A 144,179-nucleotide genomic window follows, 5' to 3' on the forward strand; every position below is an offset into this window, starting at 1 on the left:
ACGTCCCCATCTGTTGACTCAGGGATGGAGACGTGGCTGCACGATCCATTACAGCCGTACGGATAAGATGCCTGTCATCTCGACTGCTAGTGAGACGAACCCGTTGGGATGCAGCATGGCGTTCCGTATTACCCTCCTGAACCCACCAATTCCATATTCTGCTAACAGTCATTGGATCGACCGACGCGAGCAACAGTGTCGCGATACTATAAACCGCAATCGCGATAGGCTACAATCCGACCTTTATCAAAGTCGGAAACGTGATGGTACGCATTTCTCCTCCTTACACGAGGCATCACAACAATGGTTCACCAGGCAACGCCGGTCAACTGCTGTTTGTGTATGAGAAATCGGTTGGAAACTTTCCTCATGTCAGCACGTTGTAGGTGTCACCACCTGCGCCAACCTTGCGTGAATGCTCTGAAAACTAATCATTTGCGTATCACAGCATCATCTTCCTGTGGGTTAAATTTCGCGTCTGTAGCACGTCATCTTCGTGGTGCAGCAATTTTACTGGCTAGTAGTGTACAAAGTAGCAAAAAGTAGGGAATTCTGCTACCTTGGAAACAAAATAACCCAAGGCAGACAAAGCCAATAGGGCATAAAAATCAGTAGAACAGATAAAGAGAGTATTCCTAGCCAGAAGTCTAGTGGCATCAAACATAGTCCTTTATTTGACAAAGAACTGTCCGAGGATGTACATCTGAAGAACAGCGTTGTACAGTAGTGAATCATGGACTGTGGAAAAATCAGAGAATCTGAGCATTTGAGATGTGTTTCTACAGAACGATGTTGAAAATTAGGTGGACTGATAAGGTAACGAATGAGGAAGAAAGGAACATATGGAAAACACCGACAAAAAGAAGCGGATGGATGATAGCGCGTGTGCTGAGACATCAGGGACTGACTTCCGTGGTACTAGAGGGAGCTGCAGAGAGTAAAAACAGAGACTGGAATACATCCAGCAAATAATTGAAGATGTAGATTGCAAGTGCTACTCTGAGATGAAGAGGTTTGCATCGGAAAGGAATTTGTGGTGGCCCACATTAAAAGTATCAGATTGATGACTCAAAAAAATGAATGTATAATAAACATACTGCTTGTTAATATTTACTATTAAAAACAGTCTTGATCACGATTTATTTATCAAGGTGACCGGTTTCGACCACTACTGTGGTCATCTTCAGACCATTGTGTAGGTAACTCTTTCTGTTGGAGAATAAGACATTGATCACTGCTGTTCCCGTAATGCATTCAAAAGTAATACTGCTTGTTACTGACCAAGGTGAAATATCATTTCTACATGCTCATGTACAGAGGTGCTATCTCAGATATTTTAACATAGGTGCCACACTAGTGATATGGCACATGTACACAGTCGCTGGAGAGCGGATGATGGCATCGTTACTGACGACTGCGACTCACTGGGCCTCTCACCCTGCTGGTCTCTCACACTGCAAGGTGTTTAAAAGTCATTACATCAAAGCTGTAAGTGTGATGCTCACCCCATGGGTAACTACTTTAGTGTAACATGAAATCTTTACTGACTCTGACGCCAGATGTCACTGGCAGGTCTTTACCAGTCCAGGGACAATGTCACTTCACGAAACTAGAAGGGTCTACTGTAACCAGGTGTGAACCATACTACCTAACTCAAACACCTAGAGTGATTTTTAACAAGAAAAGCTTAAGAATGAGTAGGCAGAGAAAGGTATTTCAAAAGTGAATTGGGAAATTTAATTTTGCTGTAGCTACTCCCTTTTACGCAGGGCACATGACTGGATTACTGGCAACTCTGCGTTCCTATACCCTGCCGCTTCTCAGGGTCATAACCGACACAAAAGGACATTTAGAGTCGCCTGGAAGTGTCAGTGAATATTATGGTCCCTATCAAAATCTGTTCTTTATACTGTAATCTGTAACCCACACACAGATGACAAAAAGATGTTGAAACATTCTGTATAGTGCTGGGAATATCACCAGTCATGAATGTGTATTTTGGACCAATCTTTCTCATTATTTGGAGCATTATTTAATTAAAAGTGCACTCAGCACGATACCACATAATGGTCTGATAATGTGATGTGAATAGCGGTGTCACATTCTGGTACAACATAAACATGTGCTGCATGTGCAGAAGTGAATTCTGTCTGGGCTCAGAGCTAAATATGCAATCAACTATAGAACTGATTTAGCAATAGTATATGTAAAGTGAGAATAAAAAAAAAGGCTCAGCACTATGTAAGCCCACATGGTTTAAAGTAATCAAATAGCAGAAATGCTTCTTGCTAATGGTGTGTTTATAAATCCTACTTATTTTTGAAAGCTTTGGATGAGAAATATATTCAGACTATTTTCTCAGAACGAAGTTTATCTCTTCCAGCTTACTTTAGTGTTCAGATATATCGCTTCATCTCTCTTTGCTGGCAGCATTACTAGACTAGTTACATTTAGGTTTGTACAAATGAATACCAGCAGAATTAATTTAACAAGTTTTTCATAATGTGGGGCCACAGTCATAATATATTTCTGCTAAGTCAGTACCGCCATCAGGCTGTTTTTTATTGGCGGTGTGTATTTTAAATACGACAGTATGCCATCTTAGGGACTGTATAACGTTAAATCACTTGATAATGGCACTTTAAAGCCAAAATCGTGATCGAGTAAATGTAACACTGCAAATAAAAAAGTCTAATGGCGGTACTGACTTTAAAGTAATTTAACAATACTTATTAAAAAAAACACTTTTATGTGATACTGTTGTGAGTTTTATTTTGACATCTCTATCGACTCCAGGTAGTTCGACAGCCTAGCAAGGTCTAGGGCAGTGTCCCCGTTGTCATCCTCGAGCCCCTTGTCTGCGCCAGACTCGACCAGCATAGCCGCCACCTCTTCGTGGCCATTTGCTGCTGCACAGTGCAGTGGCGTCCACCCTCGCTGGCCCCTCACATTCGGGTTAGGGGACGAAGCCAACAGTAGCTGCACCACTGCCACGTGGCCTTTCTGTGCAGCCAAGTGCAGAGGTAGGTCCCCCTTATCATCTCTGAGCTCTCTATCTGCGCCTGCCTCCAGCAGCGCTGTCACCACACCTGCGTGGCCATCTGCTGCCGCCCAGTGCAATGGTGTCCATCCATTTCCTCCCCTTACATTGGGGTGAGGGGAGGACAACATCAGGAGCTGCACCACAGCAGTGTGGCCCTTTCGTGCAGCCCAGTGTAGAGGCACAGTTTTCCACTTGTCCATTGCTTCCACCCGTGCCCCACTGTCCAGTAGGCACCTCACCACCTCCAGGTACCCCCTTCCGGCTGCCCAGTGCAAGGCAGTTCTCTTATCCTCATCCTTGGCCTTCACATCTGCACCTGCCGCCAGCAGCACACACACCACTTCTGCGTGGCCATTTGCTGCAGCACAGTGTAGTGGCGTCCACTCGTGCTGTCCTCTCACGTTGGGATTAGAAGGTGACAGCAGTAGCTGCACAACAGCTGTGTGGCCCTTCTGTGCAGCCAAGTGCAAAGGTATGTCTCCCACATCATTTCTGAGCTCTCTGTCTGCTCTTGCCTTCAACAGAATAGTCACCACATCTGTGTGGCCACCTGCTGCCGCCCAGTGTAACGGTGTCCATTCATTTGCCCCTCTCCTATTCGGGCGGCGGGAGGACGCCAGCAGTAGCTGCACCACAGCCGTGTGGCCCTCCCGTGCAGCCCAGTGCAGAGGTACAGTATTGTACTTATCCACTTCTCGCACCTTTGCTCCTCTGTCCAGGAGACATTTCACAACCTCCACGTTCCCCCTGCCTGCTGCCCAATGCAGGGCAGTCCTCTCGTCCTCGTCTTTGGCACTTACATCTGCACCCGCTGCCAACAACACAGTCACCACCTCCGTGTGGCCACTTGCCGCAGCACAGTGTAGTAGCGTCCGTCCGCGCCGCCCCTTCGCGTCGGGTTGAGGAGAGGACGCCAGCAGCAGCTGCAACACGGCCGTGTGGCCCCTCTGTGCAGCCAGGTGCAGAGGCGTGTCCCCCTCATCGTCCCTGAGCTCCTCGTCCGCCCCCGTCTCCAGCAGCACAGTCGCCACACCTGTGTAGCCACACCCAGCTGCCCAGTGCAGTGGCGTCCACCCACGTTGGCCCTTCACATTGGGGTGAGAACAAGATGTCACCAGCAGCCGTACAACAGACACGTGGCCCTTCCGGGCAGCCCAGTGGAGAGGAACAGTCTGCCACCTGTCCATGGCATCCACCTGTGCTCCACTGTCCAGCAGACACCTCACAGCATCGAGGTATCCTCTTCCTGCTGCCCAGTGTAGGGCAGTCCTCTCGTCCTCATCTTTTGCATTCACATCTGCACCTGCTGCCAGCAGCGTCTGAAGTTCAACCACCGCCCCCTTCTGAGCTGCACGGATCAGGCGATTGTCGTTCTCGTAGCGAGACCACCTCCTGCGCAAAACAATGAAATTCTGTCATTCTACTGAAAACATGCACATCTCACAAACATAAAAATTCGAAAAGTAAAACTGAGGACTGTCACAAATACACAATTTCGTAAAAATAAAACATAAATCTACATTTCCCTTTTTTCTGCGTAACTGAACTGTGGAGAAGTCTTTACATTAAAGCCAATATAAATAGTTGTGCAACATGGCTGCACTCTTCATTCACTAACCACTCTAAACATTTTCACTCCTTTCTTCAAGAAATTCAATTTTTATTTTGTTTCCTGGCAGAATACTGTTGTTAACCAGTGAGTCACCCTGTATGCGTGCACCAATACTTCCACAGACTTGCCAAACCGACAGACAAAAACAATTATACCTCTACGAATTTAAAGATTATTTCCTTATACGACAGCAACGAAGTTGAGTCCAGTTTTTGAAAAACCTTGTGACAGAGTCTTCTCATTAGTATCAGAGGTCAAATGAAAGACCAGGTGATTGTTCCTGGTAACATAATATTACCTCCACCTACCAATATCTGTAGTGTGGCATGTGTTTCGAGGAGGCATTGCCCTAGATGACAGCTTATCCAAACAATGACATCGACCTGTTGCATCAAGAGAGGTGTTTCATCGGACCAGGCTCCACGTTTTCATCGACCCACGGTTTGCTCTCTATGATCCTGTGCGCACTGCAATGTCACTGGGCAAGAATGAAAAAACACAGGGATCAAATGCTGCAAGGTCCCATCTTTAGCAACGAGTGCTGAATGGCAAACTTGCCCCTGCACCAGTACTAACTATACTCCACCATCAGATCTGCCACAATCGCCGCCTATCCTGCTTCACTAGAGTGGGGAAGCCCCCAAACTTCACAGTCACGTCCAGCACCTTGCTGCCTGCTCGAGGTTTCACTGTCCTTGAACCACTGTTCATATATGCTCATGAAAGTAGCATGTGAAACAGCTCAAAAACCTTGCCATTTCCGAGATGGTTGTTCCCAGATGCCTCGTCACAACAGTCTGCCCTTTTTTAAAATAACTCATGGCAGTACATATCGAGAATAAAATTAATACTTATCGGAAAACGTTGTGCATCACCCCACTTCCCAGAACTCCTGAAGATAGACGCTGACTGTGGATATTGTATCACAGACACAGTCCCTTTGAGTGTTCAGAGATGTCTAAACTCGCCCGAAGATGTAAACAACTATGCATGAGTAACACATATTAAACGGATGGCGTCCGACAGCCGATCAGTTCCAGTCATTCCACCAGGAAGGAGTTACATGGCTCGTGATGTCTGTTGTTCAACCATGCCTAGACCGTCAATACCGCGTTTCGACCGTGTTCGCATTGTTACTTTGTCCCAGGAAGGGCTCTCAATAAGGGAAGTGTCTAGGTGTCTCGGAGCGAACCAAAGCGATGTTGTTCGGACACGGCGGAGGTACAGAGAGACAGGAACCGTCAATAACATGCCTCGCTCGGGCCCCCAAGGGCTACTACTGCAGTGGATGACCGCTACCTACGGATTATGGCTCGGAGGAACCCTGACAGTAACGCCACCATGTTGAATAATGCTTTTTGTGCAGCCACAGGACGTCATGTTATGACTCAAATTGTGTACAGTAGGCTGCGTGATGCGCAACTTCACTGCCGACGTCCATGGCGAGGCCCATATTTGCGACCACGACACCATGCAGCTCGGTGCAGATGGGCCGAACAACATCCTGAATGGACCGCTCAGGCTTGGCATCACGTTCGCTTCACCAATGAGTGTCGCATATTCCTTCAGGAGCGAGTTTGGAGGCAACCCAGTCAGGTTGAACGCCTTAAACACACGGCCAAGCGAGTGTAGCAAGGTGGCGGTTCCCTGATGTTTTGGAGCGGCATTGTGTTGGGCCGACGTACGCTGCTGGTGGTGACGGAAGGCGTCGTAAGTGCAACCATATCGGCAGAATATTAGCGAGGTATTCGTCTGCGTGGACAATTCGCGCCCCCATCGTGCACATCTTGTGAATGACTCCCTTCAGGATAACGACATCGCTCGACTAGAGTGGCCAGCATGTTCTCCAGACGTGAACACTATCGAACATGCCTGTAAGACATTGAAAAGGGCTGTTTATGGACCACTTGACCCAACAACCACTCTGAGGTTTCTACATCGAATCGCCATTGAGGATGGGATAATCAGGACCAACAGTGCCTTGATAAACTTGTAGATAGTACGCCATGACGAATACAGGCATGCATCAATGCAAGAGGGCGTGCTACTGGGTATTAGAGGTACCGGTGTGTACAGGAATCAGGACCACCACCTGTCAATGTCTCGCTGTATGGTGGTACAACATGCCATGTGTGGTTTTCAAGAGAAATAAAAAGGGCGGAAATGATGTTTATGTTGATTTCTATTCCAAACTTGTGTAGAGATTCCGGATCTCTCCGAACCGATGTGATGCAAAACTTTTTTTGATGTGTGTACAATTCGTCTCTGTTCAGCTTGTATACATTCTTTAGAACGTCATGTGCCCATGACGTCACCAGGTGGCATTCAGTCTCGCGGTGTAGTGGTCACGACGATTTGGCTCACCGGTGTACACGTATTTCTTTGGCACTTTTATCAAACTAGGGTCAACTACTTGTACTCAGTCCACATCAAATCCACTTGTACCGATTAATGGCTCTTTGTTCACCGTAACTTACATTTCTGTTGTAGCGTTTAGCATTGCAACATACATTTGTTTAGTATTGTGTATCTTATTTCATATTAGTGAGTTTCCTTGTAAGTGCTATGTTGCTCCCACCACGTGATTCAACATTTTGCTTTTTAGAAATTATGTTCTTAATTACGGACAATATTCAATGCAGCACCAAAGAAACTGGTATACGCATGTGTATTCAAATACTGAGATATGCAAACAGGCAGAATACGGCGTTGCAATCGGCAATGTCTATGTAAGGCAACAAGTGTCTGGCGCATTTGTTAGTTCAGTTACTGCTGCTACAATGGCAGCTTATCAAGATTTAAGTGAGCTTGAACGTCGTGTTATAGTCGGCGCACGAGCGATGGGACACAGCATCTCCGAGGTAGCTGTGAAGTGGAGATTTTCCCGTACGACTTTTTCACAAGTGCACCGTGAATATCAGGAATCAGGTTAAACATCAAATGGCTCAAGGGGGAAAAAGATCCTGCAAGAGTGGGGCCAACAACGACTGAAGAGAATCGTTCAACGTGACAGAAGTGCAACCCTTCCGCTAATTGCTCCAGATTTCAATGCTGCGCCATCAACAAGTGTCAGCGTGCGAACCATCATCGATATAGGCTTTCGGAGCTGAAGACCCACCTGATGGCTACACACACACACACACACACACACACACACACACACACACACACACAAAGCTTTACGCTTCGCCTGGCCCCAGGAACACTCTTCCGAGTATAAACACTTCCGCTGGCCACCAAACTCCCCGGACATGAACATTATTGAGCATATCTGGGATGGCTTGCAACGTGCTGTTCAGAAGAGATGTCCACTCCCTCGAATTCTTACAGGTTTACGGACAGCCCTGCAGGATTCATGGTGTCAGTTCCCTCCAGCACTACTTTAGACATCAGTCGAGTCCGTGCCATATCGTGTTGCGGAACTTCTGCGTGGTCGTGGGGGCCCTAAACGGTATTAGACAGGTGTATCAGCTTCTTTGGCTCTTCAGTCGAAGAAGATTGAAGCACCTTAGACTCCCAGTGACAACAGATTTGGGGTCTGACACTGTACTTTAAATAATCTCACCAAACCTGATACAAAAGCACTCTTAAATTTTCTGCACGTTTCCTTACATATCATTTCGAACCATTTACATATCTCAGTCGATGTTCAAAGACAAAGTACCTCAGTTGAGATAAATAGTTTCACCTAAAAGATTACGTTTCGAATAACAATAATACAAACTTCAATAAGAATGCGTTAATAACTTTCAATATATTTTACGTTGGTAAAATCCAATTTAAAATTCGTACTCTCCTTGTCAAACAGGAGCATTCTGACAACCAAGTTCTGCACGGTTTTCATTTTTGCGGTAGGCTTTATTCTGGTGTGATTTTAGCTCTTCTACCCTCATGTGAACCATGTTCAAAAAACATATTATAAACGTGATTTACGTCTCAACACTACCAGCAATTTGTAACGGACTCCAATTTTTCTTTTTGTGCACTCAATCTTCAATAAACTTGACCTCAGTAATTTGAAACTACATAAGTCATAGTTTGACCAGCCAAACTTTGTAATTAAGATGTATCACATGGCTGACACCATAGCAATGACGTCAGCACATGCTGTCTCAGCTCAAGGTAGGCAAAACCTAACAGAGTATTGGAGAGTATCAGTAGAATGTTAGAAGCCGCAAGTTGGTCTTATACACCGGTATGTGTGTACAGGGTGGTCCATTGAACGTCACCGCGACAAATATCTCACCAAATAAGCGTTACACGAAAAAACTACAAAGAACGAAACTCGTCTAGCTTGAAGGGGGAAACCAGATGGCGCTATGGTTGTCCCGCTAGATGCCGCTGCCATAGGTCAGATGATATCAACTGTGTTTTTTTTAGATAGGAACCCCCATTTTTCATTACATATTCGTTTAGTACGTAAATAAATATGTATGTTTTAGTTGGACTACTTTTTTCGCTTTGTGATAGATGGCGCCGTAATAGTCACAAACATATGGCTCACAATTTTAGACCAACAGTTGGTAACAGGTAGGTTTTTTAAATTAAAATGCAGAACGCAGGTACGTTTGAACATTTTATTTCGATTGTTCCAATGTGATACATGTACCTTTGCGAAATTATCATTTCTGAGAACGCATGCTGTTACAGCGTGATTACCTGCAAATACCATATAAATGCAATAAATGCTCAAAATTATGTCCGTCAACCTCAATGCATTTGGCAACACGTGTAACGACATTCCTCTAAACAGCGAGTAGTTCGCCTTCCGTAATGTTCGCACATGCATTGACAATGAGCTGACGCATGTTGTCAGGCGTTGTCGGTGGATCACGATAGCAAATATCCTTCAACTTTCCCCACAGAAAGAAAGACTGGGACGTCAGATCCGGTGAACGTGCGGGCCAGTATGGTGCTTCGACGACCAATCCACCTGCCACGAAATATGCTATTCAATACCGCTTCAACCGCACGCGAGCTATGTGCGGGACATCCATTTTGTTGGAAGTACATCGCCATTCTGTCATGCAGTGAAACATCTTGTAGTAACATCGGTAGAACATTACGTAGGAAATCAGCATACAATGCCCCATTTAGATTGCCATCGATAAAATGGGGGCCAATTATCCTTCCTCCCATAATGCCGCACCATACATTAACAGATGTGAAAATTACCGAACAATCAGTTTAATAAGCCACAGCTGCAAAATACTAACACGAATTCTTTACAGACAAATGGAAAAACTAGTAGAAGCCGACCTTGGGGAAGATCAGTTTCGATTCCGTAGAAACACTGGAACACGTGAGGCAATATTGCTACGTTTCTAGCATTTGTAGACTTAGAGAAAGCGTTTGACAATGTTGACTGGAATACTCTTTCAAATTCTAAAGGTGGCAGGGGTAAAATACAGGGAGCGAAAGGCTATTTACAATTTGTACAGAAACCAGATGGCAGTTATAAGAGTCGAGGGACATGAAAGGGAAGCAGTGGTTGGGAAGGGAGTAAGACAGGGTTGTAGCCTCTCCCCGATGTTATTCAATCTGTATATTGAGGAAGCAGTAAAGGAAACAAAAGAAAAATTCGGAGTAGGTATTAAAATCCATGGAGAAGAAATAAAATCTTTGAGGTTCGTCGATGACATTGTAATTCTGTCAGAGACAGCAAAGGACTTGGAAGAGCAGTTGAATGGAATGGACAGTGTTTTGAAAGGAGGATATAAGATGAACATCAACAAAAGCAAAACCAGGATAATGGAATGTGGTCGAATTAAGTCGGGTGATGCTGAGGGAATTAGATTAGGAAATGAGACACTTAAAGTAGTAAAGGAGTTTTGCTATTTGGGGAGCAAAATAACTGATGATGGTCGAAGTAGAGAGGATATAAAATGTAGACTGGCAATGGCAAGGAAAGCGTTTCTGAAGAAGAGAAATTTGTTAACATGGAGTATAGATTTGTGTGTCCAGAGGTCATTCCTGAAAGTATTTGTATGGAGTGTAGCCATGTATGGAAGTGAAACATGGACGATAAATAGTTTGGACAGGAAGAGAATAGAAGCTTTCGAAATGTGGTGCTACAGAAGAATGCTGAAGATTAGATGGGTAGATCAAATAACTAATGAGGAAGTATTGAATAGGATTGGGGAGAAGAGAAGTTTGTGGCAAAACTTGACCAGAAGAAGGGATCGGTTGGTAGGACATGTTCTGAGGCATCAAGGGATCACCAATTTAGTATTGGAGGGCAGCGTGGAGGGTAAAAATCGTAGAGGGAGACCAAGAGATGAATACACTAAGCAGATTCAGAAGGATGTAGGTTGCAGTAGGTACTGGGAGATGAAGAGGCTTGCACAGGATAGAGTAGCATGGAGAGCTGCATCAAACCAGTCTCAGGACTGAAGACCACAACAACAACAACAACATTAACCCGCCGAGGTCGCTGATGTTCCACTTGTCGCAGCCATCGTGGATTTTCCGTTGCCCAATAGTGAATATTATGCCGGTTTACGTTACCACTGTTGGTGAATCACGCTTCGTCGCCAAATGGAAACTGTGCTAAAAACCTGTCATCGTCCCGTAATTTCTCTTGTGCCCAGTGGCAGAACTGTACACGACGTTCAAAGTCGTCGGCATGCAGCTCCTGCTGCATAGAACTATGGTACGGGTGCAATCGATGTTGATGTAGCATTCTCAACACCGACGTTTTTGAGACTCCCGATCCTCGCGCAATTTGTCTGCTACTGATGTGCGGATTAGCCGCGACAGCAGCTAAAACACTTACTTGGGCATCATCATTTGTTGCAGGTCGTGGTTGACGTTTCACATGTGGCTGAACACTTCCTGTATCCTTAAATAACGTAACTATCCGGCCAACGGTCCGGACACTTTTGATCACAATAGCCATACATCAACACGATATCGACCTTTTCCGCAATTGGTAAACGGTCCATTTTAACACGGGTAATGTATCACGAAGCAAATACCGTCCGCACTGGCGGAGTGTTACGTGATTCCACGTACTTACACGTTTGTGGCTATTACAGCGCCATCTATCACAAAGCGAAAAAAGTGGTCCAACATTGATATTTCTTTACATACTACAAGAATATGTAATAAAGTCTAGCAGTTCTAGGCGGGCAGTCCGGAACCGCGCGACTGCTACGGTCGCAGGTTGGAATCCTGCCTCGGGCATGGATGTGTGTGATGTCCTTAGGTTAGTTAGGTTTAAGTAGTTCTAAGTTCTAGGCGACTGATGACCTCAGAAGTCGCATAGTGCTCAGAGCCATTTGAGCCAAAAGTATCCGGCCACCCCAAAAAACAAACTTTCATATTAGGTGCATTGTGCTGCCACCTACTGCAAGGTACTCCATATCAGCGACCTCAGTAGCCGTTAGACTTCGTGAGAGAGCAGAATGGGGCGCTCCGTGGAACTCACAGACTCCGAACGTCGTCAGGGTTCTGGGTGCCACTTGTGTCATACGTCCGCACACGAGATTTCCACACTCCTAAACATCCCTAGGTCCACTGTTTCCGATGTGACACTGAAGAGGAAACGTGAAGGGACACGTACAGCTCAAAAGCGTACAGGCCGACATCGTCTGTTGACTGACAGAGACCGCCGACAGTTGATGGAGGTCGTAATGTATAATAGGCAGACATCTATCCAGACCATCACACAGGATTTCCAGACTGCATCAGGATCCACTGCAAGTACTATGACAATTAGGCGGAATCTGAGAAAACTATGAGTTCATGCTCGAGCGGCTGCTCATAAACCACACATCACACCGATAAATGCCAAACGACGTCTCGCTTGGTGTAAGGAGCGTAAACATTAGACGATTGAACAGTGGAAAAACGTTTTGTGGAGTGACGAATCACGGTACACAATGTGGCGATCCGATGGCAGGGTGTGGGTATGGCGAATCCCCCGGTTAACGTCATCCGCCAGCGTGTGTAGAGCCAACAGTAAAATTCGGAGGCGGTGGTATTATGGTGTGGTCGTGTTTTTCATGGAGTGGGCTTGCCCCCCTTCTTGTATTGCGTGGCACTATCACAGCACAGGCCTATATTGATGTTTTAAACACCTTGCTTCCCACTGTTGAAGAGCAATTGGGTGATGACAATTGCATCTTTCAACACGATCAAGCACCTGTTCATAATGCACGGCCTGTGACTGAGTGGTTACACGACAATAACGTCCCTGTAATGGACTGGTCTGTAGAGTGTCCTGACTTGAATCGTATAGAAAACCTCTGGGATGTTTTGGAACGCCGACTTCGTGCCAGGTCTCACCGAACTCTCCTCAGTGCAGCACTCCGTGAACAATGGGGCTGCCATTCCCCAAGAAACCTTCCAGCACCAGATTTAAAGTATACCTGCGAGAGTGGAAGCTATCATGAAGGCGACGGCATACTGAATTCCAGCGTTACCGATGGAGGGCGCCAGGAACTTGTAAGTTATTTTCAACTGGGTGTCCGGATACGTTTGATCACATGGTGTATGTACCAACAGGAAGAGTTTATTGTGTACCTTTGTCGGTATTGTCTTCGCTGTACCTCATAGCACGTACGTCTCCACTGTTTTATCCATTCGTACAGAACATTGTCTTTAGCGCGTTCAGTTCATGTTGCACGTGGTTGACGCCACTAATCCAGTGAGCTAACGCTGTCAGGCTGCTTAGCGCGGCGTTCTTTTGTGCTGGACGGCGGTGCGAATCCGAATGTAGGTATCTGTTGGTTTGCATCGGATTCGTATAGGCTTTACGTCCCAGTCTGCCACGAGGTGTTCCGTAATCCCCCCACATCCAAGAAAAGGAGTTACTCCATTGTTTTCCGTTTCTAGCGCGATCTTTATGTTCTCATGTAACCTGTTGATTCATATACATAATTTTCTCTGTCCTGAATGTGGATAATAAGCGGATATCCTGTGCACTTTAATTCAAACCCCAGTAGAACCTCCTACTGAAATTGAAGCCTGGACCTGTATCTTGGAACAAAACGACATCAACTGAGATCTATACTTCCTCTGGAACTGTTGATTTGGATATTTACTAACAGGATATTCTCAGACTGGGCGAATATTTTCGAACTCACTCTCCAAGGCCAGTTGTGGTGGAGTGCTTCTATCCTCCCCATACCCTCCTTAAATTGCGAAGCCCACTATGTTTTGTTGTCGGTTGCGTTACTGCCTTCTGTGTTTATTGTTGACACGTGTCACTGATAGGTGTTGGAGTCTCCTAGACCGTGTCTCGTGAACCACGTGCCTGTTCGTCACTGTTTCTGCAACTGTCAGATGGTTTGGCAAATCGTTTATGTACACCAAGAACAACAGAGGGCCTAACACAGAACCCTGGGGCACTCCATAGCTAGTTTTTTTTTAACTGGAAGATACTCTTTGCCTTCATGACATATTTGTACTTTCTGTTGTCTATCAGAGAGATAAGACGAACCATTTGAAGCCAAGTCCACGCACCCCATAACATTCTAGTTTCATAAGCAATAAGTCGTGGCTGATTAAATCAAATGCTTTAGATAAATCTAAGAATATTCCACAGCTTAATTCGTTCTTGTCCACGGCTTTTAGAACCATTTTCATGAATTGGAAGACTGCCGTTTCTGTGGATCTGTTCTTTCTAAACCCATTTTGAGCATTAGTCAGTATTTTATTTTTATTCAGGAAGCCAGCCAGCCTTTCATAAATTACTCTTTCAATTACTTTAGAGAAACCCGACAATAATGACACTGGCCTATAAATATTTATGTCAGCTGTACTCTCCTTTTTGTGAAGTGGCTTTATTATGGAGAGTTTTAGTTTTGATGGGAACACCCCTGTCCTGAAAGAAGTATTAATAATGTCGGTTAGGTGAGTATCTATACTCGTAGAACTATGTTTGTCTGGAATTCTGTCAATACCACAAGACATTTTATTTTTTAGTTTATTAATAGCATTTGTAACTTCACATTCTGTTAATGGGTGCAGAGACATTGTCTTTTCACAAGTTGGTATTTTTGTATTTCTGTTGTTTGAATTGCATAGGCTTTTAATTAGGTTTGGTGCTACGTTCACATAATGTTCATTGAATATATTGGCTACCTGTTGAGCATCTTCTACACTTTACCCTCATTTTTAATTTTTAAATTATAGGTCTTGGTTTTACATTTTCCTATCCTATTGTTTATAACTTTCGAAATCGATTTTGATTTATTGCTTCCATTATTAATGTATGAATCATTGCTTAGCCTTTTTGTTGCCTGTAAAACTTTCCTATAGACCCTTCTATATTTCCTATAGTATGGTTTTTTTGTTGTATTTATTTTAGCATGTTTGTTTAGGTTTCTAAGGGTAGTTGCTGATTCTTTAATCCCTTGTGTTACCCATGTATTTGTCTTCTCACTGACTTTAATTCTTTTTAACACGGATTTGCTACATCGCAGCAATATTTATAGTGAGAAAACTGTCATATATAGGTTAAACGAAACAAATACTGAAGCCGACCAACAACTAGCATATGTTGATATTAAATTGAGAAATCTACAGGAACTTGGATTGCAACACATTTTCACAGCAACTTAATGTTAACAGTCACCCATTAATTTACCAGCTTAACTTAAAAGGTATTAGTTAAAATGAGAGCAATCTCAGCTGCATTTTTTGTATAGAACCTGACAGGGATTTTAGCGACTCGAGCTGACTGTCAACGGCACTGACATTAATATGTCCACTAATCATCTTTCCAGTGGCGTGAGAATTAAACTGAAGCAGGACTTCTGGATCATCCTTCGTAAAGGAACATTTGAAAATGGAGTTAAACATTCTTGTCTTTTCTTTGTTGCACTATTTCAGCTCCCATGTCACGAATGAACTTCCGAGCACTATCTCTGGTGCACTATAGTCTTCAAATATGTTTTTTTGATGTGTTTTGTGATGTACATGCCAATAACATTTGGTACGGTAGTCAGTGAAGGGACCTTGCGTTTTCCTTTTGACTGCTGAATTCATTTCATTTAACATCTATCTACTATGCAGCGCTACTCTTTCTTTAGACGTTTCTTTATATGTACCACAGAGGGTCGTTCCCATCTTGAGCTGCTCTGCTGCGTACATACCTACCCAGTGCTTGGCCAACCAATCCTTTTAAAGATCTCTTACAATATGACGCCACTGTATCTTTATATTAGTTACTGAACCTGTAATTTTCTACTTGATTTTACTGTCCTTCGTACTTCGACAGTCACTACTGCTATGACACCTTGAGGCCGCCGATATGTAAACATCTTCAAAGAGCTCAGGTCTGTTTGTTGCCATTAGATCTCTTTTCAACATATGTGGGCTTCTGAATTGTTTGTTAAAGCAGTGTCGAGAGGAAGCATTTATTATTATTTCGCAAGGTATCTTGTCGCTCCCACTTACATCTGGGTGTGACTGTGTTGGCTGATACTATCAATTGTAAACTAATGCCCACATCTGATACTGAGCCTTTTCCAAACATTCGTGCATTCAGCTTGAGTTTCTGACCTCGCGAATCTGAGTTTCTTGACTATGTGAAGAGCACTATTTTTTTCAGCACTGCTTCAGATTTTGAGAGTTTGTCGTGAATGGTTCAGCAGTTGATTGTTAGGATTTTAACTGCTTCATCAATGGGAGCATTTCTTTGGGTTTGCACTAATACTTCACGATCTGGAACAGTTACCATTACTGGACTGGATGGTGGTAAGTTGTATAACCTAAACGACGCTTCGATACAGTTAACATACAACCAGCTGTGGGGTCGCAAATGGTGATGTGCAGTGCACATCTGACCCATTTAAGGGCACTGTACTGTTCTCAACCCTGAAGATTAAATGCAGGGAGTCTGAGTCTCGCTTGTCACAGTATGTTCGAAGTCTCCAGTTCAGGTCATTCATTAGGTGCACAACCAGACCGCCATAGTCAGTTCGGGGGACAGTGTGGGAAATCGGTAAATTTCATTACAGCTTCGTGGACAAGGCTTGCCTTCTCAACATTTTTAGCCTGTCATTGGAATGATCCAACTATGACATCAGACTCTAGGCGACAGGCACTATTTGTGCCAACATGTGTCACATTCTGCCGCTAGTTGCACCTTGTTCCCTCAGTGACTGTTGGAATAGCCTCTTCAATATGTTGCGTGAGGCTCTCAGCTATACACACTACATGTAGGTGGTGACTGTTCCATTTCCTTAACAGGTACTATTATTCACCGTAAATTTGAAATGTAGACCATTAACAGTCCTCTGATACTTTTGTCTTTCTTTCCTTACATGCAAAGCCTCTATTGCTAGCTCAGTTTCAGTGGAAGACAGCACCTCAAACTTTTTGGTCAGGGGTATGAGTGTAATTCCCCCAGTTCTCCCTGGTCCCAGTCTCTCCTGCACAATGGCTGTAGACCGACTGATATGCCCCTCACAATCGGTTTGACGTGTGACCATAGATTACGTACTTCCTACAGATGCTGTGACAACTATTGTTGTCCATGGCTTGTGAGAGACCACATCTGTGCTAAAGTCCAAATAAAGAGTATTTGATTTTTCATTTTTGTCCTACAAATTTAATTTCTTATGTTGTCTTCATTTAAACAGCCTTTATTAAAGATCTTTTGTAACATAGTGATAATTACGAATACATATTTGTAACGAAAACTGGAATTCTGCGTGCAATATGTAATTTAAGAATAAGACGCATTTTTAATTTAAAATCATGATTAAATACGTGTGACTTAGCATATGTTTGATGAATTTTACGTTTAAAGGAGAGGTAGGTATTCGAAATTGGACGAAAAAAAAAATGAACGACAAAAGCCAGATCAGTGGATTACCACTGTACGACGCCACTGATTCAGCTCAAGTTATGAAGCCCACATCGAGAAATTCGTTAACTTTGGGAAAAACAGTTCCTCAGAAAACTTCAAAGCCGATTTTTCTTGTAAACTTATGGAAAAAACATTAAGAACAATCTGTTTCTCACCACTTTTTAACGGTGTTTTACGCGCATGTTTCACTATGGAGCCTCAGCCATTTTCACACTACAGTGCTACAGTAAGAGTATAACAGTGCATAGATTGTGAAGGTACACGATTTTTGTAATAACAGCTACAGAGCTAAAATATGATTAAGAAAAACATCGGTGGCTGCTAATGCATTAAAATGTCTTAAAGTTTCACTTACGATAACACAGTAATAAGACATTTAATCATAAGCAGGACCTGCACTATGAGTGGAACAGCATCTGTCTCTGCGTGCCATGACTGCTGACCAATCATCACATTTCTGTTTGTTTACATCAGCTTCATTATTATGATGAACTAAGTGTAGTATAACTTCAAATACACTTAACTGCCTCAATTACGATGTGTCTGCTTAACTCTGTCACTGATGTGGCTTGTTGCTGGAATGTAAATTACTACTTTTCCTTCATGTACATCTCAGTAGTAACATTAAGAAGGGACATTTATTTTTCCAGCATCTTCCATGAAGTCGAGTGTCGCCTTTCAGCAGAGATGCTAAAGCAGTGAGCTCAGAGCTCTGGCTAACGCTGGAGTACAAGTATTAACGTAGCATGTTTTTCTTTTTAATGACAGTTTCATCTGCTATGACCGGATGTGAGGGAGACCAGAGGAAGCCAAAGAGAGTGAAATGTCTGTAACCCAGCCTATTTTTTGTGTGGCACAGCAGGGAACAAAGTGACAGCTATCTACACTACTGGCCATTAAAATTGCTACACCACGAAGATGACGTGCTACAGACGCGAAATTTAACCGACAGGAAGAAGATGCTGTGATATGCAAATGATTAGCTTTTCAGAACATTCACACAAGGTTGGCGCCGGTGGCGACACCTTCAATGTGCTGACTTGAGGAACGTTTCCAACCGATTTCTCATTCACAAACAGCAGTTGACCGGCGTTGCCTGGTGAAACGTTGTTGTGATGCCTCGTGTAAGGAGGAGAAATGCGTACCATCACGTTTCCGACTTTGATAAAGGTCGGATTGTAGCCTATCGCGATTGCGGTTTATAGTATCGCGACATTGCTGCTCGCGTTGGTCGAGATCCAATGACTGTTAGCAGAATATGGAATCGGTGGGTTCAGGAGGGTAATACGGAATGCCGTGCTGGATCCCAACGGCCTCGTATCACTAGTAGTCGAGATGACAGGCATCTTATCGGCACGGCTGTAACGGATCGTGCAGCCACGTCTCGATCCCTGTGTCAACAGATGGGGACGTTTGCATGACGACAACCATCTGCACGAACAGTTCGACGACGTCTGCAGCAGCATGGACTATCAGCTCGGAGACCGTTGCTGCGGTTACCCTTGACGCTGCATCACAGACAGGAGCGTCTTCGATGGTGTACTCGACGTCGAACCTGGGTGCACGAATGGCAAAACTTCATTTTTTCGGATGAATCCAGGTTCTGTTTACAGCATCGTGATGGTCGTATCCGTGTTTGGCGACATCTCGGTGAACGCACATTGGAAGCGTGTATTCGTCATCGCCATACTGGCGTATCACCTGGCGTGATGGTATGGGGTGCCATTGGTTACACGTCTCGGTTACCTCGTGTTCCCATTGACGGCACTTCGAACAGTGGACGTTACATTTCAGATGTGTTAGGACCAGTGGCTCTACCGTTCATTCGATCCCTGCGAAACCCTACATTTCAGCAGGATAATGCACGACCGCATCTTGCAGGTCCTGTGCGGGCCGTTCTGGATACAGAAAATGTTCGACTGCTGCCCTGGCCAGCACATTCTTCAGATCTCTCAGCAATTGAAAATGTCTGGTCAATGGTGGCCGAGCAACTGGCTCCTCACAATACGCCAGTCACTACTCTTGATGAACTGTGGTATCGTGTTGAAGCTGCATGGGCAGCTGTACCTGTGCACGCCATCCAAGCTCTGTTTGACTCAATGCCCAGGCGTATCAAGCCAGTTATTACGGCCAGAGGTGGTTGTTCTGAGTACTGATTTCTCAGGATGTATGCACCCAAATTGCGTGAAATGTAATCACATGTCAGTTCTAGTATAATATATTTGTCCAATGAATACCCGTTTATCATCTGTATTTCTTCTTGGTGCAGCAATTTTAATGGCCAGTAGTGTACATATAACGCATACATCTGTCGTCAGTAACTTTTGTTTGGAACATGCATATGTTATAATATCGAATCTGACTTAATGTCGCAATTAATAACCAACCTGATAGCCGAAAAATTGCTGTGACCTGGAGGAAAAAAAACAGCTTTTTTGCGACAATTAGCGGTTCACGCAATATAGGCTCGAGATTTGACCACCACAAGCGTTACTGAATGCTACAAGATTCATAAGTTATATGTAACACTTATATGTCGCTTTTACATCGGTGACTCGGCTGTCCAGTGTACAGCACCGAATGTGGATGATCAAACCAAAGTCGTATTGGTGTTTTGATTATGGCCGCCACTCAAGTGTTTTATTTTATAACCAACAATGGAAGCATCAGGTAGAAATATCAACAATGTAGGAAAAGATAGATTGCTACTGCCCGTAAAGAAGGCACATCAAGTTCCAGACAGACACGATTAAGACACTTACATAAAACTTTCGGCCAAAAGATTTTCATCAGTAAGAGAGAAACACACACCACTCAACACAAAAGCAACCACACCTCACGTACACACGACTACCGGAAGGTGTTGGTCAATTAGGGCTGAAATTCTCCCAGTGGGGGCAAAATAACCTGCCTCTAACGACCAACAGCATCTGCACTTTGACAGTTGTCATCTCTTTCCCACCAAAAAATCCATCCCACGCAGCCTGGACACGACATGTCTGCAGTGACGAAAGCTCTCTTCCTCAGAATGCTGAGACTCTCACCAAGACCTTCACAGGCAGCCACTAAACCCCAGACCTAGTGTGCAACCAGATCTCCCATGCTATTTCTACTCAACCCCAATCGTCCCACCACCCACAAAGGAGTGTTCCCTTCGTCACCCAGTAGAGCAAAGTAGACCACCCTGTGCGACAACATGCAGCTGAACATAACGCAGTTGATTTCAATGGCTGCTTTACTACCCAAGCCATCTACACTCCTGGAAATGGAAAAAAGAACACATTCACACCGGTGTGTCAGACCCACCATACTTGCTCCGGACACTGCGAGAGGGCTGTACAAGCAATGATCACACGCACAGCACAGCGGACACACCAGGAACCGCGGTGTTGGCCGTCGATGGCACTAGCTGCGCAGCATTTGTGCACCGCCGCCGTCAGTGTCAGCCAGTTTGCCGTGGCATACGGAGCTCCATCGCAGTCTTTAACACTGGTAGCATGCCGCGACAGCGTGGACGTGAACCGTATGTGCAGTTGACGGACTTTGAGCGAGGGCGTATAGTGGGCATGCGGGAGGCCGGGTGGACGTACCGCCGAATTGCTCAACACGTGGGGCGTGAGGTCTCCACAGTACATCGATGTTGTCGCCAGTGGTCGGCGGAAGGTGCACGTGCCCGTCGACCTGGGACCGGACCGCAGCGACGCACGGATGCACGCCAAGACCGTAGGATCCTACGCAGTGCCGTAGGGGACCGCACCGCCACTTCCCAGCAAATTAGGGACACTGTTGCTCCTGGGGTATCGGCGAGGACCATTCGCAACCGTCTCCATGAAGCTGGGCTACGGTCCCGCACACCGTTAGGCCGTCTTCCGCTCACGCCCCAACATCGTGCAGCTCGCCTCCAGTGGTGTCGCGACAGGCGTGAATGGAGGGACGAATGGAGACGTGTCGTCTTCAGCGATGAGAGTCGCTTCTGCCTTGGTGCCAATGATGGTCGTATGCGTGTTTGGCGCCGTGCAGGTGAGCGCCACAATCAGGACTGCATACGACCGAGGCACACAGGGCCAACACGCGGCATCATGGTGTGGGGAGCGATCTCCTACACTGGCCGTACACCACTGGTGATCGTCGAGGGGACACTGAATAGTGCTCGGTACATCCAAACCGTCATCGAACCCATCGTTCTACCATTCCTAGACCGGCAAGGGAACTTGCTGTTCCAACAGGACAATGCACGTCCGCATGTATCCCGTGCCACCCAACGTGCTCTAGAAGGTGTAAGTCAACTACCCTGGCCAGCAAGATCTCCGGATCTGTCCCCCATTGAGCATGTTTGGGACTGGATGAAGCGTCGTCTCATGCGGTCTGCACGTCCAGCACGAACGCTGGTCCAACTGAGGCGCCAGGTGGAAATGGCATGGCAAGCCGTTCCACAGGACTACATCCAGCATCTCTACGATCGTCTCCATGGGAGAATAGCAGCCTGCATTGCTGCGAAAGGTGGATATACACTGTACTAGTGCCGACATTGTGCATGCTCTGTTGCCTGTGTCTATGTGCCTGTGGTTCTGTCAGTGTGATCATGTGATGTATCTGACCCCAGGAATGTGTCAATAAAGTTTCCCCTTCCTGGGACAATGAATTCACGGTGTTCTTATTTCAATTTGCAGGAGTGTACATCCGTCCCTCCAACACTTTAAAACCGCACAAATGGGAGTTACTCTTACAACGCATTCTCTAGTCCCATAATTATCCTAGCCTCAATCTCTGGTAACACTGTTCCCACACATTCCATCAACAGTTTCCACCCCCTTTGATCTACCCTCTCCTCCGCATTCTCATCACCCACCCTATTTACTTGCAGCCACCTGCCAATACATCCACCCCTCTCTCGCCGCATCGCTCCCCCCCCCCCCCCAACTCCCTGCCCCACAACCTCCTGACACTGTGTCTGTTGGCAGTCTAGTCTGTGCACACACCATCAGACAGCGTTCGTCTCTCCCCCCACCATACACTACTATCTCTTCCTTTCACTGCCCACTCCAGAGAGCCCGGATTTGGATGCCTCTGATACTCATCTATGGTCACATGAATCGCAGGCTATGATGACAACATTCTGACACAGACAACGAGCTGCAGATCAGCATATAGAAGTGGCGGAAAGCACAGGAGCCTGCCTTCTATGACGAGGGTATTGGAAAGCTGGTACAATGCTACGACTAACGTCTAAGTCGGAACAGTAACTGCGTACAGAAAAAGTTTGAAGGTGTAGCAAACTGTTGAACATAAAACAATTTTGTTTTCCACCGTGGTTTCCATTTTGCGGCAGATTGGACCTTACTGTCTGAATAGCCCTCAAATTCATAAACACACTGTATATTTCGAAGCACAGAGTGACCACCACCTTACCTGCATCACTGAAATTTCTTACGAAAAATAGCTGCATGTGCAGTTTAGCGCTTGAGCAAAATGCAACGTTAGGGAATGGAGCACGTTTCGCATGAAACCAGTATCACGTATTCAAACATTGAGACAAAGAATACGTGATAAAATTGGGGAATGAAGGAGAAGGTGTAAGATAACGAATTGCAGCAGTCCAAATGTATGGAAAACGGAATATACTACATGAACTTAGACATATTATCTTTTGTGCTTACGAACAGACATATAGTCACAACATTTAACATCCCTTCTGAACATATCGCAAAACTACAAACAAAATAACTTGACTAGCAGTCTAGAAGCGCATTCGCGAATGAGAGAAACCTTAAGTCCCTTGAGTGTAAGATGGTTAACAGAGACGGATACAAATCACCATGTGTTGTGCAGCAAGTTAAAACGAAATCAAAGACGAGGCGCTGTGTACAGGACGTCCACATAAGTAGTGGGACAAAGTTCATTTCAGTAGTGCAGTTTATTAGTGTGGGTTTCCTAAATTCAAGGGCAAACCTATTTTTTTAAACTGCGTGATCAAAAGTATCCCGACACCCCCACAAACATACCTTTTTCATATTACGTGCAGTGTGCTGCCACCTACTGCCAGGTACTCCATACCAGCGACCTGAGTAGTCATTAGACATCGTGAGATAGCAGGATGGGGCGCTCCACGGAACTCACAGACTTCGAACGTGGTCAGGTGACTGGATGTCACTTGTGTCATACGTCTGTACGTGTGATTTCCACACTTCAAAACGTCCCTAGGTTCACTGTTTCCAATGCCACAGTGAAGTGGAAACGTGAAGGGACACGTACAGCACAAAAGCGTACAGGCCGACCTTGTCTGTTGACTGACAGAGACGGCCGACAGTTGAAGAGGGTCGTAATGTGTAATAGGCAGACATCTATCCAAACCATCACACAGGAATTCCAAACTGCATCAGGATCCAATTCAAGTACTATTAACAGTTAGCAGGGAGGCGAGAAAATTTGTATTTCATGGTCGAGCGGCTGCTCATAAGTCACAAATCACACCGGTAAATGCCAAACGATGCCTCACTTGGTGTAAGGAGCGTAAACATTGGACGATTGAACGGTGAAAATGTTGTGTTGAGTGACGAATCATGGTACATAATGTGGCGATCCGATGGCAGGGTGTGGGTATGGCAAATGCCCGGTGAATGTCATCTGCCAGCATATGTAGTGCCAACAGTACAATTCTGAGGCGGTGGTGTTATGGTGTGGTCGTATTCATCATGGAAGGAGTTGCACCCCTAGTTGTTTTGCACAGAACTGTCACAGCACAGGCCTACATTGATGTTTTAAGCACCTTCTTGCTTGCCACTGTTGAATTCCAGCATTACCGATGTAGTGTGCCACGAACTTTTAAGTTGAAACTTCGTGGGAGAACTGTGTGCCGGACCGAGACTCGAACTCGGGATCTTCGCCTTTCGCGGGCAAGTGCTCTACCAGCTGAGCTACCCAAGCACGACTCACGACCCACCCCCACAGCTTTAATTCCGCCAGTACCTCGTCTCCTACCTTCCAAACTTCACAGAAGCTCTCCTGCGAACCTTGCAGAACTTTTAAGTTATTTTCAGCCAGGTGTCCAGATACTTTTGATCACATAGTGTAGTTGCATTCCGGCTGGAGTTGGCAATCATGTGTACGTGAGTTGTGCTTGCCTGCGTGTATGAATGGTGTGTTTCTTAAAATTGAAGGTTGTGGCTGAAAGCTTTATGTATCTTATTTTATAACCGTTTGTTAGACTCATTTCGGTTTGTTTGATGTGAAAAGGAACACCAAGCAATTTTCTTTCATTTGATGAGATGATTCATCAAGTTTATGGAACTAGTCACATAGTATGAAACAGTGCAGGACATGAACGACCATCCTTTGGGTTAGTGGAATTATATCAGAATATTGTCAGACTCCTCTACATAATATGCGTAAAATTTTTGGAATATTTCTGTTGAATTGTTGACTAATCTAAGATGGACTGTGAGTACTCAGTCTACATAAGATGGTCCGCTTTTTCTTCATTACAACACATATTTTCAGGTAATAAAATCTGGTTGTGATGTAACATAACTAACAATGATGGCTACAATACAAAATTGTTTTAAATTATTTGTTTTTGTACACAAGTCACTTTAATTATATTTAATCTGCCAGCTCTCATTGTGTAACTGAAATTTTTTACTTTAGATTTCCCGTTTAGAAATTTTACCCGAAATCACTAACATTTGTTATAGGTAAGGACCTACTATGATATGTATGATAAAATTTTTGTGTATGTGCCTACGACACCTGCCAATTCCTTTCCCTGAGTAATTTCACTCTGTAGGCTAATCTATAATTTTGAAATAAAACCTTTTATTATTTGCTTGGCTTACCTTATTAACAGCTTAATTAGCATTAATCAATGGATTAATATTAATATTAAATAATGAGAAGACATAAGGAACCACATCAGTGTCCAACAATTATCTTTTATGGACAGATTCAACAAAATCTATCAAGCAGACGTATTTAGGTAACTAAGACTAAATATTCAATGAGTGTAATAGGGAACCTCACAAAGACTTGTAAAACTGCAAAGGGCATATAAAGTCACCTGAAACAAGTACAACAAAAATCTATATCAGAAAAGGGAAAAGCGTGGCATAACAACACTTGTGGAAGCTGTTGCTCATTACATGTGTGGAGCCCAGATAAGTTTTGGTACATCCCCAAAACAAAACCAATGACTAACTAGGAAAGTAAATTTTCAGAAAAGCTGAGGAATGTAAATGAAAAAGAAAGTGTAGGACAAGGAGAGATGTTGGGAGGAAAAGAAAAAGACCTACAAAATAAGTTCAAACACGCTCCTTACCTGAGCACACACTGTTCAATGTTTATATTATCACAGTGAGTATTATTTCTGCATGTTTTAGTCATTCGTCCCCTGTCAACCTGGTTCAATGTCTTGTAGGTGTATTACAGCTCCATCTGAAATGATATAGAGTTGTAGCTGTTCAAAATTCCTGCCACTCTGCTGTTGCTCCCCAGACTCCACTGGAATCTGGCCACCTTGAGCTGAGGCGGCATCTTCTGCAATGGTGACACAATGTCATTGTTATGGTACCAGTAAAACCCGAGCCATTATTGCAATTTTTTAATTCTCATGGTCTTGTCAATAATTTGAAGTTACTCCAAGGCCGATTTTATTGACGATTAAGACATCAAAATAAAAATCTGAGTACGCTCAATTACTACCAGTTGTGTTTAAATGCAAGTCCTCTGTAGTATCTTGTAGGTAACTGCCTCCTTGGGGGATTGTGCTACTACCTCGGAATCTTGGCCATTTTCTTGCACGGATCGTAAATTTCTCACCTACATTGCTGTTTATTTCACATTATGCTGCTCATTTGGACGTACGACGTTCGACATACGACTACACAACCTATTGCAGTGTTGGCTGAAGCAATAATGAAGGAATAGCTGTGTGTTCAAAATTTTGAAACAGCAATGGGATGGCACAAAACAATGTTATTTTTGAATGGCGCCAACTCGAGGGTTAAACAAACCTCCTGGGACTTAATGACTGTCTTCCTGCGCATTCTACATTGATTAGGGCTCAAATAAAGGTTCTCTCCCCCTTGTTTTAGCTTTGTGACACTTTTGTTCCTTGGGTGCTTAAAAATTCACAACATGTACTAATATCAGTAGTAAAATCGTATTTCGACGTGTCTAAAATACAAGCATAAGGGTTGTTTATAACGATATCTCTGCTTGGTTACTGCTGAAATGCATGAGGCAACAGGGCAATGCAGGTCGCTTATCACGTTCAAATTACCAAAATATTATCGCTAACAGTAAAGTTTCATCAACGCTTCGGTGAGGGTACAGATCATGTATCTAAATTAACAAATTCTGTGTGACTCATGACGAAACTATTTCTTTCTAACGAGCAGTTGGAAGCATTAGAAATTGAACTGACAGTAAGGGGAATTTTTCTGAAGAAGTAGTTCACGCCAGTGACCTCAGTATTCAGCCTGCATTCAAATCAGAAGACACTTCACTTCAATCAAGGAAAGCGTCCAGTGAAATCGGACACCTGGTGCAAAAAGACATGGGGGAGAGTGGGGGAAATACACGCACCTAAGGAAAAATCGATGTGAACCATTCGTTACGTCATTAAAACCTACGAAAATAAGTACATACCATACAATGGACATTTCTCCACATATTCCAATCGTCTATAAATAGTTATAAACTGTACTTTAATTTTGAACATTAAAATAAAAAAAGTGCAAATGCATGGTATTCCCCACCCCTGAGGGTAATGACACGCAAAGTGTTGGGTAATAACACGTAAAACAAACCATAAAAATGTACAATACTTAAACAGTATATTTAAGAACGAAATAATGTAATTCTAGAAAGATATCTTATAATTTTGGTTTTTTTACATTTTTTATTTTTTTTATGTGGAAAGAGCTCATTTTCTCATACCATACAGCAAAGATCGCACATGTAACCTTTTGGAGTGTTCCAGCCACTACATTCTTCACCACTCCATCTGCTACAAGAAATACATCGGTACCATAGTTCTCCATCCTTCCCAAACACTCTACAAACTAAACAGACATCATCTGAAATCTCCACGTTTTTACCCCTTTCCCAAGACGTGGCCCCACCTATTTGTTTAACACTTTTAGGAGCCGAAATTCTCTCGGGCTTTTGTATTTATGCCTGTTTCATCGACGTTGAACACTCGCCCCTCTTTAAATTTATATTTATCAAAGAGATGTTCTAAGTTTTTAAAATATGCATTAACCTCTTCTTCATTAAATGCCTGTATTCAGTTAATGCCAGTTACTTCAGGTTTTCTTATGCTAATATTTGGGTTTCTTTTTAAAAACAGAGCTAGCCAATCCTTTACAGCTAACCTAGATGACTTATCAAAATTGTTTGCAATGTTGTTAGCCTCTGCGCACTCAAATGCAATCTTTCGCAGCTGCATGCATGTAATGCCATTGTAATGACATGATCCCTAATCTCATTTTCCTGTTCTGTCGAAAATGTTGGGTATCTTCCAAGTTTTGGACCCTCGGTATTTTTAACGTTCATTCTCGTTCGCAGAGTAGCTTCATCAATCCAGAAAGCTCTTGATACTTATCTTATTTTTCTTCCAGATTTGATGGCATCAAGAGCCTTAAAAAGTTCCTCGTGCATCCATTTTGCTTTCTGGGCTTTTCTTTTATAATATCTACCAATCTGAGATTTAAAAAAAACTTGTTAGTATTGAAAATATAACCTGCAAGGGGGAATACCACGCACTTCAACAGCTGCGTGGCATTACCCCACCGTAAGTTCGATGACTAACCTAAGCATAACTCGGCACCTAATTAAAATAGCAGGACAAATCTACAATTAAATTAAAGGTTTCATCTAGGGTTAATAGTTGATACGCAAGAATTACATTAAAGCAACTTATAGTAGCACTTACCTTGCAAAATACAGCTGACCAAAATTACATGAGACACGCCGAAAATAAACAATACTTCACTACTCCAACAATGCCACTGGAAAATGGCTGGCATAAGCCGCATAGTAGTTGTTACTCCCGCCGGCAGGGTGTAGCATCAACTGGGAACAGCTCGTAAATCAGCCTGCGTGGGATTACCCACATGCATGTAATTCCCCCACCTTCCCCTACTACACTCCTGGAAATGGAAAAAAGAACACATTGACACCGGTGTGTCAGACCCACCATACTTGCTCCTGACACTGCGAGAGGGCTGTACAAGCAATGATCACACGCACGGCACAGCGGACACACCAGGAACCGCGGTGTTGGCCGTCGAATGGCGCTAGCTGCGCAGCATTTGTGCACCGCCGCCGTCAGTGTCAGCCAGTTTGCCGTGGCATACGGAGCTCCATCGCAGTCTTCAACACTGGTAGCATGCCGCGACAGCGTGGACATGAACCGTATGTGCAGTTGACGGACTTTGAGCGAGGGCGTATAGTGGGCATGCAGGAGGCCTGGTGGACGTACCGCCGAATTGCTCAACACGTGGGGCGTGAGGTCTCCACAGTACATCGATGTTGTCGCCAGTGGCCGGCGGAAGGTGCACGTGCCCGTCGACCTGGGACCGGACCGCAGCGACGCACGGATGCACGCCAAGACCGTAGGATCCTACGCAGTGCCGTAGGGGACCGCACCGCCACTTCCCAGCAAATTAGGGACACTGTTGCTCCTGGGGTATCGGCGAGGACCATTCGCAACCGTCTCCATGAAGCTGGGCTACGGTCCCGCACACCGTTAGGTCGTCTTCCGCTCACGCCCCAACATCGTGCAGCCCGCCTCCAGTGGTGTCGCGACAGGCGTGAATGGAGGGACGAATGGAGACGTGTCGTCTTCAGCGATAAGAGTCGCTTCTGCCTTGGTGCCAATGATGGTCGTATGCGTGTTTGGCGCCGTGCAGGTGAGCGCCACAATCAGGACTGCATACGACCGAGGCACACAGGGCCAACACCCGGCATCATGGTGTGGGGAGCGATCTCCTACACTGGCCGTACACCACTGGTGATCGTCGAGGGGACACTGAATAGTGCACGGTACATCCAAACCGTCATCGAACCCATCGTTCTACCATTCCTAGACCGGCAAGGGAACTTGCTGTTCCAACAGGACAATGCACGTCCGCATGTATCCCGTGCCACCCAACGTGCTCTAGAAGGTGTAAGTCAACTACCCTGGCCAGCAAGATCTCCGGATCTGTCCCCCATTGAGCATGTTTGGGACTGGATGAAGCGTCATCTCACGCGGTCTGCACGTCCAGCACGAACGCTGGTCCAACTGAGGCGCCAGGTGGAAATGGCATGGCAAGCCGTTCCACAGGACTACATCCAGCATCTCTACGATCGTCTCCATGGGAGAATAGCAGCCTGCATTGCTGCGAAAGGTTGATATACACTGTACTAGTGCCGACATTGTGCATGCTCTGTTGCCTGTGTCTATGTGCCTGTGGTTCTGTCAGTGTGATCATGTGATGTATCTGACCCCAGGAATGTGTCAATAAAGTTTCCCCTTCCTGGGACAATGAATTCACGGTGTTCTTATTTCAATTTCCAGGAGTGTATATCTTGAATGATTAATACAAATCCCTCTTCATAAGCTCTTATTAACGATAATCGTGAAAGTCTTGTAAAGAAATGACTAACATTGAAGGTCGAAAAGTATACGGTGACAGCTGGAATGATATAAGTGGAATTACACTTGAAACCTAAATACACACATCAAATAAAGTTTTGCATCAGCTAAGTTCCGAGAGTTCCAGGACATGTACAGAAAATTGGGATAAAGATCAACATAAACATCATTTCCGCCCTTTTTATTGCTCATGAAACCACACATTGCATGTTGTACCTCCATGCAGCGAGACCTTCAGCGGTGGTGGTCCAGATTGCTGTAAACACCGGTACCTCTAATACCCAGTAGCACGTCCTCTTGCAGTGATGCTTCCTGTATTCGTCATGGCGTACTATCCACAGGTTCATCAAGGCACTGTTGGTCCAGGCTGTCCCACTCCTCAACGGCGATTCGACTTAGATCCCTCAGAGTGGTTGGTGGATCACGTCGTCCATAAACAGCTCTTTTCAATCTATCCAAGGCGTGTTCGATAAGGTTCATGACTGGAGAACATTCTGGCAACCAGTCGAGCGATGTCGTTATCCTGAAGGAAGTCATTCACAAGATGTGCACGATGGTGGCACGAATTGCCGTCCATAAAGACCAATGCCTCGCCCATATGCAGCGGCGTACGTCGGCCCCACATAATGCCACCCGAAAAACATCGGGGAACCACCACCTTGTTGCACTCGCTGGGCAGTGTGTGTAAGGTGTGCCTGACCGCGTTGCCTACAAACACGTCTCCGACGATTGGCTGGTTGAAGGCATATGCGACACTCGTCTGTGAAGAGAACGTGATGCCAATCCTGAGCGGTCCATTCGGCATGTTGTTGGGCCCACCTGTACAGCGCTGCATGGTGTCGTGGTTGCAAAGATGGACCTCGCCATGGGCGTCAGGAGTGAAGCCGACAATCATGCAGCCTACTGCGCACAGTTTGAGACTTAACACGACGTCCTGTGGCGTAAGCATTATTCAACGTGGTGGCGTTACTGTCAGGGTTCCTCCGAGCCATAATCCGTAGGTAGCGGTCATCCACTGCAGTAGCAGCCCTTGGGCGGCCTGAGCGAGGCATGTCATCAACAGTCCGTGTCTCACTGTATCTCCTCCATGTCCGAACAACATCGCTTTGATTCACTCCGAGACACCTGGACACTTCCCTTGTTGAGAGCCCTTCCTGGTACAAAGTAATAATGCAGACGCCATCGAACCACGGTATTACCGTGTAGGTATGGTTGAAGCACAGACATCACGAGCCGTGTACCTCCTTCCTGGTGGAATGACTGGAACTGATTGACTATCGGACCCCCTCCATCTATTAGGCGCTGCTCATGAACGGTTGTTTACATCTTTGGGCGGGTTTAATGACATCTTTGAACAATCAAAAATGGTTCAAATGGCTCTGAGCACTATGGGACTCAACTGCTGAGGTCATTAGTCCCCTAGAACATAGAACTACTTAAACCTAACTAACCTAAGTACATCACACACATCCATGCCCGAGGCAGGATTCGAACCTGCGACCGTAGCGGTCACGCGGTTCCAGACCGAAGCGCCTAGAACCGCTCGGCCACACCGGCCGGCTGCACTAGTTTGGATACTTATATACTATGGAGGAGTGCTGTCATTGGGTGTGAGGGTGAGGAAGAAGTGTATTAGTTGATGTTAATGGTCTTTGCATTGCGTGTTGTCATTGGTGGATATGGGCGTTTTGCATTGGAGTTTCCTCTACCGCTTGCCATTGATGGAAATCGGCGAATAGGAGACTGAGCGGCGACTGCAGCGTAGCGCTGGTCACTAACTGCCCAGTATCGGCCAGGCCGCGTCATCACCCTGTGTTCCCCCACCGCGCGCCTGTTGCTCTGCGAGAGCTGTCCTTCCGCTAAACTGTCACAGCTGACAGCCTACGCGCTTCTCTATTCATGTTGTCGGGTCGCCTTGATCTTTCTTTAGCCTCTCTCATCTTCCTCCTCCAACTAAAGGGCTGTTTCACCGTTACGCCGGCCTCTCGAAATTCGAACTTCTTATAAAGCATAGCATAGTCTTCCTAAAGCCTTTGACACACTTTGCTACTGGCAGACGCTTGAATGAGCACCGTTTTGTTGTTGTATACGGAGCATTTCCTTTGCAACTTAAGTTTTACTGTTTTTTTCCTTTGTCTCGTTCATGTTTTGTCGCTGCAGTATTATTCTGCAGTTACGTCATACAGTAATATCGTTTGTTAGAGTTTTGGTTCTTACCAGTCAAAATCACAAAAATTGAACTGAAAACTAAAACAATGAAAAGTTCCCGGAATTCTGAACAATTCTCGAATTTTTCCCGGTTTTCTCCCGGATGAAAAAATTCCCGGTTTTTTTCCGGATCTCCCGGTTGTCCCGGGTCGTATACACCCTGTAGGACATGTTCTGAGGCATCACCGGATCACCAATTTAGTATTGGAGGGCAGCGTGGATGGTAGACCAAGAGATGAATACACTAAGCAGATTCAGAAGGATGTAGGTTGCAGTAGGTACTGGGAGACGATGAAGCTTGCACAGGATAGAGTAGCATGGAGAGCTGCATCAAACCAGTCTCAGGACTGAAGACCACAACAACAACAAAATATAAAACTAGAGTTGGGGATGATAAACACAGCAATCAGACAGGTACAATAGTAAACAGACAATTAAGAAACATTGCGAAAGTCTGGTTTCTGTTCGCAAGAGAAGAAAAAAAACACGTAGCAACAGTATGGGTTCTCTTTGCTACACTTCGGAAAAGACGCACAACACTTAACACTTACTTAAAATACTGCACTAAAAAGTTGGCACGGAGATGACACACCACAGCCTAGTGTAGAGGAGAGGGGGGGGGGGGGGGACCCACACAGATGATAGGAAATAAGGGCGCAGGAGAGGAATAAACAAGGGGGAGGAGTTTATGGAGGGACTCATGGGAGGGGCAAGGTGGACATGAGAGGTAGTGGGGAAAGGCAGAGGACGGGAATGCTAAAGGACTCAAGGAGAGGAGTCCAAGAGAGAGTAAATGGGGAAAAGGGATAAATAGGGTGGGAGGGGGGAGAAGAGGGAACCTGGGAAAAGGACAGAGGTAGAGAAGTAGAGACAAGGATCAGAGTTGATAGGAGAAATAAATGGAGAGAGAGAGAGAGAGAGAGAGAGAGAGAGAGAGAGAGAGAGAGAGAGAGAGGGCATCATCTGAGAGGGGGAGTTGACAAAAGCCACCTTTGGAAAGGAGACAACGGTTGTAGAGGTGGAGGGTAGGTGGGACACAACAGTGAAGGCACAGTAGTGTGTAGGGGTTGGAGAAGAGCAACAAGAGGATGGGAGGGGGTTGCATCAAGTCTGCAGGAAGTGTAGATGACTCGGATATGTTCGAGGAAAAGGAGCAGATGGAGGAAAGAAATCAGGTCATAGAGCATCCACACATGGGGGACAGGAGGTGTATACGAAAGGCGAGGCGGGGTGCATTGTGCTTGAGAATCTGGAGGGACTTATAGAATTTGGGGGAGGGGCAGAGAGCCAGGTGGGACTGACATAGGAGAGTATGGGACAGTTCAAGGATTTGTAGGTGTGGAGGATGGTACAGGGGTTCAACCCCTAAGTCCAACCAGAGAGGAGTTTAAGGAGGTGGACATGGTTGTGGGCTTTGGATTGGATAAAGCGGAGATGAGGGGTCCAGATAAGGTGACTGTTAGTGGTGAGTCCAAGGGAGATGAGGGAGTGGGAGAGGTGGACAGGACGGGTGCAGATGGAAAGGGAAAACACAAGGAGCCACAAGGAGGGAGTGGTATGACCTACAATGAGTACCTGGGTGTTGGAAGAATTCATTTTTAGGAGCCACTGGTTACACAATGTGGCGAAACTGTCAAGGTGATTATGGAGGAGGCATTGGGATCATTGCAGGGTAGGAGCAAGGGCAAGGAAGGCGGTGTCATCAGCATACTGCAGGAAGTGGACTGGAGGGGGGGGGTTGGGGCATATCTGCTGTGTACAAGAGGCAGGTGAGAGGGGAGAGGACGGAGCCCTGAGGCACACCCATGGAGGGGTAGAAAGTGCGGGAATTGGTATTATGGGTGGTGACGTAGGAGGAGCAGTGGGAGAGGAAGGAGGCAATCAGACGGACATAGACGATAGGAAGGGTGTAAGTTCAGAGTTTAAACACAAGATCGTTATGCCATATGCAGTCATAGGCCTTTTCGAGGTCTAGGAATACAAAAATGGCGGAGCGACGGGAGAAGCTGGAGGGAAAGGAGATGGGTGAGGCATAGGAGTTGGTCGTCGGCAGAGAATGAAGGGCGAAAGCCACATTGGGTGTTGAGGAGGAGGAGGAGGAGGAGGAGGAGGAGAAGGAGAAGGAGGAGGAGGTGGTGGTGGTGGTGGTGATTGATGCGCCAGGTAAGGATGGATTCTAAAAGCTTACCGATCACTGTGGTGAGACATATAGGGCGACAGGAAGAGACATCAAATGGAGACTTGTTAGGTTTGGGGAAGGAAACGACCCAGGGGCCGTGTAGTATTTGAGGGTAACAATATGCATCATTTGGAAACTGTACTTGACGCACCTTCATGAATACTTTTTAGCACTGGGACTAGCATTGCCTGTACCCTATGGGGATGATGGGCTGCGCTATGCAGCGCAACAGAATGCATCAGACCGGTAGTTTTTGTGCTGGGAGTTTAGAAAATGTGCTCATGTAGTGACGGAACTCACTGTGTGTGGGAGATGGCGGCATCACCAGGCGAGGTAGTTCGGCGGACTGCCGCGGGCGGCGCTGCTGCGGCAGAAGTCCTGCCGCGGTCCCTGTGGCGGCGATTGCTAGGCGGCGCTCTGCCATCCATACCTGCCAAAAAATTAAAAAAATTAAAATAAAAAAGAATTGGTTGTGCCACACCATCAAGAACTGTAACTTTTCTCCATCCGCTTGTTGTTGCGACGCAAGGCACTGAAAAACGAAGACAAAGAAATGAGTTTTAGTCTTTAACAGACATTTCCTTGACAATCTTAACTTTTCCACATAACCTTCTGATTTCATGCGACTGGGCGCACCACCGCATTTACACCACAATTTTGTCTTCACACTTATCGTTTTCAAGCAGACCAAAGGGTAAAAACTGAAATAAAACAGATTGTCATTGCATTAATTATTTATTTCAGATAGAAGTAAAAGGAAAAAAAATAAGCCCACTATTATAATAGGTTCCATAAATAAACATCTTCAGTCAGAACAAATTACCATCCTCTGGTCATTAGCATCACAAGAGAAATACACAACATACTGACGAGAATGCTTCTTGCAGACATTGTTTCCACAATTGTTTCACGATGTCTTCGTCCTGACATTTTTATTTTGTGTCGTGCACATTTTTGACATATTCCAGGTGAAGGTTCGTCATGAACTGGACCTCCTTTTCTGAGTTTTTTCGAGAAATATTTTTACATCTTTCGGAAGGTTCGTTAGTTTCGCTGATTGTCCTAGATGAGCGTTCATAAGACTATACGATAGTTTTTTTTAGAAATAAGCCATCGTCTGTCTTTACTGTCTGGGTTGTTGTGACTAAAGATGACGTTCCAATTTATTCCCGCGATATCCAGATGTCGATCGAATAATACCAGCGGCCATCTCCTGGTTGTTCTGACTGCTGTATATGATGCACACATCTGATCCACAGTATCCACTCCTCCCTCATTCTGTTATAGCCCAAATTTACTGCCGATTCCCCACTCTCCTAATTTCACTTGTATCATGCACAGCTTTTTTTTAGTCACAGTTGAAGATAAACAGAAATCTTACTGAAAGCCACTGAGTGTCGATTTACTTTCCCTTGTGTTCCCAGCCTGAAATTCGGGTGAAATTTAATTTATTTATTTTTGAAAGTGCTGATGCTGGTCGACTTTTTATCTGGTAGATTCTGAGCTAGACTGTAACAGGTGTAATAGTTATCAGTCGTAACATTTCTGTCGTGCCCTCTATGGGAGTTAGCTGCCTTTCGACATCTTCAGGTTTATTTGATTTCAGATATGGCCCAGCGATCTCTTTGCCACAGTACACTTCGGAATTGACGGTATAAAATGTTTTTGCGTCACTAAGGGCGTATGCGATACCGTACTTTGCAGGATTATTTGGAATGTACTGTACAAACCCACAACGGCCTCTAAAAGCCTTCAGTATTTCATTAATTGTCTCAAATTCACTGACATTACAGTGAGCAATACGTTTATTTACAAATTCTTGGTGAAACTCACCAAGAGGTGCCAGTTTATTTGCAGACCTTCGTTCAATTCTTGTTTCTATATTTGTCAAACCTATCGCTCTAAGAACAAAACGGAAACATTTATAATATATAAAGTGCTCCGAAAAGAGCATGAATTTCTTCTACTGAAGTGTCTTTGCAATCGCGAGGTCTAGAATAGTTGGTATCACTACGTTTCTCCCAATCCATCTGTTGGTATGAGCTACAATTTCTTCTATTATATTTTTAATAACAAAAAGACAAAATGCATCTGCACTTTTGGCGATCAGTTTTTGGCCCGGTAAAGTCCTGATAATGTTTTAGCATTTGTTTTCCCTGTAGTTATGGGCTGCCTAATACAAAGAGTTTCACCGTCTTTTCCAGTATAAAATGTAACATGTGCCGCTGTTTTCTGGCTGTCTTGTTCCTGTGACTGTTCAGATTCACTACTGTGATTGTCAGCTTCAACAATTTCCTCTTCCATATCAAAATCATCTTCAGATTCGTCACAAGTCAACTCATCTTCCGAAATTTCCGCTAGAATTCGTAGCATTTCTTCAGTATCCCTTACAATATCACTTTCGCTGGAAATATAGTGTATCTATAAAACAACAAAATAACTCTCTAAACAAGAATAAATGATGAACACGTGTGGTTTTTTAGGGGTTTTAGGGCGTAAAATATATAAGGTCATAAACGCCCAGTATAGAACCATAGAATGCTGGGACCGCGAGGGTAGAAAACTGTTTCGAGGTCCAGTACAGAAAGGAAGAGAAAACAAATCTAAAACGTCAAGACTTTACGGAAGAGTATCTAAAAGACGTCGGCAAGAGACCAGAATCACGAGGTAGAAGTCAAATCTCTTCGTCATATTACTGCTTTTAAAAAAACTTAAAACGCGAGCCACAGCTAGCATGTCTGGCAAAGCGAGCGGCAGCCCGACCCTGAGACGTAAGTGGCTAAAATAGGGGCAGAGGATCAGGAAATTTCTGACTGTTAATGGCTGGCTACACAGAGGACAGCTGGGTGCAGGGTCGCCACTCAACAAGTGGCGGCGGCTAAAGCGGCAGTGCCGGATTCACAACCGAGCTAACATTACTTCCTCATGGCGAGATGGATGGGAGGAAGTCGACCAGGCTGTTGGGAGAGGTTTCATTTCTGAGTTTGTTCCCATGAAGGGAGCACCAATGGTCATGCCAAAGTGACGTGACACGCCGATAGAGGAAAGTACGAATATATTGCGATGGAACAGAGTAAGAGGCGGGCCGACAGAGATGGACTGCGGCGTTGGCTGCAGCATCGCCAGCATCATTCCCAGTCACACCAACATGGCCAGGAACCCACATGAACATCACTTGGGCTCCCCCATCCAGGAACAAATGGGGGCAGTCCTGGATCCGTCGAACGATGGGGTGGACTGGATCTGGATCATCCAGACTCTGAAGGGCACTGAGGGAGTAGGAGCAGATCACACAGTGAGTGAGCTGGTGCCTCTGGAAGTAGTGAACAGCCTGATAGAGGGCAAAAAAGCTGTAAAAATTGTGCACTGGTCGAGAAGGCAGTATTGAAACTTATCATTCTCGATGACAAAAGCACAGCCAACACCACTGACGGACTATGAACCACCAGTGTACAAAAATATGCTATCGGCAAGTTGTGAGCGAAGTTCGAGAAATTTGCAGCGATAGGTCAACTCTGGAGTAGAATCCTTCGGGAACGAGCTGAGGTCAATATGAACACCAACCTGTGCCTGAAGCCAAGGTGGTGAAGGGCTCTCACCCATTCTGAAAGTGGCATTAAGTTTGAACTGCGGCTGCTGAAGCAGGTGACGAAAACAGATGTCGGAGGCCGCAGAGAAGAAACGTACGTACATCTCGTATTGGCGGTCAAGAATGTCATCAGAAAAAGGTCAAACGTTGGGTGGCCTCACATGGAAGAAAGTCAACATGCATACCTACTGAGTGGGATTTCGCGCCAGTATGACAGTGGTTGTTCACCGGCTTCTGCGTGGAGACTTTCAACTGGGCTAGTACGGAAGACACCAGTGGCGAGGCGGATCCTCAAATGACAATTAATGCAGTGGGGAGAAGGACGTGGACAGGCGCCCTCCTGTGCACCCCTGCTACAGGAGACACACTTGGCTGCGATTTTACATGACCTGCTGGTAGGACTGAACTGGTGGCATTTATAACACCGCAATGCATTGGGAATGTAAGGTCGCACACAGATGACCTCATAGCCTGCCTTTATCCTAGTAGGAAGTGTTAATTGATTGAAAGTCAGGAACAATATGTGAGAGGGCACCAAATCGACACTTCCTTCTTCATAACTCGATGAACAGCAGTAACGCCCTGATCCAATAGTTATTTCGTCCTACGTCAAACCATCTAACAGCCAGGTGTCATAACACCGTGGGACATGAAGAGACATTGAGGCAGAAAGAGAAGGAAAACCAGTCATTGTGATGAAGTCCCTGATGATTGCCATTGTCTCTGATGGCGCGCGCTCCTTCCAGGCAGAGGACCTCTAAAGGGGACCCCCCCCCCCCAACTTAGGTGATTGTCCTCACCTCAGGTCACACCTGAACGACAGGCAGAAGGACCAATCGGCAGAAGAGGAAGGTAACAGCTCAGGCAATAGGCAATCAGCCCTCCCTGGGCCTGGCCTGTATCAGAGTGTATGTGCGGGCCCTACATCCCAAACTGGAGCTGGGAGTTACCCGTTACAGTCACCTGCTACACGTCAAATGTGTGAGTGGCCGTCATGCGCACACACACAGGGAGGAGAAGGAAAGATAAGAAGAAAGAAATGATGGCCCCAAACACCACAGCAGAGGGGGAAAGGGGGCAGTACAGGGGAAAGTGGGGCAGTACAGGGCAGGGGAAAAGGGGGGCAGTACAGGGCAGGGGGAAAGGGGGGCTGTACAGGGCAGGGGGAAAGGGGGGCTGTACAGGGCAGGGGGAAAGGGGGGCTGTACAGGGCAGGGGGAAAGGGGGGCTGTACAGGGCAGGGGGAAAGGGGGGCTGTACAGGGCAGGGGGAAAGGGGGGCTGTACAGGGCAGGGGGAAAGGGGGGCTGTACAGGGCAGGGGAAAGGGGGGCTGTACAGGGCAGGGGGAAAGGGGGGCTGTACAGGGCAGGGGGAAAGGGGGGCTGTACAGGGCAGGGGGAAAGGGGGGCTGTACAGGGCATGGGGAAAGGGGGGCTGTACAGGGCATGGGGAAAGGGGGCTGTACAGGGCAGGGGGAAAGGGGGCTGTACAGGGCAGGGGGAAAGGGGGCTGTACAGGGCAGGGGGAAAGGGGGCTGTACAGGGCAGGGGGAAAGGGGGCTGTACAGGGCAGGGGGAAAGGGGGCTGTACAGGGCAGGGGGAAAGGGGGCTGTACAGGGGAGAGGAAAGTTGGATGTACAGGAGAAAGGGGGCAATACATGGGAGGGGAAAGGGAGCTGTACAGTGGAAAGGGGGCAGTACAGGGGAGGGGAAAGGGGGCTGTACAGGGGAAAGGGGGCAGTACACGGGAGGGGAAAACGGGCAGTACACGGGAGGGGAAAGCGGGCTGTATAGGGGATGGGAAAGTGGGCTGTACAGGGGAGGGGAATGCGGGCTGTACAGGGGATGGGAAAGTGGGCTGTACAGGGGAGGGGAATGCGGGCTGTACAGGGGAGGGGAATGCGGGCTGTACAGGGGAGGGGAATGCGGGCTGTACAGGGGAGGGGAATGCGGGCTGTACAGGGGAGGGGAATGCGGGCTGTACAGGGGAGGGGAAAGGGGGAAGTACAGTGAAGGGGAAAGGAGGAAGTACAGTGAAGGGGAAAGGGGGAAGTACAGGGGAGGGGAAAGAGGGCAGTACAGGGGAGGGGAAAGGGGGCAGTACAGGGGAGAATAGTCCTACAAGCAAACCAATGCAAAAGAGCTTTAAGAACCCATGAAGGCATGAGACATCGGCCGAAGAGAGGGGAAAAGGACAGGAAAAGAGGAGACAAACAGTACAGAAAGAGAAAAGGGGGCTGTACAGGGGAGGGTGGCTGTACAGGGTAGAGGAAAGGGGGCTGTACTGTGGTCTAGGGGTAGCGTCTTTGATTCATAATCAAAACGGGTTCGATCCCCACCACTGCCTAAATTTTGATAAATAGTCAGCATTGGCGGCCAAAGACTTCCGGCATAACAAGTCACCCTCATTCTGCCAACGGCCTTGTCAAAGAGGGCGGAGGAGTGGACAGAGGTTCAGGGCACTCTCTTGTCCTAAGGGTGGGAAATTGCCCCTAAAGGCGGAAGAATCAGCAATGATCAACGACATGAGGATGCAGAAGGCAATGCAAACCACTGCATTAAAGACATGTAACGTGTATCCACAGGATGTGTGGCCTGTATTGAAGAAGTGTCATGATGATCTATCCATTGGCAAAAGATTCCGGAATAGTCCCCCATTCGGATCTCTAGGAGGGGACTGCCAAGGGGGAGGTTACCATGAGAAAAAGATTGAATAATCAACGAAAGGATAACGATCTATGAGTCGGGGCGTGGAATGTCAGAAGCTTGAACGTGATAGGGAAAATAGAAAATCTGAAAAGGGAAATGCAAAGGCTCAATCTAGATATAGTAGGAGTCAGTGAAGTGAAGTGGAAGGAAGACAAGGATTTCTGGTCAGATGAGTATCGGGTAATTTCAACAGCAGCAGAAATTGGTATAACAATTGTAGGATTCGTTATGAATAGGAAGGTAGGGCAGCGGGTGTGTTACTGTGAACAGTTCAGTGACCGGGTTGTTCTAATCAGAATCGACAGCAGACCAACACCGACAACGATAGTTCAGGTATACATGCCGACGTCGCAAGCTGAAGATGAACAGATAGAGAAAGTGTATGAGGATATTGAAATGGTAATGCAGTATTTAAAGGGGGACGAAAATCTAATAGTCATGGGCGACTGGAATGCAGTTGTAGGGGAAGGAGTAGAAGAAAAGATTACAGGAGAATATGGGCTTGGGACAAGGAATGAATGTGGAGAAAGACTAATTGAGTTCTGTAACACGTTTCAGCTAGTAATAGCGAATACCCTGTTCAAGAATCACAAGAGGAGGAGGTATACTTGGATAAGGCCGGGAGATACGGGAAGATTTCAATTAGATTACATCATGGTCAGACAGAGATTCCGAAATCAGATACTGGATTGTGAGGTGTACCCAGGAGCAGATATAGACTCAGATCACAATATAGTAGTGATGAAGAGTCGGCTGAAGTTCAAGACATTAGTCAGGAAGAATCAATACGCAAAGAAGTGGGATACGGAAGTACTAAGGAATGACGAGATACGTTTGAAGTTCTCTAACGCTATAGATACAGCAATTAGGAATAGCGCATTCGGCAGTACAGTTCTAGTGGAATGGACATCAATAAAAAGGGCCATCACAGAAGTTGGGAAGGAAAACATAGGTACAAAGAAGGTAACTGCGAAGAAACCATGGGTAAGAGAAGAAATACTTCAGTTCACTGATGAAAGGAGGAAGTACAAACATGTTCCGGGAAATCAGGAATACAGAAATGCAAGTCGCTGAGGAATGAAATAAATAGGAAGTGCAGGGAAGCTAAGACGAAATGGCTGCAGGAAAAATGTGAAGACCTCGAAAAAGGAATGATTGTCAGAAGGACAGACTCAGCATACAGGAAAGGCAAAACAACCTTTGGTGACATTAAAAGCAACGGTGGTAACATTAAGAGTGCAACGGGAATTCCACTGTTAAATGCAGAGGAGAGAGGAGATAGGTGGAAAGAATACATTGAAAGCCTCTATGAGGGTGAAGATTTGTCTGATGTGATAGAAGAAGAAACAGGAGTCGATTTAGAAGAGATAGGGGATCCAGTATTAGATTCGGAATTTAAAAGAACTTTGGAGCACTTACGGTCAAATACGGCAGAACGGATAGATAACATTCCATCAGAATTTCTAAAATCATTTGGGGAAGTGGGAACAAAACGACTATTCATGTTGGTGTGTAAAATATATGAGTCTGGCGATATACCATCTGACTTTCGGAAAAGCATCATCCACACAATTCTGAAGACAGCAAGAGCTGACAAGTGCGAGAATTATCGGACAATCAGTTTAACAGCTCATGCATCGAAGCTGCTTACAAGAAAAATATAGAGAAGAGTGGAAAAGAAAATTGAGAATGCGCTAGGTGACTATCAGTTTGGCTTTAGGAAAAGTAAAGAGACGAGAGAGGCAATTCTGACGTTACGGCTAATAATGGAAGCAAGGCTAAAGAAAAATCAAAACACTTTCATAGGATTTGTCGACCTGGAAAAAGCGTTCGACAATATAAAATGGTACAAGCTGTTCGAGATTCTGAAAAAAGTAGGGGTACGCTATAGGGAGAGACGGGTCATATACAATATGTACAATAACCAAGAGGGAATAATAAGAGTAGACGATCAAGAACGAAGTGCTCGTATTAAGAAGGGTGTAAGACAAGGCTGCAGCCTTTCGCCCCTACTCTTCAATCTGTACATCGAGGAAGCAATGATGGAAATAAAAGAAAGGTTCAGGAGTGGAATTAAAATACAGGGTGAAAGGATATCAATGATACGATTCGCTGATGACATTGCTATCCTGAGTGAAAGTGAAGAAGAATTAAATGATCTACTGAACGGAATGAACAGTCTAATGAGTACACACTATGATTTGAGAGTAAATCGGAGAAAGATGAAGGTAATGAGAAGTAGCAGAAATGAGAACAGCGAGAAACTTAACATCAGGATTGATGGTCACGAAGTCAATGAAGTTAAGGAATTCTGCTACCTAGGCAGTAACATAACCAATGACGGATGGAGCAAGGAGGACATCAAAAGCAGACTCACTATGGCAAAAAAGGCATTTCTGGCCAAGAGAAGTCTACTAATATCAAATACCGGCCTTAATTTGAGGAAGAAATTTCTGAGGATGTACGACTGGAGTACAGCATTGTATGGTAGTGAAACATGGACTGTGGGAAAACCGGAACAGAAGATAATCGAAGCATTTGAGATGTGGTGCTATAGATGAATGTTGAAAATTAGGTGGACTGATAAGGTAAGGAATGAGGAGGTTCTACGCAGAATCAGAGAGGAAAGGAATATGTGGAAAACACTGATAAGGAGAAGGGACAGGATGATAGGACATCTGCTAAGACATGAGGGAATGACTTCCATGGTACTAGAGGGAGCTGTAGAGGGCAATAACTGTAGAGGAAGACAGAGATTGGAATACGTCAAGCAAATAATTGAGGACGTAGGTTGCAAGTGCTACTCTGAGATGAAGAGGTTAGCACAGAAAAGGAATTCGTGGCAGGCCGCATCAAACCAGTCAGTAGACTGATGACTTCAGGGGAAAGGGGGCAATACAGGGGAGGGAAAAGGGGGGCTGGTACAAGGGGAAGGGAAAAGGGGGCTGGTGCAAGGGGAAGGGAAAAGGGGGCTGGTACAAGGGGAAGGGAAAAGGGGGCTGTACTGGGGAGGGGAAAGGGGGCTGTACAGGGGGAGGGGAAAGGGGGGCTGTACAGGGGAAGGGGGAAGGGGGCTGTACAGGGGAAGGGGAAGGGGGCTGTACAGGGGAAGGGGAAGGGGGCTGTACAGGGGAAGGGGAAAGGGGGCTGTACAGGGGAAGGGGAAAGGGGGCTGTACAGGGGAAGGGGAAAGGGGGCTGTACAGGGGAAGGGGAAAGGGGGCTGTACAGGGGAAGGGGAAAGGGGGGCTGTACAGGGAGGGGAAGGGGAAAGGGGGCTGTACAGGGGAAGGGGAAAGGGGGCTGTACAGGGGAAGGGGAAAGGGGGCTGTACAGGGGAAGGGGAAAGGGGGCTGTACAGGGGAAGGGGAAAGGGGGCTGTACAGGGGAAGGGGAAAGGGGGCTGTACAGGGGAAGGGGAAAGGGCGCTGTACAGGGGAAGGGGAAAGGGGGCTGTACAGGGGAAGGGGAAAGGGGGCTGTACAGGGGAAGGGGAAAGGGGGCTGTACAGGGGAAGGGGAAAGGGGGCTGTACAGGGGAAGGGGAAAGGGGGCTGTACAGGGGAAGGGGAAAGGGGGCTGTACAGGGGAAGGGGAAAGGGGGCTGTACAGGGGAAGGGGAAAGGGGGCTGTACAGGGGAGGGGAAAGGGGGCTGTACAGGGGAGGGGAAAGGGGGCTGTACAGGGGAGGGGAAAGGGGGCTGTACAGGGGAGGGGAAAGGGGGCTGTACAGGGGAGGGGAAAGGGGGCTGTACAGGGGAGGGGAAAGGGGGGCTGTACAGGGGAGGGGAAAGGGGGCTGTACAGGGGAGGGGAAAGTAATTAAATAATAATTAAATATTCGCCACAGTGAGAGCAGCAAAATAGGTTGTGCCAGACAGGAGGTGTGGCAGAGCAGTGGCAGGGTACTCTGCATCGACAGCCAATGCTCGAGCAGAAAGCGTCTGACTGTACACACGCATACCAACTAACTCGCGTAAGTGCTTCTCGCATCTGGAGAAACATTTCTCCCACCTAACCCACAGTAACGCTTCTCCCACCTAACCCACAGTAACGCTTCTCCCACCTAACCCACAGTAACGCTTCTCCCACCTAACCCACAGTAACGCTTCTCCCACCTAACCCACAGTAACGCTTCTCCCACCTAACTCATGGAAATGCTTCTCCCATGTAACTTGCAGAAACGGTTCTCCCATCTAAGGCAGTGTCCTACGTTAGCGACAGAAGTGAGCGACAGTGGGCGACTTCTGGATACGCGACAGTCCAGCGACAAGCAGCAACAACGGGCGAAAACCTTGGGTGTCCTGCTTGCGAACGACGATGTCGCGCTACAAGATGGCTGCGTAGAGCCAACCAGCTGTTACTATAAAACGGCGTCCTTAACCTGTAGAATACTGTAGCTGGGGAGTAACGCTACAGAATTAGGTTTACATAAGAAAATAAAGCGAAAAGGAATGCTGTGCATGAAATTTACAAAAAGAGGAGTCTCCATGGAGAATTTCGTAAGTATCGTCAACTACAAAGATCACCAGACATGTTCTTCGAATACATGTGAATGTGCGGAGGAGCATTCGACTGTGTCATCAATAAATTAAATACGAATGTTTTTTTACATGATCAAGAACTTTTAACAGCCAATAAATGCGGAGGAATGACTTTTACATGACTAACTGCGCTAAATACAAACGTAAGGATACAGTTTGATAAGATCGAGTAGTAGCTAGCTGTGGTGGAGGGGTAGCATATGCAGTTCATAAGTATGTGTGAGGAAATGGGTCCTGGGTTCGATTCCCGCCAGTTCTTATATTTTTACCGACTCAGCTACGATTCTGTATATTAAGTTTTATGTATACTGTTTACATTGCATCACTATTTTGAAGGTCTTGCCAAAGAACTTGATCTTCACACCTATCGCAGTATATCACACACATTTAATTTTACATATATTTGATGTTGCGAACGTAATTCATCAGCAGTCAATGTGAAGGCCAAGCGTTTCATTTACTCTAAACAATCTGTAAAAGGAAAGATTACAAAATTTTTGAAAAGAAAGTAAAAACGTTTTGTGTAATAATTTGTCTAAAAGTATCAACTAAAAAATATTAGATAACCGTTTGGTGCACCTCATTTTCTGTTCATGATTTCGAGCATCATTCAAAGGCGCGTAGAGCGTACGTTTCTCTGATCTACTTATTTCTTTTACACAAATAATGTTATAAAATATTTCGCTAATTTCTTCCATTTTCGACATTTAAATACCGCACCAATGTATACTTTTATGTGCAAAATAGCTAGGTGCCGGCCGTGGTGGTCTAGCGGTTCTAGGCGCTTCAGGCCGGAACCGCACGACTGCTGCGGTCGCAGGTTCAAATCCTGTCTCGGGCATGGATGTGTGTGATGGTCTTAGGTTAGTTAGGTTTAAGTAGTTCTAAGTTCTAGGGGACTGATTACCTCAGATGTTAAGTCCGATAGTGCTCAGAGCCATTTGAACGATTTGAGCCAAAATACACTCCTGGAAATTGAAATAAGAACACGGTGAATTCATTGTCCCAGGAAGGGGAAACTTTATTGACACATTCCTGGGGTCAGATACATCACATGATCACACTGACAACCACAGGCACATAGACACAGGCAACAGAGCATGCACAATGTCGGCACTAGTACAGTGTATATCCACCTTTCGCAGCAATGCAGGCTGCTATTCTCCCATGGAGACGATCGTAGAGATGCTGGATGTAGTCCTGTGGAACGGCTTGCCATGCCATTTCCACCTGGCGCCTCAGTTGGACCAGCGTTCATGCTGGACGTGCAGACCGCGTGAGACGACGCCTCATCCACTCCCAAACATGCTCAATGGGGGACAGATCCGGAGATCTTGCTGGCCAGGGTAGTTGACTTACACCTTCTAGAGCACGTTGGGTGGCACGGGATACCACTGGAGGCGGGCTGCACGATGTTGGGGCGTGAGCGGAAGACCGCCTAACGGTGTGCGGGACCGTAGCCCAGCTTCATGGAGACGGTTGCGAATGGTCCTCGCCGATACCCCAGGAGCAACAGGGTCCCTAATTTGCTGGGAAGTGGCGGTGCGGTCTCCTACGGCACTGCGTAGGATCCTACGGTCTTGGCGTGCATCCGTGCGTCGCTGCGGTCCGGTCCCAGGTCGACGGGCACGTGCACCTTCCGCCGACCACTGGCGACAACATCGATGTACTGTGGAGACCTCACGCCCCACGTGTTGAGCAATTCGGCGGTACGTCCACCCGGCCTCCCGCATGCCCACTATGCGCCCTCGCTCAAAGTCCGTCAACTGCACATACGGTTGACGTCCACGCTGTCGCGGCATGCTACCAGTGTTAAAGACTGCGATGGAGCTCCGTATGCCACGGCAAACTGGCTGACACTGACGGCGGCGGTGCACAAATGCTGCGCAGCTAGCGCCATTCGACGGCCAACACCGCGGTTCCTGGTGTGTCCGCTGTGCCGTGCGTGTGATCGTTGCTTGTACAGCCCTCTCGCAGTGTCCGGAGCAAGTATGGTGGGTCTGACACACCGGTGTCAATGTGTTCTTTTTTCCATTTCCAGGAGTGTAGCTAGGTCTTGAACAGATGACATTTTTGACACTTCATTTGCAGCAGCTTTTCGTGAAACATTTCAATTTTTCCTCAGCTTATTAATTAAATTTTCGTTCATTACCCTAATTACTTTCAAGCAGTTAAATATTTTCATGCCAAACTAGACCTCATGCTGGTCACTTTGATACCCCGTTTACCTGTTTCTCTCCCTTTGTTTGGATATGAAAATTTGGACAAAACCTCACAGTGCAAGTTATAGGGAGTCTTGTTTTCGCTCCGCTCACGCGTTTACAAAAACGTATAGAGTGTTAATCACATGATAAAATAGCCCTTTCTGCGTGCTGTCATTTCAAAAATTCATCTTTTCGATATCTCGAACCATTTATGAGATACGACGATTTTTACGACCACTTGATTCCCTAAGCGCAGGAAAGGCTGGGACGCGCCACGAGCGACCCGTCCGCGGATATCACAACCAATATTTCAAGAGTGAAGAGAGATATCATTCCGATCTCAACTTTTAAATACAAGTTAGATATATTGGTTACGTTTCATACGCAATAATGAATGGCCTTAAATGAACTATACGGAAAGTCTAAATGTGATTTTACCTCTGCAAATTCTTGAAAATTTCGTGCAGCCATGTACTCAATTTCGTGTAGCACAGTAACTATGATGAATAACGAAAATAAATTCAGACCTTTATCGAGCAAAGATATCAAGCTTATAAGATGCGGAAGAATGAAACTTTTTCACCAAATAGTTTTCTTAAAATCGGTTGTTAAGTAATTCATAGCTGCCGTCGCGTCCGCTCCACTCATTTGCCAAGAAGACACGTAGCTGTCACTCTGTGTCACGCGTGCTGCAGCCACAAGATTCATACACGTTTGAATTCAAATGTCGCCAGTCGCAGCGGGAGACAGGCAGCGACACAGATGTCGTTCACGTAGGACACTTCTGGAACTACACCAGTGATGGTGTTTCGTCTCTTGAAGCTGTCGCGCACTGTGGCTCACGTAGGACACGGCCTAACTCGTAGAAATGCTTCTCGTATCTCACTCAGAGGTATATTTTTCCTAACTTGCAGAAATGATTTTCCGAGCTAACTCGCAGAAATGATTTTCCGAGCTAACTCACAGATACATTTCTCCCACCTAACCCCCAGAAATGATTTTCTGAGCTAACTCGCAGATACAAAAAAACTTACTGGCAGATTAAAACTGTGTGCCGGACCGAGACTCGAACTCGGGACCTTTGTCTTTCTTGGGCAAGTGCTCTACCAACAGAGCTACCCAAGTACGACTCACGGCCCGTCCTCACAGCTTTAATTCCGCCAGTGCCTCGCCTCCTACCTTCCAAACTTCACAGAAGCTCTCCTGCGAACCTTGCAGAACTAGCACTCCTGAAAGAAAGGATATTGCGGAAACATGGCTTAGCCACAGCCTGGGGGTTGTTTCAAGAATGAAGATACATTTCTCCCACCCAACTCACAGAAAGGTTCCTCCCACCTACATCACAGAAATTTTTCTCCCACCTACATCACTGAAATTTTTCTCCCAACTAGCTCGCAGAAATGTTTCTCAAATTTCAGCCTTGCGTCTGCCTCCATGTGATGGAAACAGCAGAAATGATAATGAGACCTCCCTGGTGTGGAAGGTATGTGGCTGGCGGCATTCGTGTGTCGTCTACTTGTAAATAAGGGAACAGATATGGCTATAGTGTCTTCCTCTGGAAGTTACGAAACTCAGTAGTGTATTTCATAGCTTCATCGCCACTGACGCCAAGGGCACGCAAAGGAGTCTTTTTCCTGGTCTGGGTCTGCTCTTTGGGGTTCCCAGTCAACATTTTTCTGTTTCTGTTCCGCACACTTCCCCTGTCTACTTTCTCTCACCTTCAGTGAGACAGTTTTCTGAAGGCCGTATTTGCACATAGCTTCATCCTGCCTGTCCCTAATCAGTCCTTTCGCATCCGGCAACGTCTATTAATGTGAGAAATGCTGAGTTACGCCAGGTCCGAGTCCAGCTCATGCAGCCGACGTGAGCTGCCGCAGCAGTCCTGTGCTCAGACTCACAGAGTGTGGAGAAGGTGTGCTAGTGGTGGGGCGTGTGCCGCTTTCAGGACGCTGGCCAACTGTGGCGTCTGTGCGCCACAGGATGGCCAGCCGAGGCGGTTGGAGGGAAGGTCTCCCAGTAAAGTGGCCTTGAGTCGTGCAACTCAGCGAGTTTCCTGACCGGCAGAGGACGACCTGACACCTCTCTCTGCTCTGTACGTCTCATGCATTGGTACTGCGTGGAGTAAGTTTGCTACGAGACAGACAGCTGCTTTGGGCACCAAGTGTGCATCCAGTCTGTCGACTCAGATCACACTGTAGCGGCGACTTTGGTCGGCTTCGGGCCACTCGTCAGCGCGGTTGTTTCCCACACTGTTGTTTCCCACACTGTTGTTTCCCACACTGTTGTTTCCCACACTGTTGTTTCCCACACTGTTGTTTCCCACACTGTTGTTTCCCACACTGTTGTTTCCCACACTGTTGTTTCCCACACTGTTGTTTCCCACACTGTTGTTTCCCACACTGTTGTTTCCCACACTGTTGTTTCCCACACTGTTGTTTCCCACACTGTTGTTTCCCACACTGTTGTTTCCCACACTGTTGTTTCCCACACTGTTGTTTCCCACACTGTTGTTTCCCACACTGTTGTTTCCCACACTGTTGTTTCCCACACTGTTGTTTCCCGCACTGTTGTTTCCCGCACTGTTGTTTCCCACACTGTTGTTTCCCACACTGTTGTTTCCCACACTGTTGTTTCCCACACTGTTGCTTCCCACACTGTTGCTTCCCACACTGTTGCTTCCCACACTGTTGTTTCCCTATCAATAAGACGCCACCAAAGCAGAGGCTTGCCTCAGATTTGCTAGGAAAAGGCAGTCAAGAAGGGCTCCTACATGTGAATTCAGGGAGGTAGAAATCGAGCTGCATGACCTGATGAAAAAGAATATACAGGGTGTTACAAAAAGGTACGACCAAACTTTCAGGAAACATTACTCACACACAAATAAAGAAAAGATGTTATGTGGACATGTGTCCGGAAACGCTTAATTTCCATGTTAGAGCTCATTTTAGTTTCGTCACTATGTACTGTACTTCCTTGATTCACCGCCAGTTGGCCCAATTGAAGGAAGGTAATGTTGACTTCGGTGCTTGTGTTGACATGCGACTCATTGCTCTACAGTACTAGCATCAAGCATCAACAGGTTAGTGTTCATCACGAACGTGGTTTTGCAGTCAGTGCAATGTTTACAAATGCGGAGTTGGCCGATGTCCATTTGATGTACGGATTAGCACGGGGCAATAGCTGTGGCGCAGTACGTTTGTATGGAGACAGATTTCCAGAACGAAGGTGTCCCGACAGGAAGACGCTCGAAGCAATTGATCGGCGTCTTAGGGAGCACGGAACATTCCAGCCTATGACTCGCGACTGGGGAAGACCTAGAACGACGAGGACACCTGCAATGGACGAGGCAACTTTTCGTGCAGTTGACGATAACCCTAGTGTCAGCGTCAGAGAAGTTGCTGCCGTACGAGGTAACGTTGACCACGTCACTGTATGGAGAGTGCTACGGGAGAACCAGTTGTTTCCGTACCGTGTACAACGTGTGCAGGCACTATCAGCAGCTGATTGGCCTCCACGGGTACACTTCTGCGAATGGTTCATCCGACAATGTGTCAATCCTCATTTCAGTGCAAATGTTCTCTTTACGGATGAGGCTTCATTCCGACGTGATCAAATTGTAAATTTTCACAGTCAACATGTGTGGGCTGACGAGAATCCGCACGCAATTGTGCAATTAGATCATCAACGCAGATGTTCTGTGAACGTTTGGGCCCCATGTTCTTCCACCTACGCTCAATGGAGCACGTTATCATGATTTCATACGGGATACTCTACCTGTGCTGCTAGAACATGTGCCTTTACAAGTACGACACAACATGTGGTTCATGCACGATGGAGCTCCTGCGCATTTCAGTCTAAGTGTTCGTACGCTTCTCAACAACAGATTCGGTGTCCGACGGATTGGTAGAGGCGAACCAATTCCGTGGCCTCCACGCTCTCCTGACTTCAACCCTCTTGACTTTCATTTATGGGGGCATTTGAAAGCTCTTGTCTACGCAACTCCGGTACCAAATGTAGAGACTCTTCGTGGACGGCTGTGATACAATACGCCATTCTCCAGGGCTGCATCAGCGCATCAGGGCATCAGGGATTCCATGCGACGGAGGGTGGATGCATGTATCCTCGCTAACGTAAGACATTTTGAACATTTCCTGTAACAAAGTGTTTGAAGTCACGCTGGTACGTTCTGTTGCTGTGTGTTTCCATTCCATGATTAATGTGATTTGAAGAGAAGTAATAAAATGAGCTCTAACATGGAAAGTAAGCGTTTCCGGACACATGTCCACATAACATATTATCTTTCTTTGTGTGTGAGGAATGTTTCCTGAAAGTTTGGCCGTACCTTTTTGCAACACCCTGTATACGTCAGTTAGGATACGGCCGTCGACGCGCAGTGACGTAGTTTTCGTCCAAAGCGCCGGGCGAGATCATTCGTTTGCTCAGAAGTGGGGGCCTAGAGAGCCTGTATAGGGACAGAGTAGCCATTTTTCTGACAAACTGCGGGCGGGATTTTTGAATGGCCAGTAGTGGAGTACACACCCACCGAATCAAAAGCACAAGACAATATGGCGAAATCTTTCGTTAAATGCCTTTCTTTACAGCTATAGTACAGTAGCCTACTACGTACAGCACAGGAAAATTTGATACAGTGGCTATAAAAATTATTCGTTACTTGCATTTATCTCCTTTAAAGTTCGTTTACTAGACATATTACAATGAAAGTAACGTAAATAAAAAATGTAGTGTATAACATTTGTTTCGTATCGGAAGTGCATAACACTAAAGATTTAACGTACCTGTATTAAGTCGGATGAATGAAACTCGTAAGCAGTTGTTTACTTGTGACATGCAGAAAGTGTGAAACGTATTAGTACTTCTTGTCACGTCTTCAAACGTTTTGCAAATCGCAAGTAAACAACTGCTTACGACTTTCTTTCATATATCTCGTAGATAACAAACGAAAAAGATTACAAAAATCAGGTAATGTTAAATGTAGGCTACTGTAATAACGACCAAATATAACAAGAAAACTATCGTATCCCTTCTACCCCACAGTAAGCGGGCCTATTAAAAACTGTCTTCAAGAGTACCTACAATTATTTAGTGCGAATAATGTTTTAGCAACCACAACTGCTGCGGAAAATGCGCGGAAATGCTAACATGCCAAATCCACCTTCGCCTCTACTGGAACAACCAAAAGCAGCACAACCTGGCATCGTTTACGAACGTCTGCAGAACGAATTACAGAGGTCAAAACAATACTGTACAATTACTAACGTGTTTACTTCAAACATGTAGGCCTACCGACTTCATCACAAAACGCTTCATTATTTCGCTAATTACGTACTAAAAACGATATACAACTAAATCGGACATGCATGCACAACGCATAACAAGTCTTTCAGTAATTCAGATATCTTTTAACCGTTTAAAAGTCCTCTGAACTTCAATTCAACTCAAAAGCACGGCGAACATAGGAAGCGCGAGAGACGTTTGGCAGAAAAATGGCGCCAAAGCTAATCAACCAATCACGGGCAACCTCACCTATGGCCACTCTCTCCCTATACAGGCTCTCTACCGACGCGCACGCCCTGCAATCTTCTGGAAACAATTTTACAAGAACTATCTGGCAAAACAGCTTCATTTTTTCTTTACTTGTAGCTTTATATGTCAGATGCATTAAGATGTGCCCATCACTTCGTTTGTTGTTGTGGTTTTCAGTCCAGAGACTGGTTTGATGCAGCTCTCCACGCTACTCTATTCTCTGCAAGCTTCTTCATCTCCCAGTACCTACTGCAGCCTACATCCTTCTGAATCTGCTTAGTGTATTCATCTCTTGCTCTCCCTCTACGATTTATACCCCCCACGCTGCTACATTTGTGATCCCTTGATGCCTCAGAACATGTCCTACCAATCGATCCCTTATTCTCGTCAAGTTGTGACACAAACTCCTCTTCTCCCCAATTCTTAGCAACAAATAATCGTGGACAAATAAGGAGTACCGTGACGAATACAGGGATTACCGACCACAAGGCAGTAGCTGCTAGGCTGAATACCGTAACGTCCACAACCATCAAAAAGAAAAGCAAAGTACACGTATTTAAAAAAGATGATAAAAATGCTCTTATCGTCTTTGTAAGAGACAGTCTCCACTCCTTCCCATCTGATCACGTAAGCGTAGAAAAGTTGTGGAATGTTTTCAAAGAGATAGTATCAACAGCAATTGAGAGATATATACCACATAAATTAATAAGTGGTGGGACTGACCCCCCATGGTACACAAAACGGGTCAGATCACTGTTGCAGAAGCTACGAAAAAAGCATGCCAAATTTAAAAGAACGCAATATCACGAAGATTGGCAAAGTTTTGCAGAAATTCGAAATAGAGCGCCTGCTTCAGCGCGAGATGATTTTAACGATTTCCGCAAGGAAACTCTTGTCTCGGAATCTAGCAGAAAACCCAAACAGGTACTGTTCACATATAAAGCACACCAGTGGCAAGACGCAATCAGTACCTCCACTGCGCGATAACAACCGTGAAGTCACTGATGACAGTGCCACCAAAGCCGAGTTGTTAATCACGGTTTCCCGAAACTACTCCACCAAAGACGACGAAGTAAATATTCCCGAATTCCCATCTAGAACAACTGCGAAGGTGAGAAACATAGAAGTAGATATCCTCGGTGTAACAAAGCAGCTTAAATCACTTAATAAAGGCAAGGCTTCCGATCCAGAAGGTATACCAGTCAGGTTCCTTTCAGAGTATGCAGATGCAATAGCTCCGTATTTAGCAATTATATACAACCGCTCGGTCATAGAAAGTTCCGTACCTAAAGACTGGAAAGTTCCCCAAGTCACACCAATACCCAAAAAGGGAAATAGGAGTAATCCGCTGAATTACAAGTCCATATCACTAACGTCGATTTGCAGTAGGGTTTTGGAACATATACTGTACTCTTAACATTATGTAGTACATCGAAGAAAACTATTTACTGTCGTGCAGTCAGCACGGGTTCAGAAAATATCGTTCTTACGGAACACAAGCAGCTCTTTATGCTCATGAAGGATAAGTGTTGTCGACAGGGGACGTCAAATTGACTACATAATTTCAGATTTTCAGAAGGCTTTCGACACCGTTCCTCACAAACGTCTTCTACCCAAACTGCGTGCCTTTTGATTTGCGCCTCACTTTGTAGGGAAGTAGCCTACTCACCCCGTATAAAATTCTCAGTCTTTCCATTGTGTGCCAGCCAGTCCGCTGTAAGTAGCTCTGATGTCATAAATGTTGCGCAATACTTTAAAAATCAAGTAAATAACCAGAAACGGTTCTAGCATATCAGGAGTAATACTAAATCAGTATGTGTTGAATGTCAGTTCAATAACTTTAACCATTTTCGAAATTTGGACGTTTTTCTGTAAAAATCATTGGCGCAACAGAAAAGAGCTAGAGACTTAAAAATTTATATTTAGATTCCTTTTTCATAATTATTTAATAGAAACAGTACTTTGGATCTCACAAATTAAAATTTTAGTTGAAATTCATGATTTTTCTGGTTTTTGTCTTAAGAATTAAGGAAGCAAGATAGATAAGTAGGCGAATAAATAAGGCTAGGATGTTTAAATTTAAGTAAAATGGAGATCCGCTATAATCATAAAGATGTGAGAAGTGTCAATCGAATAACTATAAAACTACAGCGATAGCGTATCTCCAAAGGGCAAATTCAGAGCTCGTCTACTGCGTGTAGTGTAATTAAATTAATTCTCTCGCCCAAAATATTTGACTTAGCCACGTCAGACTTTTATTATGATTACTTACCTGTGTGCTGATTGCACATTTAAATTGAGAACTTCATCGGCCATCAGCAAAAGAAACTATGATTTATTCGGTAACTTAAAGTGGTGCATTACTAGCCCAGCGGCTAGTCGGGAGAGCCGATTTGATCAGGCGTTCCCTTAGCCGTCCGCACCGCGGCTTTATATATAAGAACGCTGCGCGAGGAAGCAAGGCCCCAGTTCTCTCCAGACGCTGAATAACACATCATCTGTGCCGGGAGTCGCGTCGCGGCGGTATCATTGCTATAAACAGCCTCGGATGCCGTATTAACTTACTCGGGATACGCGTAACCATGAAATCATTTTCGAGAGAAGTGTTAATTCTGGGATGACTTTAATTATCTATCTTCAGTTTCCGTATGTCGTATTTTCACGTGCCGTCGCGGGACAGACATTCTACCATTTATTTAGCGTGGCGTTTGATGAACCTTATTATCATATTATGGCGAGCATTCATTTAAACATTTAATTTGGACAGTTATAGTTGCATCAGCGCATTAGACTCTGAACTGCTCTGTTAGTCAGATTGTGTGGATTCTTTTTTTTTTTCATCTTTGACTTTCAGAATATAGCGAACGTTTTTACACGATCGTTTTTGATTATGAATCCCAGACAATATCCTAATTCCTCAGAGCTATAAGCTGCAGCTATAAGTGTATTTCTCAGATGAAGTGGGCACTAGGAATTCTAATTACAGGCTTCACGTTTTGCTAATCACTTTCTGGTTGCCAAAATTGTAGTTAGAGAGCCAGTGTTGAGAACGGCAAAAACAACAGCATAAATAATAGGAACATTTATATAACAACAAATTCCACCAGCCGCCCCACATATGGTTAAACGGCAGGGAATTGCATAATTTCTACAATTCAACATTATAATAACTTAATTTCCACCAGCCGCCCCACAAATTGCGCGACTGGATTCGTGATTTCTTGTCAGAAACGTCACAGTTCGTAGTAATAGACGGAAAGTCATCGAGTAAAACAGAAGTAATATCCGGCTTTCTCCAAGAAAGTGTTATAGGCTCTCTGTTGTTCCTGATCTATATTAACGATGTAGGAGACAATCTGAGTAGCTGTCTTAGATTGTTTGCAGATGATGCTGTCATTTACCGTCTTGTAAAGTAATCAGATGATCAAAACGACTGGCAAAATGATTTAGATAAGATATCTGTATGGTGCGAAAAGTGGCAATTGACCCTGAATAAAGAAAAGTGTGAAGTTATTCGCGTGAGTACTAAAAGAATCCCGCTAAATTTCGATGACGCGATAAGTCACACAAATATGAAGGCTGTAAATTTAACTAAATACTTAGGGATTACAATTAGAAATAACCTAAATTGGAACGATTACATAGATAATGTTGTGTGTAGAGCGAACCAACGACTGCGATTCATTGGCAGGACACTTAGAAGGTGCAACAGGTCTACTAAAGAGACTGCTTACACTACGCTTGTCCGCCCTGTTCTGGAGTATTGCTGTGCGGTGTGGGATCCGCATCAGGTGGGACTGACGGACATCATCGAAAAAGTACAAAGAAGGGCAGCTCGTTTTATACTATCGCGAAATTGGGGAAGTAGTGCAATGGACAGGATACGTGAGTTGGAGTGGCAATCATTAAAACAAAGGCATTTTTCGTTGCGACGGGGTCTTCTCACGAAATTTCAATCACCAGTTTTCTCCCCCAATTGCGTAAACATTCTGCTGGCACCCACCTACATAGGGAGAAATTCTCATCACGATAAAATAAGAGAAATCAGGGCTCGCACAGAAAAATTTAAGTGCTCGTTTTTCCCGCGCGCCGTTCGAGAGTGGAACGGTAGAGAGACAGCTTGAAGGTGGTTCATTGAACCCGCTGCCAGGCACCTTATTGTGAATAGCAGAGTAATCAAGTAGCTGTAGATCCCGAGTAAGCGGCACTCACCTCAAGACAGACTGCAGCCCAGTGTGGTCAGAAGAAGACTGGGCAGGACAGGACAACAGGTGAGGTGCAGCTCGCTGGACAGACCCACGTGCAGCCTGACCTCTGTACCCCCCCTCCCTCCTCCCCACCACTCCTCTGTCCCACACCACCCACTCATACACCTGCCAGAGAGACCTGCTTCCACCTGGCGACAGGGACAAAGCATCGCCTGACCACACCCAGTAATGCAATCTGCGCCGCTCGTGACGCCCACCAGCTCAGCTGTATCTCAAGTGCTCTCCTTCAGATACGACCGTATCAGTCTACCACTAAGCCGCGTAAGTAATGGACAGCCGAAGGCCACAAGAGGCTCTCGTTATCAGGAACACATTCTCTAATAATCCTTTGTGTAACTACACCGACGGAAAAAAAATCGCAGCACCAACAAACAATTAACGGAGAGTAATGAAATTTCGGGAATATACCATGGACCCTGCCGTTGGTGGGGAGGCTTGCGTGCCTCAGCGATACAGATGGCCGTACCGTAGGTGCAACCACAACAGAGGGGTATCTGTTGAGAGGCCAGACAAACATGTGGTTCCTGAAGAGGGGCAGCAGCCTTTTCAGTAGTTGCAGGGGCAACAGTCTGGATGACTGACTGATCTGGCCTTGTAAAACTAACCAAACCGGCCTTGCTGTGCTGGTACTGCGAACGGCTGAAAGCAAGGGGAAACTACGGCCATAATTTTTCCCGAGGGCATGCAGCTTTACTGTACGGTTAAATGATGATTGCGTCCTCTTCCGTAAAATATTCCGGAGGTAAAATAGTCCCCCATTCGGATCTCCGGGCGGGGACTACTCAAGAGGACGTCATTATCAGGAGAAAGAAAACTGGCGTTCTACGGATCGGAGCGTGGAATGTCAGATCCCTTAATCGGGCAGCTAGGTTAGAAAATTTAAAAAGGGAAATGGGTAGGTTAATGTTAGATACAGTGGGAATTAGTGAAGTTCGGTGGCAGGAGGAACAAGACTTTTGGTCGGGTGAATACAGGGTTATAAATACAAAGTCAAATACGGGTAATGCAGGAGTAGGTTTAATAATGAATAAAAAAATTGGAGTGCGGGTAACGTACTACAAACAACATAATGAACACATTATTGTGGTCAAGATAGACACGGAGCCCATGCCTGCTACAGTGGTACAAGATTATATGCCAACTAGCTCTGCAGATGAAGAAATTGATGAAATGTATGACGAGATAAAAGAAATTATTCAGACAGTGAAGGGAGACGAAAATTTAATAGTCATTAGCGACTGGAATTCGAGAGTAGGAAAAGGGAGAGAAGGAAACATAGTAGGTGAATATGGATTGGGGGGAAGAAATGAAAGAGGAAGCTGCCTTGTAGAATTTTGCACAGAGCATAACTTAATTATAGCTAACACTTGGTTCAAGAATCATAAAAGAAGGTTGTATACATGGAAGAAGCCTGGAGATACTAAAAGGTATCAGATAGATTATATAATGGTAAGACAGAGATTTGGGAACCAGGTTTTAAATTGTAAGACATTTCCAGGGGCAGATGTGGACTGACCACAATCTATTGCTTATGAACTGTAGATTAAAACTGAAGAAACTGCAAAAAGGTGGCAATTTAAGGAGATGGGACCTGGATAAACTGAAAGAACCAGAGGTTGTACAGAGTTTCAGAGAGAGCATAAGGGAACGATTGACAGGAATGGGGGAAAGAAATACTGCAGAAGAATGGGTAGCTCTGAGGGATGAAGTAGTGAAGGCAGCAGAGAATCAAGTAGGTAAAAAGACGACGGCTTGTAGAAATCCTTGGGTAACAGAAGAAATATTGAATTTAATTGATGAAAGGAGAAAATATAAAATTGCAGTAAATGAAGCAGGCAGAACGGAACACCAACGTCTCAAAAACGAGATCGACAGGAAGTGCAAAATGGCTAAGCAGGAATGGCCAGAGGACAAATGTCACGATATAGAGGCTTATCTCACTAGGGGTAAGATAGATACTGCCTACACGAAAATTAAAGAGACCTTTGGAGAAAAGAGAACCACTTGCATGAATAGTAAGAGCGCAGATGGAAACCCAGTTCTAAGCAAAGAATAGAAAGCAGAAAGGTGGAAGGAGTATATAGAGGGTCTATGCAAAGGCGATGTACTTGAGGACAATATTATGGAAATGGAAGAGAATGTAGATGAAGATGAAATGGGCGATATAATACTGCGTGAAGAGTTTGACAGAGCACTGAAAGACCTAAACCGAAACAAGGTCCTGGGACTAGAGAACATTCCATTAGAACTACTGACGGCCTTGGGAGAGCCAGTCCTGACAAATCTCTACCATCTGGTGAGCAAGATGTTCGAGACAGGCGAAATACCCTCAGACTTCAAGAAGAATATAATAATTCCAATCCCGAAGAAAGAAGGTGTTGACTCATGTGAAAATAACCAAACTATCAGTTTAACAAGTCACGGCTGAAAAATACAAACGCGAATTCTTTGCAGAAAAGTGGAAAAACTGGTAGAAGCCGATCTCGGGGAAGATCAGTTTGGATTCCGTAAAAATGTTGGAACACGTGAGGCAATACTGACCCTACGACTTATCTTAGAAGAAAGATTAAGGAAATGCAAACCTACGTTTCTAGCATTTGTAGACTTAGAGAAAGCTTTCGACAATGTTGACTGGAATACTCTCTTTCAAATTCTGAAGGTGGCAGGGGTAAATTACAGGCAGCGAATGGCTATTTACAATTTGTACAGAAACCAAATGGCAGTTATAAGAGTCGAGGGACATGAAAGGGAAGCAGTGGTTGGGAAGGGAGTGAGACAGGGTTGTAGCCTCTCCCCGAAATTATTCAATCTGTATAATGAGCAAGCAGTAAAGGAAACAAAACAAAAATTTGGAGAAGGAATTAAAATCCATGGAGAAGAAATAAAAACTTTGAGGTTCGCCGATGACATTGTAATTCTGTCAGAGACAGCAAAGGACTTGGAAGAGCAGTTGAATGGAATGGACAGTGTCTTGAAAGGAGGATATAAGATGAACATCAACTAAAGCAAAACGAGGATAATGGAATGTAGTCGAATCAAGTCGGGTGATGCTGAGGGAATTAGATTAGGAAATGAGACACTTAAAGTAGTAAAGGAGTTTTGCTATTTGGGGAGCAAAATAACTGATGATGGTCGAGGTAGAGAGGATATAAAATGTAGACTGGCAATGGCAAGGAAAGCGTTTCTGAAGAAGAGAAATTTGTTAACATCCAGTATAGATTTGTGTGTCCGGAGGTCATTTCTGAAAGTATTTGTATGGAGTGTAGCCATGTATGGAAGTGAAACATGGACGATAAATAGTTTGGACAAGAAGATAATAGAAGCTTTCGAAATGTGGTGCTACAGAAGAATGCTGAAGATTAGATGGGTAGATCACATAACTAATGAGGAGGTATTGAATAGATTTGGGGAAAAGAGGAGTTAGTGGCACAACTTGACAAGAAGAAGGGATCGGTTGGTAGGACATATTCTGAGGCATCGGGGGATACCAAATGTAGCATTGGAGGGCAGCGTTGAGGGTAAAAATCGTAGATGGAGACCAACAGATGAATACACTAAGCAGATTCAGAAGGATGTAGGTTGCAGTAGAGATTAAGAAGCTTGCACAGGATAGAGTAGCATGGAGAGCTGCATAAAACCAGTCTCAGGACTGAAGACGACAACAACAAACAGTCATTTAGGTAACATATTTGAAGTGATTAGCATTGAAAGATTGCTGGACAATGTAAGCGCGAGATAAACCATTGCAGAAGTGAAGTCCTGGCTGATTAATAACCGGTGTAACCGCCAAAATGTTGAATGCAAGCTTGCAAATGCTGATGCATTGTATCGCGCAGGTGCCGGATGTCAATTTGTCGGTAGGACTTCCGCGCCTTGCTCGGTGAATAATATAAAAGTAATTTCTGTAACATTATGGACATCATCATTAGTGTATCGCGTCACCTATGAAAGCATTTCACTTGTGAGAGACCATATGCGTGCCAGCACTTGCATGGCACCGGCGCCTTTTAGTTCCGATGGCTCGGCTTGACACGTTCAAGAATATTCGCTGCCTCCCGAAAATTTTTAATTTGCAGCTCTAATTGACTTCATCACGGCACCCATCACTCATATCGCCGATATACGTCATACAAAAGTATCTCTTTGTACTTTCAGGCCAATATTTGTGTTGAGGTCGCGTAAAACATACACTATGCCACCGAAAGTATCCGGACACCCCCAAACACATACGTTTTTCGTATTAGGAGCACTGTGCTGCCACCTACTGCCAGGTACTCCATATCAGTGACCTCAGTAGTCATTAGACATCGTCAGAGAGCAATCTTCGAACGTCGTCAGGGTTCTGGGTGCCACTTGGGTCATACGTCCGCACACGAGATTTCCACACTCCTAAACATCCCTAGGTCCACTGTTTCCGATGTGACACTGAAGAGGAAACGTGAAGGGATACGTCCAGCTCAAAAGCGTACAGGCCTACCTCTTCTGTTGTGTCAGAGACCGCCGACAGTTGAAGGAGGTCGTGATGTGTAACAGGCAGACATCTGTCCAGACCATCACACAGGATTTCCAGATTGCATCAGGTTCCACTGCAAGTACTACAATACGTAGGCGGGAGCTGAGAAAAGTTGGATTTCATGGTCGAGCGGCTGCTCATAAGCCACACATCACGCCGGTAAATGCAAAACGACGCCTCGCTCGGTGTAAGGAGCGTAAACATTGGACGACTGAACAGTGGGAAAACGTTGTGTGGAGTGACGAATCACGATACACAATGTGGCGATCCGATGGCAGGGTGTGAGTATGGCGAATGCCCGGTGAACGTCATCTGCCAGCGTGTGTAGTGCAGACAGTAAAATTAGGAGGCGGCGGTGTTACGGTGTGGTCGTGTTTCTCATGGAGGGGGTTGCACTCCTTTTTGTTTTGCGTGGCACTATCACAGTACCAGCCAATATTGATATTTTAAGCACATTCCTGCTTCCAACTGTTGAAGAGCAATTTGCGGATAGCGATCGAGCACCTATTCATAATGCACGGCCTACCGTTGCGCGACAACAACATCCCTGCAACAGACTGGCCTGCACAGAGTCTTGACCTGAATACTACAGAAGGCCTTTGGGATGTTTTGGAACGCCGACTTCGTGTCAGGCCTCACTGACCGACCGATACCTCGCCTCAACGCAGCACTCCGTGCAGAATGGGCTGCCATTCTTCGAGAAACCTTCCAGCACCTGATTGAAGGTATGCCTGCGAGAGTGGAAGCTGTCATCAAGGCTAAGGGTGGGCCAACACCATACTGAATTCCAGCATTACCGATGGACGGCGCCATGAGCCACGAGCTTCTAAGTAATTTCAGCCAGGTGTCCGGATACTTTTGATCACATAGTGCTAATGGTTTTGTGAAGCCCAAGTTGCATCGAAGTGTACTACAAAACTACTGCCCTCAGCTCGGAATACGTGCACTTTACACAAAATTTCGTTCTTGCTGCTGCAATGTATCTGCATTCCATTAAAAATTTTCGTCCACCATTACACTTCCTGTATCAGAAAACAAGTGGACGGACAAGATAGAGGACAGACGCCTCTGAGCCAGAACGCTTAATTTTTTCACCGAGAAAACACTTGTTCTAGCCGTTGAATACTCTCTCCTGTCGTAGCATCACCAAACCTTTTGCCACTCTCTTGCAATTCCGTAAATTTCTGTTTTCGTTTTTATCCCTTCCTTGTAGAATCGACTGCCGGTGTTACCGAACTGTTAATGCGGAATACAGTCGACCCTGGAATACCACAAGGTTTCCTTATCATGTAATGAACCTGTGCAAAATTTATATTATTCCTGATTTCTTCACTGATATCCGGATCAGTGAAAAACTTCGGTGCATTCGATACGACAATTTTAGATCGTTTCCGAATGCCTTTTCGCCCTTAACGCAGACCGACTGGATTGAAGTCACACGTGGGCCCTCACTCCTACACTACGAAACATAACGCCAGTGCGCCATCACGCGGAACACTGGAAGCACACGTTGACAAGCGATATCGCACAGAACGCTGAACATTATATATATATTACAGCTAGAATGGTAAAACCTGACATTATTACGTACAGCGTAACACTTGACATTTTGTGCGATTTTTGTTTGAAAATGCGCGTCGACATACATTTTATAAGGAATTTATTTGTAAGTACCATTATTTCTATAATGTTTTTATCTTAAACTAATCAGGCGATAAAACTGGAATTTCACAGTTTACATCTGCATAAAAGGCTCATAAAACGTGTGGAACAGTTTTTTCTTTAAGGCCACAGTTGCTTTGAAATTAATTTTTCTGTTTTGCGTTACCCAGGACTGCTAGATTTTTCTCAAATTTTAAATGAGAAGTTTTCTCTCAGAAAAGATAACGGAAAAGTGCTACACAGTATTCTGCAGTTGGTAATTCTTAAGAACTAAGCCAGATTTCAGGATGTTAGCTTTGATAGTTCTTGAGAAAAGCTAAACACGTCAGTTTAATGGAAATTCGCATTTAAAGTTTTTATTTCGATTTTTGACAATATTGCTATACCTCTTGACGAATGCTGCCATACTCTTCCTGGAGTAATCGCTTCCCCTGCCTGCTTTGCCTAGCCAACTTTTGCGTTTTATCTTCTGCTGTCTGAGCTTCGTCCAGTCGCATTCCATCGGTGCTTCCGAGTACCTTCAGTGTGAATGCACGTGGATACGAGCCTAGTCTCCGCAGGCACTTAACCCTACCTACATTTCCCCTACTGAACACTAGACAGGCATCACATACACCTATCTTCACAACAATTGACGACACAAATATTGTTTTGGACATGCGTAAATATAACTTGATTGGTAGCTCTCATTTGTATTCTGTACTTTCCCAAGTACACATTTTTTCAGCAGTTCAGGACTAAACAGTTACCTGAAAGTTTGTTTTATAACGTCTAAAACAGCAAGTGGCAAACCATGTTTGTAGGTATATGGCTTTCATCTGGGTATTGGCTGACGATATTTGCACCACGGTATGTCACAAAGAGATTGTTGAGAATTATTGTTTGTGGAAAGTTTGTGAAAAAATATTGCCCACACGGCTTACTTCAATGTTTTCACACTATGTAATTCATCCCTGATAGCTTTTCCATATTATGTGTGTAAAATTTTTGGATGTGAGGTCCGCCAGTTACGCAAAACGCCGTTTTTCTCAGTACCCAAACATGTTTCGGCACCACTTGCCTTCATCAGTGGGTTTTCGTCTTTACTTATTCTGCAATGTGAACATTTTTGTTAAATGATTACAAAACTATGTGTATTCTTTGTTCAAACAACAGATCGTTTCTTTTTGTAAACACGTTTACATTTGGTGAGCATAAATTTTCTGGATCACTTTTGTGTTAATTATCATAGGTAGGTTGTCATCTACAACCAAACGATGATGAGAAAAGTTTTTTCCTCTGAGTTAAGCTATCTTCTAGAATGTAATTTGGTTTTTCGTGATGTTTTCACGCCTATTTTCGTATTTACTTTCGTTTTGGTTCAAATGGCTCTGAGCACTATGGGACTCAACTGCTGAGGCCATTAGTCCCCTAGAACTTAGAACTTAGTAAACCTAACTAACCTAAGGACATCACAAACAACCATGCCCGAGGCAGGATTCGAACCTGCGACCGTAGCGGTCTTGCGGTTCCAGACTGCAGCGCCTTTAACCGCACGGCCACTTCGGCCGGCTCGTTTTCGTGTGGCAAGCACTTCCATTCTCCGCATCATGCTGAGATGTTGTGATGCATTCGTAACAATAACAAGCATTTTCCACAAATAACGTAGTAAAACACTTTTCACTACACCAGAACACAGTGTGACTGGTTTGTTGTGTGTCCCAGCCCAGTCAGTGTCCATTTGTTCACCAGAGAGTTCGGCGCCAAATTTGAATTTTATTTGCATTTTGTGTGTGTGTGGGTGTGGGCGTGGGCGTGGGCGTGCCCGTGCCCGTGCCCGTGGGCGTGGGCGTGGGCGTGGGCGTGGGCGTGGGCGTGGGCGTGGGCGTGGGCGTGGGCGTGGGCGTGGGCGTGGGCGTGGGCGTGGGCGTGGGCGTGGGCGTGGGCGTGGGCGTGGGCGTGGGCGTGTGTGTAGATTGCAAAAAATGGCTCCGAGCACTATGAGACTTAACATCTATGGTCATCAGTCCCCTAGAACTTAGAACTACTTAAACCTAACTAACCTATGGACATCACACTACACCCAGTCATCGTGTAGATTACATCTGTTTGTGCTGTTTTCATTTGTAAAGTTCCTTTAATGTGTTGAACAGTGTGCCCTTGCAGAGTGTAGTGTATTCGTTTAAGAGCTGCCGCGCGGTCTGAGGCGCTGCAGTCAAGGACTGTGCGGCTGGTCGCGGCGGAGGTTCGAGTCCTCTCTCGGGCATGGGTGTGTGTGTGTTTGTCCTTAGGATAATTGAGGTTAAGTAGTGGGCAAGCTTAGGGACTGATAACCTTAGCAGTTAAGTCCCATAAGATTTCACACATAAAAACAAAAAGAAAAAACGTTTAAGACCTGTTTTCCTTCTGCTGTTGCCTTCCGTATATGGAAGTTTTCCTCAATGGTCAGTTTGCTGTGTAGGTTGTGGCTGCGGAGAATGGAAGTGCTTGCCACACGAAAACGTAAGTAAATACGAAAACAGGCGCGAAAACATCACGAAAAACTAAATTACATTCTAGAAGATAGGTTAACTCACAGCAAAAAACTTTTCTCATCAACATCGTTTGCTTGCAGATCACAAGCTACCTGTAATGACTAACACAAAGTCCGCAGCTCGTGGTCGTGCGGTAGCGTTCTCGCTTCCCGCGCCCGGGTTCCCGGGTTCGATTCCCGGCGGGGTCAGGGATTTTCTCTGCCTCGTGATGATTGGGTGTTGTGTGCTGTCCTTAGGTTAGTGAAGTTTAAGTAGTTCTAAGTTCTAGGGGACTGATGACCGTAGATAAGTCCCATAGTGCTCAGAGCCATTTGAACCATTCGAACTAACACAAAATTGAGCCAGAAAATTTATGCTCACCAAATGTAAACGTATTTACAAAAAGAAACGATCTGTTGTTTGCCTAAAAATGCACATAGTTTTGTAATCATTTAACAAAAATGTTCACATTGCAGAGTAAATAAAAACGAAAACCCACTGATGATGGCACAGTGGTGCCGAAACATGCTTGGGTTCTGAGAGAAACGGTGTTTTGCGTAACTAGCGGATCTCACATCCAAAAATCTTAACTGCAAACACGGCCAATACAAGGAGCTGCAGATCAAAAAGGCGGATTTTTTTGTAAAGTGTGAATTTCCTCGTCTGTCAAACACCTCCCTGTGGCTTTCCATCTTCTAAAAACAAACGAACAAGCAAAGATAATCTTTCTCACAGCCTTCTAGAGACATCTGCAGTTAGTTTCGATTATGTGATCGATAAATTAACCCACAAAGATTTTCTGCGTATCTCAGCTTAGAAAGAGTGGGCGTGGCAGGTGCCCAAACAAAGTTTTCTTTTAAACATATTTCTAGCCAGAATTGGATTACGCAACATCGCGATGTTATTCGTTTAGTGCGTTTAAAATTTTTTGATGTTTGGCTGACCAGCATTCCCTACCACGCCGCCACCCGCTCGGCTGGTAAAGCGCCCCTGTTGCCACACCCTGAAACCACGAGGTGCCACGAATTACATTCACCAACGTTTGCCAGCTCTCATTGTAAAGTCGTACTCTTGTGGCGTTGAAGTGTTCTGCAGTCGTCAGGTATTGTGAACAAGGGTTGTGTGTTGGCGTTGCATTAACAACAGTGAAATACATGTGGATACGAGATTTACAATAGGAGAGCCGCCCGAGAACACGTTCGCCGGTTGCTCAGATGACGCTCTGCTGCGAAACATTCCTCGGAATGCGACAATAGTTGTGGACAAAACGCATTACCACTCTGTTGGGATGCATAAATCTCCAGCAATGGAGTTGAGGAAAGCTGATGTTTTGCTCTGGGTACAAAGAAATGTTCCACGAGATCTAGCACATACAAAGCGATGTTAATGGAACTTTCAGTGCTGTACAAACCAAAGCTTCACGCTCCCCGATCGACGAACTGGCTGAAGTGAAAGGGCAGATTTCAGCCGTGCTTCCTCCGCATCGTATTCATTTAAATGCGACTGAGAGCATATGGGCCTCGGTGAAAAATGGTGTGGCAAAAAACAGCAACCACTTGAAGCTCAATGATTTTGAAATACTGAGAAAAGAAGCCACTGCGAATTGTCAGCCATACTAAGAAGGTAGTTGAGGAGACATTGTTCAGAAAGGAGTGTGACGAGTTTTGAGCATTATGTAACTTGTCCCGATGCCATGTCAGCAGGGTTTAGAAATATTCATCTCCCTATCATTATAATGGAGGTGAAATTGCGTCAGAATCCTGGAATAGTTTATTACTAAACAAACAACTCCGTGCAAGTCAGGACAATACTTTATGAAACGACCCATTCTCGAAAAATAAATGTGTAGCTTCTTCACTTGTATAGTTACAAAACCCACAGGAGTTCTCGTCTCACCAGCTATCGATGGCCATAAATAATTACATCACTGCATTGAAGAAAAACCGGAAGTCGATTGAATATCGCGGTAGATATGGAAGTTTCGCATATTAATCATATGGAAAAACGCTCTCGTCTTTGCGAGCTGTCATTTGCCAAAATCTTGTTTCGATATCTCAAATCATTTATGAGAGACGAGGAGTTTATGAATATTTCACTCTAGGTTTTTCACTGACTCACGAGTTCGCGACGGGAGGCTTTACACACATTCCATTATTTCCAGATTGGAAACAGCGATATCCCTCGAAGTTCAAGGAATAATTCAATTTATTATCTACATTTAACACGCAGCAGAATGTAACCGAACATGCACCAAACACAAAGTCACAGCGACCCGTATTTTTCACTGCAAACTAAGGATTTCCTGCAGTAGTATACCTGTTATCGAAATATCATACACTACTGACCATTAAAATTGCTACACCAAGAAGAAATACAGATGATAAACGGGTATTCATTGGACAAATATATTATACTAGAACTGACATGTGATTACATTTTCGCGCAATTTGGGTGTATACATCCTGAGAAATCAGTACCAAGAACAACCACCTCTGGCCGTAATAACGGCCTTGATACGCCAGGGCGTTGAGTCAAACAGAGCTCGGATGGCGTGTACAGCTACAGCTGCCCATGCAGCTTCAACACGATACCACAGTTCAAGAGTAGTGGCTGCCGTATTGTGACGAGCCAGTTGCTCGGCCACCATTGACCAGACGTTTTCAATTGGTGAGAGATCTGGAGAATGTGCTGGCCAGAGCAGCAGTCGAACATGTTCTGTATCCAGAAAGGCCCGTACAGGACCTGCAACATGCGGTCGTGCATTATCCTGCTGAAATATAGGGTTTCGCATGGATCGAATGAAGGGTAGAGCCACGGGTCGTAACACGTCTCAAATGTAACGTCCAGTGTTCAAAGTGCCGTCGATGCGAACAAGAGGTGACCGAGACGTGTAACCAATGGAACCCGGGTGATACGCTAGTATGGCGATAACGAATACACGCTTCCAATGCGCGTTCACCGCGATGTCGCCGAACACGGATGCGTCCACCACGATTCTGTAAACAGAACCTGGATTCATCCGAATTAAATGGCGTTTTGCCATTCGTGCACCCAGGTTCGTCGTCGAGTACACCATCGCAGCTGCTCCTGTCTGTGATGCAGCGCCAAGGGTAACCGCAGCCACGGTCTCCGAGCTGATAGTCCATGCTGCTGCAAACGTCGTCGAACTGTTCGTGCAGATGGTCGTTGTCTTGCAAACGTCCCCATCTGTCGACTCAGGGATAGAGACGTGGCTGCACGATCCGTTACAGCCATACGGATAAGATGGCTGTCATCTCGACTGCTAGTGATACGAGGCCTTTGGATCCAGCACGGCGTTCCGCATTACCCTCCTGAACCCACCGATTCCGTATTCTGTTAACAGTCACTGGATGTCGACCGACGCGAGCAGCAATGTCGCGATACGATAAACCACAATCGCGATAGGCTACAATCCGACCATTATCAAAGTCGGAAACGTGATGGTACGTATTTCTCCTCCTTACACGAGGCATCACAACAACGTTTCACCAGGCAACGCCGGTCAACTGCTGTTTGTGTATGAGAAATCGGTTGGAAGCTTCCCTCATGTCAGCACGTTGTAGGTGTCGCCACCGGCGCCGACCTCGTGTGAATGCTCTGAAACGCTGATCATTTGCACATGACAGCATCTTCTTCCTGTCGGGTGAATTATGCGTCTGTAGCACGTCATCTTCGTGGTGTAGCAATTTTAATGGCCAGTAGTGTAGTAACAATGACCATTAACGAAATGATAGACGGTTCATCATGAAGCTTACGAATTAAACTAAAAGATGCGCGAGACAGAGTTTATTACCGAATAGTTGCTTTGAAATCGTTTGAGAAAGATAGCAGCTCGGCCGGCTTGGTGTTCACACTTGATACGCCCTGCACCCGTTGGCAACTACGCTTCCCTCCACTCACTCCGTACTGAACTGTCAGAGGCCGCAGCTTAATTTATGGGGACTTGGATCGCCCTAGCCCGACAATGTCAGATTTACTGACTTGGCTTCCCTGTATTTCAGGAACCACTGTAGCCACTGACATGAAACTTTTACAGGACATTACACTGTGTGTTCTCAGTCTACGGAACTACAATAATTGCATTTCAGCCGCTGCTTTCGGAAATACAATTTTTTAATTACAAGGTTAAAATTATGTGTACTTTTGTACGTTATCCTAAATAATTTTAATTGTACATACTATTATGTTCTTCTTTTGGTTCAGTAGACACAGGATGTTTGTTATTACTCCCTGAAAATTTGAATACTTTACTAGAAGTTGTTTCTGAGATTTAGGGAAAAATGCAACAGAAAATGTAAATTTGCAAGAACGGCTCCTAAAATTTAAGAAGACTAACCCAATATACGCTTCATTTTTTATTTTCAGTCACTCAGAGGCACCCTGCACCATACTGAATATAATCCTCTTGATCTTTTTCCAAGTTTTTTCTACTTCTCTTCTTTCTGGACTCCTTAGTGGCCAACTGTGCTGCATACTTTGCTTTGTCAATGCGAACCTTGTCCATCCGTTCAAGTTCTCTGATCCAGTTTACTCCAGAATTATTTCCAATATGCTGTAGCACTTTCGTCCTACCAATGTTCCCATCATTAAAAGCAATAACAGCATCACTGCCCCCTACTTTAATGTCTTCATTCCAACAGAAACTTTTTTGGTATGCGAGTCCATGTAACATTATTGAACGACTCACTGGGATTTTGAGTCTGACCATGCACACACTTCTTCAGTAATTCAGAATTTGGCAAGTCTCTGTAAATAGGTTTTATGATATCCATGACTGCTGCTGGGATGGAATGTTTATGGCTGTACGAACTGTTTGAGTACTGGCCATTGCGGTAACTGCACCATGAATCACGTCCAGGAAGGGAAAGGTGGTGTACTGGTTTTTCATCAGTTGACAGTCTATGGAAGAAGGTAGCCCCGTACTGCCTGCTTCATTTTGAACAAATCCTCAGTATTATTTCTAATGGCCATCCCACAACACTGCTGTAGTTCATCAATCATTTTGTCTGTCCGTCTCCCTCTTATGGTTTTACCGTCACAAAGTTTCTTGTCTCTCCAACTTTGTCTCAACTTCCTCAACCTGATGCCCATCCTCTTCTGGACATGACCAACACTGTTAACCTTTATAACATAGCAGTTCACAGCTTAGATCTTTAAGCAATGTACGCCAAAATATTTACATTTTCAACAAGTGCCACATTTTTAAAAAATAAACTAAAATATTTCCCATGTGAGTTTATAAGTGACATATGTAATTTTATTCGGATACCTAGGAATTACAGTTACGAACAACTTAAATTGGAAATACCACATTGAAAATGTTCTGGGGAAGGCAAACCAAAGACTGTGGTTTATTGGCAGGACACTTAGAAAATGTAACAGGTCTGCTAAGGAGACTGCCTGCACTACGCTTGTCCGCCCTCTTTTATAACCCGTCCTTAAGCCTTCGGCACACGGACCGTGCATCTGAACGTTGAGCGCGCCGAGTTTCTGACGTCATAGCGTGGGATAGCACGTTCGGGAGTCTTTCCGAACGTGCAGAGCAATATCTGGCACGTCAGATATTCTGAGCGTGCGTCTGAGCGTTGACCAATGAGACGTCACAACTCCACCTACGTCACACGCACGCCGTCTCCCTTCAGTACAGAGTTGTGAGGCGCCATATTGGCATTCATTTCATGCCTGTATGTATATGTGCCGTTTCTGAGCACCAGCAAATTGAGAATCACTGGAAAACCCCTTGTTAGTTGTCTAATTCGTTCCAATAAAATAATGAGAAACATCATATTCGTGGCAAAAGAACTATTGTAGCTTCCGTATTATGAGAGTAGGCTATTTGAAGGCAGCGACACACTGAAGATCCACCCAAAACGCGTTGTTCTTGGTACAATTTGTTATAGTTAAATTTCAATTAGTAACATTATTATCTACGATTAACGTTTTTAGCAAGGCGTAATACGATATGATTAAGTTCAAAGCCCGTGTTGTTGGTTTAGCGTAATGAGTAGCGTCTGTGTGTACTCATGAGGTTTTGTTGGGGCGGTGGTGTTCTCGTCTTAACACATCCAAATTTTTGCCGGCACGGTAGCTCAGCGTGTTCATTGAGAGGGTGTAGCTACCCTCTGTAATAAAAAAAAACTGAGTGAACGGATCAACAAAGAACCTTAACGGGTGTCATCGGACGTCCTCCACGAACAAATTCAACGAACAATATAGAACAAAATAAGATAAAAAAAGTTGCTTCTGTGTCCACTCATGAGGCGGTGGTTCAAAAATGGTTCAAATGGTTCTGAGCACTATGGGACTTAACATCTTAGGTCATCAGTCCCCTAGAACTTAGAACTACTTAAACCTAGCTAACCTACGGACATCACACACATCCATGCCCGAGGCAGGATTCGAACCTGCGACCGTAGCAGCAGCGCGGTTCCGGACTGAAGCGCCTAGAACCGCTCTGCCACAGCGGCCGGCTGAGGTGGTGGTTCGCGGCTTAACATTTTCAATTTTTTCCTATCATTCGCGTTTTTATTAGTTTCTGATACTTTATTATTAGTTTAATGTAAGTATATGCTATAATATTTGATGTTATGTAAATATAAGTTCACCTTTTTTAGATGGGTGACTTTGTTCGATTGGCTTAACCTACAGGACAGCTTGCGCTACTTGTATAAAGATATTTTCCTGCTTTTTCTTTTACGCTTCGTAATTCATATGTTTCAAAGATTCTGCTACTGGGTAGGAACAGTGATCAAGTAAGACTGACCTTGCGGTTTTACTAAAATGTGGGAATGATGAAATAATGTTTATTTTATGCGGAGAAGTATTCCATATTTGTAGCGCACTGTTTGTAATGGAACTTTTATAAGCCTGTGTCCTTAGTGATTGGACATGGTACCGTCCTTTTCGTGGACGATGGAGGAAATGTGTGTTTTAATAGAGAGCTAACGTGTGAATTTTACGCGCTCCCATTGAGTAAACAGTGTGATTTACGAACTAGAAACATCCCTCAAACTGCCGCTGGAGTGCGTTGCGATCGCGTGTACCACTTTGGGGCCCACGTACCGTGTGCACAAGTCGCATCGTTCCTGAGCGTTCAGCAGCGCGTTGAACTAGGCACGCTCAACGTTCACGTTCGACAGCACGGTCCGTGTGGCGACGGCTTTACCAGATAGTACTAACGGAGAACATCGAGAAAGTTCAAAGAAGGGCAGCACGTTTTGCACTATCGCGAAATATGGGGGGGAGAGTGTCACAGAAATGGTACAGGATTTGCGGAGGGATCTTCTAACGAAATTTCAGTCACCAACTTTCTCCTGGGAGTGCGAAAAAAATTGTTGACTCCAACCTGCATAGGGAGAAACGATCATAATAATATAACAAGGGAAATCTGAGCTCGCACGGAAAGATATGTGTGTTCGTTTTCTCAGCGTGCTGTTTGAGGTTCGAATAACAGAATTATTGTGAAGGTGGTTCCACGAATCCTCTGCCAGGCACTTAAGTGTGATTTGAGGAGTAGCCACGTACATGTAGGTGAGGATGTAGACTTAAGAAACCGAAAGTGGTTGTTTCAGAAACTGGCTATCAGAGGTTTTCATAGACTGCCTCTAACGGAAAAGGCAGTCTGGTTGCAGCAGCCACAAAAAAAAGTGACGTCAGGTTGACAGTATGGCGCTCCCTGGGCAGCGGCCAGGGGTGTACGCATTCCGCTGTCAGCTGGCCATGCTTGCCTGTCAGCCAGGCAGCCACACAGCCCCACGTTATCAACAGCAAGGGCAGGCTGCTCTGCTCCCATCCAAGCCAAGCTGTGCCCAACCCAAGCCGGCTACAGGAGTCTTGCTCGCATGTTGTAGGGCGTTGTCGGTGGATCACGATCGTAAATATCGTTCAACTTTCCCCACAGAAAGAAATCCGGGGACGTCAGATCCGGTGAACGTGCGGGCCCCGGTATGGTGCTACGACGACCAATCCACCTGTCTCGAAATATGCTATTCAATACCGCTTCAACCGCACGCGAGCTATGTGCCGGACATCCATCGTGTTGGAGTTGGTTGGGTTGTTTGGGGAAGGAGACCAGACAGCGAGGTCATCCGTCTCGTCGGATTAGGGAAGGATGGGGAAGGAAGTCGGCCGTGCCCTTTCAAAGGAACCACATTTGCTTGGAGCGATTTAGAGAAATCACGGAAAACCTAAATCAGGAAGGCCGGACGCGGGACTGAACCGTCGTCCTCCCGAATGCGAGTCCAGTGTCTAACCACTGCGCCACCTCGCTCGGTCATCGAGTTGGAAGAACATCGCCGTTCTGTCATGCAGTGAAACATCTTGTAGCAACATCGGTAGAACATTACGTAGGAAATCAGCATACATTGCACCATTTAGATTGCCATCGATAAAATGGGGGCCAATCATCCTTCCTCCCATAATGCCGAAACATATATTAAGCCGCCGAGGTCGCTGATGTTCCACTTGTCGCAGCAATCATGGATTTTCCGTTGCCCAATAGTGCATATTATGCCGGTTTACGTTACCGTTGTTGGTGAATGACGCTTCATCGATAAATAGAACGCGTGCAAAAAATCTGTCATGGTCCCGTAATTTCTCTTGTGCCCAGTAGCAGAACTGTACACGACGTTCAAAGTCGTCGCCATGCAATCTCTGGTGCATAGAAATATGGTACGGGTGCAATCGATGTTGATGTAGCATTCTCAACACCGACGTTTTTGAGATTATACATCTACATCCATACTCCGCAAGCCACCTGACGGTGTGTGGCGGAGGGTACCTTGAGTACCTCTATCGGTTCTATTCCAGTCTCGTGTTGTTCGTGGAAAGAAGGATTGTCGGTATGAATCTTTGTGGGCTCTAATCTCTGATTCTATCCTCATGGTCTCTTCGCGAGATATACGTAGGAGGGAGCAATATACTGCTTGACTCCTCGGTGAAGGTATGTTCTCGAAACTTTAACAAAAGCCCGTACCGAGATACTGAGCGTCTCTCCTGCAGAGTCTTCCACTGGAGTTTATCAACTCCGTAACGCTTTTGCGAATACTAAATGATCCTGTAACGAAGCGCGCTGCTCTCCGTTGGATCTTCTCTATCTTTTCTATCAACCCTATCTGGTACGGATCCCACACTGCTGAGCAGTATTCGAGCAGTGGGCGAACAAGCGCACTGTAACCTACTTCCTTTGTTTTCGGATTGTATTTCATTAGGATTCTTCCAGTGAATCTCAGTCTGGCATCTGCTTTAGCGACGATCAACTTTATATGATCAATCCATTTTAAATCACTCCTAATGCGTACTCCCAGATAATTTATGCCATTAACTGCTTCCAGTTGTTGACCTGCTATATTATAGCTAAATGATAAAGGATCTTTCTCTCTATGTATTCGCAACACTTTACACTTGTCTACATTGAGATTCAATTGCCATTCCCTGCGCCATGCGTCAATTCGCTGCAGGTCCTCCTGTATTTCAGTACAATTATCCATTGTTACAACCTTTCGGTATACCACAGCATCATCCGCAATTTGTCTGCTACTGATGTGCGGATTAGCCGCGACAGCAGCTAAAACACCTACTTGGAAATCATCATTTGTTGCAGGTCGTGGTTGACGTTTCACATGTGGCTGAACACTTCCTGTTTCCTTAAATAACGTAACTATCCGGCGAACGGTCCGGACACTGGGATGATGTCGTCCAGGATACCGAGCAGCATACATAGCACACGCCCGTTGGGCATTTTCATCACAATAGCCATACATCAAAACGATACCGACCTTTTCCGCAATTGGTAAACGGTCCATTTTAACACGGGTAATGTATCACGTAGCAAATACCGTCCGCACTGGCGGAATGTTATGTGATACCATGTACTTGTACGTTTGTGACCATTACAGCGCTATCTATCACAAAGCGAAACAAGTATCTAACTAAAACATTCATATTTCTTTACGTAATACAATAATATGTAATAAAAATTGAGAGTTCCTATTTAAAAAAACGCAGTTGATATCCGTTTGACCTATGGCAGCGCCATATAGAGGGCCAACCAATAGCGTCATCTGGTTCCCCCTTCAAGCTAGACGAGTTTCGTTCTTTGTAGTTTTTTCGTTAGATGCTTATTTCGTGAGATATTTGGCCCGGTCACAATCAATGGACCACCCTGTATACCCGCTTCACACAGTCAATGAGAGACATTGGGCGTGATGAAAGTTCAAAAAACAGTAAAATTAGTAAAATTATGTGCTACTACAATTTCAAAACTAAACATATTTATCGAAAATTGCGAAAAAATATAATATAAAATGAAAATATCGGCACTCCATATTGCCATTTTGATACAGACATATCGGGGGAAAGACTATCGCCGATATGTATTGAATAGGATTGGGGAGAAGAGAAGTTTGTGGCACAACTTGACTAGAAGAGGGGATCGGTTGGTAGGACATGTCGTGAGGCATCAAGGGATCACAAATTCAGCATTGGAGGCAGCGTGGAGGGTGAAAATCGTAGAGGGAGATCAAGAGATGAATAGATTAAGCAGATTCAGAAGGATGTAGGTTGCAGTAGGTACTGGGAGACGAAGAAGTTTGCACAGGATAGAGTAGCATGGAGAGCTGCATCAAACCAGTCTCTGGACTGAAGACCACAACAACAACTACAACAGGGTGTTACAAAAAGGTACGGCCAAACTTTCAGGAAACATTCCAGACACACAAAGAAAGAAAATATGTTATGTGGACACGTGTCCGGAAACGCTTACTTTACATGTTAGAGCTCATTTTATTACTTCTCTTCAAATCACATTAATCGTGGAATGGAAACACGCAGCAACAGAACGTAACAGCGTGACTTCAAACACTGTTACAGGAGATGTTCAAAATGTCCTATGTTAGCGAGGATACGTGCATCCACCCTCCGTCGCACGGAATCCCTGATGCGCTGATGCAGCCCTGGAGAATGGCGTATTGTATCACAGCCGTCCACAATACGAGCACGAAGAGTCTCTACATTTGGTACCGTGGTTGCGTAGACAAGAGCTTTCAAATGCCCCCATAAATGAAAGTCGAGAGGGTTGAGGTCAGGAGAGCGTGGAGGCCACGGAATTGGTCCGCCTCTACCAATCCATTGGCCACCGAATCTGTTGTCGAGAAGCGTACGAACACTTCGACTGAAATGTGCAGGAACTCCATCGTGCATGAACCACATGTTGTGTCGTACCTGTAAAGGCACATGTTCTAGCAGCACAGGTAGAGTATCCCGTATGAAATCATGATAACGTGCTCCATTGAGCGTAGGTGGAAGAACATACTGACGAAACTAAAATGAGCTCTAACATGGAAATTAAGCGTTCTGGACACATGTTCACATAACATATTTTCTTTATTTGTGTGTGAGGAATGTTTCCTGAAAGTTTGGCCGTACCTTTTTGAAACACCCTGCATAGATAAGAAGCAACAAAGGGCCTGTAACACTACCTTGCGGAACGCCAGAAATCACTTCTGTTTTACTCGATGACTTACCGTCAATTACTACGAACTGTGACCTCTCTGACAGGAGATCACAAATCCAGTCACATAACTGAGGCGATATTCCATAGGCACGCGATTTCACTACGAGCCGATTGTGTGGTACAGTGTGAAAAGGCTTCCGGAAATCCAGAAATTCGGAATAGATCTGAAATCCGTTGTCAATAGCACTCAACACTTCATGTGAATAAAGAGCTAGTTGTGTTTCACACGAACGATGTTTTCTAAACCAATGTTGACTGTGTCAATAGACCGTTTTCTTCGAGGTAATTCATGATGTACGAACACACTATATGTTCCAGAATCCTGCTGCATATCGACGTTAACGATTTGGGCCTGTAATTTAGTGGATTGCTCCTACTACCTTTCTTGAATATTGGTGTGACCTGTGCAACTTTCCAGTCTTTAGATACGGATCTTCCGTCGAGCGAACGGATGTATATGATTGTTAAGTACGGAGCTAATGCATCAGCATACTCAGAAAGGAACCTAATTTGACCAGAAAACTTGCTTTTATTAAGTGACTTATGTTGTTTCAATACTCCGAGGGTATTTACTTCTGCGTTACTCATGTTGGCAGCTGTTCTCGATTCTAATTCTGGAATATTTACTTCGTCTTGTATTGTGAAGGCTTTTAGGAAGGCTGTGTTTAGTAACTCTCCTTTGGCAGCACTGTCTTCGATAGTATATCCATTGCTATCGTGCACAGAAGGCATTGATTGTTTCTTGCCGCTAACATACTTCACATACGACCAGAATCTCTTTGGGTTTTCTTCCAGGTTTCGAGACAAAATTTCGTTGTGGAAACTTATTAGTAACTCGCATTGAAGTCCGCGCTAAACTTCGAGCTTCTGTAAAAGATCGGCAATCTTGCGGATTTCGCGTCTGTTTAAATTTGGTATGTTTGTTTCTGCAACGGTCTTCTGACCCGTTTTGTGTACCAAGGAGGCTCAGCTCCGTCCTTTGTTAATGTATTTGGTATAAATCTCTCAATTGCTACCGACACCATTTCTTTGAATTTAATGGTCTACACTTATGTTATTTGTTTGTATTGAGTGGAAATTGTCTCTCAGGAAGGCGTCAAGTGAATTTTTATCTGCTTTTTTGAATAGGTATATTTTTCGCTTATTTTTCGAGGTTTTGGGGATTACAGTGTTCAATCTCGCCACGACAACCCTGTGTTCACTAATCCCCATATCGGTTTTGATGCTGGTTATTAACTCAGGATTATTTGTTGCTAAGAGGTCAAGCGTGTTTTCATAACCGCTTACTATTCGCGTAGGCTCATGAACTAACTGCTCGAAATAATTTTCAGAGAATGCGTTTAGCACAATTTCGGATGAATTTTTATGCGTACCTCCGGAATTAAAGATGTATTTTCGCCAACATATCGAGGGTAAATTAAAGTCACCACCAACTACTGTCGTATGAGTCGGGTACTTGTTTGAAATCAGACTCTAGCTTTCCTTGAACCTTTCAGCAACTGTATCATCTGAATTGGGAGTTCGGTGAAAGGATCCAATTATTATTTTATTCAGGTTTCCAACAATGACCTCTGCCCATACTAACTCACAGGAAGTATCTACTTCAATTTCGCGACAAGTTAAACTAATTCTGACAGTAACAAACACACCACCGCCAACCGTGTTTAGCCTATCCTTTCGGAACACCGTTAGGCTCTTCGCAAAACTTTTGGCTGAGCTTATATCCGGCTTTAGCCAGCTTTCAGCGCCTATAGCGATTTGAGCATCAGTGTTTTGTACTAGCGCTTGGAGTTCTGGTACTTTCCCAACACAGCTACGACAATTTAGAACTGTTATACCAGTGGTTCCTGTAACTGCGTTTTTCCTGTGTTCAGCCTGCACTCTTTGTGACTGAAGCCCTTCTTGTGTTTTCTCGAGACCCTCTGACCTAAAATTTCGCATTAAATAAGTTCTTTTTTTCTGGGTTTGTGACCGCATTGTCAATATATAAACTACCGACGTTCCGGTCCCTGTTGCAAGCGACCTTCTTCAGGGTGTTTTTGTTTACCGTAAACAAAATCACCCTGAGGAACGTCGCTTGCAACAGAGACCGAAACTTCGTTAGTTTTATACGAGTATATTGACAATTCGGCCACAAACCCAGAAAAATTTTATTGAAAATAAAGTCTGAGTTTATTTGCCGGTGTGGCAAACCTGCGTAAGTTCGTAGCGTTTTTCCATTACAATTCATAGACATATCAGAGGCTTTAGTCATCGATAACGTATTCTCCTTTACTATGTGCAACTGCAAACGCTGGGGCAACTTTACGGTTTGGCAACTGTGTAGGAAGAACGTGGTTTTGAGGCGATGAACTCCCCGAGCCATGTTCGGGGAGCATTCTCATCCGGAAAAGAAGTTCCTTGAAGGTTGTTCGATAGAGCGGAAAAGGTGAAAATGTGAGGGCGCGACATCGGGTGAATAAGGAGGGTGAGGACTAACTTCCAAACGTAACTCCTATGTAGCATTTGTCAGTTTAGCACAGAGATCGGCAACAGGCGGACCGCGTAAAGTCTAACCTCGGACCGCCAAATATTCTTAAATACAGTCCGACGTCCAACTAAGTATCCCGGCGCCTAGTAATTTAGTCGAGTACTGAGCAATTTAGTAACTAAACGTGTCTGAAAAACAACAATTTATTCGAGCAGATTAGCAAATCATTTAGTCGAGTCGATCCATTTCATTCCATTTTTCTCGGCGTGTAGCGCCTCCCACGACGCGTAACTGCTCCCTCGTTCATTTGTTAAACAACTCCGAACCTGATACTAAAATGTACACTTCCATGGCCGGAAATGTCATGTCCATTATAATTATCCGGGCTGTTACGCCGTGGTCGGTTGATGGTTCAAATGGCTCTGAGCACTTCTAACACCCTGCGTCGTTTCTGTTTGTTCTATACCGTGTCTCCCTACCACTTTCGCGCAACGACGCTCTGAGCGTGTTTTTTAGGGAATTGACTAGCCTGAACCTGGGACCTGTTCCTGGTAAGGAGACGCCAGGCCACACATGACATGTAGAGTTCGGGAGAGTTCAGTGAGACTAGCGATGATATAATCAAATACTTAATGATTTCAGCGTCAGCTCCACTGCACTCCCTGTAAAAGAATCTTAATACTAACTAAATTTAGTGGAAGGGGTTCAAGGCTTTCCTATTTTTAGTTAGCTGGTAAAATAACGTCGAAAAAGCCGTTAAGTTTACCATTGGAAATTTTATTCTACTCACAAAACATTGTTTATAAATTGCACTATTGATAAAAGGAAATGTTTTAATACAGGATGATAAAAACCAACTACGTTCAACAAAAATGTGAACGAATATTCCCTGAATGGGTTTCCAAGTTCTACAATGGATCGAAGGATGACCTATGCCATATCACATCTATAATCTAGGTTTAAATTAAGTTTCACAAAAGAGAAAACTTATCAAAATGGTCTACAGTGACCCTCAATTATCTTTAATTACTTATCTAACTTGTCGTAAATTACAGTGGCTGATGTGGTACAGTGGCTGATGTGGTACAGTGGCTGATGTGGTACAGTGGCTGATGTGGTACAGTGGCTGATGTGGTACAGTGGCTGATGTGGTACAGTGGCTGATGTGGTACAGTGGCTGATGTGGTACAGTGGCTGATGTGGTACAGTGGCTGATGTGGTACAGTGGCTGATGTGGTACAGTGGCTGATGTGGTACAGTGGCTGATGTGGTACAGTGGCTGATGTGGTACAGTGGCTGATGTGGTACAGTGGCTGATGTGGTACAGTGGCTGATGTGGTACAGTGGCTGATGTGGTACAGTGGCTGATGTGGTACAGTGGCTGATGTGGTACAGTGGCTGATGTGGTACAGTGGCTGATGTGGTACAGTGGCTGATGTGGTACAGTGGCTGATGTGGTACAGTGGCTGATGTGGTACAGTGGCTGATGTGGTACAGTGGCTGATGTGGTACAGTGGCTGATGTGGTACAGTGGCTGATGTGGTACAGTGGCTGATGTGGTACAGTGGCTGATGTGGTACAGTGGCTGATGTGGTACAGTGGCTGATGTGGTACAGTGGCTGATGTGGTACAGTGGCTGATGTGGTACAGTGGCTGATGTGGTACAGTGGCTGATGTGGTACAGTGGCTGATGTGGTACAGTGGCTGATGTGGTACAGTGGCTGATGTGGTACAGTGGCTGATGTGGTACAGTGGCTGATGTGGTACAGTGGCTGATGTGGTACAGTGGCTGATGTGGTACAGTGGCTGATGTGGTACAGTGGCTGATGTGGTACAGTGGCTGATGTGGTACAGTGGCTGATGTGGTACAGTGGCTGATGTGGTACAGTGGCTGATGTGGTACAGTGGCTGATGTGGTACAGTGGCTGATGTGGTACAGTGGCTGATGTGGTACAGTGGCTGATGTGGTACAGTGGCTGATGTGGTACAGTGGCTGATGTGGTACAGTGGCTGATGTGGTACAGTGGCTGATGTGGTACAGTGGCTGATGTGGTACAGTGGCTGATGTGGTACAGTGGCTGATGTGGTACAGTGGCTGATGTGGTACAGTGGCTGATGTGGTACAGTGGCTGATGTGGTACAGTGGCTGATGTGGTACAGTGGCTGATGTGGTACAGTGGCTGATGTGGTACAGTGGCTGATGTGGTACAGTGGCTGATGTGGTACAGTGGCTGATGTGGTACAGTGGCTGATGTGGTACAGTGGCTGATGTGGTACAGTGGCTGATGTGGTACAGTGGCTGATGTGGTACAGTGGCTGATGTGGTACAGTGGCTGATGTGGTACAGTGGCTGATGTGGTACAGTGGCTGATGTGGTACAGTGGCTGATGTGGTACAGTGGCTGATGTGGTACAGTGGCTGATGTGGTACAGTGGCTGATGTGGTACAGTGGCTGATGTGGTACAGTGGCTGATGTGGTACAGTGGCTGATGTGGTACAGTGGCTGATGTGGTACAGTGGCTGATGTGGTACAGTGGCTGATGTGGTACAGTGGCTGATGTGGTACAGTGGCTGATGTGGTACAGTGGCTGATGTGGTACAGTGGCTGATGTGGTACAGTGGCTGATGTGGTACAGTGGCTGATGTGGTACAGTGGCTGATGTGGTACAGTGGCTGATGTGGTACAGTGGCTGATGTGGTACAGTGGCTGATGTGGTACAGTGGCTGATGTGGTACAGTGGCTGATGTGGTACAGTGGCTGATGTGGTACAGTGGCTGATGTGGTACAGTGGCTGATGTGGTACAGTGGCTGATGTGGTACAGTGGCTGATGTGGTACAGTGGCTGATGTGGTACAGTGGCTGATGTGGTACAGTGGCTGATGTGGTACAGTGGCTGATGTGGTACAGTGGCTGATGTGGTACAGTGGCTGATGTGGTACAGTGGCTGATGTGGTACAGTGGCTGATGTGGTACAGTGGCTGATGTGGTACAGTGGCTGATGTGGTACAGTGGCTGATGTGGTACAGTGGCTGATGTGGTACAGTGGCTGATGTGGTACAGTGGCTGATGTGGTACAGTGGCTGATGTGGTACAGTGGCTGATGTGGTACAGTGGCTGATGTGGTACAGTGGCTGATGTGGTACAGTGGCTGATGTGGTACAGTGGCTGATGTGGTACAGTGGCTGATGTGGTACAGTGGCTGATGTGGTACAGTGGCTGATGTGGTACAGTGGCTGATGTGGTACAGTGGCTGATGTGGTACAGTGGCTGATGTGGTACAGTGGCTGATGTGGTACAGTGGCTGATGTGGTACAGTGGCTGATGTGGTACAGTGGCTGATGTGGTACAGTGGCTGATGTGGTACAGTGGCTGATGTGGTACAGTGGCTGATGTGGTACAGTGGCTGATGTGGTACAGTGGCTGATGTGGTACAGTGGCTGATGTGGTACAGTGGCTGATGTGGTACAGTGGCTGATGTGGTACAGTGGCTGATGTGGTACAGTGGCTGATGTGGTACAGTGGCTGATGTGGTACAGTGGCTGATGTGGTACAGTGGCTGATGTGGTACAGTGGCTGATGTGGTACAGTGGCTGATGTGGTACAGTGGCTGATGTGGTACAGTGGCTGATGTGGTACAGTGGCTGATGTGGTACAGTGGCTGATGTGGTACAGTGGCTGATGTGGTACAGTGGCTGATGTGGTACAGTGGCTGATGTGGTACAGTGGCTGATGTGGTACAGTGGCTGATGTGGTACAGTGGCTGATGTGGTACAGTGGCTGATGTGGTACAGTGGCTGATGTGGTACAGTGGCTGATGTGGTACAGTGGCTGATGTGGTACAGTGGCTGATGTGGTACAGTGGCTGATGTGGTACAGTGGCTGATGTGGTACAGTGGCTGATGTGGTACAGTGGCTGATGTGGTACAGTGGCTGATGTGGTACAGTGGCTGATGTGGTACAGTGGCTGATGTGGTACAGTGGCTGATGTGGTACAGTGGCTGATGTGGTACAGTGGCTGATGTGGTACAGTGGCTGATGTGGTACAGTGGCTGATGTGGTACAGTGGCTGATGTGGTACAGTGGCTGATGTGGTACAGTGGCTGATGTGGTACAGTGGCTGATGTGGTACAGTGGCTGATGTGGTACAGTGGCTGATGTGGTACAGTGGCTGATGTGGTACAGTGGCTGATGTGGTACAGTGGCTGATGTGGTACAGTGGCTGATGTGGTACAGTGGCTGATGTGGTACAGTGGCTGATGTGGTACAGTGGCTGATGTGGTACAGTGGCTGATGTGGTACAGTGGCTGATGTGGTACAGTGGCTGATGTGGTACAGTGGCTGATGTGGTACAGTGGCTGATGTGGTACAGTGGCTGATGTGGTACAGTGGCTGATGTGGTACAGTGGCTGATGTGGTACAGTGGCTGATGTGGTACAGTGGCTGATGTGGTACAGTGGCTGATGTGGTACAGTGGCTGATGTGGTACAGTGGCTGATGTGGTACAGTGGCTGATGTGGTACAGTGGCTGATGTGGTACAGTGGCTGATGTGGTACAGTGGCTGATGTGGTACAGTGGCTGATGTGGTACAGTGGCTGATGTGGTACAGTGGCTGATGTGGTACAGTGGCTGATGTGGTACAGTGGCTGATGTGGTACAGTGGCTGATGTGGTACAGTGGCTGATGTGGTACAGTGGCTGATGTGGTACAGTGGCTGATGTGGTACAGTGGCTGATGTGGTACAGTGGCTGATGTGGTACAGTGGCTGATGTGGTACAGTGGCTGATGTGGTACAGTGGCTGATGTGGTACAGTGGCTGATGTGGTACAGTGGCTGATGTGGTACAGTGGCTGATGTGGTACAGTGGCTGATGTGGTACAGTGGCTGATGTGGTACAGTGGCTGATGTGGTACAGTGGCTGATGTGGTACAGTGGCTGATGTGGTACAGTGGCTGATGTGGTACAGTGGCTGATGTGGTACAGTGGCTGATGTGGTACAGTGGCTGATGTGGTACAGTGGCTGATGTGGTACAGTGGCTGATGTGGTACAGTGGCTGATGTGGTACAGTGGCTGATGTGGTACAGTGGCTGATGTGGTACAGTGGCTGATGTGGTACAGTGGCTGATGTGGTACAGTGGCTGATGTGGTACAGTGGCTGATGTGGTACAGTGGCTGATGTGGTACAGTGGCTGATGTGGTACAGTGGCTGATGTGGTACAGTGGCTGATGTGGTACAGTGGCTGATGTGGTACAGTGGCTGATGTGGTACAGTGGCTGATGTGGTACAGTGGCTGATGTGGTACAGTGGCTGATGTGGTACAGTGGCTGATGTGGTACAGTGGCTGATGTGGTACAGTGGCTGATGTGGTACAGTGGCTGATGTGGTACAGTGGCTGATGTGGTACAGTGGCTGATGTGGTACAGTGGCTGATGTGGTACAGTGGCTGATGTGGTACAGTGGCTGATGTGGTACAGTGGCTGATGTGGTACAGTGGCTGATGTGGTACAGTGGCTGATGTGGTACAGTGGCTGATGTGGTACAGTGGCTGATGTGGTACAGTGGCTGATGTGGTACAGTGGCTGATGTGGTACAGTGGCTGATGTGGTACAGTGGCTGATGTGGTACAGTGGCTGATGTGGTACAGTGGCTGATGTGGTACAGTGGCTGATGTGGTACAGTGGCTGATGTGGTACAGTGGCTGATGTGGTACAGTGGCTGATGTGGTACAGTGGCTGATGTGGTACAGTGGCTGATGTGGTACAGTGGCTGATGTGGTACAGTGGCTGATGTGGTACAGTGGCTGATGTGGTACAGTGGCTGATGTGGTACAGTGGCTGATGTGGTACAGTGGCTGATGTGGTACAGTGGCTGATGTGGTACAGTGGCTGATGTGGTACAGTGGCTGATGTGGTACAGTGGCTGATGTGGTACAGTGGCTGATGTGGTACAGTGGCTGATGTGGTACAGTGGCTGATGTGGTACAGTGGCTGATGTGGTACAGTGGCTGATGTGGTACAGTGGCTGATGTGGTACAGTGGCTGATGTGGTACAGTGGCTGATGTGGTACAGTGGCTGATGTGGTACAGTGGCTGATGTGGTACAGTGGCTGATGTGGTACAGTGGCTGATGTGGTACAGTGGCTGATGTGGTACAGTGGCTGATGTGGCTTCTCAATAACTATATAACAGAAAAATCATCACGTTTCAGATCTCAACTTAGGTAGCAAATGTGAATCCCATGAGCTTCAATTGACAATCGACACTAGTATTACGTAAGAACGGGATGTAACAGATGAGACTTCCCCAGTTCTGAGTGGAGCCTTATCCACTCAAAAATGCGGCATCGCGTGCGTTCATTACCTTGTCGGTGTTCGTCAGGGGGCGAAGGCCGGCGCAGCTTCATCCAGCTCGCCGTCTCCGAAGCAACCCTCTTGTAGCTTCTCCTTACTACAATTTACCGAAGTTGGTTTAAAAAAAAAAACTATCTGGCTGTGTTTTCATCTGACCAATCAGGGTCTCAATGTTAACCTGAAGCTCCGCCTATAAAAATTCTGTCTATCCAATGAGAAATGTTATACTTTTCGTGGTGGGGCAATGTTTTTAAAGTTCGCAACATAACACAGACGCGAAAAAGTCTCACGCTAAAACTTGCGGCTGGTGTGGCCCTTTTAGTGTTATCGTAAGATCTATACTGTTCTTCTGGAAGGCTCTAGCTTTTAACATGGGCTGGGGGGTCGTCCTGGTGGTTGGCTGGCAACGTGGGTGTCCGTCCCCTATCTTAGGGCCTTCTAGCTTAACACGGTTCTGCTCTCAGCTTCTGTTCTCGTTTCTCCCCTCGGAACTGCGTCTGTCTCACGGTGCGAAGTTATGACATGCATTTAGGCATTATTGTGTTAGTCTGCGGTATTCCATTTTCTCACTCGTTGATCGTAATACTTTGGTTAATTTAATGTCACGATTTATTCGGAGCTATGTGACATACTACTGGATTTGCTTATAATGTCAGGGTTTTCATGGAAGGTGTTGGATTTGCCTGACACCTTACTCACTAAGGGACTTAACTTCTGAGGTCATCTGCCGCTTAGAACTTAGAACTAATTAAACCTAACTAACCTAAGGACATCACACACAACCATGTCCGAGGCAGGATTCGAACCTGTGACCGTAGCGGTCGTTCGGCTCCAGACTGTAGCGCCTAGAACCGCACGGCCACTCAGACCGACGGTCGGTTGATGATTTCTGTCTCAATTCCCAATGTTTCGTCCCCGTCTGCGGAGGACATCTTCAAGGGGGTCCGTAGCTCCGTGGAAGGTCCAACACACCCACTGGTTCGCTACTGACTGCCGCTAAATTCCGTGCCCGAGGCGTGACGTCACGTGTTCTGAGAACGTCAGTGCAATTGGCCGCTGTCCGCTGCCATCACCCAGTGGTGGGCGGGTGGTACACATCTTTAACAGCGGCATCCATACACCGTTTAATTTCACGCCCTCCTCCTTTAGGTTGAAATTATTTGGGTGTTTAGCGATTTCGATTGCCTCCCTGTAGCGCCTTTCGATATATCCGCTTGTGGCCGCTAGTACTTGCGTTCCTCGAAGCGGATATGGTGGTTACCTGGCTGGAAAGCATGCTCCGCAACAGCTGATCGTTCGCAGCTCGTGGTCGTGTGGTAGCGTTCTCGCTTACCGCGCCCGGGTTCGATTCCTGGCGGGGTCAGGGATTTTCTCTGGCTTTTGATGACTGGGTGTTGTGTGACGTCCTTAGGTTAGTTAGGTTTAAGTAGTTCTAAGTTCTAGGGGAGTGATGACCATAGATGTTAAGTCCCATAGTGATCAGGGCCATTTTTGAACAGCTGATCGTTCCGTTTCTCCTCTTCTACAATTGCCCTTGTGCTCTTCCAAACGTTTTGAAACAGTTCTTTTAGTGGTACCCATATAAACATTTCCACAGCTGCATGGGATCCTATACACTGCTGCCGTTTGTTAAAAATGTAACGGAAAGAATAGGGAGGATCTTGACGAAGCGGAATATTACCGTAATTTACAAGCCCACCAGGAAGATACAGGAATACCTTAAGCCTGAAAAGGACGCTCGCAAACCTGTGGAAAAAGCTGGAGTGTATAGGATCCCATGCAGCTGTGCTGATGTTTATGTGGGTACCACTAAAAGAGCTGTTTCTAAACGTCTGGAAGAGCACAAGGGAAATTGTAAAAGAGGAGAAACGGAACGATCAGCTGTTGCGGAGCATGCTTTCCAGCCAGGGAACCACAATATTCGTTTCGAGGAGACGCAAGAACTAGCGGCCACAAGCGGATATTACGAAAGTCTCTACAGGGAGGCAATCGAAATCGCTAAACACCCAAATAATTTCAACCTAAAGGAGGAGGGCGTGAAATTAAACGGTGTATGGATGCCGGTGTTAAAGAAGATGTGTACCACCCGCCCACCACTGGGTGATGGCAGCGGACAGCGGCCAATTGCACTGACGTTTTCAAAACACGTGACGTCACGCCTCGGCCACGGAATTTAGCGGCAGTCAGTAGCGAACCAGTGGGTGTGTTGGACCTTCCACCGAGCTACGGACCCCCTTGAAGATGTCCTCCGCAGACGGGGACGAAACATTGGGAATTGAGACAGAAATCATGAACCGACCACGGTATAACACCCCGGATCATCTCCCAGTACTTACTGCAACCTACATCCTTCTGATTCTGCTTACTGTATTCGTCTCTTGGTCTCCCTCTACTATTTTTACCCTCCACGCTGCCCTCCAATACTAAATTGGTGATCCCTTGATGCCTCCGAACATGTCCTACCAACCGGTCCCCTCTTCTTGTCAAGTTGTGCCACAAACTCCTGTTCTCCCCAATCCTATTCAATACCTCCTCATTCGTTATCTGATCTACCCATCTAATCTTCAGCATTCTTCTGTAGCACCGCATTTCGCAAGCTTCTATTCTCTGCTTGTCTAAACCGTTTATCATCCATGTTTCACTTCCATACATGGCCACACTCCATACGAATACATTAAGAAACGTCTTCCTGACACTTAAATCTATACTCGATGTTAACAAATTTCTCTTCTTCAGAAACGCTTTCCTTGCCATTGCCAGTCTACATTTTATATCCTCTCTACCTCGACCATCATCAGTAATTTTGCTCGCCAAATAGCGAAACTCCTTTACTACTTTATGTGTCTCATTTCTTAATCTAACTCCCTCAGCATCACCCGACTTAATTTGACTACATTCCATTATCCTCGTTTCGCTTTTGTTGATGTTAATCTTATATCCTCCCTTCAAGACACTGTCCATTCCGTTCAACTGCTCTTCCAAGTCCTTTGCTGTCTCTGGCAGAATTACAATGTCATCGGATAACCTCAACGTTTTTATTTCTTCTCCATGGATTTTAATACCTACTCCGAATTTTTCTTTTATTTCCTTTACTGCTTGCTCAATATACAGATTGAATAACATCGGGGAGAGGCTACAACCCTGTCTCACTCCCTTCCCAACCACTGCTTCCCTTTCATGTCCCTCGACTCTTATAATTGCCATCTGGTTTCTGTACAACGAACCTGCCGTTTTAGTCAAAGAGAGAAAGTGTGCGGTCGGTCTTTACTTAGTTTCGTCAATCGCACGCAGGCCGCAGAGCAATTATTCCTTTGTTTTACAATTTGTCGTGTGGAAAACCTTTTCATACATACATACCTACATTAATAATCGGTCCTAAAAAGCGAAAAGTGCACACTGAAAATAAGAGATTTTTGACTGAATGGACTGAACAATATTGTTTTACGCTGCCTGATAGGCCTCAAGCGGTTCCAGTTTGCTTAATATGTAATAAAACTGTCGCTGTTATTAAAAGTGGCAAATTAAAGCAACGCTATGAAACAACTCACCAGCAATTCCACAAAGACTTTCCTCTTGGCAGTGAGGCTCGTAAAGAAAAACTACAGGTAATATAATCCTATTACATGATGTATAAATGTGATATGTATAGCTGCTTTGTAAACTTATCAAGATAAAATTTAAATTACATAAATATCTCACTTCTTACGAAAAAAAAGCACGAAATTGTTGGTTCGCTGCATGAGTGAGTAAGAAAAATTGGCAGAAGCAGCGTTATGTGTGTGTTGGACACTTAGCAAACACCAAAAACCATTTTCAGATTCTGAAATAATGAAAGAATGTATGTTGGAAGTAGCCTCGGCACTTTTTGAAGAAAAAAACGGGCGTTGTCGCTGCAATTCAAAGTATTCCAATGTCGGCAAGAAGTAATACAAGAAGAACGCAAATTTTTAGCTACCGATATTAAAAGCATTCTGCTTGAACTTCTGGAAAAGGCACCATGCTACGCCATTGCATTTGACGAATCATGTGACATTGTTGATGATGAACAAATATCTATTTTCGTGAGATTTTTCGACATTGAAAATAAGATATTCAGGGAAGAACTGCCTTTGGAAGGTAACACTCGAGGAGAAGATTTATTCAAAGCTGTTGACGAATTTATTAATAATTCCAACATTCGTTATGATACAATAGTGTCGCTTTCAACTGTCGGCGCCCCGGTGATGATTGGAAAAGAAAAAGGTGTAGTGATGAAAACCAGGGACCAGAATCCCGGTCTGATATCGTATCAGCGTATAATTCATCAGACTGCCCTTTGTGGAAAACTCAGTGCTACACTAAAAGAAGTAATGGACAGCTTGGTGCAGTTGATTAATTTTATGAGATCTCATTCTTCTCTTCAACACCGGAAGTTCAAGAAGTTTCTTTCAGAATGTGATGCAGCGTATTCTGACATATTGCAATACAACAATGTTCGTTAGTTAAGTAAAGGTCAAGTTGTTGAGCGTTTCTGGCTAAGAAAGGAAGAAGTAACCTTCTTGCAAATCTTGGATACGCAGGGAGCAAAGAACCACAAAGAGTTCATAACAAACGAGCGCAATATGCTAGCTGTGGCATTTCTGTAGGATATTCTGAAATATTTAAATGCGCTCAACATAGAGTTACAAGGGAATGGGAAATTAATATGTGATCTGATACAAAGAGTGTCTGCTTTTCGTCGTAAGATGGATATTTTTGAAAAAGGTATTATTGCAAGGCACGAATTTATTCATTTCCCAACAACTCTTGAGTATAAAGAAGAGAACTCTGAAGAAGACATTGCAGTGTTTGTAAGATTTCTGTCAGATCTAAGGGACGAATTTGCTACAAGATTTCGAGGCTTTGCAGAAATTGGAAAGCTGTCTCAGTTGCTAAAATTTCCTTACGAAGTAGATGCATCGGCAGAATGGACTGATGTGGCTGCTGAGTTGTTCAGCGTTTCAAAGTCTTCACTTCAAGTGGAGATAATCGACTTGCAAGAAGATATTTCTTTGCAAATGTGTGGAACTGTATCCGCTGAAGAATTTTGGGGTAAACATGTTTAAAAAAAAAGGATCAAATGGCTCTGAGCACTATGAGACTTAACATCTGAGTTCATCAGTCCCCTAGAACTTAGAACTACTTAAACTTAACTAACCTAATGACATCACACACATCCATGCCCGAGGCAGGATTCGAACCTGCGACCGTAGCAGTCCAGCGGTTCAAACGTGTTTCAGAAAAATATAAAAATTGTAAGAAAGAAGCTATCAATCTGGCCACTATGTTTGGTTCGACAAGTATATGCCAATCGTCGTTCTCGAAAATGAATTTTTCGAAGAACACACATCGGTCAAGGTTGACGGACGCCCACCTCGTAGACATCTGTACCCCTCGGACACCGAACTTTAAAAAACTGGCTCAAGACCGTCGATGTAATTTCTCACATTGAATATGTTACAATATTAACTGAGAATTCCTTTTTTTACTTGGTTTGTCCTTTGTTTCGAAACTAACTCGACTTGAAAACAAAATAAAAAACAGTACCTTTTAATTAGTTTTTTTCTGGACCTCCGTAAAAAATTTTACACCGAATCCGGACCCCACTGAAAACTACTTGCCGAGCCCTGGTCTAGCAGAATGCGGGAGGGCGCTATCGTGTCGTACTGTAGCACCATTCGTTGTTCTCGGACTGCGTCTGCAAGCCGTCTCAGTTGCTGAGAACACTTGGCGTGTTATGGTAAAAAATGTTCAAATGTATGTGAAATCTTATGGGACTTAACTGCTAAGGTCATCAGTCCCTAAGCTTATGCACTACTCAACCTAAATTATCCTATGGACAAACACACACACCCATGCCCGAGGGAGGACTCGAACCTCCGCCAGGACCAGCCGCACAGTCCATGACTGTGGTGCCTAAGACTCTCGGCTAATCCTGCGCGGCATGTGTTATGGTAAAGCAGCAGATTAGCAAAGAGTTTATAAGCTATATCGTGACTGTCCAGTAAATGTACGATGAATATGATACTTTTAACGTGAAATAAGTATAAAAATATGAATAAAGTACTATCATTCGGAGTATTACTTCTGCTAAATATTAAATGTTGCTCATAGGGGGCAACACACAAAAACAAACCTACATTCTGATTTCGTACAGAAATTTCGATGTTTTGTTGTGCACGAAAAAAAAAAAAAACCAAGCCAGAAGTTTACGGTACAGAAAAAGGAATATTCTAGGTCCAGTAACTACGCTTGAACAAACAGTTTAACGGAAAAATGTACTTAAGAAAAGTGTTTGAAATTGGGATTTAACGACTACTGTGAGCAATTCAATGGACTAAAAGCAGTCAGCCGTCCCTAATTTAGGGCCAATGACTCCAGGGGGAAAGGGCCAGTGTCTTTAGACAAACACAACATCCATGTCTCACCGGGATTCGAACCCGGACTCATCTCTGACGAATGATCAGAAGGCAGTCGCTTAGATCAATGTGCCACCATTGCGACTAACAAAAGATGTAGAACTCACAATAGAAAATACAAACAAGGAGATGTCATTTATTCATTTGACAGTAAGAAAGATACTAAAAAGGGATTAATTCTCCATTCTAAAAATTTTTCAATTAAAACAGGAACGAAATAACATCACGACTATCGAGATGACCTAGTCCGATGCTTCAGCATGTCTCCCATCAGTGTAGCATAATTTCAAAATTTAACCCCCGTCGGAGGTTCGAGTCCTCCCTCGGGCATGTGTGTGTGTGTGTTGTCCTTAGTGTAAGCTATTGTAATTTAGATAAAGTAGAGTGTAAGCCCAGGGAGCGATAACTGCAGCAGTTTGGTCCCATAGGAAATTACCACAAATTTTAAATATTCAAGGAAAAATTCATTCGCACCAGAAAATAGTTCCAAAGCTTTATTAGTCCATTTTCTTTCAATTAAATAAACATCTGAAGTAAATTTGGTTTCACTGGTACACTCAGTTTTCTAGTTCAAAATGTTCAGCCGATCCTTCCTGTTTCAGTTATTTTGGGAAATTACAAAAATTGAGCACAAAAAATTAGACACTGAAGACATTTTTTTATCCTCAGACAGTTAAAGATTGAGAACAAGGCATGAAAATTGAGGATCGTTAGCAGAAAATGTGGGCAGCTGGTCACCTTAGTTTAATAACTGAAAGTACACTACTGCCATTAACATGCTACACTAAGAAGAAATACAGATAAACGGGTATTCATTGTACCAAAATATTATAGTACAACAACCATGTGATTACATTTTCACGCAATTTGGGTGCATAGATCCTGAGAAATGAGTACGCAGAACAACCACCTCTGGCCGTAATAACTGCCTTGATACGCCTGGGTACTGAATCAAACAGAGCTCGGGTGGCGTGTACAGGTACAGCTGCCCATGCAGCTTCAACACGATACCACAGTTCATCAACAGTAGTGACTGGCCTATTCTGACGAGCGGGCCAGTTGCTCGGCCACCATTGACCAGCCGTTTTCAATTGGTGAGAGATCTGGAGAATGTGCTGGCCAGGGCAGCAGTCGAACATTTTCTGTATCCAGAAAGGCCCGTACAGGACCTGCAAGATGCGGTCGTGCATTATCCTGCTGAAATGTAGGGTTTCGCAGGGATCGAATGAAGGGTAGAGCCACGGGTCGTAACACATCTGAAATGTAACGTCAATGCGAACAGGAGGCGACCGAGACGTGTAACCAATGACACCCCATACCATCACGCCGGGTGATACGCCAGTATGGCGATGACGAATACACGCTTCCAATGCGCGTTCACCGCGATGTCGCCAAACACGGATGCGACCACCACGATGGTGTAAACAGAACCTGGATTCATCCCAAAAAATGACGTTTTGCCATTCGTGCACCCAGGTTCGTCGTCGAGTACACCATCACAGGCGTTCCTGTCTGTGATGCAGTGTCAAGGATAACCGCAGCCGTGGTCTCCGAGCTGATAGTCCGTGCTGCTGCAAACGTCGTAGAACTGTTCGTGCAGGTGGCTGTTGTCTTGCAAACGTCCCCATCTGTTGACTCAGGGATCGAGAAGTGGCTGCAGGATCCGTTACAGCCATGTGGATAAGATGCCTGTCATCTCGACTGCTAGTGATACGAGGCCGTTGGGATCCAGCACGGCGTTCCGTATTACCCTCCTGAACTGACCGATTCCATATTCTGGTAACAGTCATTGTATCTCGACCAATGTGAACAGCAATGTCGCCATATGATAAACCGCAATCTCGATAGGCTATAATCCGACCTTTATCAAAGTCGGAAACGTGATGGTACGCATTTCTTCTCCTTACACGAGGCATCACAACAACGTTTCACCAGGCAACGCCGGTCAACTGCTGTTTGTTTATTGGTAAGTTTCCTCAAGTCAGCACGTTGTAGGTGTCGCCTCTGGCGCCAACCTTGTGTGAATGCTCTGAAAAGCTAATCATTTGCATATCACGGCATCTTATTCCTGTTGGTTAAATTTCGCGTCCGTAGCACGTCATCTTCGTGGTGTAGCAATTTTAATGGCTAGTAGTGTATATATCTATAATACGAGATTTGCAATGTTGTGCCGTTGGATGTTGCTGGTGATGGAGGGGGGGGGGGAGGTGGATGGTATCGAAGGAAGGAAGGCGATTGGGTTTCACGTCCTGTCGACATCGAGGTCATCAGAAACTGAGCGCAAGCTCTGATTGTGTCAGGGATGGGGAAGCAAACCGACTGTGCACTGGAGCCATTTAGCCAAATCAGGGGAAACCTGAAACTAGATGACCGGACACGGATTTCAACCGTCGTCGTCCTAAATGCGAGTCCAGTGTGATAACCACTGCGTTACCTCGCTCAGTGATGGAAGTGAAAACGAGGGGGATCATTTTTCCGTTTTCGCTTAAGGCGGCGAAACACCCAGCAAACGTCCTGACATGACGATTGATATACATCCTGAAGGGAAACCAACTCCCAGTTCACTACACCTTTGACACAAAAGCAGAGAATAAACCAAATTTTCGGGCATACAAATGGAACAGGAAGGAAATGTCGATATGCAAAAGGAATGCAAGCGTCTGTTGAGACATCCACTACAGAAATAATCTAATTGTACAGATTTACTGGAAGCATTGAATAACGCTATACAACCCATCTGTGACCAGTGATACCAAAAGCCAGTATGGCGGCCATGGCGTCTTAAATCGCGCGTATTTCAACAACACGACATAGTTGTGTGAACTATATCTGAGCAGCCGTCTTCGGTTGTTTGCAGATGACGCTGTCGTTTATCGACTAATAGAGTCATCAGAAGATCAAAACAAACTGCAAAACGATTTAGAAAAGATATCTCAATGATGCGAAAAGTGGCAGTTGACCCCAAATAACGGAAAGTGTGAGGTCATTCACATGAGTGCTAAACATGAGTGCTAAAAGAAACTCAAACTTCGATTACACGATAAATCAGTCTTATCTAAAAGCCGTAAATTCAACTAAATACCTACGTATTACAATTACGAACAACTTAAATTGGAAGGAACACACAGAAAATGTTGTGGAGAAGGCTAACCAAAGACTGCGTTTTATTGGCAGGACACTTAGAAGATATAACAGACCTACTAAGGAGACTGCCTACACTACGCTTGTTCGTCCTCTTATAGAATACTGCTGCGCGGTGTGGGATCCTTACCAGATAGGACTGACGCAGTACAATCAAAAAGTTCAAAGAAAGGCAGAACGTTTTGTATTTTCGCGAAATATGGGAGCGAGTGTCACAGAAATGATACAGGATTTGGGCTGGAAATCATTAAAACAAAGGCGTTTTTCGTTACGACGGAATCTTCTCACGAAATTCCAATCACCAACTTTCTCTTCCGAATGCGAAAATATTTTGTTGGCACCGACCTACATAGGGAGGAACGATCACCACGATAAAATAAGGAAAATCAAAGCTCTTACGGAAAGATATAGGTTTTCATTCTCTCCGCGCGCTATACGAGATTGGAATAACAGAAATGTGAAGGTGGCTCGAGGAACCCTCTGCCAGGCACTTGAATGTGATTTGCAGAGTATCCATGTAGATGTAGATGAACTATGAGGCTTTGGCTGGCGATATTCTTGTTATTAACAATTTTAAAGTATCCAGAATGAGATTTTCACTCTGCAGCAGAGTGTGCACTGATATGAAACTTCCTGGCAGATTAAAACTGTGTGCACGACCGAGACTCGAACTCGGGACCTTTGCCTCTGGCAGAAGTAAAGACGTGAGGACCGGGCGTGAGTCGTGCTTCGGAAGCTCAGATGGTAGAGCACTTGCCCGCGAAGGGAAAGGTCCCGACTTCGAGTCTCAGATGTGCACACAGTTTTAATCTGCCAGGAAGTTTCAATTTTAAAGTATATGAAAAATTTGAAAAGGTCAAACAACCATAGGAAATAGATGTTTTCGTCAGGGCGTATATATAAGTATGGAATGCACGAATGTGTATACACATAAATAAAATAATTTCGACTCAGTCGCTGGCTTCACCAATTCACAACCACGCTATGACCCGCCTCATAGAGACCTTATGCAACGCTACATTCGTCGTCCCTGTCATGAGCAAGAGGTGAAAGATGTACATTTTGTATTAAGTGCATGTGCATGGAACATTAAATTCTAAATTTAAAACATTTTCTGTGTAGATACTCAACAGAATAGGACGAGATACCCAACACAAAGCTCCTTACATGTTTTAAACTCCATGATATTATGTACACAGCATTTAATAGCCTCTAGCAGGTTGTTGAATGCAGGTTTACCTGTGTCTGACTCCTTTCAGTCTGTTATCACAATCTCCAACTGTGATGTTGCTCATGAAAGCAGAGAGGTAATATGGCTTTCAACACACACGAATGACTTGGGTATTATAAACATGGAAACTGTTCCTAACACAGGGTGTAAACATGGACAAGGGAAACAAATTCCGGATTTCCTGGTTAAAAATACAGTTTCTTCCGCGTGAAAACACTTTTTCGATCTTAAATGACAGCAGCTTTTCCCTCATAATTGTAAAACTTATCAATCCCTTGAATGGTTATGTTTTTATATAAGGGAATAGAATTTCTCGGCACTTTAGAAAACGACACTCGGGGTAAAAAAACATGTTTTGGAAAGATCTTTGATGGGCAGCAACATGTACGCTGCTTATTTTCGTATTACGAAAGTATAAATTCGGATTCCACCAAAAACAGCAGGTTACTTTCCGAAGCATTGAAATCAGGATTGCAATGCGCCTTTGCAAGCCAGTCATAGCTCATGTCACGTGACCTCGCCAGCCAATGACAGCGGATATTCAAACCATAGGAGACGTGATGTACTCAGCCAATAGCAACATCACATTTAAGCAGCACAAATACACAAACAGGAAGAGTTAATGTTTTAAATTAATAAACGTAGTGTTGCTACTAGAAAAGCAAAGCTTTCACAGACTGCAACAGGAGCTAAGCTTTCACATATAACGATCTTTTTTCCGAGAGTTACACCTTAGGATATATCACACATATATGCCAGCAAGCCGGCCGGGATGGCCGAACGGTTCTAGGCGCTACAGTCTGCAACCGCGCGACCGCTACGGTCGCAGGTTCGAGCCCTGATTAGGGCATGGATGTGTGTGATGTCTTTAGGTTAGTTAGTTTTAAAGTTCTAGGGGACTGATGACCTCAAAAGTTGAGTCCCATAGTGCTCAGAGCCATTTTTTGGTGCCAGCAAAATTTTTAGCCGAGTCCAGTGACTTATCCTCAAAGTGTTCCACAAATTAGTTACCAGAGAGGAGACAGGGCATCCCATAATACTACATCAATTTGCTCGTAATAACGACATACGTGTCTGGTCTTCTGGGCTCGAAATTCCTCTAAATGGCTCGTCACCAAAGAGTTAATTTTTAAATGAGAGTCAAACGCTCTGTGATTTAAGAAATTCATCGTACATTCTCGCACATAGTCCAGCTTGCGTAAAAGGAAATTTACTTTTGAAGTAGTTCTTTTCACACCACCATTCGCTATATTTTCCCACGACGTGTTAGAAACAGGTTCGTTCCTGCAGTTGTCAGAGAGCGCCAAATAACAGGCGACACCACGCTTGCGCAGCTACCATGATGCAGGAAGCCCGGATGTTCGTACGTGTAAAACACTAAAAGATCTTACATTGTGTCAACAAAGAAGCAAGACATCAGAGGATACTTCAAGAGCATCGGAATTTCGTGAACCATACCAGAACGTGCACATTTAAACTGCATACTTAAAGTGCTCATTCGTATGTCCAGATTCCCAACGAAGTAGGCCTCGACTTTACTAAGCTTTTCAGCGTGGTTTTCGGGATGTAAATTTCCTTGGAGTACCAGTACTATATTGTCTCATGTTTGGTTCTTTATTATGGCACAATGCCATATGTACTAGAAGATGTGCACTTGAAATGCAGCGAGGAGTTGAAACTAGCCAGTAGTGTGGAATTAAACACTTCGTTTCAAATACATTGACTGTCTCAGCGGCAAAGTTTAGCAACAGCCAAATTTCTTTAGCAAACCGACAAAAATAACTTCATTGTTCTGCAAGGCGATTAATGCTTGACTGTCAGAAAGATGGAAATAAAAATAAAATCTCACACTAATAACATATTTTAGCCTTGCGTAATTATGTGAATGTATTTTAATTCACTCGTTAGCTCCCGGCCACAGAAATCCGTTTCCTTCTCATTTGACGCGAGAGCAGTAAACGAAGAAAAAACAGCAAAATCACTAAATGTAAACACGGGTCATGTGGAGACTACACACTTCCCCACTAATGCGTTCCTTTCAGATTACGCCGATACAATCGCTCCCTACTTAGCAGTCATATACAACCGCTCGCTCACCGTTAGATCTGTTACCTACAGATTGGAAAATTGCGCAGGTCGCACCAGTGTTTAACAAGGGTAATAGGAGTAATCCATCGAACTACAGACCTATATCATTGACGTCGGTTTGCAGTAGGGTTTTGGAGCATATACTGTATTCAAACATTATGCATCACCTCCAAGGGAACGATCTATTGATACGTAATCAGCACGGTTTCAGAAAACATCGTTCTTGTGCAACGCAGCTAGCTCTTTATTCGCACAAACTAATGGCCGCTATCGACAGGGGATCTCAAGTTGATTCCGTATTTCTAGATTTCCGGAAAGCCTTTGACACCGTTCCTCACAAGCGACTTCTAATCAAGCTGCGGGCCTATGGGGTATTGTCTCAGTTGTGCGACTGGATTCGTGATTTCCTGTCAGGAAGGTCGCAGTTCGTAGTAATAGACGGCAAATCGTCGAGTAAAACTGAAGTGATATGAGGTGTTCCCCAGGGAAGCGTCCTGGGACCTCTGCTGTTCCTGATCTATATCAATGACCTGGGTGACAATCTGAGCAGTTCTCTGAGGTTGTTCGCAGATGATGCTGTAATTTACCGTCTAGTAAGGTTATCCGAAGGCCAGTATCAGTTGCAAAGCGATTTAGAAAAGATTGCTGTATGGTGTGGCAGGTGGCAGTTGACGCTAAATAACGAAAAGTGTGAGGTGATACACACGAGTTCCAAAAGAAATCCGTTGGAATTCGATTACTCGATAAATAGTACAATTCTCGACGCTGTCAATTCAACTAAGTACCTGGGTGTTAAAATTACGAACAACTTCAGTTGGAAAGACCACATAGATAATATTGTGGGGAAGGCGAGCCAAAGGTTGCGTTTCATTGGCAGGACACTTGGAAGATGCAACAAGTCCACTAAAGAGACAGCTTACACTACACTCGTTCGTCCTCTGTTAGAATATTGCTGCGCGGTGTGGGATCCTTACCAGGTGGGATTGACGGAGGACATCGAAAGGGTGCAAAAAAGGGCAGCTCGTTTTGTATTATCACGTAATAGGGGAGAGAGTGAGGCAAATATGATACGCGAGTTGGGATGGAAGTCATTAAAGCAAAGACGTTTTTCGTCGCGGTGAGATCTATTTACGAAATTTCAGTCTCCATCTCTCTCTTCAGAATGCGAAAATATTTTGTTGAGCCCAACCTACATAGGTAGGAATGATCATCAAAATAAAATAAGAGAAATCAGAGCTCGAACAGAAAGGTTTAGGTGTTCGTTTTTCCCGCGCGCTGTTCGGGAGTGGAATGGTAGGGAGATTGTGTGATTGTGGTTCGATGAACCCTCTGCCAAGCACTTAGATGTGAATTGCAGAGTAATCATGTAGATGTAGATGTAATTCAGACTGCTGTGCGAACCGGCTCCCTATCTACGATATTTCCGCACCTGGGCAACACTAGATAGTGCCCCTCCCCCACGAGGGTTTGAGATAGGATGTCAAAAATTTTAAAAATCGGATTTTCAAAAATATGTTTATTTGTACCGCACACCTTTCTGAAGAGACTGACACAGCAAATGTGCTCGAGGAAATGTAAGGCATGTTATTTGGTCTTAAGCGTGCCAAGGTGCAGTGCCAAGCCTCTTCACACAGCACGTCACTGTATTTCGCTCTGTGTAGTTGAAAAAACGCGTATATCTTGTAATGGATGCCATCAAACTATATTCAGGACTGTGGAAATTAAAATGTCCTGTAGTCTCTCCTGCTCCCAGACGGCCAGTTTGACATCCTCGACCTCTTTTTTTTAAAAAAAAAAAACCGCAAATATTAGTTGTGGGATTATTTGTAATCGGGAGAACAAGAGCTCAGAAAATTTGCGCTCTTTATTGACTATTAGGCCATGATTATCTCTTTTGCTTGGCATAAAACTAAATATAGGATACATAAAACCAGTAGAGACAAGAGACAAGCAAGACCGTACACTTTTTTCAATCCTTAGCTCCAAGCATTTTTTTCTCTCCAATCTTGCTACAGCTTTAGATGGCGTGCTTCCCTTTCTGCGAAAGAATCTATTACCTCAAAAAAGTTCGTCAAACATTTTGCTACACGAAAAATCGAAATGTGTAATACTGCAAAGGCTGTTAATACAAATAGTACCTAAGACTGGTGTGGTTTCTCGAACTGATTACGTCTATTTTGTCACTGTCTGCTAGATAAAAGAAAGTAGGCTTTCTAATACAGCAGCAATTTTAACACACATCAAATAAACCAGGCTGTTTTGGCACAAATGGTCATTTTTATAACACGACAGTATATAATTCACGAAGTGCCAATATCAAATGCCTATTACGCTTATTGCAAGCGAAGAGATTTATGTTAGTTTCACATTTCATTCATACGCTCCAGTTTCTCAAGCATGAGATGGGAACGTAGTAGCACGAAATTTTTATAAATTTGGAATCGTCATACTCTTCCATAATTTCTGTGATGTCCCTGTTTCTTCTCCTTTCTCATTTTAAAAAACAATCTTGTCATCACTAATTCCGGAACCATTCCTGTCACTGTCAAAACTTATTCGCCGGTTAACTTCACTAACCTTGCCAAAATCACCGGTTTAGTTATCACGCGATTATCTTCAGGTTAGGCGTACAACGCGTCTTCCGCGCTACTTCCAGAGTAGAACTTAATCAAGTGCAACTGGCCCTTACTAGTGTAGCGATCTGACCAAAAATTTTCTGTCGAAAGTTCATTTTCTTTTATACACCGAGGAGATAATACGTAATCTTTCTTACCTGTTATTCCGGTTAGTCGTTTATTTCCACTCTGGTAATCTGAATCTATGGCTTTCGCTAGTAATTGTAACAGCGCTGGTCATTCGCAAACCCAAACAACCACATAAACAAGCAGCAGTTGGCATTAACCTGTTCGGCTTTATTCTGCTCAGCCCCATCCCCTTTAGCCTGCAGGGAAGTTTATTTCTAGATGCACGCATTCAAAAATCAACTTATGATTCATTCAGAAATCAGCTTAGAATGTGTTCAAAAACCAACAGGGATGCGTTTCAAAATCATACGAGTAATCGATAGACCAACGTGCGCTGGATGCTAGGCGCTTTGTGAAACAAGGTTTTTTCCTCAAGAATATGAATTCCCCCCCCCCCCCCCCCACAGTAGCTTCCGATTAATGGCAAGCTTACAACACCATAGGTAATTTGGGCTACAATCATCTGACTGTTAATCATTTGTTTTATTTTGTCGATCCCTTTACAAAGGCAATCACAAATCACATGGAGTCAGACTGGCAAAAAGCTAAAGAATAGAATAAAAGGCGTTTCGGAACCCACCGTGCTATGCTGAATAGCTATATATGTGCAAAATATACAAATATAATTTTTTGAGAAAATTTTGTTATTAATTTCATCTTTTTTGCAAAAAAATGTTTTTGAAATACCGTGCATCAGATATGACTAACACAGAATTTTTAAAATAAAAGCTCTCGTCTTGCTTATATCTTTAGAAATACGCTTTTCCTTCAAAAATAGGTACTTTTCTCGTGATCAATAGGTGCTTCACTCGTGATCAGCGCATGTACCCACTATACTGCGTAAGTGCCGAATGATCGAGCTAAATATCAGGCTAGTAAGTAACTACATTTTTGAAGTAAGGCATCTCTACCAAAGCAATTGTAGCCTAGTTCGTTAATTGGCAAATTACTAACTAGGCTCTGAGCGAGACACAAACGCGTGTGGAGGTTACACACATGCACAGCTGACTTACCGCCGTCTGTTTTGTGAAGTGCTTCCGCAGTTCGACGCGCGATTTTATTACACTGCCTGCAGACATGCTGGTAACGAACTGCGACGCAGAACAGCTAGCGCTGCAGTGCTGCCGCCAAGCGGCCGAACCGGGACATGCAGACAACTGCGAAACGGCTGTGAACTCTGCACTGCGAACGCATGCAACAATAAAATATACTGAGATGACAAAAGACACGGGACAGCGGTATGTACATATATATCTCGTACACGACGTATAAAAGTGAAGTGCATCGGCAGAGCTCTCGTTACTACGCAAGTGATTCATGCGAAAATATTCCCGACGTCATAATTACCGCTCGACGGGAATTAATTGACATTGAACGCGGAATGGCAGTTGCAGCTAGACGCAGGCGACATTCTGTATGGGAAATCATTAGGGAAATCAATATTCCGAGATCCATAGAGTCAAGGTGGGTTGTGAAGACATTATTTCAGGCATTCCCTTTCAACACGGACAACGAAGTAGCCGATGGCCTCCACGTAACTAACGAAGCAGCTGCGCTTGCGTGGGCTTGTCATTGATTACAGACAAGCAACAACGATGGTGTGGTAGGACATAACACTCCTTTATTGGCTCGGTTACAAGTGCGGTAGAAATTAAGTCGCTGGCTTTTTAAAGATGCGAGCGTGGAGCATTTTTCAGTGATTAAATGGCCTATACTGGGACTTGTAACAGAACCTATTAAAGGCTTTACTTTACCGAAGTATGCGATACCCTCCAAATTCAACCAGTTTACCGAGTATTTATGATTACAGAAAAGTTATTGTGTATGTTAACAATGATTGCATAACATGTCTCCATAAACAGTCAACCCATTAAATTATACTGAATAACTGACCCACACAAAAGTTAATATCACTTGATCACTGATACAGCAAATGTCTTCATGTAAAAACAATAAGTTCATCTTAAATAATTAATATTAAGTACGAAAAATAGTGGCCAACTTACGTATTTTGGATCTTCTTAAATAAAAATCACCCAGTGAAACCAATTTGTTCAGTAGGACCGTTTTTCACTCAGTATTCACGTAAACACTCCTATTTTAGACGAAAACCAATGTAATTCTTAATAATTAAAGTTATTGACTTATTTATGCAAATTAGAGAAGTCAATTGACAAACTTCTAAAAAACGCCCTTTTTGTAACAAAGAATTATTCTGTCAAGTCAACAAATCTGTCTGTCATTTTAATAACCTGTTAAATTATGTCACTCGATATAAATTAATAACTGTTCTGCACAAATTACGATAAAAGATGTACATGTGACTTATAAACTATATCTCTTTTTAGTAGTTCTTTGACAAGGTTATAAATACAAGCAGCAAGAAGGGTCAGGAGCGGAGTCTGAATGTCACTTTGGTAAAGCGTATGTGTGTTATTGTTCGAGGTGGATAAACATTACAAAGAACATGTAAAAGAAGTGCTACTTTGTGTTGTGTCATTGTCTTTGGTGGACAGTGGAATTAAGATGGCCACCAGAGTAATAAATATTTGAAGTTTAAATATTTGTAGGTTTCGCTCATTATTTATCATCAAAAGCACATCAAAAACACGGGACCTCATCTTTTTACCCCTAGACAACCAGATTTAGAGCCAGCATTAGCATCGAGACGCAGCAGTGATCCAGCAAGCAGCAGCGGTTACCACAATGCATTTTAATGGCGCCAACCTAACATCAAGTGGTAACAAGCTCCGTAAATGGGAGTGAAATAGTGCGATTATAGCAATGTCTACGACTAGGCGACCGTTATAGACTGCATGGTGAACTGGGTGACGTGTTAGTGGTGTCGTTGCTATTAACATACTGTTGTGGAAATCTGTGATAATTGGAAATTGAATATGGCCTATAATCAGCGGTAGTTCAGCGTTATGATTTAACAGCATATCTACATCTTCGTGATTACTCTGCTATTCACAATAAAGTGTCTGGCAGAGGGTTCAATGAATCACCTTGAACGAGATGATCATTTCTCCCTATGTAGATGGGTGACAGCAGAATGTTTACGCAATTGGAGGAGAAAACTGGTGATCGAAATTTCATGAGAAGATCCCGTCGCAACGAAAAACGCCTTTGTTTTAATTATTGCCAATCCAATTCACGTATCATGTCTGTGGCACCATCTCCCCTATTTCGCGATAATACAAAACGAGCCGCCTTCTTTGAACTTTTTCGATATCATCTGTCAATCCCACCTGATGCGGATCCCACACCGCACAGCAATACTCCAGAATAAGGTAGACAAAGGTGCTGTAAGCAGTCTCTTTAGTAGACCTGTTCCAGCTTTAATTGTTCTGCCAATGAATCGCAGTCTTTGCCTTGCTCTACCCACAACATCACCTATGTAATCGTTCCAATTTGGGTTATTTGTAATTGTAATCTCTAAGTCTTTAGCTGAATAGACAGCCTTCAGATTTGTGTGAATTATCGCGTAATCGAAATTTAGCGGATTTCTTTTAGTATGCATGTGAATAACTTCACACTCTTCTTTATTCGCGGCCAATTGCCACTTTTCACACCATACAGATATCTTATCTAAATAGTTTTGCAATTCGCTTTGGTCATCTGATGACTTTACAAGATGGTAAATGACAGCGTCATCTGCAAACAGTCTAAGATGGCTACTCAGGAACAACTGAGGGCCTATAACACACCCTTGGGGAAAGCCGGATATTATTTTTGTTTTACTCGATGACTTTCCGTCTATTATCACGAACTGTGACCTTTCTGCCAGGAAAACACGAATCCAGTCGCACGACTGAGGCGCAATTCAGTAGGCACGCAGTCTGATTAGAAGACGCTTGCGAGGAACGGCGCCGAAAGCCTTCTGCAAATCTGAAAAAAATGGAATCAATTTGACACCCCCTGCCAATAGCACTTATTAATTCACAAGAACGATATTTTCTAAATATGTGTCAACAAATCGTTTTCTTCGAGGTAATTCATAACGTTCAAACACAGTATATGTTCCAAAACCCTACTTCAAATCGACGTTAGTGATATGGGCCTGTAATTCTGCAACCATCTGCTCGTTTGTGCCGCCGCAGTAGAATTCGATAATTCTCATATGACTAAAGTGATCTCCTAGAGGCACCGTTAATGCTAAAATATTAGGGGATAAATTAAAAAAAATTGCGCTAACGGCTTAACAGCACACCACACCCTTGCAGAACGTATTTCAAAAATATTTTAATAACTGTTGTAATCTTCTGAACTGAATAAATTGTGTATCAATTGAAAGGGGAAAGTCTGTAAAGTTTTAAAATGTGAAAAAGTAAAAATAGAACATTTCGTGATTTTGGGTCTTTCTGGAGAACCTTAACAAAACTGTCTTCGCATCTGCAATATGTAATTGTAGCGCTTATCTTTTATTGGTAGCGCTTAGCTTTCAATTGTAACGCTTTTGTCAACAGAAATGATATTAGTAGCGTACTTTAAAATTGCTTTGTTGTCATTTAAAAACTTTAATAATGCTGAAATAACCATAGAAGCTTGAGGTAAGTCAATTACTCTGAAATTTGTAGATTGGAATAAAGACAGGATGAAGAGATGAATCGCCTGTGCTTTATGTCAGACCAATCAACTCATTTTCCACCTAAATTCTTTTTTGATGACAGAAGTTGTTTACGTACTTGTTGTGATGACACTGCTCAGAAAATAGATTGTCTATTTTCTCTACGATAAGACTGTATATAATTTGAGAAGTATATTGATACTGACAGAAGGAATCTTTTTGACATTTTGCATTCACGCTCAATGACTTTATAGTTCCAGCACAGGTTTCAAGTCAAAGATCACGACAAATTTTTCATTAATCTGTATATTAATCCTGCTTGCCGCGGAGAGAAAGTAAAAGCTGAAATTCAGTCTTTGCTGCACCAAGGTGTCATCGAACCGGCACTTAGTTCATATAATAGCCTGCTGCACATAATAGCGAAGGAAGATGGACTGCAGACGAACACCGTTAACTTACCTCAGACAGACAGACCGCAAACTTTAGATGAATTACTTCAGAATTTTTGCGGTGTACACATCTCTCTGTGGTGGACTTCAGAAAAAGTTTCTGGCAAGTAGAGTTACACCCAGAGTGTAGAAAATATATTGCGTTTCCCTGTTTTGGAGTATGCTATATTTCCCAAGTTATCGTTTAGTCTTAACATTTCTTCTTCCACCTTCACTCGCAGTTTAAACCCTGTCTTACCTGAATACTTGCAGCAACACTCTCTCATATGTTGATGACATCCTCATAGCTGAAAAGTCTTGGTCACAACATACCTGTATACTCAATAGTTTAATTCCTGATCGTTCAAAAATCTATAGCACTGTCCATCTGGAAAAATGAGAATCTGGCAACACTAGAGTTCAATTTCTAGGATACGTCATCTTGTCTGGAGGCATAGAGCCTGATCCCAAAAGACTAGAGGTAGTCAGAGCCATTACTGTTCCTACCACCAAAATACAAGTTCCAGCTTCCTTGGTTTAATAAAGCTTTATCGCCACTTCTTGATTATGAAAATTCTTGCCACAACAAAACTTTGTTCTCATACTGGTGAAAAGACAATATGACTGTGGGATGAACAGGTACAGGTAGAGCTACTAAGTCTAAACGATCACAAGTCAAACATTGCACTTCATATTATGCAACATTCATTATGTACTTCAGTACTGAGTTAGTTGTATGGTTTTCACTGAGCACACAATTGGCATTTAATCAGATTCATTTTCCTTTATTTCAGATTTTGCATTCCACTTAGTTTTATTCTATTACACTGCTCACATGGGCAATACAGGGCCAACCAACAGTCAGTTTTGCTAGAGACTTGGGCAATGGAGGGTGAAGCTTTGAAGCCTTGACAATGCCAGCCACTCGTGCTGGCGAAACGTCGGAAAAATCATTAGATGAACGTCGGCCGAAGAACCTGAGACAGAAGTCAATAGGCAGTTTGTCAACAAGTGGCCACGAAAGCCTTAAAAATTTTGTAAGATATCTAAAGTTACATAAGAAGAAAGTTTTTGATATCTATATATTCAGTTTTCTCACATACAGAGAATGTTTTATAGAGAGCTCGCATAGCTTATCGCACCCCACACCATAAGGCCTCTGGCGGGGCAAGTGCTCACCAGGGTCTGTCGTATGTGCAGACGACCATCACTCTCGGCAGAGGCTCGAGTCCTCCCTCGGGCATGGGTGTGTGTGTGTTTGTCCTTAGGAAAATTTAGGTTAAGTAGTGGGTTCAACAAAAGCAAAACGAAGATAATGGAATGTAGTCAAATTAAATCGGGTGATGCTGAGGGGATCAGATTAGGAAATGAGACACTTAAAGTAGTAAAGGAGTTTTGCTATTTGGGGGAGCAAAATAACTGATGATGGTCGAAGTAGAGAGGATATAAAATGTAGACTGGCAATAGCAAGGAAATCGTTTCTGAAGAAGAGAAATTTGTTAACATCGAGTATAGATTTAAGTGTCAGGAAGTCGTTTCTGAAAGTATTTGTATGGAGTGTAGCCATGTATGGAAGTGAAACATGGATGATAATCATTTTGGACAAGAAGAGAGTATAAGCTTTCGAAATGTGGTGCTACAGAAGAATGCTGATGATAGGGTGGCTAGATCACGTAACTAATGAGGAGGTATTGAGTAGGATTGGGGAGAAGAGAAGTTTGTGGCACAACTTGACTAGAAGAAGGGATCGGTTGGTAGGACATGTTTTGAGGCATCAAGGGATCACAAATTTAGCATTGGAGGGCAGTGTGGAGGATAAAAATGGTAGAGGGAGACCAAGAGGTCAATACACTAAGCAGATTCAGAAGGATGTAGGTTGCAGTAGGTACTGGGAGATGAAGAAGCTCGCACAGGATAGAGTAGCATGGAGAGCTGCATCAAACCAGTCTCAGGACTGAAAACAACAACAGCAACAACAAGTAGTGTGTAATCTTAGGGACTGATGACCTTAGCAGTTGAGTCCCTTAAGATTTCATACACATTTGAACATTTGAACGACCACCACTTGCATGCAGACACAGTCTGTCTTCATCGCTGAATAGCATAGTGTGCCTTTCCATCAGCCAAATGTTCCTCTGACGGCACCAGTCTAGGCCTGCACCTCGATGCTTTGGCATGAGCAGAAGACGGGCGAGATGTGTGCATGCCTGTAGCCGTACTTCTAACAAACAGTTCGCAACAATTTGTGTTGACACGTTTGGGCTCTCATGCACTCTTATCTGTGATGCAGTAGCTGTACGTCCGACCACTGCTGCCTTTACGACGAACCTGGAGGGTGTCTACGCTGCAGTGAAGTCCAGAACCTCATTTACAGATGAGAATGTTCATGGAACCACTGATCCCAGCATCGTTGGATATCTGATGCAGCACAATCAACCTTCGTCGTAATTCTCCGAAAGGAACCCACTGCCACTCGGAAGGCCACAGTCTCAAACCTTTCAGCCTCGCTCAGTTGGCTGTAGGAAGCACGAGTGCATTGTGGCATGGCTGGCTGGCTGCCTGCTTGCTTCACACGTTTGCACCACTCTAATGGAGAACCAGAAATTTCAGAGGGTAGACACAGCGTAGTGGCATAGCTACCAGAGCGCCATGTGGCTTACGGCAGACGATATTGAAATAATCAGTACATTTACATCTCCCAGGTGACATGTGTGATCACCAGATCAAAATCGATATCGTCTTTACACTATGAAAAAAAATGGTATACATGGAGATTACAAATATCCTTAACGAGCAAAAAGTTGTTTGAGGTGAAAAATTTGCCACCTTACTCTGCATAATAGGTTTTGGTCCTGCTAATAGTTTTTGGTCGACTTTGTCCAAGTACAGAAACAAACAGAAGTACTCAGTCTCGGCGGGAATAGTGCAACGTACTCTGATGCTTTCATAAATTATTCAGAGGCTAGGGGTGTTTCCCATTTCCATCCCTTATGTGGCGTATGTGATAAGTGATTGCTCTGACGTGGATGAGATTAATAAGAAAGTGGTTCAAAAATGGCGCTGAGCACTATGGGACTTAAGTTCTGAGGTCATCAGTCGCCTAGAACTTAGAACTAATTAAACCTAACTAACCTAAGGACATCACGCACATCCATGGCCAAGGCAGGATTCGAACCTGCGACCGTAGCGGTCACGCGTTTCCAGACCGAAGCGCCTAGAACCGCACGGCCACAATGGCCGGCTAAGAAAGTGGTCTGCAGGACTACGACAGACGAGAGATTGCCAGTCCGAAGAAAATCCGAGTTGACCAGAGCCATACGACCAATTGGACAATTTTGGATGAACGATTTTGCCACCTCAGAAGATTTTAATACACTGAGGTGACCAAAGCCACGACACACCTCCTAACATCGTGTGCGATCTTTTGCCCGGCTTAGCGCAGCACTCAACGTGGGAAGGAGTCAACAAACCGTTGGAAGTTCCCCACAGAAATATTGAGGCATGCTGCCTCGCCGGCCGGGATGGCCGTGCGGTTCTAGGCGCTACAGTCTGGAACCGCGAGACCGCTACGGTCGCAGGTTCGAATCCTGCCTCGGGCATGGATGTGTGTGATGTCCATAGGTTAGTTAGGTTTAAGTAGTTCTAAGTTCTAGGGGACTGATGACTTCAGAACTTAAGTCCCATAGTGCTCAGAGCCATTTGAGCCTGCTGCCTCCACAGCCGTCCGTAACTACGAACTTGTTGCCAGTGCAGAATTTTGTGAACGGACTGATCTCTCAAGTATGTCCCATAAACATTCGTTAGGAGTCACGTCGGCGATATAACTCTCCAACTTATTCGCTCGCATTCTCCAGAAAGTTCTTCGAACCGGTTACGTGGCGCACTGTCAGCCATAAAAATTCCGTTGTTGTTTGGGAACATAAAGTCCAGGAGTGGCTGCAAATAGTCTCCATGTAGCCAAAAATTACCATTTCCAGTTAATGATCTGTTCAGTTCGACCAGAAGACTCGGTTCATCCCATACAACACACACCACGACACCGAGCGAGGTGGCGCAGTGGTTAGACACTGGACTCGCATTCGCGAGGACGACGGTTCAATCCCGCGTCCGGCCATCCCGATTTAGGTTTCCGGTGATTTCCCTAAATTGCTCCAGGCAAATGCCGGGAAGGTTCCTTTCAAAGGGCACGGCCGACTTCCTTCCCCGTCCTTCCCTAATCCGATGAGACCGATGACCTCGCTGTCTGGTCTCCTTCCCCAAACAAACCAACCAACCAACCCAATACACCATTACGGAGTCACCATCGCTTGTAACTTGGGTCCACTGCCCCGTTGGATCTGCACCACACTCTAACCCTACTGTCGACTCTTAAGAACAGAAATCGGGAGACATCGGACCAGGCCACGGGTTTCCAGTCATCTAAGGTCCAACCGATATGGTCACAAGGACAAGAGAGGCGCTGCAGGTGATGTCGAGCTGTTAGCAAAGGCATTCGTGTCGGTCGTCTGCTGCCATAGCCCAATAACGCCAAATTTCGCTGCACTGTCCCATCGGATACCTTCGTCATATGTCCAACATTGATTTCTGCGGTTATTTCAAACACTGTTGCTTGTCTGCTAGCACCTTCAAATGTAAGCAAACGGCGCTGCTCTCGGTCGTTAAGTGAAGGCTGTCGGCCACTGCGTTGGCCGTGGTGAGAGGTGAGGCCCGAAATTTGGTGTTCTAGGCTCACTGCTGACACTGTGGATTGCCAGTATCTTGAACTGACCAAAAATTTCCGAAATGGAGCTTGACGCTCGGGACATTCCAACTACCATTCCGCGTTGGCCGCTGTCGACAGGGGATCTCAAGTTGATTCCGTATTTCTAGATTTCCGGGAAGCTTTTGACACCGTTCCTCACAAGCGACTTCTAATCAGGCTGCGGGCCTACGGGGTGTCGTCTCAGTTGTGCGACTGGATTCGTGATTTCCTGTCAGGAAGGTCGCAGTTCGTAGTAATAGACGGCAAATCATCGAGTAAAACTGAAGTGATATCAGGTGTTCCCCAGGGAAGCGTCCTGGGACCTCTGCTGTTCCTGATCTATATAAATGACCTGGGTGACAATCTGAGCACTTCTCTTAGGTTGTTCGCAGATGATGCTGTAATTTACCGTCTAGTAAGGTCGTCCGAAGACCAGTATCAGTTGCAAAGCGATTTAGAAAAGATTTCTGTATGGTGTGGCAGGTGGCAGTTGACGTTAAATAACGAAAAGTGTGAGGTGATCCACACGAGTTCCAAAAGAAATCCGTTGGAATTCGATTACTCGATAAATAGTACAACTCTCGAGGCTGTCAATTCAACTAAGTACCTGGGTGTTAAAATTACCAACAACTTCAGTTGGAAAGACCACATAGATAATATTGTGGGGAAGGCGAGCCAAAGGTTGCGTTTCATTGGCAGGACACTTGGAAGATGCAACAAGTCCACTAAAGAGACAGCTTACACTACACTCGTTCGTCCTCTGTTAGAATATTGCTGCGCGGTGTGGGATCCTTACCAGGTGGGATTGACTGACGTCATCGAAAGGGTGCAAAAAAGGGTAGCTCGTTTTGTATTATCACGTAATAGGGGAGAGAGTGTGGCAGATATGATACGCGAGTTGGGATGGAAGTCATTAAAGCAAAGACGTTTTTCGTCGCGGCGAGATCTATTTACGAAATTTCAGTCACCAACTCTCTCTTCCGAATGCGAAAATACTTTGTTGAGCGCAACCTACATAGTTAGGAATGATCACGAAAACAAAATAAGAGAAATCAGAGCTCGGACAGAAAGGTTTGGGTGTTCGTTTTTCCCGCGCGCTGTTCGGGAGTGGAATGGTAGAGAGATAGTATGATTGTGGTTCGATGAACCCTCTGCCAATCACTTAAATTTGAATTGCGGAGTAGTCATGTAGATGTAGATGTAGATGTAGATGTTCAGGGTCTGTCAATTCTCGGCGTGCAGACATGTGGGAAACCATTCCACACGAATCACCTGAGTACAAATGATAGTTCTGCCAATGCATTGCCCTTCTATACGTTGAGCACGCACTACCACCGCCATCTGTATACGTACATATCGCTGTTCCGTCCCTTCTGCCGCCTTAGTGGACGTGCAGTGAGCAGGAGGTGCGAGTGTCTCTCTAGTGTGGGGATACCAGGTGTTGCGGTCGATGGTTCAGCTCCAACAATCGATGTTCACAGAACGAGATTTTCACTCTGCAGCTCAGATGGTAGAGCACTTGTCCACCAAAGGCAAAGGCCCCGAGTTCGAGTCTCGGTCCGTCACACAGTTTTAATCTGCGAGGAAGTTTCAATCGATGTTCTGCCGTCCCAAACACTGCAGAGCATTTGGCTTGCGCTTGGATTTTCAGACTGCTATTTTGTTTTTAAAGTATTGGATCACGCTGAAGTGAAATAAATGAGGAAATTATGGACGTATCAAAATGTTACTCATTTTCTTTGTCATTTATTACCGGAAAAAACTCTTATACGCATGTATTTCCTAAATCGGACTGTAAACAGTCCCGTATTACACTCATGTGTCTAATTCGTAAAATTCTTCACACACTCTTCCCATTTTTGTGGAAACCACCTGAGGTACACAGTGGTCGATGACAAACAGTTCACTAATTCTGGCCAGAGGAACAGATGTGTCTTTAACATTTGCAACTTTGCGGATTAAAAACCCATCAAACTGTTTGAGTAAAACGATATTACTCCAGTTTTTTTCAGAATTAAATAGAAATTATATACATCACGTAAGTAATTTTTAATTTACTATCTAGAAATGTACTCACACAGATTTGTCCTATTATATTTTCTGAAAAAATTATTCAAAATTTTCAATAATTTGACAAATATTATATCTGTGGAAGATGTTTCCACAGATAGTGAACGTGGTTCTACAGGCAATTGTTCCTGTTTCAAACTGCGTCTCAAGAATAACGTATTATCTTCGTAGGCAATGACATGGTTGGTTCCATGAAAACATGGTACGGTTTCGCAGTAGACTTCTCACACTGTGGAAATATTAGCGAGGCACATGTGTAACACAGTTACGACAGTTTATTGTCCTAATGCGGACGGTGTGGCTAGTGTGGAAGAAAGCTCTGATACTTGATCCTTATTTACAGAAAGCTGAAGTTTAAATTCTGCATTTAAAAACCGTGTTCATGTGAGAGAATATGATCGTAGCTGTGTTTGACCACCGCACAGTGTCTCAAACGAGATGTATCCTTATTAGCACCCCGGATATTCGAAACCATTTAAGATTACTTTAAGGCAACAAGGTGTCAACACAGGCTGTGGCGAAACTCCAGCTGGATTTTACACTAAATATGCAGCGCAGTTAAGTGCTTTCCTAGCTCAAATATATCGGGAGTCGCTTGTGGAGCGAGAAATCCTTTGTGGCTCGGAAAAGACCACAGGCTACTCATGTTTACAGAATGACTAAAAGGTGGCGTGCGCAGAACTGAACGACAGTATCGCCGACCTCTGTTTCAGTGTCCTCCAACTCAAACACTGTACAAATATTCTGGTCCCACCGCTGTGATGTGTTCTGCGGTCGGCAGGAAAGAACTAACGATCAAGTTTGAACACCCTTTAGTGCAGGCCAAGAAGGCATTTTAGTTATAATACTTTCCAAACGCAAGAACAACAAGAAGTAGAACAATTCTTGTGGTGGCAGAAATCAGATAAGGGTACAAGACAATGGAAAGAAAATAATAACCAAAATACTACTCTACGCAATTACAAAGATACAACGTTCTAATAGATGCTACAGCGAGTGTCTTCTGGGCCAGAGCCGGCGTAGGTACTGGCTGGGGCTATTCCTAGCTGTAGGTACTCACTGCCAGTCTGACTCTGCTGGCGTGCTTACAACGCCGATTGGGTGGACTGCTACACATAGTAACATTACTTACAATTGATGGATCATTGTCGTATGACTTTTCACGAAGTAGTTCCGTGTTTATGCAGAAAGCCTGTTGGTGTTTACATCCACTGGCGATGTTTTGATCTGAGCTCTGGAATGGAGGTCGGCAACCGACCTTGCTTGGCTCTTATGCGGGCCCTCTAACTGACAAGGGGCCGCAATGACAATATTCGTATGCATGTGTATGTTTGCTGGTGAATTATAACCTCAACAAAAGAGATATACCATAGAAACGAGCTATTAGAAAAATAATAGGTGTAATACAAAATATATGTGGTTGAAAATGAGAAGTAATGAGGAGTTTGTACTGTGCCATAATTGTAGTCAATGCGTGTTGAGGTGAAACTGGTTCTGTCTCAATGTTTGGTCGTTCCTCGTCCCAGGACGAGGGAGAGAGAGAGAGAGAGAGAGAGAGAGAGAGAGAGAGAGAGAGACAGAATCTTAAAAAAAGATCCACTACATACCTGCTACTAAACGGAACAATAGTTTATCTGTACTCCTCGAAAGCTCAGAAGTGGGGTTACAAAAACTCCAATTATTGTCAAAGAAAATGAGCCTTAGTGGTTACTGTCATAACGATTAATGCGATTGGAAGTGATCAAAAATTATCTAGTCACGATGCGAAAACTTTACGCTAATTGGAATGGCTCTACCTTCAGTGAACAACGCTTTGTTTTGGAAACTCGCCCTCCTTTGCAGTAGTTTGTATACAGTCGCTTTGCTATAGTGACATTCTGTAAATAATTAACTCGCTATCACTTGACACTGTAGGTGTTGCACGTCCACATATTTGTGATTCAATCTTCATACAGAATCAGACTAACGCTTTAATTTGTTACTCCTTAAAATGTTTTGCTGAGTGTATGTATGAGTTTGTTAGAGTGCTAGTACACAATGACAGGTAATAAAATTGACGTCCCTTCTTTCAAAATGTGATTTTAAATGAAATAGCACTCATTAATAATACACTTGCCATACACTGTAGGCAACTTACGCTCAGTGTGCATTCAGTATTAGTTGAAATATCGACATATTTAATAAATGATGTCTCGTCTGCATCAAAGACGTAATGTGAGCCTGTGTCAGCGTTAGCGACTCAGTCAAGCTTGGAACTATAGAATCCTTTTATCTCGATGATAACTTTTCCCTACTTTTTCTCCGTTTCTTATCAGACATATGGTTAGTTGCTATTGGAAAATGCTTTACAAACCTCTTTTAATATTTTAATGACATTATTAATAACCTGATTTAAATTGCTTCTGTCGCATTTGACTATTCTTTCATAAATTATATCTGTGAGTCAGTTGCGTTTCTGCCACTGTTTGGATACAAGCATTAAACCCAATATTAAGATCCTCTTTATTTATTGTAGCTTTTTCCCTTTTCAATGATGGAATAAAGATTCAATGGGAAAATTAAAACTTATGGAACTCAAGATTAATTCTATCTTACTAGCACTTTACTTGTTGTTCTTTTCATAATTCAATTACAATACGTCTCGGATCGTATAAAAGTGACAAGAACTATTCCCCTAGCGATTCGAGATGTAACACACAAAAAATAATCAAACAAAAAGCCTGATTGCAACCTTTACTTGTCTCCCAAATTAGGATAATTTTACAGCAAAATTATGCATCACCAGGTGTTAGGATCTGATAGACGTAACCTGATAGCCAAGGCAATTGTCACTCACCACAAAAACGTATTGGTGGTTTCTGCATATGAACGGTTCACCTACGGTACTACTAATTAAAAACCACAGAAAAATCACAACTCTCATCTGGCGGAGTACACTATGTAAACGTGACTAGTTCGTCTCCGTATGCCTCAGTGCCAAGTGCCAACTGATGAATTACTACTTTGGACTTATGCAACGTCACTATCTTCATAGTACCCATCTACATAACATACAGTTCACAGCTTCACCCAATCAGCTTTGTGTGGGGCCTTTACCAGTGTGCTGGCGTGTGCAAAAAAGGAACACATGAGAACACTATGGACCTTTTTCAGGTCAACGGCTGGATCCAGTACTTAAGACTCACTAAGGCACCGATTCAGTAGTCACATTGTGTAGAATTGTTAAACCCATTCCATCCAAGAATTTTGTGACTCCATGTCATCAACCACAATTAAACCTTCGGGGTACCAAAACTGAAGTACAATCAATTAATACTTTAAGACGTACTCGCGTAAGGTGACTGGATTTCGGCGCAGTGACATCAGTTGCTCCGTATGTTTCGGCGAAATCACGTGAACCACTAAATCATCCTCAGAACACAGGGTAAATCCGGGAGACGCACTGCTTGCGGTGTACACCGCGCACCCCCTCGTAATTTCGGCAAACACCGGCAGAGTGAACTCGTATCGCCACTGCAGTTGCTCAGTGGATGCCAGGCTAAAGGAAAAGTGTTTGCGTTTCGGTAGAGGACGTTTTACATAAGCTCTGGCGGAATAACTGAGGTAGGTCTATAACTATCCCTTAAAAATCTTTTTCAGCGTCACGAGCAGTTCTCAGTCTATCATAAACAGTCAAATATTTCCAAATGTTTGAGTAAATGTACTAACAGTAAGTTCTATTGGGTGTGTTTTGACTCTAGTACGGCCATCTTGGTTATCAAGGTCATCAAGACTGATTATGCCTTTCAGCCTTTCAGCGTTCAGTCTGGAGCATAGCCCCCCTTATACAGTTCCTCCATGATCCCCTATTCAGTGCTAACATTGGTGCCTCTTCTGATGTTAAACCTATTACTTCAAAATCATTCTTAACCGAATCCAGGTACCTTCTCCTCGGTCTGCCCCGACTCCTCCTACCCTCTACTGCTGAATCCATGAGTCTCTTGGGTAACCTTGCTTCTCCCATGCGTGTAACATGACCCCACCATCCTAGCCTGTTCGCCCTGACTGCTACATCTATAGCGTTCATTCCCAGTTTTTCTTTGATTTCCTCATTGTGGACACCCTCCTGCCATTGTTCCCATCTACCAGTACCTGCAATCATCCTAGCTACTTTCATATCCGTAACCTCAACCTTGTTGATAAGGTAACCTGAATCCACCCAGCTTTCGCTCCCGTACAACAAAGTTGGTCGAAAGATTGAACGGTGCACAGATAACTTGGTCTCGGTACTGACTTCCTTCTTGCAGAAGAGAGTAGATCGTAGCTGAGCGCTCACTGCATTAGCTTTGCTACACCTCGCTTCCAGTTCTTTCACTATGTTGCCATCCTGTGAGAATATGCATCCTAAGTACGTGAAACCGTCCACCTGTTCTAACTTTGTTCCTCCTATTTGGCACTCAATCCGTTTATATTTCTTTCCCACTGACATTACTTTCGTTTTGGAGATGCTAATCTTCATACCATAGTCCTTACATTTCTGATCTAGCTCTGAAATATTACTTTGCAAACTTTCAATCGAATCTGCCATCACAACTAAGTCATCTGCATATGCAAGACTGCTTATTTTGTGCTCACATATCTTAATCTCACCCAGCCAGTCTATTGTTTTCAACATATGATCCATAAATAATATGAACAACAGTGGAGACAGGTTGCAGCCTTGTCTTACCCCTGAAACTACTCTGAACCATGAACTCAGTTTACCGTCAACTCTAACTGCTGCCTGACTATCCATGTAAAGACCTTTAATTGCTTAAAAAGTTTGCCTCCTATTCCACAATCTTGTAGAACAGACAATAACTTCCTCCTAGGAACCCGGTCATATGCCTTTTCTAGATCTATAAAGCATAGATACAATTCCCTGTTCCACTCATAACACTTCTCCATTATTTGCCGTAAGCTAAAGATCTGGTCCTGACAACCTCTAAGAGGCCTAAACCCACACTGATTTTCATCCAATTGGTCCTCAACTAATACTCGCACTTTCCTTTCAACAATACCTGAGAAGATTTTACCCACAACGCTGATTCAAGAGATACCTCTGTAGTTGTTACAATCTTTTCTGTTTCCATGTTTAAAGATTGGTGTGATTACTGCTTTTGTCCAGTCTGATGGAACCTGTCCCGACTCCCAGGCCATTTCAATTATCCTGTGTAGCCATTTAAGACCTGACATTCCACAGTATTTGATGAGTTCCGACTTAATTTCATCCACCACAGCCGCTTTATTGCACTGCAATCTATTGACAATTTTTTCCACTTCCTCAAATGTGATCCTATTTCCATCATCATTTCTATCCCATTCTCCCTCGAAATCTGAAACATTACTGATCGCATTTTCACCTACATTGAGCAACTCTTCAAAATATTCCCTCCATCTGCCCAAGGCATCCACAGGATTCACCAGCAGTTTTCCTGACCTGTCCAAAATACTTGTCATTTCCTTCTTACCTCCCTTTCGAAGACTGCTAATTACACTCCAGAATGGTTTTCCAGCAGCTTGACCCATAGTCTCCAACCTGTTTCCAAAGTCTTCCCACGATTTCTTCTTGGATGCTGCAATTATCTGTTTGGCTTTGTTTCTTTCTTCAACATAACTCTCTCTGTCTACCTGGGTTCTAGTGTGTAGCCATTTTTGATACTCCTTCTTTTTCCTTTTACAGGCTGCCTTGTCATTCCACCAAGCTGTTTGCTTCATCCTACTTTTACACACTACTGTTCCAAGACATTCTTTAGCCACTTCTAGTACTGTGTCCCTGTACCTTGTCCATTCCTTTTCCAATGACTGTAATTGACTACATTCAAATAACTGGTACCTTTCTGAGATCGCTGTTATGTACTTGTGCCTGATTTCCTTATCCTGAAGTTTCTCCACTCTTATCCTCCTACATATGGCCCTGACCTCCTGCACTTTCGGCCTCACAATCCCAATTTCACTGCACATTAAATAATGATCAGTGTCATCAAAGAATACCCTGAATACACGTGTGTCCCTCACAGCCTTCCTGAATTCCTGATCTGTTATTATATAGTCAATGACAGATCTGGTTCCCCTGCTTTCCCAAGTATACCGGTGAATGTTCATATGTTTAAAAAAGGAGTTTGTGATTACTAAGCCCATACTGGCACAGAAATCCAAGAGTTGTTTCCCGTTCCTGTTGGCCTCCATATCCTCTCCAAATTTACCCATAACCTTTTCATACCCTTCTGTTCGATTTCCAATCCTGGCGTTAAAATCACCCATGAGCGGAACACTGTCCTTGTCCTTTACTCTAACAACTACATCACTGAGTACCTCATAAAAACTATCCATCTTATCTTGATCTGCCCCTTCACAATGCGAATATACTGATACAATCCTAATTTTCTTGCTAGACACTGTCAAATCTATCCACATCAGTCGTTAGTTTACATACCTTATTGCAACTACGCTGGGTTCCATTTCTTTCCTGATGTAAAGCCCTACACCCCATTGTGCTATTCCTGCTTTGACTCCTGACAGGTAGACCTTGTATTCTCCCACTTCCTCTTCTTTCTCACCCCTTACCCGAATGTCACTAACAGCTAAAACGTCCAGCCCCATCTTACTTGCAGCCTCTGCCAGCTCTACCTTCTTCCCAGAGTAGTCCCCATTGATATTAATAGCTCCCCATCTCATTACCATTTGTTTGCCAAGTCGTATCTTAGGAGTCCCTGGTTTGTCAGTTAGAGGTGGGACTCCGTCACCTCCAAAGGTCCGAGGCATTTTGCTCTGATTGTTGCCAGCATCATATTTAAAGTACCAGGGAAGCAGGTTGCTAGCCTTACTTGCCCCGAGTCCCAATGGGTTTTACCCCTAACGGCTGAGGGACTAACCGGTGGATTTGGTAGTCTTTGCCGTATGAGCACAAAGGTGACCACGACTCAGAATATGTCCGAGATGCCCAGCCTTATTCCAAAGTAACTGGTATCCCGACTGTCGGGACCACTTACTTGGCCACTCATACGTTGCCCGTGGTTCATGAAATAGGACATGACTACAGGAACCCACACCATGAACCATCGGGATACATGCCCCAGTAAAATCAGATACACATGTGGCACATTTTTTCGTTACCGATACTTCCCACATAAAGCAAACGAGAATTTTCAGTAATTGAAAACATTTCTGTTTTGTGAGTAGCTTCTTTCAAATGACTTTCCATATACAATGTTTCCGATCCCTACGACCTGGATGAAGACAAAAAAAAAAAATATCCCTAGTTGTGTGTGAAACAGTGTGGAGAATTATACCTGAAAACAGCAAAAAAAAAAAAAAAAGTTGTGCAACTTGTGCAAGTTTTCTTACATAAAGATTGCACCATTTTTGATGTGTTTTGTCTATTGTGACCGAGAAAATAGGAAGAAAATCAAATGAACTAAGTTTATAAATTTTATTTTTGTTTCAGATTCAATATTTCACCAGGGTTTATTGAATGTATTAACAAATATAAATGGATAAAGATAAATAGATTATATATCTTAATTTTAATGTTTCCAACTATCATCAATTGATTAGTTATCTAAATGAGTGAATTACTTAGATACTTAATAAGGATATTTAAAAACATATTGTTAAACTGCATAGTTTTTTTCGCCGCCCCACAACACATTTATTACACACCACATTTGTCACACCGCGCGCGCGCGCACACACACACACACACACACACACACACACACACACACACATTTTGACTTAGGAACAGGGTAGTTTTGCTGTTTTTAGCATGTGGCACGTCACTCATAGCATAAGGGATAGACACTGCAATGTAAAGGTGTTTTTGTGGTCAAATATTATTTTGAATGTTACATTGAACAGAATCAAAATAACTGTCATAGACAACTGGTGTGTTTACTTGCACAAAAAAAAGTTCTACTAAAATTGCAACATGGCACTTCACATATATGATTCTGTACTATGTGCCATCTCTCTCCGATTTACCTAATGTACAGACTTTGTCAGTTACAATCGTGTTAAAGCTCTCCAGCAGTAACTATTCTGCCAGCTTACTGACTTTGGTTCTCAATATATCCCTACAACAGTAACTATCAATCCTACATACAACTATAGACCAACCATTTTTTCTGGCAAATGTGGCCGCAACCATTGCTTCTAACAATTAAATTTCGATATTTGACAGATGTAAGTTCTTCTCACTGCGGCCAGCTTGCCCAGGGTGGTCACCTCTGACGCGCTCAATTGCTGCTGCCAACCACCGGTGGCAAAACTGGTCTGAATCTCAGCTGTACTCGTGTCCTACAACATAAATGTACACCTTGATATTAGTTACAACATATTTGAATAGTAAGCTTGCTGTTCCTGCACCTAAACCCTTTTTCAGCTCTGACTGGAAAAGGTTGAAACGATAAAAATCCCGTAACTGCACAAAAAGCGATCACTGCCATTTGATCCTTCATTTGGCCATTTGAGTCTCCTTTTAATTTCAGTCTGCTACAGAGCAACAGGGAATAAGACAAGTTCTAAGATTTTTAAATCCAACCAATACGTACAACTGCAATATAAGATCCTTTTTTTTACTCCTGTGTGATCGAAAGTATCCTGACACCCCCAAAAACACATACTTTTTCATATTAGGTGCATTGTGCTGCCACCTACTGCCAGGTATTCCATATCAGCTAATTCAGTAGTCATTAGACATCGTGAGAGAGTAGAATGTGAAACTCACGGACTTCGAACGTGGTCAGGTTTTTGGGTGTCACTTGTGTCGTACGCCTGTACGCGAGATTTCCACACTCCTAAACATCCTTAGGTTCATTGTTTCCGATGTGAGAGTGAAGTGGAAACGTGAAGGGACACGTACAGCTCAAAAGCGTACAGGCCGACAGTTGAAGAGGGTCGTAATGATAGGCAGACATTAATGCAGACTATCACACAGGAATTTCAAATTACATCCGGATCCACTGCAAGTACTATGATAGGCGGGAGGTAAGAAAACTAGCATTTCATGGTTGAGCCGCTGCTTATAAGCCACACCACCCCGATAAATGCCTACTACTTCTCGCTTGGTGTAAGGAGCGTAAACATTGGCCGATTGAACAGTGGAAAAACATTGTGTGGAGTGACGAAGCGCAGTACACCATGTGGCGATCCGATGGCAGGGTTTGGGTACGGCGAATGTCCGGTGAACGTCATCCGCCAGTATGTGTAGTGCCGACAGTAAAATTCGGAGATGATGGTGTTATGGTGTGGTCGCGTTCTTCATGAAGGGGGCTTGCACTCCTCGTTGTTTTGCGTGGCACTATCACAGCACAACCTACCACTGATGTTTTAAGCACTTTATTGCTTCCCACTGTTGAAGAGCAATTCAGGGATGGCGATTGCATCTTTCAACACGGTCGAACACCTGTTGATAATGCACGGCCTTTGTCGGAGTGGTTACACGACAATTACACCTCTGACATCTACAGAGTCCTAACGTGGATCCCATAGAACGCCTCTGGGATGTTTTGGAAAACTGACTTCGCGCCAGGCCTTACCAAGGGTCATCGATACCTCTCCTCAGTGCAGCACTCCGTGAAGGACGGTCTGCCATTCCCCAAGAAACCTTCGTGCGCCTGATTGAACGTATGCCTGCGAGGCTGGAAGCTGTCATCAAGACTAAGGGTGGGCCAACACGGTATTGAATTCTTGCATTACCGATGGAGGGCGTCACGGACTTTTAAGTTATTTTCAGGCAGGTGTCCGGATACTTTTGATCACATAATGTATCTACACACTACTTAGAATGTGAATAATTCGTTTACTTTAAATCATATCACATTGACTGCAGATTTTGTAGGTGACAGTGGAACAGTTGATTCCTGTCTTCAGTTCTTTTAAATGGCAGTTCAGATCGTGAGTGCTTTAATTTCATTCGAACAGACTCGAGCACTGTCTCCTCCTCGTTTCAGCCTCAGCACAAATTAGCAGCTATTACTGTATACATCATTCAAAAAAAATTCGGAACCCATCATATGATTTGTATCACTATGCAGGTTACTATCACTCGCTGTATTTATTCTGTCATCTCCACGTTTATAGCTTCCTTCTCTTAACTATGTGTTCAAACACTCACTGAAACTTCAAATTGCTATCAACAACTTAATATTATTCATCGACTTGTATAAAACACATATAGTTTTTAACTTTGGTATTTTCAAGACTTGAAGTTAACTTACTTAATGGATGCGTTGTCCCTTCGATAAGGAAATCACTTCTTTAACTCTTTGGGTTAGTGGAAACAAGATAGAAGAGAATGAGTGAGAGAGATTAGTTAAGCAAGTGCCCCATTATGAAGCAATAGTAGAGACAGATGTGGGACGAGCGATGAACAGCTGACCTCAGTGAATTGAAAAAGGAAGAGAGAGATGAAATGAAACTTGTTAACTGCGGAGAAAGTGGAAAGGAAAAGAGATTGCAATTGAATTGCACAACAGATGACTTCTTTCAGTGGAGTAAAATTAGGTGCCCCACTAAGCAACAATGGCTGGTCCGATTGCTAGTTCCGATAGGAAGTCATAACGTATGTTGAGTGCAAAGTGTGACCTCTTCATTATCGTACTAGCATATGTTCGTTATCTTAATTTATTAACTCCCTTTTAAGAGAGCCCATAAGGAGATACAGAAGGAGATATAGTGCTGTTAAAGAACACAAGCAGCACGACTTTTCAGAAACGTGGCTCCATTGTTTGCACCAGAGAGCACGTGGCTCGTTTCAGGACAGGTGGCCAGCTGAAGTTGGAGCAGAAGTACGCTACAGCGTGGAATGGCTACTGAGATTCATCGAACTGCCAATACTCATTGCTACTTATTAACTAATCCTGCTATATACATACAGATGTAAAAGAAACACTTGTTACTTATTGCCTGCACCACAGTATATGAAATCATCTGTGCATCACCATTAACATTAGATAAATAGCAAAAAATCACAGCTCTCTTAGAACCAGGTAAACCAAATGACAAACCGCAAAGCTACCGACCTGTTGCTTACTCGGCACAGGATATAAATTTCTAGAAAGAACGCTGTATAACAGAATCATCCACGAAAGTTTCGAAAACGCGCCTGCTGAAGAGGCAGAATTTTGCACGAACAGCAGGTGCATCGAGCAGATTCTCCCACTGGCAACTTCTATTGAAGCAGAATTCCAAAAGTAACAAAAGACGTTAATTGTGTTTGTAGACCTAACAGCGAACTATGGTACTGTGTGATGGTAAGGGTTATATTTCAATTTTTAAAAGACGTGCCATGTCTTAAAATAGGAAACTCATCAGTGATATGTAAAGCAATGAAAGCTTCCAAGTTCTAATCGATAAGATGAGCCATCTAATGTAGCTTAATAATGACCTTCCACAAGGATCAATCCTACTCCCCTGTCTTTCCCCTGTATATAGCAGCAAAATTTGTAGCACGACATGAGGACCATCAGTTCCAACAATAAGGTCATCTGCTCTTGGACCGTGAGACAGAATACTGCGCTGCTGTCTGGATTGGCAGCCCATACATCAGTCGTGGCATGATTGTTCCTGTGATGATGTGTATAGCCTGGTTGAGCTGCTTATCAACAACTTTCTGGCTGCCTATCATCGACTGCATAGCTCCCCCTTTTTTGCCCTTCAAAGCTGCTGTCAAGGGAGAGTTTATAAAAAGTAGCTGGTGACCCTTACTCCCCCCCTCCCCCACTCGTTCTATAGGTGGGGACATTACCGTACTCCAATAGACTTCGCTCCAATCACCCACCTCTACAAGGTACAAAATCACTGGTGGACAACGGAACAGCAGCAGACCGATGGACAGAAGTGTGGCAGAGCAATGCTACCCTCAGAACAGTTGAGTGTGCTCTGCATCTCGACCAGGCCTTCAGCGTTTGAAGATGGGGACTACACTCAACAGAATAATGACAAATAGTGGAAGATATGCTGATTTAGTATACAAATGTAGATAAACAACATCGCCCAGCAGTGACTGTGGTGCAGAATGACAAACTGTTCAGTACATCATATGTATGTGCCCAAGTACATCTATTCCTGACGATGTAAAGGAGTCCATGTTAACAACAAGGCATCAATTGTATACATTCAGCAGTTGGACATAAGCATGTGACCGTCTGTGCTTTGTAAATATTGTAAATTTAATCAACTTATAATCAAGACCTTTTTTGTGTTAAATATCTGTATATGCATGGTTAAAGAACTGCGAGTAGAATATGCAAATGTTCTGGGAGTAATAACATACATGTTCTGAGTCTACTGAACTCAAAGAAGAGCTTAATGTTATGTACAATTGGCTCTGAGCACTATGGGACTTAACATCTATGGTCATCAGTCCCCTAGAACTACTTAAACCTAACTAACCTAAGGACATCACACAACACCCAGTCATCACCGGGCAGAGAAAATCCCTGACCCCGCCTGCAATCGAACCAGGGAACCCGGGCGCGGGAAGCGAGATCGCTACCGCACGACCACGAGCTGCGGACGTTATGTACAATTAAAATTACTTAGGATAACGTATAAAATGAACACAAAATTTTAAGAATGTAGTTAAAAAATAGCATTTCCGAAACCAGTGAGTGAAATGTAATTATTGTAGTTCATTAGACTGAGAACACACAGTGTAATGTCCTGTAAAAGTTTCATGTCAGTGGCTACAGTGGTTCCTGAAATACAGGGAAGCCAAGTCAGTAGATCTGACATTGTCGGGATAGGACGTTCCAAGGCCCCTTAAGTGATTAACACTGCAAGATAAGTGGTTAATGTAAGTGCGGGATAAATCATTGTAAATGTGATATGCTCGTGCATTAATAACCAGCAGAATGCTGAATGCAAGAATGCAAACGTGCGTGCATAGTGTTGTAGAGTTGTCAGATGGCAGTTTGTCGGATGGAGTTGCGTACTTGTTGCAATTAGTCAGTCAGTGCAGGGACGGTTAACGCTGTTTGTAGACGATGAAGCTGTGAGTACCGGGCGTGAGGCGTGCTTCGGTAGCTGAGATGGTACAGCACTTGCCCGCAAAAGGCAAAGGCCACTAGTTCGAGTCTCGGTCGGGCACACAGTTTTAATCTGCCAGGAAGTTTCATATCAGCGCACACTCCGCTGCAGAGTGAAAATCTAATTCTGGAAACATCCGCCAGGCTGTGGCTAAGCCATGTCACCGCAGTATCCTTTCTTTCAGGAGCGCTAGTTCTGCAAGGTTCGCAGGAGAGCTTGTGTATAGTTTGGAAGGTAGGAGACGAGATACTGGCAGAAGTAAAGCTGTGAGTAGCGGGCGTGAGTCGTGCTTCGGTAGCTCAGATGGTAGAGCAAAAATGGCTCTGAACACTATGGGACTTAACATCTGTGGTCATCAGTCCCCTAGAACTTAGAATTACTAAAACGTAACTAACCTAAGGACATCACACACATCCATGCCCGAGGCAGGATTCGAACCTGGGACAGTAGCAGTCGCGCGGTTCCGGACTGAGCGCCTAGAACCGCTAGACCACCGCGGCCGGCAGATGGTAGAGCACTTGCCCGCGAAAGGCAAAGGTCCCGAGTTCGAGTCTCGGTCGGGCACACAGTTTTAATCTGCCAGGAAGTCTCGATGATGCTGGAGTTGTTGACCGATGATGTGCTGTATGTGCTTGATCGGAGACCGGCCTGGTGACTGAGCAGGCCAAAGCAACAGGTGAACCCTCGGTAGAGCATGCTGGATTACAACAGCGATACGTGGGCGAGAGTTATCCAGCTCGAAAACACCCCTTTGGAATGCTGTTTGTGAATCGTAGCACAAGCGGTCGAATTATCAGTTTGGCGTACAGATTAGCAGTCAGGGTGCGTGCGACAACCGCGAGAGCGCTCCTGGTGTCATACGAAATGTCACACCAGACCACAGGACCAGGAGCGGGTGGAGTGTGTCTAGCTGACAGACGGGTTGGTTGCAGGCCCTGAGCTGCACTCCTGCTGACCAACACACGGTCACCACTGGTACTGATGGAGAACCAGCTCTCATCAGAATTCGCAACAGACCTCCACGCTGACCTGCAATGAGCCCTCCCTCGACACAATTGAAGTCGCAAATGGCGGGTTGTTTGGTGTCAGTGGAGTGCACGCTACAGAGCGTCTGGCTCCGAGCTGTCCTCGAAGCTATCTGGGGCAAAGGGCCAAACTAAATCTAATAACGCTGCAAAGAGCTGCCAAAATAATCAGGAGCTAACCTAGGATCCGATTGCTTCTGAGTATGTATCATTATTCAATAAAAACTAAGACAGAATAACAGGAATAGTGGAAGAGTAATTTTTAGCAATTATAACCTCGAGAACAGAGAGTAAGTCCACCTTACTCTAATCCTCTGCACAATCGTATGATGCTGTCTACATAGTGAGCTGGTGCACTGCTGGCGCCAGTTTGCATCGACTGTCTTTTGATCGTTGAGTCGACTTCGAAGCTGATTTGTCTTCTTCACATCTTTGGCGGCAGGGGATTTTAACTAGAGTGCGCGCGCTCTGCGAGGGAGTGCTGTGGGGCGATCCGCGGTGGTGGCTAGAGTGACGTTGGACTGTGTACGTGTGCGCCACGGCGAGGCGCCGTGTGGGCGCGACAAAGGAGCGTGGGTGGCCGCTACTGCATGTCCAACCGCTACAATGCAAGTCCTCTGCCCATGGTGACTGGGATTTCCTCGAGCATGGAAGGACAAGTTGTCGAGTTGCTTCGGTGGGTGCAGTTCATGTTAACTAAATATTCCAGTGTACTAAAAACCGTTTGGAGTTGTTCCAGTTGCTTATCACTGAATTTGGTGTCGTCACTTGATACCTTGATGGCGGTTAGGAAAGTGTAGCTACGCCCACCAAATAGACACAAAGCGTGTCTGAACACATAGCTAGAAGCGTACCTAAGTAGTGCGTAAGTCTGTGTCTGGCGTTCCAAGCTACACTGAAATATTTTTCCCATTTTACCTGTTATGTCATTATTATAGTCGGGCGTTTAAATGTGCGCCGAGATAATTCTTGATATTCTAATTTTTATGCAATGATTGTAGTGAGGGTTGTAGGGAGGGCTTTAAGGGGTTGGCTAATCAAATTTTAACAGCAGTGACCGGCCACGTATTCATGGAGCTTATTTCTGTTGGATTTAATTTTGTAGTATATCATTGAAAGTTATTGATAATTGGTTGTGTAGATAGGATTGTGTATCTCATGCCTCAGAATTTTGTCTGCCTCTGACGTGTCTTATGTTGCAGATAATTGGCAGTGGTTGACCCGAACAAACTGGGATCGGATTACCATGGCGGCAGAATGATATTTAAGGCCCTGCCGCCCTACGCCTTGGGTTATGTTGTTACTGCCTTGTAATTTCATCCCTTTGGTGGAGAGTTATTGTTTCTGAACCTCAGTTGCAGTGCAAAGTTCAGTACCTTTTTATTTCATTTTCTGTCCTGTGGATGTCTTGTACTGGTTAAAATCTTTTGGTGTGGTCACGTCCACCACTAATTCTCATGTAGAGTGAAAGTAGCCCATCTGAAGGTCTGTTGGAAATATCTTCTCGTTACAGTCTGGTAATGAAATCATACAAACCTGGTACATGCAATTAGTATTGTTCTAATTAATGAAAAGTCGGCCGAGTAAACTTTAAAAATTTTGGTTTGTCAAGTTAGTCATATTTTACGAATCAGGATTTTATGAACATTGTATTAATTAATGTAAAGTTGGTTAAGTAAACCTTAAAAATTTTGGTGTTTGTTGAACTCAGGACTTTCATCTGAGATAGTTATGTCAGACACGCTTTTATGAATATTGTGTTTAAATTAGGAAAAGTTAGCCAAGGAAACCTTAAAACATTATTGTCTGCTGAAAACGGAACTTCGATGTGGGTTGGTTATGTCAGCCATATTTGTCTTAATATCGGTTTTATGAATGTTGTTGTTGTTGTCTTCAGTCCTGAGACTGGTTTCATGATGCTCTCCATGCTACTCTATCCTGTGCAAGCTTCTTCATCTCCCAGTTCCTACTGCAACCTACATCCTTCTGAATCTGCTTAGTGTACTCATCTCTTGGTCTCCCTCTATGATTTTTACCCTCCACACTGCCCTCCAACGCTAAATTTGTGATCCCTTGATGCCTCAGAACATGTCCTACCAACCGGTCCCTTCTTCTAGTCAAGTTGTGCCACAAACTCCTCTTCTCCCCAATTCTATTCAATACCTCCTCATTAGTTATGTGACCTACCCATCTAATCTTCAGCATTCTTCTGTAGCACCACATTTCGAAAGCTTCTATTCTCTTCCTGTCCAAACTATTTATCGTCCATGTTTCACTTCCATACATGGCTACACTCCATACAAATACTTTCAGAAACGACTTCATGACACTTAAATCTATATTTTGTTCCCCAAATAGCAAAGCTCCTTTACTACTTTGTCTCATTTCCTAATCTAATTCCCTCAGCATTTCATTTAATGAAGAATTGGTCGAGTAAACCTTAAAATATTGTTGTTTGTTGAGCTCAGAACTTCTATCGGAGCTAGTTATGTCAATCATATTTTATGAAGAGTGCTTTCATGAACACGTTTTTTTTTTAATTACGAAAGGTTGACCATGGAAGTCTTAAAACATTACTGTCTGTTGAACTCCAAAGGTGGATGTGATGTTAAGATAGTCCATGGACATTGTTTACATTAATGTAAGTTGTTGGAAGGAAACGATATGTGAAATAAATCTTGAAAGATTTTGTGTTCTATAAGACAAGCTTTGTTGTAATTATGGTTATTCTTAATGTACTGTGTTTGTACTGATTTCGATTGTGATTTCGGTGTGTCCTTAGGGACACACCACATAGTACTGTTGGAAACTACACCAATAAATCAAACAAATAACACACAAGTACACATGTTCAAAGCACGATTCAGTTTCTAAAAGGTATCTAGGTAACGTGTTAAACAATGACATGAAATGACGGATCTAAAAGTCTACAATCACAATGTTAGCACACGTCAGCTGCTACCAGAATGCCAGTTGGCTCTTCACAGTGGTTTGCAGGGCACCCAACACATCCAGAGTTGCGCCCTTCCCGCCTCAGTGCTGGTGGGGTCTGCCTCCCACACTCCCTGGCTCCTTCCCATTGTCTCACTCTTGCATGCTCCTTTCTCTCCCTCCTTCCCTCCTGAACTCATTCCACCCTCCAACTCTCCCATCCTCCCTCCCTGTCTCCCAACCCCACCCTCCCTCCCTCCCAACGTCACTTCCTTACCTCCTAACCCCCCGATATATTGGACACACACAGCGCTGCATAACACAACGCACCTCTGAACATCTGAGAAGCGTCAGCCTCGGACAAAAAGAAAAATCCGCGGTAGCGGAGCACAGCCTCAGTGAAGGACACACGTTTCAATTTGAAGAAACCATGAGACTGTGTAGAGCGAAAGGTTTCTGGGACTCTATTATTAAGGAGGCAGTGGAGATACGGGTCAGTGATAACCTGGTTAATCGGGATAGTGGCTTCCAACTCACAAGGGAACCTCTCAATCGCACCCCTTCAGATTTAGTTATAAGATGGCACAGTGGATAGGCCTTGAAAAACTGAACACAGATCAATCGAGAAAACAGGAAGAAGTTGTGTGGAACTATGAAAAAAATAGGCAAAATACACAAACTGAGTAGTCCATGCGAAGATAGTCAACATCAAGGATAATCTGAGGTCACCAGCGCCGTGGACCCGTGGTTAGCGTGAGCAGCTGCGGAACGAGAGGTCCTTGGTTCAAGTCTTCCTTCGAGCGTAAACTTTTATTTTTTATTTTCAGACAATCATCAAAGTTCAGGCACTCACACATAATCAACTTCGCTCTCCAGAATTCCAGGACATGTTCAGATTTGCTTGGATATATGCAGGATTTGACGGTCTACTCACGGAAAAATTTGAAAACGTTAAAAACATATGTTTTGACAGAGCACAGGGAAAACTGTGCGGCTGTGAAACTGTTAGATTCATTTGTTGCAGTTTATGTGACAAACTCTTATGTTTTCATCACTTTTTTGGGAGTAATTCTCACGTCCACAAGAAAACCTAAATCAGGCAATGTACGAAGAATCTTTTTACCCATTCGCCAAGTGTACAAGTTAGGTGGATCGACAACATATTCCTGTCATGTAACGCACATGTCGTCACCAGTGTCGTATAGAATATATCAGACGTGTTTTCCTGTTGAGGAATCGGTTGACCTATGACCTTGCGATCAAATGTTTTTGGTTCCCATTCGAGAGGCACGTCCTTTCGTCTACTAATCGCACGGTTTTGCGGTGCGGTCGCAAAACACAGACACTAAACTTATTACAGTGAACAGAGACGTCAATGAACGAACAGACAGGTCATAACTTTGCGAAAATAAGGAAAAATTTTTCACTTGAGTGGAGACTTGAATCAAGGACCTCTCGTTCCGCAGCTGCTCACGGGACCACGGCGTTCCTGGTTGCCGACTATCCTTGATGTTGCCTATCTTCGCATGGACTACTCAGTTCGCCTATTTTGCTTATTTTTTCATAGTTTCACACAACTTCTTCCTGTTTTCTCGATTGATCTGTGTTCAGTTTTTCAAGGCCTATCCACTGTGCCAACTTATAACTAAATCTGAGGGGGGTGCGATGGGGAGGTTCCCTTGTCAGCAGCGCGTGGAACACAACATTATCACGAATGAGACCAGAGCGCACCAATGGAGGCAAGTTGGTGGTGGCGGGTGGAATAAACAGGAAACAGGCCGCACCGGGACGAGACGCCAGGACTCGGCGCCCCCCCCCCCCCCCAACCATGCATCGCCGCGCCGGTACCGCTTGCTCCTGATTGGCCCGACCGGCGCCGAGGATGGAGAGAAGCCTGTGGTCCAGAGGCTGTAAAGATCCGGACGAGACATGGACCCCACACGTCGCCTCAAGATGGCAAGTAAGAAACTTGCCGAAACGTTGCTGGAAAACAACACATTGACTCGGCTGTCAACCCGAGAAGATTTTATCACTGATCTTATGGTTATTGCTTATTTAAATGGTTTACTGTTTCATTGTAATAAAATTTAATTGTAACATTTATTAAGTTAACACTGTCACCCAATATTCATTTAGTTCATATATTTTTAATGATGCAATATTAAACAATAGGAGCTTTCGCTTTTCTTCTATGGTAATAAACATGTCCATCTACATTTAGATTTATTGTCAATAAAGAAGTACATTACTGCTGGGTATGGCATTGTTGTAGTCAGCCTGTTCTGAAACCTCTGTTAGAGTGGATGTACATACTTCATCGAAAGCGTAGACTGTGTCATGTGCTTTGTTGTGTGTGTAATTCGTAATTAATTTTGAGAGATTAACTGGAATGCAATAACATGAATGAGCAGTGCTCTGTTGGACATATAGCAAGTGAAGTGTGTCACAAAGCAGTTTTTGGTTCAGTTTCAAAAAACTCGAAAAATGTCAATGACTTTGATGAAGTAAAATTTTGTTTAAATTTCGCGTAAGTTCTCCTGTAACATCAGTGTCTGAGTATCAAGAGAAGAAATATATTCTGAAGTACAACCACATTTTTGTAAGAAAGTGCTGTGATCCACTTAAAGTTCATAAAAAGCCTATTTCTAAAGGTTTGAGGGAAATAAAACTTGAACATCTGTCCTTGTTATGTGAGAGTGAAACAGCTTCCCAAGTGAAATGTAATGTGATTCCTGGAAATTCCCTGTGCCTAAATTGTTACTCAAAAATGTTTGTTGTGAATCCAGAACCAGACTCATATAAACTTGTTAACGACATTTATATTCCTAATAAAGGAGCTGTTAGCATATTGGATTTTGCTTGTTCTAAGTTAGACGTATCTCCTGCTTCGAAAATAATAAAATTAAGCAGCAGAAAAGGAAAAGGAGCTACTGAAAATAAGGTACAAAAACATTTCAGACAAAATTAGAAAAGACCTGGAATCATGCTTTAATAATACAGATACCAACATTATTTCTAAAGAAGAAGAAAACATACCTCCAGCATCATCTGACACTGAATATTCGAGCTTAATAGAGAAATTAAAAATTAAATGTTCAGTGACATCTAAAGAGGAAAAAGTTAAAATTTTAAATTTTCTCCCTGACTCATGGTCAGGAGAAAAAAATAGTTCATAAATTCAACGTTTCTCATTGTTTGGTTAAACTAACTCGAAAATTAGTGAAAGAGCAAGGCATTCTCCCAGTTTTAGGAAAGAAGAAATGAGTAGATATAAGTGAAAAAACAATTAAAAAGATCCAGCAATTTTTTGAAGATTATGAAAACAGCAGAATGTGCCCAGGTTGCAAAGATAGCAAAAGAGTTGTTATAAATGGAGTTAAAGGAACAAAGCAGAAAAGACTAGTGGTGTCATATTTAAATGAACTTTATGTAGCTTTCAAAAATTCTCATTCTGAATGCAATATTGGAAGGACAAAATTCTGTGATCTCTGCTCTAAGTGCTGTATTTTGGCTGGATTCTCAGGGACACACTCCATATGTGTTTGTTTATAATATAAAAATGTCAAACTGATGATTGCGGGTGAAAAACTCAGTGACCTAATTACAAAGAGTTACCAAATTTAATAGTCTGTGACACTAACAGTTATGACTGCATGATGAGTTTGTGTAATAAATGCCCTGGTAAGGAAACCGTTATTGAATTGTTTCGCGAATATGGCGAGGGAATGCTAGACAGTGTTACCTTCAAACAGTGGGTCGCAACTGACAGGTCAGAAATGATAATAATCTCAGGAACCCTACTTGGAATCCTTAACTCAAAAGTCACCACTATGTTTCTAAATCCAAAGCAAGTTTTTGAAGGACAAAAAGCACAACTTCATGAAACTGAATGCATAGTGCTAGCTGATTTTGCAGAAAATTCTACATTGTGATTCAGGATGCAATACAAGGGTAGAACTGGGTCAATGAGCAGGCAACAGTGCATCCATCTATTCTCTATTTTAAAAATGAGAAGGATGAAGTTTGCACTTCTTCAGTTTGCATTCTAAGCGACTACTTGGAGCACAACACTTTTGCTGTACATGTGTTTCAAAAGCATGTAATAAATTACATAAAAGAAAATTTTCCCAAGGTTGAGAAGCTGATATACTTTTCAGACGGAAGTGGTAGTGTGTATAAGAACAAAAAGAATTTTTCAAATATGTGGAACCACAAAGCAGACTTTGTGTTGGAGGCTCAATGGCAATTTCCTGCATCTTGCCTTGGTAAAAAGGCATGTGATGGAGTAGGAAGTTCAACAAAACGTGAAGTAAGTAAAGCCAGCCTACAAAGACCAAGAACAGAATAAATTCTCACTGTACAGGAAATGTATGTCTTTTGCAAGGATAATATTAAAGGCATTACCTATTTTCTGATCAAGAAAGAAGAAGTGGCTCTGCATATGGAACACTTCAAACCAGATTTGAAATGTGTATAGCAATAAAAGGAACAACACATTTCCACAAATTCCTTGGCATTGCAGAAAATTTAGTTCGATGCTATGTAACATCAGAAACCGGAATTTATTATGATCATTGTGTCAGTAAAATTACATCTCTGTCTTTGAATGACATAGTGGCATGTCTGTATGATGAACAGTGGTAGCTTGCAGAGGTGGAAAGAATACGTTTGGAAAACAAAGATGTTTTTGTGCATTTTTACCACCCTGCTGACCCAAGAACATCATTCAAGAAATCTACTAGTGAGAAAGTTTTGATACCAATGAAAAATGTTTTAAGGAAACTTTCAGTGCTTGAATTCACCACAGTAACTGGGAGGTCTTATTCTATATCACAGAAGCTGTCTGAAGAAATAAGTATTCTTAACATTCACCACCAGGTCTAGGAACAGTCGCAGATCGAAATATGTTAATTGAAAATATTTATTTTAAGTATGTCAAAATAATATAAAAGGTAATTTCAGTGAGTTTCCACTTTTTGTATATAATTCAGTACCTTACTTCGATAATAATTGATTATATACCGCCAATATCACACATGGATAGGCAATAGCCATAAGATCAGTTGTAGAGTAATGTGAATTATCTTCCCATTAAAAAAAAAATCATATCTTTGTTCACAGTCAGATATCAAAGTTGAAATTTTTACAGTACGTTGCTATCATATAGGTGTACAAACTGTGAAACAATCATATTTTTATATTCAGTCACACCTGCGATAACCAACCTCAAACTTTACAAAAAAATTAAAATATTCACATTTCAAAAACTCATAAAAAATTAGGGAAACATTTGTAAGTGTTCTTGCGCAATATGAGGCTAGTAGCGCATGATATCTAACTATAGGAAAAAATAGACTTTCATAAATCATTCCCTGTTTGTTATTTTTGGGCCTAAAAAGTGGATTTTTGAAAATTTGGATACCAAACTTTGGAGGTCACTTCGATCTGTTATTTTTGAATTTAGGTTTTTTTGTGTAACAGACAACGTTGTAGAGGACACTTTTCTAAAAGCAATCATGTCATTTGCAATGTTGTACCTTAACCCAGTGCAGAGATATTCATATTTTTGCTAACGTTTCTAAATTGAAACATCGTCGCGACCTTACAACCGAAAATGGCCGCCATTCAGTAAACGTGAAAAGTAAAATATTTTTAAAAACCGTTTCGAACTTCTCAGTTATAGGGTAATAACATGTAAAAAATTAAAATATTTAAAAATGGTCAAGCAACCAACTTAATTTTTATTGGAGCACTTGATTTGGATTTACCCTGTATGAATGAAATAATAAATTCATCTCTTTCTGAAGGGGTCACTTACATACCTGAATCTGTCCCTGGTTATCTACTCTAGCGCTTACCGAATTTAATATGAAATTTCCCATTTAATGTGAAATTGTTTTTCCATCATCAGTTTTATTCTCTTATGTAGGTTACTATTCTACCGAATTACAGACTCAACAGTTTCATATTTCAACACTTGGTTACACAGGTACACACACACACACACATATATATATATATATATATATATATATATCTAAAATTTCACTTACACAGCATTTTGCACGTGGAGGACCCACTTCTTTGACAGTGACAGGAAATCTTCTAATTGGGGCAGAACGACGACGAAAACAAAAATCCAGAAGTTGTTGAGTTCAACCCTGGCTGAAAAGAAGGGACGAAGGCAGAGGATTATATTCAATGTTTATGAAAGAACCGAGGCAAGAAGATCCACAAGAATATCGGAACTTCATGAGGATGGACAAGGCCTGTTTCGAGAAGCTGCTGTCTATGATTGAAGATGGAATGAGCACGTGTGACACAGTCGTGAGGGAGGCTGTCTCACATTCTCGAAAGCAAGAATTACGTCATACGTTTATATGTTTTACGATCATACCAGTCTACATTACGAATAAAATACCGTCATACGCCCTGTTATGATGCAGGCTGGTTGTAACATTATATTTCCTGGCAACAGGGGAATCTTCGACGAGTCTCGCTTTTAGCCACAGGATAGCACCATCTCAGGAAGTTGTTGTGGATGTATGCATTCCCATCTGCAATACCTTAAAGGGCCAATACCTAAGGGTGCACTTGTGTTATTTTTCCGAGTTTCGTGCATGCTACTCAGAGTTTTGCAGTCCTCGTCTGTAATAGGGGCTTACAGCCCCCTCAGTCCGCTGCAGTGAGCAGGAGCAAGCGACAAAACCTGTGGGCGATAAATTAAAAAGCTGTATATACAGAAGGTCATAACTGTGTGCTATCAGGACAATGATCCAAATTTTCGCGGGCTGATATTTTGCTAATCTCCTTTTTTTTCCCCCTTATAGTACGAGGTCGAGTTGGTGGTGCTGCAGACTTCCTTAGCTCCTACTAATTCTCTTTGGCTTTTTGTCCAAATACGGATCGAGATAAAGTTAAGGACATGACTGTACAGGCGTTGTCACTTTCAAGATAAGTGGACCACGCTTATCGGCATATCGAACGTTTGGAGTGTTTATTGCCAGCTTCGATTGAAATTCCACTTGCGTTAGTAACACGAAACGATCCGATTATCATTTCTCGGCTAGAGATAACGTTGGCTGCGGGGTATTTTTTCAGTAAACGTATGATGTTGTTGTTGTTGTTGTGGTCTTCAGTCCTGAGACTGGTTTGATGCAGCTCTCCACGCTACTCTATCCTGTGCAAGTTGCTTCATCTCCCAGTACCTACTGCAGCCTACATCCTTCTGAATCTGCTTAGTGTATTCATCTCTTGGTCTCCCTCTACGATTTTTACCCTCCACACTTCCCTCCAATACTAAATTGGTGATCCTTTGATGCCTCAAAACATGTCCTACCAACCGATGCCTTCTTCTAGTCAAGTTGTGCCACAAGCTCCTCTTCTCTCCAATTCTATTCAATACCCCCTCATTTAGTTATATGATCTACCCATCTAATCTTCAGCATTCTTCTGTAGCACCACATTTCGAAAGCTTCTATTCTCTTCTTGTCCGAACTATTTATCGTCCATGTTTCACTTTCATACATGGCTATACTCCATACAAATACTTACAGAAACGACTTCATGACACTTACATCTATACTCGATGTTACAAATTTCTCTTCTTCAGAAACGCTTTCCTTGCCACTGCCAGTCTACATTTTATATCCTCTCTACTTCGACCATCGTCAGTTTTTTTCTTCCCAAATAGCAAAACTACTTTACTTCTTTAAGCATCTCATTTCCTAATGTAATTTGCCCATCATCACCCGACTTAATTCGACTACATTCCATTATCCTCGTTTTGCTTTTGTTGATGTTCATCTTACATCCTCCTTTCAAGACAATGTCCATTCCGTTCAACTGCTCTTCCAAGTCCTTTGCTGTCTCTGACAGAATTACAATGTCATCGGAGAACCTCCAAGTGTTAATTTCTTCTCCATGGATTTTAATACCTACTCCGAATTTTTCCTTTGTTTCCTTCACTGCTTGCTCAATATACAGATTGAATAACATTGGGGAGAGGCTACAACCCTGTCTCACTCCCTTCCCAACCATTGCTTCCCTTTCATGCCCCTCGACTCTTACAACTGCCATCTGGTTTCTGTACAAATTGTAAGTAGCCTTTCGCTCCCTGTATTTTACCCCCACCTTTAGAATTTGGAAGAGAGTATTCCAGTCAACATTGTCAAAAGCTTTCTCTAAGTCTACAAATGCTAGAAGCCCCCGAGGTCCGCTTCTACCAGTTTTTCCATTCGTCTGTACATAATTAGCGTTAGTATTTTGCAGCTGTGACTTATTAAACTGATAGTTCGGTAATTTTCACGTGTGTCAACACCTGCTTTCTTTGGGATTGGAATTATTATATTGAAGTCTGAGGGTAGTTCGCCTGTCTCATAGATCTTCCTCACCAGATGGTTAGTATGATTTTCCGTATCTATTAATGCGACTTTGGTGCATTTGAGGAAATTTATTTTAAAAAAAAGGGCGAAATTTACATTCACAGACAAAATTAATTTTCTTTTGTCAGACTTTTAAAGTGTTCGTTTCTTCTACTTGTTAGTTTTAAATATTTTTCCACTCAGATTACGCTGTTTTATTTATTTTTACTACAGTAACGCTTGTCTACGCTGTGTACTAGCATCCTTTGAATGTAAGAGCGAAACATTGTTCCAGTTGATCTAAAGTTTTCTAGGCTTACTGGAGAAAACAACGCTGGAGCGGGTCACTGCAATGAAGTGGTGTCTGTGTGTGTGTGTGTGTGTGTGTGTGTGTGTGTGTGTGAGAAAGAGAGAGAGAGAGAAAGATAGTCGACTCGACGTGGGTCGGTATTGAGACGTCACAGAATGACACAAGGGAGCCATCATATTTGGACGTGTCCATGACTGTACCTGGATCAGGACAACACAAAGACTGACAGCACAGCTTCCACAGCTACGCCGAATCAGGGCGTGAGTTTCGCAACACTTTCCCAAAGAAGGCAGCTGCCGACGGGTGTGACTGTTATCGAACCATCAGTGTAATTCGACTTATTTAGAGAAAAAAAGGAGAAAAATTGTAGAAGCGGCTTTGCAGATGGTGAAGTGATCCGGCGAAACGTAGGAACGTGTGGGACAATTCTACAATATGATTCATCGTAATGAGATTTTCGCTCTGCAGCGGAGAGTGCGCTGATATGAAACTTCCTGGCAGATCAAAACTGTGTGCCCGATCGAGACGCGAACTCGGGACCTTTGCCTTTCGCGGACAAGTGCTCTACCATCTGAGCTACCGAAGCATGACTCACGCCCGGTACTCACAGCTTTACTTCTGCTAGTATCTCGTCTCCTACCTTCCAAACTTTACAGAAGCTCTCCTGCGAACCTTGCAGAACTAGCACTCCTGAAAGGAAGGATATTGCGGAGACATGGCTTAGCCACAGCCTGGGGGATGTTTCCAGAATGAGATTTTTCACTCTGCAGCGGAGTGTGCGCTGATATGAAACTTCCTGGCAGATTAAAACTGTGTGCCCGACCGAGACTCGAACTCGGGACCTTTGCCTTTCGCGGGCAAGTGCTCTACCATCTGAGCTACCGAAGCACGACTCACGCCCGGTACTCACAGCTTTACTTCTGCCAGTATCTCGTTTCCCACCTTCCAAACTTTACAGAAGCTCTCCTGCGAACCCTGCAAGTCGACTGCAGTTCCGTCTTTTAAAACACTGAAGGCAGCAGATTTAAAATACAGGGAGAGAAAAATTATCTGATAACTTGTAGAGAAACCAGACGGCAGTTCCAAGAGTAGTGGGACATGAAAGGGAAGCAGTAGCGAAGGTGGGAGGGAGGCAGGCCCTATCGCAGATTTTATTAAACCTGTACATAGAGCAAGCAGTAAAGGATTACCAAGTGGAACTTTGAAAAGTGGTTCTTCGGCTTGCAAAGGAATATGTTTCAAAGTTTTTCAGGTCTGTTGATGAAATTGTAATTCTGTCAGAGGCAGCAAAGGACACGGAAGGGGGACTGAAGAAAACTAATAGTGTCTTGAAAAGGTCAACATCGGTAAAGAAAGGGTACTGGAAGGTAGTCGAATTTAACTGGGCGATGCTCAGGGTGTTAGGGTGTTAGGTTAGGAATCAAACACTTAGAGTATTAAATGAGTTTTGTCATTGGGGCAGTCAGATAAGTCGCGAAGGCCGAATTAAAACGGATATAAACGGGAAACTGGCAACAGAAACAGATGCACTTCTTAAACAGGCGAATACCAAATATGAATTTAATTGTTGGTGAATCGGTTGTGAAGCTACTTCTGTGAATGGCCTCGTACAGAAGTGTAACCTGCACAATAAGCAGTTCAGACAAGAAGAAAATAGAAACCTTTAAAACTTGATGCTGCAGAAGGATGGTGAAGCTTAGGTGGCGCATCTTGACAGGGGAGAAGAGAAAGTGATGCCGCAAAATAAGAAGCGGTAGGTTGATGCGACACATCCTCAGGCATAGACAGGTCGGTAGTTTGCTGGTGAAGGGGTTTCTGTGCGTTGACTTTCCTACCTGCGTGACTGTCTACTTGGCGGAAGTTTCTACTCCTTGGAGCTATACGAAACTTCCGTGTTCAGGGTCCATACAGTCGTAAATGTCACTCGAATGTCATGCGCAATTCCTATGAAGCCTGCGGTTCTGAATGCTAGGTATGGTTGCTCATTAACAGTATAAACTTTTTACGTAATCCTTGTCTTCGAATTTCTAATACAAAACATTTACACAATACTTTTAATTGTACAATATCGGAATGTAAACTAGTACATAATTCGACTGAACGTAACCTCACTATTCCCTAAATGCAGTAAACTTCACCTCAATGTGGCTCTAATAACACTGTTCTACAAAAAAAAAACCTTTTTTTCTATTTCTGATAAAAAATATTGTGATCCTAGTTGTATTTTGAGTGCTGAATTGAAAACTGTTATTGGTTTTTTTTCTGTCAGGGATAGTTTATGAGTAATCGCAATTTTATTTCTCTTTTCAGTTTCTGATATAGTGCAGCAAACGTGAGGTGAAATTCGACAAACAAATGCACATCTTTATGATGTTATAAGTTCATCACATTAATGGAGGGTGGGATCTAATATATCACACAGTAACCTTTGTGCATACACTTTGAAGCATTTATTTGACATGAGAAATTACAGAAAATCGTCAAACAATGAGCCACTGCTTTGTAATGCACATCACTTTTTTCTCTTGTATTGTGAATCTTTCTTCTCTCGAATGATATTCCAGCAATAATCTGCTAACATAGAAGGTACCCACTTCCCTTCATAGCGCCTTTCTATGGTAGAAATGTCTTTATGGAATCTTTCCGCATGTTGATCCGATACGTCACTACAACTCTCTGTGAAGTAGTCCAGATGAGAGTTTATCGTATGTACCTTCAAAGACATATTGCACCCCAAATCCTGATATGCTTTGACCATATCCTTTACCATTGCTTTGTAGTTAGTAGCTCTTCTTCTTCCGAGGAAGTTTTCCGACACCATCTTGAAACAGTCCCATGCGGTTTTTTCTTTATCAGTTAAACATGCTTCAAAATTTGCATCTTTCTGCAGCTCCCTGATTTGTGGGCCCACAAATACACCTTCCTTTATTTCTGCAGCTGAAAGACGGGGGAATTTGGTAGCTAGATACGCAAACCCACAGCATGTTGGATCCATGGACGTCACGAATTGTTTCACCAGGCCAAGTTCGATGTGAAGCGGTGGAAGTAGTATATATTCAGGAGCTACCAGACTTTCACGTTGTACATTCTTTTCGCCAACTTTGCATCTTCGCCTAGGCCATTTCTTTTTCTACTATCCCACTCGCAAAGAAAACAGGCATACTTTGTGTAGCCTTGTTGCATTCTCAGTACCACAGCAATTACCTTGAAATCTGCACATATTTTCCATTTGTGTTCATTATATTTTAATGAATTTAGCATCCTTTGTACGAATTCGTAATTCGCTTTTGACAAACTAGCGTAAGCTACTGTAACAGAGGGTATTTTATTGCTGTTATGGAGCAAAACACCCTTCAGACTTGTTCTCGATGCATCTATGAAAAGTATCCACTCCTGTGAAATATAAGTGAAGTTCAGAACTTTCATCAGGCCAGCAACATCATTGCAAAATGTCAGTGCTTCGTCAGTTGAAAAATAAGAAATAAAGGCATATTCTCTGTGCCTGAACACACTGATTTTAGTACTTTGGTGCAGTAGATTATACTCTTGTAATCTTGAACCAAGCAGCTGTGCCTTTTGTTTACTTAGTCCTAGATCACGTACTAAATCATTTAAATCTGCCTGTGTTAACAAATGTGGCGATGACTCACTTGTGCAGTGATATAAAGAATCATCATCTGTGATTTCTTCAGTACTTCTTATTTCACTGTGACTCGGAATTTGACCTCGAGCTCTTGAAGGTACTGGAAGGTTGTCGGTGTGGTGTCTCCGCCAGACACCTCACTTGCTAGGTGGTAGGCTTTAAATCGGCCGCGGTCCGTTAGTATACGTCGGACCCGCGTGTCGCCACTGTCAGTGATCGCAGACCGAGCGCCACCACACGGCAGGTCTAGAGAGACGTACTAGCACTCGCCCCAGTTGTACGGACGACGTAGCTAGCGATGCACACTGACGAAGCCTCGCTCATTTGCAGAGCAGATAGTTAGAATAGCCTTCAGCTAAGTCAATGGCTACGACCAAGCAAGGCGCCATTAGCCTTACATAGCTTGTATCTAAAGAGTCTCACTTGTATCGCCACAATCTCCAGATGTACCAAGGATGGATTAAAGTTAAGTATTCCAGCAGCTACGTACTTTTCTTTATAGCATTCATTACGTATCCTGTTTCAGACCTCACTCCATCCTTCGTGAGCTTATAGCGTGCATTGCGGTCCCCTGAAACCACACTGTGTCGGCACTTCTGTCGACACGTCGGAATGCTGCACTGGCATTCAACCGTGCTCGGAAGTATGACAGACAGTTACTTGTCAGCCAAAACACCCACTCGTTAAGACTGACACAAATTGCGGCTAACACCACTGTTGTAAACTCGATGCCTGCCCCTAGGAGGCGTGAAGCTTTACTGCCGAGGCAGCGACCGACTGTCGCCGTTCGAGTTAATGAGATGTTTCAGGTGGTCTTAATGACATAGGTGTGGCGGGGGATAACCTAATGATGTCTGATTCTTCCCACCTGCTGCTGCACAAGAAATTATCACGTGCTATGACTACTGGATGCGGCAACATACCCGTATTTCTCTATAACGTCTCTGTGTATGCCATGAATTGTGAATATACATATATATATATATATATATATATATACATATTACATAAAAAGTATCCCTGACAACA

The 144,179-nt window shown here is 44.1% G+C and overlaps 1 protein-coding gene across 1 annotated transcript; it reads right to left on the bottom strand.

Annotated features, from left to right (window-relative positions):
- Positions 1-2,480: 2,480 nt before the first annotated feature.
- Positions 2,481-103,125, bottom strand: LOC126426417 (ankyrin-1-like). The gene is made up of 3 exons (XM_050088334.1): positions 103,033-103,125; positions 34,803-34,932; positions 2,481-4,435 (listed from the first exon to the last, which is right to left on the bottom strand). Exons 2-3 carry the CDS (start codon positions 34,928-34,930, stop codon positions 2,770-2,772), a joined length of 1,794 nt encoding a protein of 597 aa, XP_049944291.1. The 5' UTR covers positions 34,931-34,932; positions 103,033-103,125; the 3' UTR covers positions 2,481-2,769.
- Between the last annotated feature and the right edge of the window lie 41,054 nt (positions 103,126-144,179).

Source organism: Schistocerca serialis, chromosome 11, assembly GCF_023864345.2.
Source record: "Schistocerca serialis cubense isolate TAMUIC-IGC-003099 chromosome 11, iqSchSeri2.2, whole genome shotgun sequence".
Taxonomy (NCBI): Eukaryota; Metazoa; Arthropoda; class Insecta; order Orthoptera; family Acrididae; genus Schistocerca; species Schistocerca serialis.

Bases quoted from the DNA above. Each gene is read 5' to 3' on its own strand.
- LOC126426417 (XM_050088334.1), bottom strand. From the start codon at position 34,930: ATGGATGGCAGAGCGCCGCCTAGCAATCGCCGCCACAGGGACCGCGGC. The intron at 4,436-34,802 runs GTGAGTTCCGTC...TGTTTTGCGCAG, and splicing joins GCCGCCATCTCCCACACACA to GAGGTGGTCTCGCTACGAGA.